Genomic DNA, 135143 nt, shown 5'->3' with positions numbered 1-135143 from the left:
GGCTGGAAATTACATCTCCAACTCAAGGGTAGGCATATCCTCATTCCCTGTGGTGAGAGGGCCTCCAACATGATTTTGCTGTTCACACAAGCCCCAGGAGAGAGCAACCCCTAATGGCAGCTGGGAGGGAAAGATGGTTAAACCACCAACAAAATACACCTGGTTCAGTTCTCAAGGATTCAGCAGTTCTTAACATTATTTGCATATGTTCAGAGACTATTTCATCTTGCAACATGTGGAGGAGCCTGTGCCAAACCTGCTCACAGCTTCAAATATAAGGAGATCTTATGAGTTAAGCGTTTGCATAACCTCAGAAAGTCTATGTTCAGTTCTGCCACAGAATTCTTGTATGACCATGGGAAAGACATTGAACCTCTTATTTTTATCCTACCATATATATATACACTGCAATGCAGAGCCTACTAGATCAAAGCTACCTCAGGTATGTCTACATGTGCTGCAATCACACCTCCCAGTTGCTGTGTAGACATAAAGCTGTGGGGATAAATTCATGAATGCCATTGATGCTCAGATCAAACATTAGTGGTAGGGAAATGATTTTACCTCGGTGTATGGCATTAGTGAGACCAGTACTAGAATACTGCACACAGTTCATGGGTCCACATTTGAAAAATCAGAGAAGATGCAAAAAGATACATAAAAATAATTTGAGGGCTAGAGAAAATGCTATATAGAGACTTAAAGACCACAAACTGTTTAGCTTACAAAAATAAATAAAAAAAAAGTCAGAGAGGACTTGATTACAGATTTTAAATATCTTTACTGGGAGAAAATTCCAGGTACAAAAGGGCTCTTAATCTAGCTCAGAAGGGGATACCAAGAACAAAAGGCTGGAAGCTGAAGCCAGACAAACTCAATTTAGAAATAAGACACAATTTTTTAATAGTGAGGTTGATTAACATTGAAGAAAACTAAGAAAAAAAAGTGCTGAATTCTACATCTTTCAACGTCTTCAAATCAAGACTGGATGGCTTTCTAGAATGTATGCTTTAATAAAACACAATTTACTGGTCTTACTGGGGTAACTGGATGAACTTAAAAGGCCTGTGATATACAAGGAAATCAGACTAGATGAACTATCCCTTCTGGCCATACTATCTATTAACTTTTGTATGCCAGTTTCTATTTGTTTTCCTGGAAAAGGTAATTTCTGCTTTTCTCCTTCTTTAGCTGAAGTCCAAGATATATTTTGACTGCAAAACAGAGCAGTATGTGGTAGGATGCATGGGCCAGTAGTATCTTCGAAGAAAAAAAAAAGTGCAAAAAATATTCTTCTATGCAAACTGTATTTCTTGAGTGGAGATCCTTTCCAAGGTGTTGTGTAAGTATGAAGGTAATTTGTTTTACTCTATAAAGATGAGATCTCTGGAAGGAAGTTTGTGGAGTTATGACAAGGTAGGGTGGAATCGGCTCAAGTGACCAAAGGGCTCCCTTAGCATATAAATAATAGCTGGATTGGTGTTTGCATCCTCTAAGATGGAGATTGTTTTTTTCCTCTCTCTTTTTTTAATTCCACCTTCTATCTCTTTGGTTCCTGGTTTGACTGCAGCTTGAAGGAAATTTTTGCCTTCGCTGCACACTCTTCTTTCAAGCTTATTTTATAGCCAGAGTTCCTTTTTCTTTGCCTTCCTGCACCCACAGTGCAAGCAGTATGGATATTAAGGCTTAGATGTTCCATTCATTGTCACCCTCATCTTAGGACACCCTTGAGACAAAATAGACTGGCCATACTAATTACTGTAGGAGACTTCATGGAGTCTCTGGCTTCTCTCCATTGTTGGCTTAGATAAAAGCTGTTTGTTGTTGTTTTTCTCCCACTTGTTTTTGTTTGGTTTTTTTTTTTCCCCCTGAGATGCAGGGGAGTTAGATTTTACTGTTTGGGAAGAAGCAGAATGTGGGGTGAGGAAAAAAGCCTGCTGCTGTGTGCTATTATCATAAAAATTGTAGCAATGTATGTGGTTTTGAGTGTGTTTCAAACATTAGATTCCATTTCGTCTACCTTTCATCGGTGAGCTCTATTAATCAAGGACTGGCAGGAAGCAATTCCATTTCCCTGAGTCTTGGGTTTTTGTCCATCACGTTGGTAGAATACGTATTTATTTTTACCACTGTCATTGCTCAATATACATAAAATCTTTCTGATTGAGAATTGTTACAAGCCCCAGCTCAAGGATTTTCTTGTAATGAGTTACTGGGCTATCCCATAGATAATTTGAAGAGTTGCCGTCCTTGCCCTATGCAATAAAGACACAGGAAGACAGGCAGCTTGTCCAATTTACTTTGGAATTTTTTCTCTTCTTCTCATTTAACTGAGGCACTAGGTATAGTTAAGGCTAAGACCAGTTTTCTGTTTAAAGTGCAACTCTGCTAAGTGCTCTAAAATTGACATGCTTACTTGGCTTTCCTTGACATTGGCGTGTCTCAGGGGGTGCCATGCTCTGTTAATGATCCAAATTTGGTGCCCTTTGACTAAAGAGTTCTTGATATACAGTCCCTCATCCCCAAAAAAGCTTTTCTGAAAGTTGAAAGATTCTGGCTGTCACAAACAGGACAAGGACAATCAGTACTAATGGCTGGAACAGAAGTTAGACCTACTAGTTGGAACAGGAATCTCGCTTAATGCTTAGAGCAGAAGATGGGACAGTGAGCCAGAGCTGAAGTCAGGAACCAGAAGCATGCATGGCAGAAACAAAGTTAGGAAGGAGGCAAGTCAAGATATAATTGTAGCTATAAACAACAACATACACATTGGGCAACTAGTTACTTCCTGCAGCTGCTGAGCTTAAAAGCAGGCCTGCTGTCTCCCTTCAGCCAATCAGGCAGGCTGATTAATCAGGTGGTCCTACTGCAACCCAGCTGAGCTAATTGATCCACCTGGAAAGGTTGACCTGGCTAGTTTTAAGGCTCAGTGAAAGGAACTTGTTCCTCTGGTGATCTTGGCAAGACAATCTTATTTTGCTCAAAAAGAAAAGGAGTACTTGTGGCACCTTAAAGACTAACAAATTTATTAGAGCATAAGCTTTCGTGAGCTACAGCTAACTTCATCGGATGCATTTGGTGGAAAAAACAGAGGAGAGATTTATATACACACACAGAGAACATGAAACAATGGGTTTATCATACACACTGTAAGGAGACTGATCACTTAAAATAAGCCATCACCAGCAGCAGGGGGGGGAAGGAGGAAAACCTTTCATGGTGACAAGCAAGGTAGGCTAATTCCAGCAGTTAACAAGAATATCAGAGGAACAGTGGGGGATGGGGTGGGGGGGAGAAATACCATGGGGAAATAGTTTTACTTTGTGTAATGACTCATCCATTCCCAGTCTCTATTCAAGCCTAAATTAATTGTATCCAGTTTGCAAATTAATTCCAATTCAGCAGTCTCTCGTTGGAGTCTGTTTTTGAAGCTTTTTTGTTGAAGGATAGCCACTCTTAGGTCTGTAATCGAGTGACCAGAGAGATTGAAGTGTTCTCCAACTGGTTTTTAATGTTATAATTCTTGACGTCTGATTTGTGTCCATTCATTCTTTTACGTAGAGACGGTCCAGTTTGGCCAATGTACATGGCAGAGGGGCACTGCTGGCACATGATGGCATATATCACATTGGTAGATGCGCAGGTGAAGGAGCCTCTGATAGTGTGGCTGATGTGATTAGGCCCTATGATGGTATCCCCTGAATAGATATGTGGACAGAGTTGGCAACGGGCTTTGTTGCAAGGATAGGTTCCTGGGTTAGTGGTTCTGTTGTGTGGTGTGTGGTTGCTGGTGAGTATTTGCTTCAGATTGGGGGGCTGTCTGTAAGCAAGGACTGGCCTGTCTCCCAAGATCTGTGAGAGTGATGGGTCGTCCTTCAGGATAGGTTGTAGATCCTTGATGATGCGTTGGAGAGGTTCTAGTTGGGGGCTGAAGGTGATGGCTAGTGGCGTTCTGTTATTTTCTTTGTTGGGCCTGTCCTGTAGTAGGTGACTTCTGAGTACTCTTTCGGCTCTGTCAATCTGTTTCTTCACTTCAGCAGGACCAGTCCACACAAGAGATCCACTTCCTAGACACTACGGTGCTAATAAGCGATGGTCACATAAACACCACCCTATATCGGAAACCTACTGACCGCTATTCCTACCTACATGCCTCTAGCTTTCATCCAGATCATACCACTCGATCCATTGTCTACAGCCAAGCTCTACGATATAACCGCATTTGCTCCAACCCCTCAGACAGAGACAAACACCTACAAGATCTCTATCATGCATTCCTACAACTACAATACCCACCTGCTGAAGTGAAGAAACAGATTGACAGATCAGACAGCTGCAGCGGCACAGGAGCTAGCAAACAGAGCTCTAAACAGGGGAGTTTGAGTGGGAGTTTGCAAGGGGAGTTTGGCTTGTGGTGCTTGTTTGGGGTTTGCTTTTGCTGGGGGGGTGGTCTTTTTGGTGTGGCTTGTGTTTCCCAGATTAACAGGATTTAGGTGGGAAGGAGATGACAGATACAGAGGAAGCTGTGGGAGTGACTCCTGCAGTGAAAGACACATTGAGGATGACTGGATGTGGAAGCTGTGGTATGTACATGATCCTGGAGGGGGGAACCGGTAAGAGTTTTGTCTGCATGAAATGTCGTCCGATAGAGCTGATGGAGGAAAAGATCCGAGGTTTGGAGATGCAGGTGGAAAGTCTGGTTGAGTTTAGGAAGGGGTTTGAGCAGATGATGGAGCAAAGATATGAGGTATCTGAAGGGAAAAGCTCAGACTCACGGATGGAAGCAGGGCTGGGGAATTTTGAGGAGAGACTGGATGAGGAAAGTGGTCAGTGGAAACATGTGACTCAAAGAACCAGGCAGAGAAAAAGACGGGCTAGTGAAGGAGAAATAGAGCTTAGGAACAGGTTTGCAGAGTTGGAAAATGAAGAAGGGGCTCAGCAGGTAGTCGCTGAAGGTGGAAGGGTAAGGAAGAAGAGAAGAGAGGCTAGCCCTATAGAAAAAGGGGAAGAGTCAAGGGAGACTACACCAAATATGAGCCCCAGGAGGATACAGGATGGGTTGAAGAGAATTGTAAGGGAAAATAGGAATGGAAAGAACTTGCAGCCAGAGGGAACAGGGGAGAGACTGGAGAATAGCACTGTCACCAGGAAAAGGCAGGTCTCTGTGATCGGGGACTCTTTATTGAGAAGAATAGACAGGCCTGTAACTAGAGCTGATCCTGAGAATAGAAGGGTGTGCTGTCTTCCGGGTGCTAAGATACGGGATGTAGACCTGAGGTTGAAAAGGATCCTCAAGGGAGCGGGAAAGAATCCCCTAATTATCCTTCATGTGGGAACAAATGATACAGCCAGATTCTCGCTGGAAAGTATCAAGGGAGACTATGCTAGGCTGGGGAAGACGCTTAAGGAAATTGAGGCTCAGGTGATCTTTAGCGGGATCCTTCCTGTTCCTAGAGAAGGGCAACAAAGGTGTGACAAGATTATGACTGTCAACAGATGGCTTAGGCAGTGGTGCTATAAGGAGGGCTTTGGGATGTATGGCCACTGGGAGGCATTCACGGACAGAGGTCAGTTCTCTCGGGATGGACTTCATCTGAGTAGGGAAGGAAATAGACTTCTAGGATCGAGGCTGGCACAACTGATAAAGAGAGCTTTAAACTAGGAATTGGGGGGAGATGGATGGGAGATGTCCAGAAAATCTCCACGCCAGATTTTAGCATTGAGAGGGAAGAAGATGAAGTAACAAAGGATACAGCCATGGGTAGGAGAATGTATATAAGGAGCGAGGGCGGTGTGGATACTAGTCTAATAGGTTATACTGGCTGTAGAATGACTGTGCCTAATAGGGTACAAAATGTGAGCGAGGCCAAACAGCAAAAATTAAGATGTTTATACACCAATGCGAGGAGTCTAGGTAACAAAATGGAGGAACTAGAGCTACTGGTGCAGGAAGTGAAACCAGATATTATAGGGATAACAGAAACATGGTGGAATAGTAGTCATGACTGGACTACAGGTATTGAAGGGTATGTGCTGTTTAGGAAAGACAGAAACAAAGGTAAAGGGGGTGGAGTAGCATTGTATATCAACGATGAGTTAGAATGTAAAGAAATAAGAAGCGATGCAATGGATAAGACAGAGTCTGTCTGGGCAAAAATTACATTGGGGAAGAAAACTAGTAAAGCCTCTCCTGCGATAGTGCTTGGGGTGTGCTATAGACCTCCGGGATCTAATTTGGTTATGGATAGAGCCCTTTTTAATGTCTTTAATAAAGTAAATACTAATGGAAACTGCGTGATCATGGGAGACTTTAACTTCCCAGATATAGACTGGAGGACCAGTGCTAGTAATAATAAATAGGGCTCAGATTTTCCTAGATGCGATAGCTGATGGATTCCTTCATCAAGTAGTTGCTGAACCGACTAGAGGGGATGCCATTTTAGATTTAATTTTGGTGAGTAGCGAGGACCTCATAGAAGAAATGGTTGTAGGGGACAATCTTGGCTCAAGTGATCATGAGCTAATTCAGTTCAAACTAAATGGAAGGATTAACAAAAATAAATCTGCAACTAGGGTTTTTGATTTCAAAAGGGCTGACTTTCAAAAATTAAGGCAATTAGTTAGGGAAGTGGATTGGACTGAAGAACTTATGGATCTAAAGGCAGTTGAGGCCTGGGATTACTTTAAATCAAAACTGCAGAAGCTATCGGAAGCCTGTATCCCAAGAAAGGGGAAAAAATTCATAGGAAGGAGTTGTAGACCAAGCTGGATGAGCAAGCATCTTAGAGAGGTGATTATGAAGAAGCAGAAAGCATACAGGGAGTGGAAGATGGGAGGGATCAGCAAGGAAAGCTACCTAATTGAGGTCAGAAGATGTAGGGATAAAGTCAGAGAGGCTAAAAGTCGAGTAGAGTTGGACCTTGCAAAGGGAATTAAAACCAATAGTAAAAGGTTCTATAGCCATATAAATAAGAAGAAAACTAAGAAGGAAGAAGTGGGGCCGCTTAACACTGAGGATGGAGCGGAGGTTAAAGATAATCTAGGCATGGCCCAATATCTAAACAAATACTTTGCCTCAGTCTTTAATAAGGCTAAAGAGGATCTTGGGGATAATGGTAGCATGACAAATGGGAAGGAGGATATAGAGGTAGATATTACCATATCAGAGGTAGAAGCGAAACTGAAACAGCTTAATGGGACTAAATCGGGGGGGCCCAGATAATCTTCATCCAAGAATATTAAAGGAATTGGCACCTGAAATTGCAAGCCCATTAGCAAGAATTTTTAATGAATCTGTAAACTCAGGAATAGTACCGAATGATTGGAGAATTGCTAATATAGTTCCTATTTTTAAGAAAGGAAAAAAAAGTGATCCAGGTAACTACAGGCCAGTTAGTTTGACATCTGTAGTATGCAAGGTCCTGGAAAAAATTTTGAAGGAGAAATTAGTTAAGGACATTGAAGTCAATGGTAAATGGGACAAAATACAACATGGTTTTACAAAAGGTAGATCGTGCCAAACCAACCTAATCTCCTTTTTTGAAAAAGTAACAGATTTTTTAGATAAAGGAAATGCAATGGATCAAATTTACCTAGATTTCAGTAAGGCATTTGATACCGTGCCACATGGGGAATTATTAGTTAAATTGGAGAAGATGGGGATCAATATGAACATCAGAAGGTGGATAAGGAATTGGTTAAAGGGGAGACTGCAACGGGTCCTACTGAAAGGCGAACTGTCAGGTTGGAGGGAGGTTACCAGTGGAGTTCCTCAGGGATCGGTTTGGGGACCAATCTTATTTAATCTTTTTGTTACTGACCTTGGCACAAAAAGTGGGAGTGTGCTAATAAAGTTTGCAGATGATACAAAGCTGGGAGGTATTGCCAATTCGGAGAAGGATCGGGATATTATACAGGAGGATCTGGATGACCTTGTAAACTGGAGTAATAGTAATAGGATGAAATTTAATAGTGAGAAGTGTAAGGTTATGCATTTAGGGATTAATAACAAGAATTTTAGTTATAAGCTGGGGACGCATCAATTAGAAGTAACGGAAGAGGAGAAGGACCTTGGAGTATTGGTTGATCATAGGATGACTATGAGCTGCCAATGTGATATGGCTGTGAAAAAAGCTAATGCGGTTTTGGGATGCATCAGGAGAGGAATTTCCAGTAGGGATAAGGAGGTTTTAGTACCGTTATACAAGGCACTGGTGAGACCTCACCTAGAATACTGTGTGCAGTTCTGGTCTCCCATGTTTAAAAAGGATGAATTCAAACTGGAGCAGGTACAGAGAAGGGCTACTAGGATGATCCGAGGAATGGAAAACTTGTCTTATGAAAAAAGACTTAAGGAGCTTGGCTTGTTTAGCCTAACTAAAAGAAGGTTGAGGGGAGATATGATTGCTCTCTATAAATATATCAGAGGGATAAATATAGGAGAGGGAGAGGAATTATTTAAGCTCAGCACCAATGTGGACACAAGAACAAATGGGTATAAACTGGCCACCAGGAAGTTTAGACTTGAAATCAGACGAAGGTTTCTAACCATCAGAGGAGTGAAGTTTTGGAATAACCTTCCAAGGGAAGCAGTGGGGGCAAAAGATCTATCTGGTTTTAAGATTCTACTCGATAAGTTTATGGAGGAGATGGTATGATGGAATAATGGGATTTTGGTAAGTAATTGATCTTTAAATATTCAGGGTAAATAGGCCAAATCCCCTGAGATGGGATATTAGATGGATGGGATCTGATTTACTATAGAAAATTCTTTCCTGGGTATCTGGCTGGTGAATCTTGCCCATGTGCTCGGGGTTTGGCTGATTGCCATGTTTGGGGTCGGGAGGGAGTTTTCCTCCAGGGCAGATTGGAGAGGCCCTGGAGGTTTTTTTGCCTTCCTCTGTAGCATGGGGCATGGTTGACTGGAGGGAGGCTTCTCTGCTCCTTGAAGTTTTGAACCATGATTTGAGGACTTCAATAGCTCAGACATGGGTGAGGTTTTTCATAGGAGTGGTGGGTGACATTCTGTGGCCTGCGCTGTGCAGGAGGTCGGACTAGATGATCAGAGTGGTCCCTTCTGACCTTAGTATCTATGGATCTATGAATGGACACAAATCAGACGTCAAGAATTATAACATTCAAAAACCAGTTGGAGAACACTTCAATCTCTCTGGTCACTCGATTACAGACCTAAGAGTGGCTATCCTTCAACAAAAAAGCTTCAAAAACAGACTCCAACGAGAGACTGCTGAATTGGAATTAATTTGCAAACTGGATACAATTAACTTAGGCTTGAATAGAGACTGGGAATGGATGAGTCATTACACAAAGTAAAACTATATCCCCATGGTATTTCTCCACTCGACCCCACCCCCCCACTGTTCCTCTGATATTCTTGTTAACTGCTGGAATTAGCCTACCTTGCTTGTCACCATGAAAGGTTTTCCTCCTTTCCCCCCCCCCCCCCCCCGCTGCTGGTGATGGCTTATCTTAAGTGATCACTCTCCTTACAGTGTGTATGATAAACCCATTGTTTCATGTTCTCTGTGTGTGTATATCTATCTCCCCTCTGTTTTTTCCACCGAATGCATCCGATGAAGTGAGCTGTACTCACGAAAGCTTATGCTCTAATAAATTTGTTAGTCTCTAAGGTGCCACAAGTACTCCTTTTCTTTTTGCGAATACAGACTAACACGGCTGCTACTCTGAAACCTGTTATTTTGCTCAGGCAGGTAGAGCTTAAACCAGGATTCAGACCACACCAGTCTTCAGTGCTCAGGGGTTACCCCAGTGATGGCACCTACTAGTCCATGAGGGAAGATCAATTAAAATATAATTTTAAAATGATGTACCTTCTCCAGTTAGGTTTGTTATGAACCTCACATGCTTATTCACATGCCTAATAGATCACTACTGATCATGTATAGAGAGAGAAGCTAACTATCTGGAAAACTATTTCTTCATCACTGGACCTGGTTCCAATGATGGTCAACCTAGGACTGAAATCTGAAGTGAAAAAGGAGGGCTATTACTCTAATCTGCCTATATCAAAGGTGTATTTTTATTTTGGGGAAATGTAATTTGAGTACTGCAGAATACTCAGAAGGAACTGAAACTTGTTTTTGACAAGAAAATAAATGATATTAGCAGATGCTCACAAGGAAGGGAGAATGGTTGGGGTGGAAAAGTAGACAGCAACAGGGGGACCAAGTGATGGAGATTAGGACTAGGGGAGTAGAAGGGAAGGGAGATATGAAAATGAGTGAGAGAAGGACTGCAGAAGAATAGCAGCAGGGATGCATGTCATCCCAACATTCTCCTCCTGTTTGTGTCCAGCATCTTGGGATCTGAAGCCCATCTTCAGGGGAGTAATTTCCTGATCCCCTCATGGGAGCCAGGTTTGGATAGGGCTTGCTTCTCTGGGGGGGAGGGTCTGAGCTGCTCTCCTTACCCCCTATGTGAGCTGACATCAGAGGTCCCTGGTATTTGGAGGTGTCTGAGCCCCACGCCCTGCACCCTATGTATGTCCCAGGTAATAGTGTTCAGAGTAGCAGCTGTGTTAGTCTGTATTCGCAAAAAGAAAAGGAGTACTTGTGGCACCTTAGAGACTAACAAATTTATTTAAGCTTTTGTGAGCTACAGTTCACTTCATCGGATGCATTCAGTGGAAAATACAGTGAGGAGATTTATATACACACACAGAGAACATGAAACAATGGGTTTTATCATACACACTGTAAGGAGAGTGATCACTTAAGATGAGCTATTACCAGCAGGAAGGGGGGGTGGAGGGGGAAAACCTTTTGTGGTGATAATCAAGATGGGCCATTTCCAGCAGTTAACAAGAGCGTCTGAGGAACAGTGGGGGGTGGGGTGGGGTCGGAGGAGAAATAACATGGGGAAATAATTTTACTTTGTGTAATGACCCATCCACTCCCAGTCTCTGTTCAAGCCTAAGTTAATTGTATCCAGTTTGCAAATTAATTCCAATTCAGCAGTCTCTCGTTGGAGTCTGTTTTTGAAGCTTTTTTGTTGAAGGATAGCCACTCTCAGGTCTGTAATCGAGTGACCGGAGAGATTGAAGTGTTCTCCGACTGGTTTTTGAATGTTATGATTCTTGACATCTGATTTGTATCCATTTATTCTTTTACATAGAGACTGTCCAGTTTGACCAATGTACATGGCAGAGGGGCATTGCTGGCATATGATGGCATATATCACATTGGTAAATGCACAGGTGAACAAGCATCTGATAGTGTGGCTGATGTGATTAGGTCCTATGAAGGTGTCCCCGAATAGATATGTGGACAGAGTTGGCAACGGGCTTTGTTGCAAGGATAGGTTCCTGGGTTAGTGGTTCTGTTGTGTGGTGTGTGGTTGCTGGTGAGTATTTGCTTCAGATTGGGGGGCTGTCTGTAAGCAAGGACTGGCCTGTCTCCCAAGATCTGTGAGAGTGATAGGTCATCCTTCAGGATAGGTTGTAGATCCTTGATGATGCGTTGGAGAGGCATTGGCACCCTGACAGCAGGATTGTCTGGCTATGTAGACTCCTTCCTCAGGCCCTAAGCTACCAGCACTCCCAGCTATCTTCAAGACACCACTGAGTTCCTGAGGAAACTACAATCCATCGGTGATCTTCCTAAAAACACCATCCTAGCCACTATGGATGTAGAAGCCCTCTACACCAACATTCCACACAGAGATTGACTACAAGCCGTCAGGAACAGTATCCCTGATAATGTCACGGCTAACCTGGTGGCTGAACTTTGTGACTTTGTCCTCACCCATAACTATTTCACATTTGGTGACAATGTATACCTTCAAATCAGCGGCACTGCGATGGGTACCCGCATGGCCCCACAGTATGCCAATATTTTTATGGCTGACTTAGAACAACGCTTCCTCAGCTCTCTTTCCCTAATGCCCCTACTCTACTTGCGCTACATTGATGACATCTTCATCATCTGGACCCATGGAAAAGAAGCCCTTGAGGAATTCCACCATGATTTCAACAATTTCCATCCCACCATCAACCTCAGCCTGGACCAGTCCACACAAGAGATCCACTTCGTGGACACTACAGTGCTAATAAGCACCGTTTATGGTCACATAAACACCATCCTATTCGGAAACCTATTGACTGCTATTCTACCTACATGCCTCTAGCTTTCATCCAGATCACACCACACGATCCATTGTCTACAGCCAAGCTCTACGATATAACCGCATTTGCTCCAACCCCTCAGACAGAGACAATCACCTACAAGATCTCTATCATGCATTCTTACAACTACAGTACCCATCTGCTGAAGTGAAGAAACAGATTGACAGAGCCAGAAGAGTACTCAGAAGTCACCTACTACAGGACAGGCCCAACAAAGAAAATAACAGAACGCCACTAGCCATCACCTTCAGCCCCCAACTAGAACCTCTCCAACGCATCATCAAGGATCTACAACCTATCCTGAAGGACGACCCATCACTCTCACAGATCTTGGGAGACAGGCCAGTCCTTGCTTACAGACAGCCCCCAACCTGAAGCAAATACTCACCAGCAACCACACACCACACAACAGAACCACTAACTCAGGAACCTATCCTTGCAACAAAGCCCGTTGCCAACTCTGTCCACATATCTATTCAGGGGACACCATCATAGGACCTAATCACATCAGCCACACTATCAGAGGCTCGTTCACCTGCATATCTACTAATGTGATATATGCCATCATGTGCCAGCAATGCCCCTCTGCCATGTACATTGGTCAAACTGGACAGTCTCTACGTAAAAGAATAAATGGACACAAATCAGATGTCAAGAATTATAACATTCAAAAACCAGTCGGAGAACACTTCAATCTCTCTGATTACAGACCTGAGAGTGGCTATCCTTCAACAAAAAAACTTCAAAAACAGACTCCAATGAGAGACTGCTGAATTGGAATTAATTTGCAAACTGGATACAATTAACTTAGGTTTGAATAGAGACTGGGAATGGATGGATCATTACACAAAGTAAAACTATTTCCCCATGTTATTTCTCCCCTCCACCTCACCCCCCCCCCACTGTTCCTCAGACGTTCTTGTTAACTGCTGGAAATGGCCCACTTTGATTATCACCACAAAAGGTTTTCCTCCTTTCTCCCCTTCCCCCTTCCTGCTGGTAATAGCTCATCTTAAGTGATCACTCTCCTTACAGTGTGTATGATAAAACCCATTGTTTCATGTTCTCTGTGTGTGTATATAAATCTCCTCACTGTATTTTCCACTGAATGTATCCAATGAAGTGAGCTGTAGCTTACAAAAGCTTATGCTCAAATAAATTTGTTAGTCTCTAAGGTGCCACAAGTACTCCTTTTCTTTTTAGGTAATAGGGTGCCGATGTCCATATAAAGCAGTCTGAGCCCTCCCACATATTAGCCAGGTTCTGGGAGGACATGCCTTTCTGGGCAGTATCTGAGCCCCACTTCTTAACCAATACAAGTGATCAGGACTCACTGTACCTCTGGGTATGGTGAAGCCCTGCTCACTGGACCGCTGTGTGTTCGAGGAACTGGGACTGTTCCCCAACTATGGGGGTCAGACCGTGCCACATCCAAGAGAATTTCAAAATTATTTATAGGTGTATTTCCCTCTTCTTTCAAACCCCATATGAAACAGGATCTGGGGAAAAGCACTGTTCCACTCAGTAGAGAGGTTAAACAGGAATGCCCAGAAAAAGAAAAGAGAAAAGCCATGGCGAATTGGCTCAAATGGTAGAGCACTCGCTTAGCATGTAAGAGGTAGAAGGGTCAATGTCTGCATTCTCCAAGCCCCTCCTCTTTGCTCCCATCCCATCTTTTTTCATTTTCTTTCCCACCCCAACCCGCTTGCCCCCACATACACCATTTATGTCTGTGCGGAAAGGAGCGTTCCGGTCTGCTCTTGGCTTTGCAGTAAGCCTTTTGTCCTCAGGGAGCAAAGGGGGTAGCTTCTCTTTCAGGAGAGTGTGTGTCTGAGTTCTTTTCTTTTGTGAGCCTCTTTGTATTTGTTTTTCTGAGGTAGGCATGGGAAGCAGAGTCAGGTGTGAAAGGGTACGAGAGGGAATTGGTCAATCATTGAGGAAGGGGAAGGGAAATGATCTGAGAAAATGTGGTGGTTTAAAAGGCCCCTTTCGAGCCAGGCAGGAGGCTTCAGCCTCAGACCCTTTTTTCATTGCACCACCGTTCCTATTCCGGGTGGGAATCAGGGCTGGGATGCCAGCGGAGTGCTGCGCGTGCTTGAGACAATCCCGGATCCCTTGTGGCTCAGCAGGAGGACGCGGCGTCCCAGCTAGCAGGCAGGGCTAGTGTTGCGCCCCCTGGCGTTCCGTTCTTCCCTCACGGCGTTGCCTTCCTGCTGTGCCTGTTAGGGTGCCTTTGAGCGGTATATGTGTGTGGACTTCCTGTTGGGTGAATTGAGGGTGGATGAGGCAGCTACCCAGCACCCGGGGCAGGCGTGAGGATGAAGGGATAGGTGTGTGTTGCTTATTCCTTTCAAGGGTTGGGCACGGGCAAGCAGTTAGTGCCCAGTGGCACTTCTGCTTGACCCCTTGAGTCACTCGGGGCCATTTGTGCCTCACTTCCTTTGCTAGCTCAGTTGGTAGAGTGAAGGACTGTAGGCTTAATTCTTCGGAGAACCCTTAGGTTGCTGGTTCAATTCCGGCTCAAAGGAGTTGGTCTTCGTTGCCCGCATTTCTGTAGAGCTTCCCATTTCCATGTTCTTCTCCATTTGTGCGAGACTGGCCGCTGGAAATCTGCTGCATTTAAAGCACCACTTGCCATTACTTTCATCTACCACACCTGCTTCCAAGTACCTAGGCCACAGTTTAGGCCTTTGTAGGCAGAGTTCCTTTTTCTTTGCCCTCCCGCACTCACAGCTTAGACATCTAGCTATTGATCTCAGACTTCAGAAGGGGCATTTGTCCCCCTGGTAGCGGAGCGCCTTTATCATAAAAGAGGCTGGCCGTAGCTATGTCCCCAAGCTGTCGTCAGTGTTTCTTGCCTGGGGCAAAGGTGCCGGAGGGGACCTAGTTTCTGGTGGCAGGGAGGAGAGGAATGTAGGGGGAAAAGAAGATTCCCCTGTCCTTCAGGCTCAACCTTTTGTGTGCGCTGTTGACGGTGGGCTGTTTTACTCAAGGTTGTAGCAATGTATGCCTTTCAGTGGTTTGCTCTCTCTTTGTCCATCTTTCCTCAGCATCATAGAGCTCAATTGATGGAGAAGTGCGAGGGAGCGTTTCTATTTCTTTCCGTTTTGGGCTTTTGTCATCACATTTGAAGAGCTGGGATTTCTTTCGGCAACCGAGATTGCACATCGTGTGTAAAAGGCTTGTAGCAGAGAACTGCTACAATTCCGATCTCATAGGAATTTCTGGCAAAGAGCTGCCGGGCTATGCTTAGAGAATCTGAAGTTTTGCTGTCCTCGACCTGTGCACTGACTAGGCGGGCAGGGAACCAACTCGTCTTCTTTTCTTTGCAGTTTTTGCTCCTCTTGTTGTCATGAACGGAGACATTAGGTATGGGCAGGTGTGAAGGCCGGGGCATATGCGAGTTTCTCTGATGGTCTCTGGAAAGGCGTATTTTGTTGAAAGGCAAGAAAGGGGAGCAGCATAGTTTGCTCTGTCCCGTGTCCTTGTTGAGTGGATTTCCTTTCTTATTCTTTATTCCGTTGGTTTGGGGGTTTTGTCATCCTCCTGCTATGTATTCTGAGCTTCAATTTCTGCTTAGAGTAGTCCATTTTTGTATCTCATCTTCCGGGTGAGGAGAGCATAAGAACAACAAGAGTCTTGTCCTGTTGTTGACAGGCTCTCTATCAAAATATATTACATTTCCAGTTGTAGGAGGGAAACTGAGTCCAGACGGAATTGATGGGTCTCCTCCTGGGATGGGTGTAACAATTTCTGTACAAAAGCATCTCTTCACACTAATTAATGTTCCGCTCCTGTATGGTTATTCATACAGTGACAGAGGCTCACAATACAACCACTCAAACATCACATTGTAATTTGAACACAGATATTAGAAGTAAGATTAATGCATGGAGTAAATCACAAGCATTCAGTAGAGTGTAAACTCTGTACACTTGCTCGTAATTCTTATATCTTTTTCATCAATATTAAGTTACAATTGAGACACACAGCTTCCAGCTATGTATCATTGTGTGTTCAGTGTAGACTTTCTGACCTTGGTTTGAGCTGGCACCTGACCTCCCAGTTTTACAAAAGCTAGCATCAGCGTCAATTACATGGTGATTAAGAATGATCACAAGAACACTGCATTGTGATGTTAATCTGAATTCCATTTTGTTGAGTGGTCAAGGAGCCATATCTAGAGATATTTTCTGTGGACTGGATCATTCCCTCTGTATCTGTGAGTGGAGGAGACTAAGGCCATGTCTGTATGCACAGTGCTGCAGTGGTAGAGCTGTGTTGGTACAGTTTGGGTATGTCTACACTGTCAGAGTTACAGCGCTGCTCAGAGAAGGCTGAAGGGAAATCACTTGTGTGTGCACACTGTCAGCTGCCTGTGCAATAGCACGTTCACACTTGTGACACTTGCAGTAGTATTCAGAGTGGTGCACTCTGGGCAGCTTCCCACAGAGCATCTCTTCCTCTTCTGCCACTAAGAGTTCTGGGAAGTCAGAGGGGGTCATAGGGCATCCTGGGTCCTGTCCCAATGCCTCATGATGCATTACTTCACATCCCAGCAATCCCTGTGCTTTCGTCCGCATTTGGAGCCATCTTTCAATGGTTTGTGTACTGCAGGCTCTGCCTCTTCGGTCTGCAGGACTGGATCCCACACTGTTGACCAGTATGCTGCTTGCTCTGACTAACACATCACAAGTGGCAGTGGAGTTACTCCTTAAACTACAAAGGCAAGAGGAGTGTGACATTAATCTCGCCATGCATAGTAGCTATGACACGAGATTGCTTGTGGCATTCATGGAGGTGCTGACCACAGTGGAATGCTGCTTTTAGGCTGGGGAAACAAGCACTGAATGGTGGGATCACCTCGTCATGCACGTCTGGGATGATGAGCAGTGGCTGCAGAACTTTCAGATGAGGAAAGCCACATTCATGGGACTATGTGATGAGCTTGCCCCAGCCCTGCGACACAAGGACATGAGAATGAGAGCTGCCCTGCTGTTGGAGAAGCACTTGGCGATTGCACTGTGGAAGCCGGCTACTCCAGACTGCTACCGATCAGTCACTAACCAGTTTGGAGTGGGAAAGTCGACCGTTGGACTTGTGTTGATGGAAGTGTGCAGGGCCATTAATCTCATCCTGCTCCGAAAGACCGTAACTCTGGGCAACATGCGTGACATTTTGGATGGCTTTGCACAAATGGGCTTCTCTAACTGTGGAGGGGCAATACATGGCACACATATTCCAATTTTGGCACCAATCCACCTAGCCACTGAGTACATTATTCAGAAGGGGTATTCTATATGGTTCTCCAATTAATGGAATAAAGATTGCTTTCAAACCAACACAATTCTTTTATTAAAAAACAACCGGTGGAGAGAGACAGACAAAAAAACACATCAGCACTGACAGGGATGGGGGAAGGGAGGATCCCAGGAGGAGGTGGGGTCCCGGGACAGTTAAAGATTTGTGTATGTCCCAGGTATCATATTCAACCTTGTCCTTTGGAGTACAGTGCAGCAGGTACTGTACTTCAGCAGGGCTAAACTGCAGAGGGACGGGTGTCGACTGCAGTGGGTACTGGGAGTCTGCAGTGCTGGACTGTGACGGGGGAGGAGTGGAATGCCATGGGTACAGACTGGAGCCAGGAGGTTGATAAGAGTGTGTCGGTGGTGTGTGGGGGGTACATGGGAAAGAGTTTTGCAACAGCGGCTGCAGAGGAGGGCGGGTGCAGAGCTCCTCAGTTTGCAGTGCTAGTAGCTCCTGGAGTGTGTCCGCTTGGCGCTCCATAACATTTCAGAGCCGCTCCATGGCTTCGTTCTGGCGTGCCGCATTCTCCTTTTTTGGTTCCCCTTCTTGCTGTTCTGCCACTCCTTCAATTCTTGTTTTTTGCCGCGGAGTGCCTCATGACCTTACACAGAAAGTTCTCCTTCGTTTTTCATGGCCGCTTTCTAATTCTGCACAGCCATTCAGCCAGCAATAACAAAGAGGGAGGCTGGGCTTCCAAAGTCATATCTGTGAAGCCAAAATGCAACATTTTATAGAAGCTATATTGTTGGCAACACAGAGACCACTGATTCAGTGATTTAAAACACAGTCACTATTCACATACTTATCACTAACTGGTTGACCCCAGGCAAGCACACATGAGCCACAAGACCCCTAAAATGGGGAGTAGCTGCAGGGGCAGGGGAAATCAGTGATCCAGGACCATACTGTACACTGGGCACGTGGCTCTTGGGGAGAGCCAGCACTGTACGGGGGAGGGCATAATCATTCCTGTCCCCTCATTTTCCACAGGCTGTGTTCATTATGGAAAATATCTTGCTGCAGAGGGTGAGCAGGGAATCAAGGGAGGGTTTTCTCAAAGACTGCAGCTTCTGCCAGGCCCTTATGCAGCTCACTTGTGTGCAGCAATGGACTCCCTCCCCCCCAGTGATAGCAGAGTGACGCGGGAAAGTTACCCTTAATGGGGCAAGAAACAAAGCAGCTCTGCCAAAGAACCTGTGGCAGCGGATTGCCCAGTATCTCCATGAGAGTTTCTTGGAGAGCTCTGAGGCAGATTCCCATGAAGTGAGGGAGTTAATCAACACCCTGTTCTGCTCAGTCCACTCAGACTAGGTATGTGGTGGTAGGCGCATCATGCAGACACAAGCCTGCTTTCTGCAACCCTCCTGCCCCCAACAGCTCGCTTCAGCGATTCCCAAAATCAAAGCCACTTATCAGGGGCCTCCTCTCCTGTTTGCGCTTCGCTAAGTTCTGACTGCTGTGACTGGCTAGCCCCCTCTGGGGTAGAGAAGAGTTCCTGGCTGCATGCATCTCTGACCTCCGAGTTGTACCTCTCCCCCTCCACATCCTCGTCCAAGATTTCCTCCTCCTGGCTCGGTCCACTCTTGACTGGCACGCAAGCTACCGCAGTATCCACAGTGAATTTTGCAGTGGAGTTGGGGTCACCACCGAGTATCGCAACCAGCTTTTTGTAGAACTGGCAACTTGTGGGCACAGCACCGAAGCATCGGTTTGTCTCCTGCACCTTGTGGTAGGTATTCCACAGCTCCTTCACTTTGACCCTGCACTGCAGTGTGTCCCAGTCATTGCCCTTTCCTGGCATGCATCGTGAAATCTGTCCATAGGTATCATAATTCCTACGGCTGGAGCAGAGCTGGGACTGGTCAACCTCCTCTCCCCAAGTGCTGATGATGTCCAGCAGCTCGGCATTGCTCCAAGTGGGAGATCACCTGGTGTGTGGAGCAGATGTGGCCACCTGGAAAGATGCCCGGAGATCACTACATGTATCACAGAGCAAACAGGAAGGGGACTTTCAAAATTCCCAAGGAATTTATGGGGTTGGAATGACGGTTGGTCACCTGAGGACAGGGCAGTAAAGTTCAAACCGATGACCAGAGAGGTAAGAACAGGCATTGTGGGACACCTCCTGAAGGCCAATCGCAGGGCTGTAATTAAGCAGGGTGTCTACACTGGCACCACAGCGCTGTAGCCCCAGTGCAGAAAGCTGGATGCCTCTCGTCGGGGTGTTCTTTTTACAGCGCTGCAACTGCGCATTTTCTGTGCACTACATGGCTTGGCAGTGTGTAAACCTCAGGAGTTATAACGCAGAAAGCTGCTTCACTGCACAGAAACTTGCCAGTGTAGATAAGGCCTTAGTGAAGACACTCCATGCCAACAGGAGAGAGCTCGCCTGTCAGAATAAAAAACCCTCTTCGGTGAGTGGCAGAAGCTATGTTGGTGAGAGAAACTCTCCTGCCAACACAGCTCTGTGCACACATTATGTCAATGTAACTTATGTTTCTCAGGGGGTGGAATATTCACACCCCTGAGCGACATAAGTTTTGCAATATAGGCTGTCGTGTAGACATAGTCTTAGATCCAGTTGATCCCCTGTTCATGGGCATAGGTGTGGTGGAGTATCACTTCCATGGCACCGTCTCTATTTGCTGGGCCCCTGAGGGCTTCTCTGCGGGACATTGGCACTGCATTTATTCAGAGCAGTTGAGAATGTTGCTCCTAGCTAAGGAGTAAAAGAATGTAAACAAGATATTTAATGGTGAATAAATGATGGGGACATTGTATAAAGAAAGACTTAGGCTTTGTCTTCACCGACTCAGAACTGTTTCTTTTTTTATATAGAGAGACTAATGTGTGGTAGTTATCTCGCTGTAAAATCCTAAGTGGAGACATGGCATTTATCATGTTTACTGTGAGGTAGTACATGAGATCAGTGCTATACCCCCTACCTGGGGTTGGCCTGGCTCATTTATCTCATGGACTGCCTTCTTTACACTATGTTTGTTTTTGCAGCAGGATAGCTAATGGATGTTAATTATCCTGTGCTAAAAACACACTTTATTTTTGTCAGTGAAGATGGAACCTTAGAGGCAGCTGCTTCTGCCATGGATAGTAATAAGGCAGAATTTACAGAGGTAACATTGAGGAATGTTGTGTAGTGTAAGTTCAAGATAAGAAACTATAAAATAAGAGATTTCTCTGAACTTGAAACCCATGATACCATAATAGCATTGAAACCCGAACTTACATACCACACAACCTCACCCTACTCCATCAAATCCCTCTAAGCTCATTGCATTCTGTTAATCTTCCATGGGTGACTTCCTCCCCAGCTTTCACTCCACAGGCCTCAAATTTTAACATATTACAAATATAGAGGCTCTTACAGCTATTTCAGTCATATCAAGCATATCTTATTCTACTGCAACAAGGCGCTTCTTCGATAGTTTCTGCTTGGGTTTAACAACACACATAACATTCCTTGGGTAAAATACTCTCCTCTAAAAAAAAAATCTATTTATTTAGTGCTTTAGCGTGCAAGCCCCCAGTTGGGATCGAGGTTTGGTAAAGCTAGGCTCTGCACAAACACACGGAAAGACATGGTCCATTGCTTGAAGACAAGGTAGGACAAGGATAACAATATTAAGATCATGTGATTACACTGGCTAGTTATATGCACAACTAGATAGCTCTGAATTATATGATTCTCTTTCCTTAATAAACTAACTTAAATCAGCCCTCCAAGATGGCTGCTCAGCGTAGCCATCACGGCTAGACCAATTTCTTGTAGGTGTCACAGCAGAAATGGGTCTTGAGGAGGATTTGGAGGGGCAGAGGGACTGGTTTTCTGGATTAAATTGGGGTGAATAGTATATACACAACAGGTGGTATGGAATGAAGCCTGGAGATGTTTAAAAAACACAAATTGGTGGGCCGAGATAGGGGATGGGGAGTAGATCCTTTGTGGTGGTGGGCTGGGTAGTTAGAGGAATGGGTCTTCTTTGGTTTTTGAGGAGGGCAGTTTTATCCTGACTGCTGGTGGTCTTCCCTAGCTGGTGTTAGGGACTGGGGTTCCGGTGGGAGTCAGGGAGAAGTAGTGAGGCTCCAGGCTCCCTCTCAGTAGAGGTTCTTCAGAATCTAGGCTGGAACTGGTTCCGTTGGCACTGAGAGGGAGAGGGTGGGTTGCCAGACTGTCACTTGGTGCAGCAGCAGGTTGGCCCCTGTCTGTACTCTGCCTAGTCTGCTGCTGCAGCAGCTAACAGGGATGGGTTGGTTGTGGGGATGAGGTGGTACATCTTTCATGTGCTTCTTAAAGGGAAGATTCCCTTGCAACATCTGCTTCAATCACTGCAATAGCAGGCATACATGCAATGTGAAGGCTGCAAGTGTGTAGTCCCAGACTTAGAAGGCAGAACATTTTAACAAGCAGAGCCTGCCTTAGTATATATGGGTGGGCTTGTGAAACAGTTTTTTGCCATCCCCTCTCTGCTGCAATGTAACTGACTCTTGCCCACCATTATCAGACCATTGCACACAGGGCCAGCCTGCAGATTTAAAGGAGGGTTAGCTAGATGGTTCTTTTGGGCTACATTTCAAATGTAACTGATTTATTTAACCTAAAAATGTGTTTAGGGTGGCATCTGTAGGTTCCCTTGGACTCCTACTGCAGAAGTAGAGCTCTTACTTCTTGCCACCATAGCTGAGATTCTCCTTACCATCAAAGGCCTATTAACAAGAGGCTCCTGTGAGCCACTTCTGCCTCATCAGTGAGTTTCTACTAAAATAATTCCACCCCCACTCTCTTCTGCAGCTTTTTGGCAGCATAAATGTTTCTACAGAGAACACCTTTTCTTCCATCTCAGTCTTGGCTGCTCAGAGATTATACCCATCTATACTGACATTCCACCAAATTTCAGTTATGCCCACTGCATCATAGTCTCCATCATTTAGTAGCCCTTCCAGTTTGGTTTGCTTGTTTCTGTGCAGTTGTGTATAAACATTTTAGTACATAGATACTTATATTATTTAGCTTTTGTCTCAGAAGATCATCATCTTCTGCTTTACTTCATAGGCTAGAAGTACATGTCTAGTCATTTGAGTAAAGCAAAAGCTCCTTTTCTCCCCTTTCCCTACCAAGTTTAAAGATTGCCTAGAGTGGAAGGGAGGGTTGCAGAAGGGACAAGCTAGTTGAGGGCTGGGGGAGAGAGAATGAGGAGTTCAAACTTCCATAGATACTAACAGTCATCTCTGACTCTGCCCACAGAGGGGAGGGAAAGAGATGCATCTCTTCTCTATGCCAGAAACTTCCCTCTCCAACATCCTCTGTCTGGTGCCAAAACTCCCAGCTGTCCCCAAGCTGCCAAAACAACTTCCCCCTGACAACTTTTAAGGTCTTGTCTGCACAAGAAAGTTGCACTAGTTTCATTAAAGGTGTGATCTGAAACTGATTTCGTCAAACTGGTGCAACTTTCTTGTGTAGAAAAGGTCTCTGATTTATTTATACATTTTGGGTAAAATCCTGGCCCCATTGACTTTACCTTGAAAATCAACAGCAGACTAAAATAAATTTAATTTAACGTGATTCTCTTACTTTGTATACAAAGTGTATTACTCATTTTCATATGTATGTCAGCAAAAACCTCCATTTTTTTTAATTCACCAGAATATGCTGCAGAGTTTCCAGACTGCTGTATTGGTATTGCATGAAAACTAGATGCCTTGCTTTTGAATTTAGGTCCATCTTCTCCCAGAGTACACTGGGTTTGTTAATAGCACTTAGCACTCATATAGTACTTTTCCTATTCAAAACACTTCATGAACATTAACTATTGTAAACAACAAAGCCTTCTATAAGGTACTTTACTGATCAATTATTCTGTATTGCACTAATTATTCTTATATTCAAATAACACTGAAGATAATATGTTAATTGCATGTACAGTATGTAAGCAGACATTGCAATTCCTTACAGTATGTGTGGGGAGTGGGCTTCAATTTGTAGATGGAATATGTATTGTTTGTACAGTTGTGTGATAAATTATTGGCAAATATGAACAGATGGCTTTGCCCTAAGATCAGGCATCACATGCCAGAAATTATCTGGGAAACTGTCATTTTAAAAATAACTCTAGAACAAGTGCCAAGTTCTGAAGGATCCATGTGTCTAATAAACAGATATAAATACAGCAGTGTCCAAAGCTTAAATATATTTGGATTATACTATGGATAAGGAAAACATGCACAATTATCACCTATCCTCTGCTAGTAAAAATGAAATCTCTTCATATATCTTTTGTGCTTTTAATCAGAAACTGGAATTCATTGATTGCTATGGAATGAATGGACCCAATAGTCACTCTAAATTAAGTTCCAGTTACCTAAGGAAGTTCAAGCAATTATAAAGTCAGGAGAATTTTTGTGCTAGTTTTTTAAAGTTATTACACTTTTAGGGCCTAATTATTTAGGAACTGATCCACAGCTCTTATTTCTATTACTTCTATTAGCTTTGTGAGTACTCAGCGCTACTGAAATTCAGGTGCTGAGTTTATTAATACTTCTAAGTCAAATTATTGCAAATATCATTGCAGTTTATATAAGTTGTTGTAACTTTTCAGTTTATTAAAACTGTTATTTATTACAGACTGTAATTAAACAGTACATTACGATGCCTGATAATAGTCTTTTGCTTCACCAGAAAGTGACATCAGGTTATTCAGGGCCCTATAATTTTCACTGTGGTGCAAAGATAAGAATGAACTCGATTGCATTCACTGTGCTGTTAACACTTGTGCTACTCCAAGGGGGTGAGTGCTGCCATGTGTCAATGACAACTGTCAACTCCTCTCCCCTTCCTCCGCCTCCTCCTTGCTCTGAGACAGGAATGTTGATCTCTCATCTCTGTAATCCATCACCTGTCTGAATCTGTCCTTGTGTCACTTGCATATATGGACAAGTTAGAATGGCAACTTGTGACGTTGTGCTGCTAAAAACGGCTCCAGCTCCCTTCAGCTCTTTGTTTTAACAATGTCCTCCAGTGAAAGAAATTCAAAGGACATTTGATCACACAAGCCATGGAATTATTTCAAGGAAACTAATTCGGAAACTGATCGACAGTACTCTTTTATTCTGGACATATGCACCTTGGAACAGCTAGGAGATGAGCACTTCTCTGAATTACAAGTCCTTTTCCAAAGAGCAGCAAACCATGGATAACCTGGAGAAACAACTTATTTGCCCCATCTGTTTAGAGATGTTTACTAAACCTGTGGTCATCCTCCCCTGTCAGCATAACCTGTGTAGAAAATGTGCCAGCGATATTTTCCAGGTAGGTTTATTTCAGTATGAAGATTTGCAGGTATAAATATCATTTTCCCAAGGCAAAAGGGAGGGGAGAATTTACACCATCAGTTTATTTGCTCTTAAGGATTTGCAAGTTTTTTTAAAAGGCATAAATAGAAGCTATTTAGACAGAAAACATCTCTGTTTGGCTCTCTCTGCCTGGAGATCTGTGGGGGAAGATCCTCTGCTGCTGTGAGTTGTCATATGGCGTTTACATGTACGGTATCCATATATAGAGACGACTTATACCAGCAGAGGATCTGCCCCCTTGTCTTGTCTTTTATATTTTGACCCATTTTTTGCATTTATTTTTATTCAGACTGATTTTTTTTATTTCAAGTATTTAGAGCCAGCAAGATCTATCAGAGACAGAGCCACCTGGGGTTGGGGGCTGGTAAACAGGACAGTTTGCCTCTGGCCCCTGAAATGATGGAGAGGTGGCCAGACCAAATCTGAGTGAGAACATTGTGACCTGGTATCCTGGATGGCAGTGCCACTCTGGTTTGGTGCCTGCCATTGATAGTGCGGGGAGCCACTTGCCCAGCCTGGCCAGGTCCAGATGCCACCACTACCACTGGGCTCATTGCACTGGGGCCAAGGGAATCCACTAGGCCTGGAGCCCAAAGTAGGAACAAGATCAGGGATACTGCTCCAGAGCTCAGGGAGAGGTGGGATTCGAAGCAGCCCCCTGGCTGCGTGCAGGGCAGATCCTACACAAGCCTGGGCCTTCTATGGTCCCATCTCACCCCACCTCCTTAAGCTCTTTCGTCTCCATAATAATTTTTTTGGAAGGGTGGGGGAGGGACTTCACTTTTAGATTTTGCCAGGGCCCCCCAAAATCTCTGTGCAGTCCTGAAAAATGTTTAAAAATATTTAATTTCAAATTTGTTTGTTCTAGCACTGTAGAATGGTATGTCTATCTCTAGCACAGGTTGTTGCAATATTATTAGCTGGCAGATGCTAAGTGAAGTGATGTTGGGCCATAACTTTCATCTGGGGATTGTTAGGTCAATGGAGGGTCCTGCTTTAAGGGCCTGATCCAAAGATCATTGGAGTCCTGAGGGTGTTTTCACTGACTTCCGTGGGCTGTGGGTTAGATCTGAAATAGTTGGCCTGATATGTGTCTTGTGTTGTGAAAATTAAGGTCATTATTAGAATAACCACAGTGTTAAAAAAAAAAGCTATACATGGCCTTATTCACCTGTAATTTTACTGCTTGGCAAGAACAGGCCTCTAACCCGTATCTGCCAACCAGAGGAGGCACCACTATGGCATCCGGTGGTCGATTTCGCTGTCCCTCTTGCAGACATGAAGTGGTTCTGGACAGACATGGTGTGTATGGGCTTCAAAGGAACCTATTAGTGGAAAATATCATTGACATATACAAGCAGGAGTCCACCAGGTAACATACTAATTTGTATCCTTAAAAGAATATTTACAATACAAGATGATGCAGCTTAGGACATTTTTTTTTCTTTCCTTTGCTTTGTGAGTTGTTAGTTCTGTTTATTTTATTTTATGTTTTGGAGCTGGTGTAGGTGTACTTGGAGACTGGAATGATATAATACGTGCCTCTGTCTTTATTGTGGAATGAAATCAGCCCTCACTTATTATTGTATATCACTTGACAGAATGCAATGTTAAAATAGGTGCTGATTTTTTGCTTCCCACACATGGAGTCCGATTCTGCAGTCCTTATTCACATGTGTGATCCTTAGTCATGCAAGCAGAGTTCTTGAAGTCAATTGGGTTAGTCACATGACTAAGGAAAGAAGGGTCTCGCCCATTTACTCAGTCTTACAAATTTTTCAAAACTTTCATGTTCCACAGTTTGTTTTCAGTCCATGTATCCTGTCTTTAAAAGGTGCCAGCACTTGTTAGGAAGCCTTGAGGGACAAATAGAGTGAGAAAAAATATATCTGAATTATACTCAGAAGCCATCCTGCATCAGAATACTGAACCATCAATATTTTTAAAAAGCACTCCTGTAAGCTTGGGATGTGAACTCATGAAATCAAGTCTTATTTAGGTCTCACTTTCTGTACAGAAAAGAATGAAAATGCTAAAAATAACAGTTCATGACAACACAGTGTAGCTGTGCATAGGAAAACCAAAATCCTGGAGGGGAAGCATGAGTTAACCCTAAAAAGTAAGACTAACAACTACTGGATACAGAACTGAGCCAGCAATAGAACATTACCATTTTCTTTCTTACCAAGTGATAAGCAGGAAAGGTGCTCAGACATCACTGATTATACTTCCATTTACATCACAGAGAAGAAAAACTAAATAGCAAATCCAGTTCTACAGTCTTGCTCAAGTCAGTAATCCTTATTGACTCAAGCAGACTTCAGTGTAAGTGAGGGGTTGCTTGCAGCATTGGTTTCATGCTGAATGCTGTCTTTTAGAGGCAGGATGGTTGGTTATTGATTTCCCTCATTAATTGCCGTCTTACAAACCTTTTTGTCAATGAGACCATGTAGGACAGTTTCAGTAGAAAATCACAAATCGACCACAAAGAATGCCAACAAAGCAGAGCACATATCCACTGAGTTAAGGGAAACTTTGTCACAAATTTACTTTATGTATCAAACTGTTCCCAGCCTTTGTGGTGGTATACAAGGGGACGAAGGGTAAGGAGACCCACAGCTGAAGTTGTATTCCCTTCTGCACAAAAACTGCTCCTGGCTAGAAAATCTAGCTACTCAAAATGAGACAGGAAGGCAGAGGAGGAAGCAAGGTCATGGTCTTGTATCCTCTTCTCCCAACACAGACTGTTAATTCTGAACGTAGGCTGCACTGTCAAAGAGTGACACGGGTTGTACTGCCTGCCAGAGGCACAATGTCTCCCAGTGCTGCCAGTGCAGCCTTATGGTGCCTCCATGCCTCCCCAGGTACAAGGCTATGGCTATAAGGCATAATGGAACCCTGCATGCCCAATTCACTGCCCAACTCCATCCCTTTTGCACTACTCTGGTGTAGCAAAGGGGCCATAAACTGGCTAGATCTGGCACCTAGAAAATACCCCTGATGTAAAAGTGTTCTTCAATTGGTGCAAGCTCCTCTACGCTCTCCTTCATCGTAACCCCATGCTGAAGCATGGGTGGAGGGAGCACTGGCTGGAGCACTGGCTATCCTTGGCTGTAGGATGGCCCCATGGAATTGCCCTAAACTAAGCTGGGGGCCAAACCAAGAAGCTGGGGAGCACGAAGTTGACTGAGAGCTGTCTTATCCCTTCCCCCTAGAGTGGTACACTGAGCAGAGCTCAGGTACTCCCATGACTCTCTGTCCCCGACCTGGGGTATTCTATCTGCTACCCAAGATCCATAAACCTGGAAATCCTGGACGCCCCATCATCTCAGGCATTGGCACCCTGACAGCAGGATTGTCTGGCTATGTAGACTCCCTCCTCAGGCCCTTCGTTACCAGCACTCCCAGCTATCTTCGAGACACCACCGATTTCCTGAGGAAACTACAGTCCATTGGTGATCTTCCTAAAAACACCATCCTAGCCACTATGGATGTAGAAGCCCTCTACACCAACATTCCACACAAAGATGGACTACAAGCCGTCAGGAACAGTATCCCCGATACGGTCACGGCTAACCTGGTGGCTGAACTTTCTGACTTTGTCCTGACCCATAACTATTTCACATTTGGTGACAATGTATACCTTCAAATCAGCGGCACCACGATGGGTACCCGCATGGCCCCACAGTATGCCAACATTTTTATGGCTGACTTAGAACAACGCTTCCTCAGCTCTCATCCCCTAATGCCCCTACTCTACTTGCGCTACATTGATGACATCTTCATCATCTGGACCCATGGAAAAGAAGCTCTTGAGGAATTCCACCATGATTTCAACAATTTCCATCCCACCATCAACCTCAGCCTGGACCAGTCCACACAAGAGAATCATAGAATCATAGAATCATAGAATATCAGGGTTGGAAGGGACCCCAGAAGGTCATCTAGTCCAAACCCCCTGCTCAAAGCAGGACCAAGTCCCAGTTAAATCATCCTAGCCAGGGCTTTGTCAAGCCTGACCTTAAAAACCTCTAAGGAAGGAGATTCTACCACCTCCCTAGGTAACGCATTCCAGTGTTTCACCACCCTCTTAGTGAAAAAGTTTTTCCTAATATCCAATCTAAACCTCCCCCATTGCAACTTGAGACCATTACTCCTCGTTCTGTCATCTGCTACCATTGAGAACAGTCTAGAGCCATCCTCTTTGAAACCCCCTTTCAGGTAGTTGAAAGCAGCTATCAAATCCCCCCTCATTCTTCTCTTCTGCAGACTAAACAATCCCAGCTCCCTCAGCCTCTCCTCATAAGTCATGTGCTCTAGACCCCTAATCATTTTTGTTGCCCTTCGCTGTACTCTTTCCAATTTATCCACATCCTTCTTGTAGTGTGGGGCCCAAAACTGGACACAGTACTCCAGATGAGGCCTCACCAGTGTCGAATAGAGGGGAACGATCACGTCCCTCGATCTGCTCGCTATGCCCCTACTTATACATCCCAAAATGCCATTGGCCTTCTTGGCAACAAGGGCACACTGCTGACTCATATCCAGCTTCTCGTCCACTGTCACCCCTAGGTCCTTTTCCGCAGAACTGCTGCCGAGCCATTCGGTCCCTAGTCTGTAGCGGTGCATTGGATTCTTCCATCCTAAGTGCAGGACCCTGCACTTATCCTTATTGAACCTCATTAGATTTCTTTTGGCCCAATCTTCCAATTTGTCTAGGTCCTTCTGTATCCTATCCCTCCCCTCCAGCGTATCTACCACTCCTCCCAGTTTAGTATCATCCGCAAATTTGCTGAGAGTGCAATCCACACCATCCTCCAGATCATTTATGAAGATATTGAACAAAACGGGCCCCAGGACCGACCCCTGGGGCACTCCACTTGACACCGGCTGCCAACTAGACATGGAGCCATTGATCACTACCCGTTGAGCCCGACAATCTAGCCAGCTTTCTACCCACCTTATAGTGCATTCATCCAGCCCATACTTCCTTAACTTGCTGACAAGAATGCTGTGGGAGACCGTGTCAAAAGCTTTGCTAAAGTCAAGAAACAATACATCCACTGCTTTCCCTTCATCCACAGAACCAGTAATCTCATCATAAAAGGCGATTAGATTAGTCAGGCATGACCTTCCCTTGGTGAATCCATGCTGACTGTTCCTGATCACTTTCCTCTCCTCTAAGTGCTTCAGGATTGATTCTTTGAGGACCTGCTCCATGATTTTTCCAGGGACTGAGGTGAGGCTGACCGGCCTGTAGTTCCCAGGATCCTCCTCCTTCCCTTTTTAAAGATGGGCACTACATTAGCCTTTTTCCAGTCATCCGGGACTTCCCCCGTTCGCCACGAGTTTTCAAAGATAATGGCCAAGGGCTCTGCAATCACAGCCGCCAATTCCCTCAGCACTCTCGGATGCAATTCGTCCGGCCCCATGGACTTGTGCACGTCCAGCTTTTCTAAATAGTCCCTAACCACCTCTATCTCTACAGAGGGCTGGCCATCTCTTCCCCATTTTGTGATGCCCAGCACAGCAGTCTGGGAGCTGACCTTGTTAGTGAAAACAGAGGCAAAAAAAGCATTGAGTACATTAGCTTTTTCCACATCCTCTGTCACTAGCTTGCCTCCCTCATTCAGTAAGGGGCCCACACTTTCCTTGGCTTTCTTCTTGTTGCCAACATACCTGAAGAAACCCTTCTTGTTACTCTTGACATCTCTTGCTAGCTGCAGCTCCAGGTGCGATTTGGCCCTCCTGATATCTTTCCTACATGCCCGAGCAATATTTTTATACTCTTCCCTGGTCATATGTCCAACCTTCCACTTCTTGTAAGCTTCTTTTTTATGTTTAAGATCCGCTAGGATTTCACCATTAAGCCAAGCTGGTCGCCTGCCATATTTACTATTCTTTCGAAGAGATCCACTTCCTGGACACTACGGTGCTAATAAGCGATGGTCACATAAACACCACCCTATATCGGAAACCTACTGACCGCTATTCCTACCTACATGCCTCTAGCTTTCATCCAGATCATACCACTCGATCCATTGTCTACAGCCAAGCGCTACGATATAACCGCATTTGCTCCAACCCCTCAGACAGAGACAAACACCTACAAGATCTCTATCATGCATTCCTACAACTACAATACCCACCTGCTGAAGTGAAGAAACAGATTGACAGAGCCAGAAGAGTACCCAGAAGTCACCTACTACAGGACAGGCCCAACAAAGAAAACAACAGAACGCCACTAGCCATCACCTTCAGCCCCCAACTAAAACCTCTCCAACGCATCATCAAGGATCTACAACCTATCCTGAAGGACGAGCCATCGCTCTCTCAGATCTTGGGAGACAGACCAGTCCTTGCTTACAGACAGCCCCCCAATCTGAAGCTAATACTCACCAGCAACCACACACCACACAACAGAACCACTAACCCAGGAACCTATCCTTGCAACAAAGCCCGTTGCCAACTCTGTCCACATATCTATTCAGGGGATACCATCATAGGGCCTAATCACATCAGCCACACTATCAGAGGCTCGTTCACCTGCGCATCTACCAATGTGATATATGCCATCATGTGCCAGCAATGCCCCTCTGCCATGTACATTGGCCAAACTGGACAGTCTCTACGTAAAAGAATGAATGGACACAAATCAGACGTCAAGAATTATAACATTCAAAAACCAGTTGGAGAACACTTCAATCTCTCTGGTCACTCGATCACAGACCTAAGAGTGGCTATACTTCAACAAAAAAGCTTCACAAACAGACTCCAACGAGAGACTGCTGAATTGGAATTAATTTGCAAACTGGATACAATTAATTTAGGCTTGAATAGAGACTGGGAATGGATGAGTCATTACACAAAGTAAAACTATTTCCCCATGGTATTTCTCCCTCCCACCCCACCCCCCACTGTTCCTCTGATATTCTTGTTAACTGCTGGAATTAGCCTACCTGCTTGTCACCATGAAAGGTTTTCCTCCTTTCCCCCCCTGCTGTTGGTGATGGCTTATCTTAAGTGATCACTCTCCTTACAGTGTGTATGATAAACCCATTGTTTCATGTTCTCTGTGTGTGTGTATATAAATCTCTCCTCTGTTTTTTCCACCAAATGCATCCGATCAAGTGAGCTGTAGCTCACGAAAGCTTATGCTCTAATAAATTTTAGTCTCTAAGGTGCCACAAGTACTCCTTTTCTTTTTGCGAATACAGACTAACACGGCTGCTACTCTGAAACCTGTCCCCGAATGTGTCAGTGATATACAAATACCCTGTAGTTAGCAGGGAAAATCAGAGGATATGAATCAGCAAAGCTACTTCACTGGCTGTAGCAGGCAACAGAACAAGCTGATCATATGTGGGTCTTTAACTTCTTTTTGCATTTTTCTATACTGTTTGAGGTTAACTTTAATACTATGGATGTTACTCTTTTTTCCCATGAGTCCATGGTTTTATTCTGCAGCCATTGCAGCAAGAGTAGGTAAAAGTTCATAGGAGATTTGGTGGTTCTTATTTTTTTTTAACCTCAAAAATATAAAATGCAATAAACTGAACTAAAGAAGAGAACAAAAATATGCATATAAATGTACGTTGTCTCTGTTATTTCTCTGCAAGGATTATTTTTAATATATGAAGGTATTTTTAACCTTCACTTATGTCCTTAGAGTTACACTAATTATCAGGGCTATCCTGGCAACAGTAATGCATCACAGCATTATCTAAGCTATTTGACACATTGTATGCCTCAGCTGCTTATCTTCCTCACCCTAACTTTTCTAAAACCATCATGAGTATGTTGCCAGGAGTCAATTGCCTTATTCTATGCTGGTGTAGACCCATTGAAATCAGGGGCATTACCTTCCCAAAAAACTGGGGCAAGTTAGGCCTGTTACCTTTCTTGTATATCTTCCACTTTATTGAATGATCTATAGTAACTACTCCACTTTCTTTATAACGCTCTGGAATATAACACCTTCTTTGTCTCATTACTTCCCAAATTAAAGGCTAGCTTTTGCCAGGCCTTGCACAGGAGGAGAATGCCAAGAGCCTTCCTCATATCCTTTCCCAGTGCCCCTCTTCACCATTGCAATCCCTGAGCTTTCTCGACCATGGGAACCTCCCACCTAGCATCCTTTGGGGGACATGACCCCAAAGGTGGATGCAAGGAGAGGGGTCCATGGCTCCCAGCTGCACTCCACACTAGCCAGTGGGGCTGGGTGCACAGAGAGCATCCTAAGGGAGGAGAGCATTCTGTGTTCGTGGCACGCTCATCCAGTGCTCCCTGGAATGCTTGCCGGGGTGTAATGGCGCTGCAAAGCCCCCAACATGGGCCTCTGCCTTGCAGGCACAGTCTGGCCTTTATGGAGGCTAATGTTAATTTTTCAGTATTAAATGAAAGGACTGGCATTGTTACCAAGTAAACCGCTGCATAGTGTGGGAGTCTGAATTTCAACTGAAGCTTTTTGGCATTGTATAAATCCCAAGACAGTCGCTCATGACTAAACAGTTCCTCCTCTATTTTGGTAATGTAGTACCCATTCTTGTAAACCTTTATTCAAGTGAGTAGATTTAGATTTGCACTGGTGTAATGGAGAGCAGAATCTGGCCCAGAAAGCTTACACATACTATAAGGCGACATTTATTAGAACAACCATTCTTTATCAGGCTCAATCAATTTTTCCTTTGAATGACAGTGACATGAAAATATAAAATGAGTACACAATGGTCCATATCCTCAGCTCATGTAAATCAACATATGTCTACTTCTGGCCCTAATTATACTAACTGCATATTTGCTAATTTATTATTGCACTTAGTTACACAAAGCATCTTCTCATGCATTAGCTTTGTTTTTAGTTTTTGTTTTGCTTTTTTGTTCCATAAACCCAACACATCAATGATGCAAAGCGCTCTCTGCTTTAAGGATCAAATCTTATCCATGTGCAAAGCAACAGTAAGGAGGCTCTATTCAGGGGATCCAGGAGAGTGGGAGCCAAGATGCATCCCAAGTCAGATCAGGAGCTTCAATACTACTTGTGACAGGTTTCAGAGTAGCAGCCGTGTTAGTCTGTATTCGCAAAAAGAAAAGGAGTACTTGTGGCACCTTAGAGACTAACAAATTTATTTGAGCATAAGCTTTTGTGAGCTACAGCTCACTTCATCGGATACAGTGAGCTGTAGCTCACAAAAGCTTATGCTCAAATAAATTTGTTAGTCTCTAAGGTTCCACAAGTACTCCTTTTCTTTTTGCGAATACTACTTGTGGAATCTCTCTGAGTTGCAATTTTAGGGTCTGATCCTACAAGCCATCTGCCCAGGCATTCTCATAGAAGTCATTGGAGTATATAAGTGTGTGTCTCTCATAACACTAGATGCTAGATCAGTTCAGCTACCAACAGCTTCTTCAATAGGTTTATGATTAATATTTTACTACTAAAACTGTGCTAACATTTTCCTACAGACCAGTTTTTAAATTTTCATTTCAGGAGAATCTGACTTCTGTTACAACAATGTAAATCCAGATGATCTACTTTGAAGTCAGTGGAGTGATTTTGGATTTATGCTGGTATAAAAGAGATCAGAATGTGGCCCAAAGGGCTCTGGTAAAAGTTTCTCTTCTTTTTCAGGGAAGAGGCTTGTAAATTAACAGCATATCAGTTTGTTTTCTAGTTTTCTATGCTAGTTTGAGAGCTTCATTGGTCCAGAGATTTCTGCCTTGGTTTGGTTTCTTTGAACTCCTTATGATACTTTTGAATATTGGCTACTTCTGACAAAGGGTCCCTCAGGTCATCACTGGGTCTACTTGATATCTTTACCTTTTTGACCCTCCTTGTCTGTCTGACATGTTATTGGTCATGATTTCAGTGACAGATAACTGATGATTTCTAGTCTTGCAAATATTTTCAGAAAGTGCAGGCATTTCGGTCGTCTTGCCGTTTCGAGGTTTGCTCTCCATCCACCCGTGTGTGCAGAAACTCCTGCTGCTTCCCCACGGTATGCATAGGGAGTTGGGTGTTTTGAAATCATCTGCACACAATTTAAAGCATCCTTTACAATGTACACATTATGCAACTGCCTGGTAGAAAATTGATCCTAATAATATAGAATATTTCTAGAAATCTTGTGACTTCATCTCATTATTACTGTGTATCCTGTTATATTGCAGAGCATAGATTTTGCTTACTATACGAACAGACTCCTATAACTTTTGTTTCAAAACCTCATAAAATTAAAAAATGGAAGCATAAAATATTTTATTTTCAACTTTTTAATTTCATTTGTCTTGATTTCCCTTTCAGGTAGCGCAAAAGAGAAAACATGCCAGCTATCCATGAAAAGGAGTAGTTATCCCCACTGTACTAACCTGTATGGAAGAGTCTTATATCATTTAATAGAAATGATAATCTTTTTATTAGTTTTTAAAGCATCTAATAGAATGTTATGGATAGTTGTTTCCCCACCACAGAATTCTGTACAATGGTTTAAAAGAATTAAAATTAACTCATTCTTTATTCAGTTCTATAGGTTTTTATAAACTATTAAATATAGGAACTAGTAGTTTCTATAAACTATTACATTTCTGTGGAACAATTGTCTTCACTTCTGTTAAATTCTATAGGACTTTTCTATAAGTGGAAGCTTTGGGAATATGGAATATGTTTGTAGCGCCCCCTCTCCACCCGGTTACCTTCTTTAATGCCAATCTGCTTAGAGGTTTTGATGGACAGGTCTGAGTTCTTCTGGATCCTGCCACTCACTCAGCAGGGTGTATCTTCTTTATTTTTCCCTATGAATTTATTTGGCGATGCCTCCACCCTTCTCGCTCCTTCCTGGCAGGGTCATCAGGCAGTTTGGAAGGAAAATTCTAACCACACGGTAAACCCCACTTACTTGCCAGATAGTTGGAGACTCCCAAGAAATAACACAAACACATACAATATATTCAACACAGTAATTATATTAAACAGGAGACAAATTATATAACATAATAGGGTAAAATACTATTCTTAGGGTCACTGGTGCCCACGCTGATAAATACCCGTGACTTTCCCCAGTCACATGACTTGATGTAGCAAATGTAAGATCAGTGTCCCGTTGGTACACGTACTTTGTTGGGGCTTTTGATGACCTATCACCACGATATTGTCTCTGCAGTGGTTTAGCAGTGTGGTTGACTGGGTTCAGTACAACCCAAACGACTCACAAGTAGAAGGAGGTGGTAAGTCCCTCCACGGGTTTAATACGCAGCAAGTTATAAAATCCCCAAACTCTTACTCCCTGGCTTGAGGACACAGTTCAGGGAGTACGGGGTCCCCAAAACAATTTCCGTGACTGACTAACTAAAAGATGGTGCACTCACAAATTCCATGAATGATCTTCAGGTTCAGCGATTCTGGACTCCTCAGTCACTGCAGAGGGGCTGATCTCTGCTGGCAGGGATCCTCTTCAGGCAGGAATCAGGCTGCTTCGGTCCCAGGATTTCCCCCACCACAAACGGGTGCAGGGCTCAAGGTGTAGATTACACAACTATACTAAAATCCAAACTGTAGTCTCCTACCCCAGCGTCCAGACACACACACAGCAGGCAGCAGCCCCGAACTAGCAGACAGAGCAGAGCTGACCATGTGGTGACTGGTCTCACCTAGGGAGCTGGAGGGCTAACTCAGCCTGGCTGGGGAAGTTTCCCAGCAAAACTCTACAAACTGGGAGTCATCAGTGGAGAGGGAAAAGCCCAGCTGAGGGATCTTGCTTTCAGATCCCTAGAGGCCAGTTCTCATGGGGAGCCCTGCATGCAAGCCTGGGATTCACCAGCTCCCCACACAGCCCTTGCACTTGCCCTGGCTGGCTCCAGACTGACTCAAAAATGGCTTCTCCCCTTTCCTGAGCTCCCTGGGAAGGGCATTTTATTCCCTATTGGTTGCCGGGCAGACTCTGAGTGTGCCTTGGCTCCCCCTCCCTACCAGGGACAGTGTGCCTCTCCCTGAGCTGCCAGCAGACAGAGCCCCAGGAATCTAGGTAATCTCCTTGGGGATTACATGTTAAACAGAGACGCCATTTACATTTGATCAGGACTCAAATTAAAGAAATAGTTTAAATACGGTTCCAAGTAAACGGATTCCTAATGCAGACAGATTGGCTAGTGTGGATGAGAGAAGCCATGCTAAAATTATGTTAAAAATTTTGTTGTAGCCTATGTAGCCCTCTTGGGCATTTTTTATGTAAACAACATTAAAAAAAACGAGCATTTTTTATGTAACCTCTGTCCTCAATGGCAAATATAGTGGTGTTAACTACTCTACAAAGTCCATGTTAGAAACTTGTTCAGCTAAGATAATTTTAAATGCAGTTCCAAACATGATTCTTTAATTTGGTTCCCAGCTTAGTATGGATGGGGATCAAGGTCTCAATCCTGCATGGTGCCAAGCATGGTGTCTTTAAATTCTTTTATTTTATTTGTAACAGGGACTTAATTTGAAGTTTATGAAGTTCCTTTGACACCTATGGGACTACTCAAGTAAAATTAAGACCCTGCTTAAGTGTTTTACCAGATCAAGGCCAGCTTGCTCAACTTTTTGTATGACAGAGCCCTGAAGACCTCAAGCATGTAGGTGCTGATTCAGAAAGATGTTAAACAACATGCCTAACTTAAGTACATGAGTAGTCTCACTGACTTCAATGGGTTTACATACACAGGCAGCTTCCTGAATAAGGGCCATACGATGAAGTCATGCTTCCCAGCTTGTCATATTGTGTCAGGAAAAATTACAAGTACTTGCACTTGTTTATTCACCACTGGTTAGCAGGTTTAAACTATTTTGTGGTTATGGACTGAAACTTCAGGTACTGTTTTTATCCCTTTGTTTTGTGTTGAAGGACACAGGTGTTATCAAGATCAGTAAAGCAAGTAAACAAGTGACTATTTTAATGTATTTAATGATAACTTTCACAGACCTGAAAGAAAATCTGAGCAGCCAATGTGTGAAGAGCATGAGGATGAGAAAATTAATATCTATTGTTTAAACTGTGAAATACCCACATGTTCAATGTGCAAAGTTTTTGGTGCCCATAAAGACTGCCAGGTTGCTCCTCTCAAAAACGTTTACCAGCGACAAAAGGTAAATATTTTTTGCTTCTACTCATAATGACCCACTCAATTTAAAGGGACACCATCAACATGAAGTCTAGTCAGTTAAAAAAAAGAAAGTTCAAAGTGCAAAATCTTCCCCTCAGCTGCCCTGCCAATTTTGTGGGTTTACAATCCATATTTCTGTGGTGTTGGTTTTTGGTTGTTGGGGTTTTTTTAAGTTGTTTTCTCCCCTCTTGCCACGTGAAAGACCCACACAAATCTCCAGAGAAACCGACTCTACAGAGTAAAATTTTTACAAGAAGTTGAGAAAAAATATATTTTTTTCTGTCTGATTGTGTTCAGTTATAATTAATTACATATTAGCTGTAATAATAGTAAGGAAATGCTTTCAGACAGATGTGTGATTTTTAAGTTGATCTCCCTTTACATTTCTCAGACTCTTGTTTTCAGTCCGTTTAGACCAGGAGCATAGCCAGGATTGCCAGCAGAAGTGAGGGAGAGAGCAACCCCACTCAAGTCTAATAGTTTTATATTGGATGCTTCTCTTGCTTCTGTTTAAATAGGGATCTTAATCTTTAGAGGGAAAATCCTCCTGTGCTAGGGATGTTAAATAGCTGGCAGCTCATTGTGTGCCCAGTATCCTCTGCCATTACTGTCACTAGTAAAAGACTTGATTATTTATTTTTTATACAGTATTCATTTAAAGACTAAAAAGAAAAGGAGTACTTGTAGCACCTTAGAGACTAACAAATTAAAGACTGACTCACTGGGATATCTTCATGAGATAAGCAACTCATTTTCTGGGGAGGCCCAGTGAATTAAGCAACCAGAGAAGGCCAAATTTACAGCACCAACCTCCAGGGTTTTTTTGTTTTTGTTTTTTGTTTTTATTTTTTTTTTTACACAGATGCATGTGTGTGTAAACTAGAACTGAGGAAATACTTTGGAAAAGTATTTGCAAACATTCTCTTGATAAGAAAAGTGCAATCCTTTTGGCATCCATACCCGCTTTTAACCCCCTTCTGACAGCTTTCTTGCAAGAATGTTTGTGGAAAGAGTCTCCTGAATGTTCATGTGACTATGTTTGCACAAGTAATTATGACAGAAGTTTCTGGTAGCTGTCTTGAGAGCTCCTTGTTAATTTGGAAGATATCTAGTCAGGGGACAGAAATAATGCCATGTGAGTTAGAGTGACAGAGCAATAAGCAGCAGCCACAACAAATAGCTTGTGAGCAATCCATAGGATGAAATATGTTTGCATAAAATAGCTGTCAAATAATGTACATGTGTCATTACACTTGTAACTAGACTGTAGGGCGAGCTTATTGCACATTCCAGGGGCTCCTTGTGTCCGGCTGTCCTCCACACCCTCACAAGCTCCCTGTGTTCTACCCTCCCATCCTCTTCTGGTTCAGGGATTCCATGCCCCACACCATTTTCCCCCTTATGTCAGGAGCTCTGTGTGCCCTCACATTCCTGGGTCCCCCATTCACCCCATGCCAGCAGTTCTGTATGCTCTCCCATTTCCGCCCTGTTAGGGTTCTCCATTCTCCCGCATGCCAGGGGCTCTATGTGTGTGCTCCCTTTCTCCCATCTCCTCATACCAGGGTCCTCCATCCTCCCCCCCTCCACATACACACCCCAGGGGTTCTTTCTGCCCCCTCATTTCTTGTCCGTCTGTCCCCCCGCATTCCAGGGGCTATGTGTGGGACACCATTCCTCCTTCTTTCATGCCTCTCCATTCTTCCCTTGCCTTACACCATTCTTCTTTCTTCTTTTTTCTCATTCAGTGTGTAAACCTTTTAAAACTTTGTTGGGAGGATGGGCAGAGCTAAGATGAGGGGTGTTATGTTAGGAGGGGTGAATGGCTGCCATCAACCAACAATTACAGAGGTTGTTGAACCTGATAGCTCTGCCATCTGGATGCCAGGGGCTCCATCTATCCCCCATTTCCCTCTTGTTTGTTTTTGTTTTTTCTGGTTTTCACTGTAATCAATGGGGTTCCTGCTCACTGATTCCTCAGATATTCCCAGACATTTGGAATTGATTGGATGTGGCATTCAGAAGTTACCATGTTACAGCCAAATGCTAGCAAATTGAGTGTAAGGCCGTGCAAGCTTGGCCAGTTAACAAATTCATACAAATTGTAATTTATTCACAGATAACTCAGGAACAGAAAAAGTAGCTAAATTAATGAAGTTTATTCACTGTGAATAGCTTGCCTGACTCTGCTGCAAAACCAAATTTTTGTACCTAATTACCCACGTTGCCTGCTCAAAAGGTGCTTTTTGCACGTGCAAATAGATATACCTGAACATTTTTTCCTGTGCATTTTTAGAGGCTTTCAAGGTGTCTCACAATTTTTCAGAAATTTTCATTCCAGGAAAAGTTTCAAATTTTCATTCTAGTTCAGGATGGAAACAAAATGTCAAAATACCAGAATTTCCCACAGGATGGAAATTCAATTTTTTCAATCAGCTCTAGTTCTGAGCAATTATATACCCTTGTGTAGCCCACTCATCCACTGTTTTTGCATCTCAGGTTATATGTGCTATTTTGTGAAAAGCGCATGAGAAGAAAGCATATAAAGTAAAACTGGCAACAGTGCATCATATTAACTCTGCATATGCTCATTCTCCTACTCCTGTTTAGTCTGTACTCAGTGATGGCATTGCAGTGCTCGTGGGCAGTAATGACAGAGTGCAAGGAATAGTAGGTCAACTGGAGGAGACCTGCAGGACAGTAGAGGTAAGTAAGGCAGCTTGAGTTATGTGTTGAACGTGATGTCCAAGAACATATCTGGTCGTTAATGATAATTTTCTTGCATTTATATAATTGGCTTCTTCCAACAGGTTTCCAAATTATTTTGCCAAATGACTGCATATATTACACCAGAGCTGCCAACTCTGATGATATTGTATTGAGTTTCACACTTGCAGAAATTTTTTTAAGCTTCTCATGGTTTCCTCATATCCTGTGTAATCTCACAAACTATTCCCCTGATTTGCGGCTGTCTTCCATTACTCTCAATGGAATTGGTACTAGTATGCCTCATTTCCGTAAACTTTTTGTAGGTGGAAGTGAGGCTGGTTTTTCTAGTAAAGATGTCCTCTGTCTCCCATGCTTTCAATGGGGTAGAAGTCAAGCTATCCTCAGTAAAGATAGCTAGTCCTCTTCTACATGTGTGATCTGGAAAGGAGACATTGAGGGGACAGGAGGACAGAATAGGTAGGTGTGTGTATGTGAGGAGGGGATGGTTGGATGATGAAGGGAGTGGAGGAGAAGTACTCAGCATGGAGGGGTAGGTAGGAAGGGGGGCAGTGTCTGATGAGTTGGGGATTGGGATGAAGGGGACTGAGGAGGCTTGAGAAGATTCTGACCCAGGAACGGGATGAGATGAGATTGGCTGGCAGGGCTGAGCACAAGGGCAACAGAAGGGGAGTGAAATTCTTTTTTTCTTCCCACTTCATCACTAAGATCCATAGCACGCCCCTTTATGCCCCCGCTCCCAACCAAAACTCTTCCTTGTGGCACAGTGACTCAGTTTTTCACTTTACAAATTTGAGAAGGGATCATATGCTACTTGCAACCTCACTACTTATTATAAGCACCTGCTGCCACTGCTCTGGTGTAAATCTGGAGTAACTCCACTGTGTTGTCATGAAATGGGCCAGATTCTGTTCTTATTTACACTAGTGAAAAGCTAAAAAAATGCTGTCTTTGGAAACCTTCGTAGTGGACCACAGATTCTTTGACCTCTGGGATATAGCTTCTACCTGAAACTTAAGATGGGAAGGAAATCAAGGAGATGCTGAGATTTCTGAATTGCATCTGCAATTTTGGTTATGTAAATGGTCTGCTGTGGCAGGACCAAATAAACCTAGACCATCCCTGACTGGCGTTTGTCCAATCTGCTCTTAAAAATCTCCAATGATGGGGATTCCACAGCCTCCCATGAAAGACTATTCTGGAGCCTAACTATACTTACAGTTGGAAAAATTTTCCTACTATCTAACTGAAATCTCCTTTTGCTGAAGATTAAATTCATTACCTGTTATCCTGCCTGTGATGGGCTGTACTCCTCTGGTGCAGTCTGGGAGCCATTGGAACTGCTGTGCCCCCTAACAATTCAGCTGGGTTGGCCTTTGTCATGCTGCTCTGCTGGTAATACACAGCCAGCCTCTCCAGGCCCTGTTATCACCCAACACAACAGAAGGTAGCGCCACACACCCAGCTGAATTACCTGAGTGCTTTACCTAAGCCACTAATGGACAAAGAGGGGCCCCCAGCCAACTTCCCAGTTCCCTAGGCTTGCACTCCTAGTGGAGTATAAACCCAGAATTATACCTTCTTACACTGCTCAGAGATCTATATGATGCAAGCTCATTAATTAATTTGCTCCCCCCTCGATGTGGGGAAGATGTGCAACAGCCTTTGAGATTTCTCCATAAACTTCACTCAAAATGCTCTGGTTAACATAAAACAAGTTTATTAACTACAGAAAGATAGATTATAAGTGACAGCAAACAGATCAAAGCATACTACCTAGCAAATAAACAAAAATTCAAGCTAAGCATAATATACTAGATAGATGGGGTTTGAATTAGCAATTTCTAACCCTGATTGATAATACAAGCAGGCTTGCAGATTCTTAAGACAAAAGCTGCATCTGCTTTGCACCTTGGATTCCCCTCCTCCGTTCCAAGTCCTTTGTGTTCCAGAGCTTCTTTCAGGTGCTGAGTTGTGGGGGAGTGAAGGCCAGTCCTGATGTCATTCCCCACTTTATATAGTCTCTCCATATGGCAGAAACCCTTTATTTTAAGATAAGTTCCCAGCCCAGTTTGTGGAAAAATACAGGTACCAAAAGGGAGTTCAGTATCACGTGGTCTGGTCATCAGCACTGTCTAGATTCTTCATTGTTGTACCTGAAATGCTAGCTGTGGGTGTTTTCAACTTCACATCATCTTTCAGTAACACATACATAGCAAAACTTTATAACTTGATAGCACATACATTCCAAGAGATATTAATGTTTGGCAGATTAAGACTTTTAGAATGATACCTAACAAGGCATACTTTTACAAGATGCTACATAATTATATCATAATCATACCATGATCATATTACTGTGGTGAATGTGGGATGCACGGGTAAATGTAGGTGCACTACTTTCATTGGACATGGAGAACAGTTGATCACAGTCCTCTTTAACAGCTCTTTACATATTTAAAGACTGTTATCAGGTCCTCTCTCCATCTTCTTTTCTCAAGACTAACGTGCCCAGTTTTTTAACCTTTCCTCATAGGTCAGGTTTTCTAAACCTTTTATCATTTTTGTTGCTCTCCTCCAGACTCTCTTCAATTTGTCCACATCTTTCCTAAAGTGTGGTGCCCAGAACTGGACGCAGTAATCCAGCTGAGGCCTCACCAGTGCCAAGTGGAGCCGGACAATTACTTCCCGTGTCTTACATATGACAGTCCTGTTAATATACCCCAGAATTATATTAGGCTTTTTTTGCAGCTGCATCATTGTTGACTCCTATTCAATCTGTCATTCACTGTAACCCTTGGATCCTTTTAAGCAGTACTAGCACCTAGCCAGTTATTCCCAATTTTCTAGTTGTACATTTGTTTTTTTACTTCCTAAGTGTAGTACTTTGCACTTCTCTTTATTGAATTTTATCTTGTGGATTTCAGGCCAATACTTCAATTTTGCTACGGTCATTTTAAATTCTAATTTTGTCTTTCAAAATGCTTGCAGCCCCTCCCAGCTTGGTGTCATCTGCAAAAGTTATAAGCATACCATCCTCCATTATCCAAGTCATCAGTGAAAATACTGAGTAGTACCAGACCCAGGACTGATCCCTGTGGGATCCACTAGATACACCCTCAGTTTTGACAGTGAACCATTAATAACTGGTCTCTTTGAGTACCATCTTTCAACTCATGGAGAGCTGCCTTCTTCTGTTGTGTGAGCCAAAGGGTAGGCAGAGGTCAAGCACATATAGATAGGAAAGAGCACACATTTGATCACAAAACAATGGTTAGATACACTGTTAGGGTACTGGGAAAAGGATAGTCTTAGCAAAAGCCCATTTACTCTGGCAGACTAGAGAGCTCAATATGGTTGATATGAAAGGGAGAAGAAACTCATGCATGGTAACTTTTAATTACATTTGTGTATTATATTAAATAGAAGGGTGTCTTTGTAGACTGAAATAGTGACATTGTTGCTTTTATTTAGTAGCATAGGAACATGACTGAGACGTTAGGGTCCCATCCTGGAAAGTGTGGTGTGCCATCATCTCTCAGTGAAATCAGCATGTAGGATCAGGAAAACAGCATCTCCCAGGATGGGGGGGTGTAAGAGATTGATATTCATCTGCAGACTCATCCTCATGCATTGAAGCCAATAGGAGAACAGAGCCCTACTTTCACCAGTATGTGAAAATGTGTAGTGTGTGTATTTATTTATTTACCTTGCCTTAAGTATACTGAAAATAAACTACTTGTTCATGAGTTATACTGTAAGGAGACCACTTTTTTTTGGTAAGGTTTTTGCTCCGAGAGAGCTGGGATGGATTTCATTCTTTTGCTAGCACAAGTGTCTTTCATGCAGTTCTTCCAAGATGTTTGTATCAATAGAGCAAATAAAGATAACTATTCTGGTCAGTTTGGGAGCAGCACAGTTTGACGGGCTGTGGAAGGAGCCTATATGGAGTCACTTTAAGGTCAGACCCTGATGAAACACCTAGTGAACAATCACACACCAAAAGAAGGAAAAAAATTAAAAAACTTCCTGATCCTTCAAAGTAGGAGCAATAAATAGCAAGTGCAGTAAGTAACATTTAAAGACAATATTTATAGGTTCTAACTGGCAAGAAAAATTAATTCCACAGTGTAATGCACAAGTGCCAGGGGGTCACCTATTTCCCTGTGCAACCAGAGTAAGGAAGAACAGATAATGTCCAGAATTTGGTTCAAAGAATATAAAACTGTTAACCCACGGAAATGAGAGAGTATGTAAGCGGCAAAGTCAAAACTTCGTAGTCAAGAAGGCTTTGTATCGCAAGGATGAAATTGGCTGCTATCGGGAGTTTGCAGACAGAAATGAGCCTTTCAAGTAAGTTAAGTGTAGAAATTAAAATAGTACAAAAGCTTAGGTTTCTTTCCCTTCAGATTTGACTAGTTAATCCAAAACCAAGACTTCAAACATCTAAACTGAAGTTTACAGAGAACACTCCATTAAAAAAATACAGCTATATCTGAAATTAGCTTTCTCAGAGTCTTTCACTCATATGTAGTACCCACCTTTTGAACTACAAATCAGAAATTGAGATTGATAGAATAAGAAGTGCAGAGCCTGTCTACCTTCACACACCTTAACAGGCTTTATATCCGTAAAATCAGAGATTACAGAAAACAGAGATTGCAACATTACATAGTGCTTCCACTTCACATTGCAGACAAATCATACTTTTTCCCATCACATGCCCTTTATTTGAATTTGACATCAGTTTGACCTTGAAGACTCAGATGAACAGTTGGAACCAAGATACCCCAGAATCAGGCTTGCTGGTTTTTCCTATCCTCTACTTAAATTGACACATTGCAATATTTACACTACTTTAGAGTGAGCAATACCGAAAGTACGTGGTCAGGTTGCTTTTAGCTCTTGTAAACAGTAAGCCCACAGTTCTAAATTTAACTACAGTTTCTAGCAAAGTTTTAAAAAACAGGCCAATATATATTCAAATTACAACAAACTAACCAAAAAGCAACACAAATTCACATATTCTACTGAGAGCAGCAATGAAGTATAAAAATCTATATAATTGTAAACCATAATGAAAAAGAAACTAATATTTAGGACTATAAAATGTGAGAGTCAAATAATAAATAAAGTAGGAATTTCCATAATCCTGTCTATATATGTATAGTCATGATACTTACCTTAGTATACAATTTTCAAATGCTCAGAATTTTAGTAAATCAAGCCAATATTTTTCAAAGCAAGCAATAGCACTAGTACTCAATGATGAGTGTGCCAAGTCTCATCTTGTATCTCTTCTTGCTGTAGCTCTGTTTTTAAAAAAGTGTGGTGAGAATTTTTACAATTAGAGAGTGTATTTTTTTTTGTACTTCCTCATAACTCAAAAACTAATGAGGTGGTTTGGTCAGACTTAAAATAAACCAAAACAAAAACCATTCACACAGATTAAATATGAAAAATTTAAACACAAAATATGAATATTTTGGAAAACAGGGCATAGTAGAGACTGTTTTGCAACCTTGACATACAGAGTTTACTACCAATGACCTCTATAATAGATGCTGATTGCAAATTTTAATATAATAAAATTCCAGATTGTATATATAGAGAGAAGAACCTCTTTGGTCATCCAGTCCCCCAAACCATAGTAATGTGAAGGATGTGTAACACACCACTGTCTTGGAATGATGTTTGATGCCATGTCCACTAGCAAGTGACCTGCTTTAAGGGTCAGGGAACGTAGCTGTAGACAGACTGAAATGGAGGACAAGGATGGAACAAGAGGAAGGAGAGATACGCTAGGTAGGAAACAGAATGGGGGGAAAACTGTAAAGGAAGTGTCATATATATATAAAGGGAAGGGTAACCACCTTTCTGTATACAGCACTATGAAATCCCTCCTGGCCAGAGGCAAAACCCTTTCATCTGTAAAGGATTAAGAAGCTAAGGTAACCTCGCTGGCACCTGATCCAAAATGACCAATGAGAGGACAAGATACTTTCAAATCTGGAGGGGGGGGAAACAAAGGGTTAGTCTGCCTGTGTGGTGCTTTTACCGGGAACAGATCAGGAATGCAGACTTACAAATCCTGTTAAGTTAGTAAGTAATCTAGCTAGAAATGCGTTAGATTTCCTTTTGTTTAATGGCTGGTCAAACAAGCTGTGCTGGATGGAATGTATATTCCTGTTTTTGTGTCTTTTTGTAACTTAAAGTTTTGCCTAGAGGGATTCTCTGTGTTTTGAATCTGATTACCCTGATTGAGTCTATTTACCATCCTGATTTTACAGAGGTGATTCTTTTACCTTTTCTTTAATTAAAATTCTTCTTTTAAGAACCTGATTGATTGTTCATTGTTCTTAAGATCCAAGGGTTTGGGTCTGTGTTCACCTGTACTAATTAGTGAGGATTCTTATCAAGCCCTCCCCAGGAAAGAGGGTGTAGAGCTTGGGGAGATATTTTGGGGGAAAAGTCTCCAAGTGGGCTCTTTCCCTGTTCTTTGTTTAAAATGCTTGGTGGTGGCAGCATACTGTTCAAGAATGAGGCAAAGTTTGTACCTTGGGGAAGTTTTTAACCTAAACTGGTAAGAATAAGCTTAGGGGGTCTTTCATGCAGGTCCCTAAATCTGTACCCTAGAGTTCAGAGTGGGGAAGGAACCTTGACATGGTGGCAGAGCGGTGGGATCATTTTGAGATCATTTTGAACCAGAAGCACAGCAGGATTTTAAAAGGTGATTGCAGCTGGTAGATTCTGTGTCTCTGCCTGGGGGACAGAGCAGCAGGCATAACAAAAGGATTTTTCTGTAAGCTGAGAACAGCTATCAAGAAAAAAAAAGGTACCAGGTTACAGCACAGCAAAATTTTACAAGCCAGTTTTTTATTTTTCTTTCTAACTCTTGGGTGTAAAGTTAGTTAAAAACAGAGAGGTTAGGGTGACAGACTGCACTGTTCAACAGAAGTTGGAATTAGTCAGATTTGAGGCTGAGGAAAAACAAAAGGAACATGAAAGACGGGTAGAACTCAGAAAGATGGAAATGGAGGTAAAAGAAAAAACAAATGGAGGCTGCCCACAGGAGAGAAATGGAGGCAAAGGTAAAAGAAAAGGAGGAGAAGGAAAAAGAGAGGAAGCATGCACTGGAGCTGGAGAAGGCAAAAGCTCAGCAGAATATACCAAATAACCCTAACAATCCTTCCCCAACAATCCACAAATGGGAGCGACTATGTCCACAGTATGATGAATCCAGTGATATTGCTGAATATTTTCTCACCTTTGAGAGACCGTGCACATTCCATCAAATTCCTGAAGCTCACAAGCTGACCACATTGGTCACAAAATTGACTGGAAGAGCTCTGGACATATTCAATAAAATGCCTATTGAGGAGGCTTCTGACTATAATAAATTCAAGGATTTGGTTTTAAAGCAATTTCAAGTTACAGCTGAAACTTACAGGGTAAAATTTAGAGCCCTTAAGAGAGGACCTGGACTAAGTAATGTGGCTTATATAAACCAGATGAAGGATCTGTTAGATAAATGGGTCAAAGGAAGGGGTGTAACTAGCTTTGAAGGAATGTGTGATTTGATGACCCAGGAACAATTCCTGAATATGTCCAAGGAGGATATAAAACAGTGTTTATGGGATAAGAAAATGGACTATGCTGATCAATGCGAGCAGTCCCAGACTGCTAGAGAGGCAGGGCAAGCCAGAACAAAACAGGTGGAGGGAGGAGAGAGAAACAACCCTGGTTGCAGTTGGAGCGGATACCAGAAGGGACACCCTCAGACCACACACCCTACTACTGGGGGCAGCCCAACGCCCCAGCTACATACCCAGGAACACTCCAGACACCTTATCATCCCGCCACACCGTTCTCCAACAACCCACCTCGCCCCAGTGACCCATCAGCTGGACGATGTTGTAAATGTAACGAACCGGGGCATGTAAAGGCCAACTGCCCCAAGAACCCCAACAGATTACAGTTCATTGCACCAGAGGTCCTCAGGCCCAGATACCTCCCAGATTCCCTCCTCTCTGAGGGTAACTGTGAGTGTGGGCGGGAAGAAGGTCACAGCATGGAGGGACACCGGAGCACAAGTGTTCGTATCCATGCTTCCTTAGTGGACCCCAATTTAATCGACCCAGAGGTCCAAGTGATGATTCAACCCTTCAAGTCAAACTCTTTTGACTTGCCTACAGCCAAGTTGCCTGTCCAGCACAAGAGCTGGTCAGGAATGTGGACTCTTGCAGTCTATGATGATTATCCCATCCCCATGCTGTTGCGAGAAGACTTGGCCAATCATGTGAAGCTAGCCAAGAGGGTGTGAATGGTCACCCGCAGCCAGGCTAAGCAAGCTGTCACACCTAGCTCTGTTCCGGAAACTTCTACCAGGACCCGGTCAGAGGTGATGGAACTGAACGCCATGCCAACGTCTGCAACAGCAGTAGTGGATCCAGTCACAGAGACCCAGACAGAGCCAGTCTCAGAACCGGAACCGGCGGAACAACCAGCACCAGAATCATTTCCAGCACTGAATCCAGTACTTGCAATCCCAGAGGGCCCCACTGAACGTGCACCGGCAGCAGCAGATAACCCTATACAAGAGACTCAGCCAGAGCCTGAACCCCAACATAGTGCATCAGCGGAGAGCGGTTCACAATCAACGGAAACAAACCCATCACCTGCATCGCTTCCAGAGGGACCAAGCCCAGGTCCACAATCCAGTGAGGAACTGATGTCTCCAGCATCAAGGGAACAGTTCCAGACCAAACAGGAAGCAGACGAAAGCCTCCAGAGAGCTTGGATGGTGTCACGGAGCAACCCACCATCTCTCAGCTCTTCTAATTGATCCAGGTTTGTTGTAGAAAGAGGTCTTTTATACAAGGAAACTTTTTCTGGTGGACACCAGGAAGACTGGCATCCTCAGACACAGGTAGTTCCAACTAAGTACCGAGTAAAGCTATTAAGCTTAGCCCATGATCATCGTAGTGGCCATGCTGGGGTGAACAGAACCAAAGACCATTTGGGAAAGTCATTCCACTGGGAGGGAATGGGCAAGGATGTTTCTACCTATGTCCGGTCTTGTGAGGTGTGCCAAAGAGTGGGAAAACCCCAAGACCAGGTCAATGCCCCTCTCCAACCACCCCCCATCATTGAGGTTCCATTTCAGCGAGTAGCTGTGGATATTCTGGGTCCTTTTCTGAAAAAAGACACCCAGAGGAAAGCAGTACATACTGACTTTCATGGATTTTGCCACCCGACGGCCAGAAGCAGTAGCTCTAAGCAACACTAGGGCTAAAAGTGTGTGTCCGACACTAACGGACATTTTTGCCAGGGTAGGTTGGCCCTCCGACAACCTTACAGATGCAGGAACTAATTTCCTGGCAGGAGCCATGGAAAGCCTTTGGGAAGCTCATGGGGTGAATCACTTGATTGCCACCCCTTACCATCATCAAACAAATGGCCTGGTGGAGAAATTTAATGGAACTTCGGGGGCCATGATACGTAAATTCGTAAATGAGCACTCCAATGATTGGGACCTAGTGTTGCAGCAGTTGCTCTTTGCCTACAGAGCTGTACCCCATCCCAGTTTAGGGTTTTCACCATTTGAACTTGTATATGGCCGCGAGGTTAAGGGGCCATTACAGTCGGTGAAGCTGCAATGGGAGGGGTTTACACCTTCTCCAGGAACTATCATTCTGGACTTTGTAACCAACCTACAAAACACCCTCCGAACCTCTTTAGCCCTTGCTAAATAAAACCTAAAGAATGCTCAAAAAGAGAAAAAAGCCTGGTATGATAAATATGCCAGAGAGCTTTCCTTCAAAGTAGGGGACCAGGTCATGGTCTTAAAGGCGCTCCAGGCCTATCAATTGGAAGCATTGTGGGAAGGGCCATTCATGGTCCAAGAACACCTGGAAGCTGTTAATTATCTCATAGCATTCCCCACCTTAACCAAAATCCTAAGGTGTACCATATTAATTCTCTAAAGCCCTTTTATTCCAGAGAATTAAAGGTTTGTCAGTTTATAGCCCAGGGAGGAGATTACGCTGAGTGGCCTGAAGGTGGCTACTACGAAGGGTAAAGTGATGGTGGCGTGGAAGAGGTGAACCTCTCCATGACTCTTGGGCATATGCAGCGACAACAGATCAAGGAGCTGTGCACTAGCTACGCACCGATGTTCTCAGCCACCCCAGGACTGACTGAAAGGGCATACCACTCCATTGACACAAGCGATGCTCACCCAGTTAGAGCCCAATCTTACTGGGTGTCTCCTCAAGCTAAAACTGCTGTAGAACGGGAGATCCAGGAAATGCTACACATGGGTGTAATCTGCCCCTCTGGCAGTGCCTGGGCATCTCCAGTGGTTCTAGTTCTCAAACCAGATGGGGAGACATGTTTTTGCATGGACTACCATAAGCTAAATGCTGTAACTCGCCCAGACAACTATCCAATGCCATGCACAGATGAACTATTGGAGAAACTGGGACAGGCCCAGTTCATCTCTACCTTGGACTTAACCAAGTGGTATTGGCAGATGATACCACTAGAAGAATCCTCCAAGGAAAGGTCAGCCTTCATCACACATGTCGGGCTGTATGAATTTAATGTGCTCCCTTTCAGGCTGTAGAATGCACCTGCCACCTTCCAAAACCTTGTAGATGGTCTCCTAGCGGGATTGGGAGAATATGCAGTTGCCTACCTTGACGATGTGGCCATATTTTCAGATTCCTGGGCAGAACACCTGGAACATCTACAAAAAGTCTTCGAGCGCATAAGGGAGGCAGGACTAACTGTTAAGGCTAAGAAGTGTCAAATAGGCCTAAACAGAGTGACTTACCTTGGACACCAGGTGGGCCAAGGAACTATCAACCCCCTACAGGCCAAAGCGGATGCTATCCAAAAGTGGCCTGTCCCAAAGTCAAAGAAACAGGTCCAATCCTTCTTAGACTTGGCCGGTTATTACAGGCAATTTGTACTGCAATACCGCCAAATCGCCGCCCCACTGACAGACCTAACCACAAAGAAACAGCCAAATGCAGTTCAGTGGACTGAAGAGTGTCAGAAGGCCTTTAACCAGCTTAAAGCGACACTCATGTCTGACCCTATGCTAAGGGTCCCAGACTTTGACAAACCATTCCTAGTAACCACAGATGCGTCCGAGCATAGTATGGGAGGAGTATTAATGCAGGAAGGACCAAATCAAGAGTTCCATCCTGTCATGTTTCTCAGCAAGGAGCTGTCTGAGAGGGAAAGTCACTGGTCAATCAGTGAAAAGGAATGTTACACCATTGTCTACACTCTGGAAAAGCTACGCCTATACGTTTGGAGATGGCGTTTACACCTGCAAACTGACCATGCTGCGCTACAGTGGCTTCATATCGCCAAGGGAAATAACAAAAAACTTATTCGGTGGAGTTTAGCTCTCCAAGATTTTGATTTTGACATACAACAGATCTCAGGAACTTCTAACAAAGTATCTGATGCACTCTCCCGTGACAGTTTCCCAGAATCAACTGGTCCAAATTGTCCTTAAGATGTGGAAAATATTGTTAGTCTTTATACAGTTAGTAGTATATTTAGAGGTGCATGTGTCTTATTAACTCTGTTTTCTCCTAGAGCTCCAGGAAGAAATCCCAGCCAGCGTTTCACCCTATCTGTGATTTGGGGTGTGTGTCATAAATATAAAGGGAAGGGTAACCATTTTTAAATCTCTCCTGGCCAGAGGCGAAACCCTTTCATCCGTAAAGGGTTAAGAAGCTAAGGTAACCTCGCTGGCACCTGACCCAAAATGACCAATGAGAGGACAAGACACTTTCAAATCTGGAGGGGGGGGAAACAAAGAGTTAGTCTGCCTGTGTGATGGTTTTGCCAGGAACAGATCAGGAATGCAGACTTACAACTCCTGTTAAGTTAGTAAGTAATCTAGCTAGAAATGCGTTAGATTTCCTTTTGTTTAATGGCTGGTCAAACAAGTTATGCTGGATGGAATGTATATTCCTGTTTTTGTGTCTTTTTGTAACTTAAAGTTTTGCCTAGAGGGATTCTCTGTGTTTTGAATCTGATTACCCTGATTGAGTCTATTTACCATCCTGATTTTACAGAGGTGATTCTTTTACCTTTTCTTTAATTAAAATTCTTCTTTTAAGAACCTGATTGATTGTTCATTGTTCTTAAGATCCAAGGGTTTGGGTCTGTGTTTATCTGTACCAATTAGTGAGGATTCTTATCAAGCCCTCCCCAGGAAAGGGGGTGTAGGGCTTGGGGAGATATTTTGGGGGAAAAGTCTCCAAGTGGGCTCTTTCCCTGTTCTTTGTTTAAAATGCTTGGTGGTGGCAGCATACTGTTCAAGGATGAGGCAAAGTTTGTACCTTGGGGAAGTTTTTAACCTAAACTGGTAAGAATAAGCTTAGGGGGTCTTTCATGCAGGTCCCCACATCTGTACCCTAGAGTTCAGAGTGGGGAAGGAACTTTGACAGGAAGTAAAAGGGGAAGGGGAAATAGACTGAAAAGGAGGAAGGGAAAACAGAATGGCACTCAGCAACTGTTTATTTGATTTTGGCACATCTGTCATAAACCCCTAAGCAAAAAGTCATGTGGGATCTTAACTATCACAAGGGATCAGGAGCTAAGTTTTATGTCTCATTTGAAAGATGGCAGCAATATCATGACCCCAAATGCCTTCATGGGGAGTTGGTTCAGTCCCTACTCCCAGGGAAGAGCACCACATATAGATTCAGCAACACCACTTCCCACAGCATGCTATGTTCAATCCAAACATTCATCAACCCCAATCTGTTTTTAGCTTGTGAGTTCTGCTAAAATGACAACATGAACAACCATAGATGCAGCACAAGCATATTTATTACAGTAAAAATAACTATACTAAATACATATTATTTAGGTTGCAAAGTCAACTGTTTGAAAGTTAGGAAAAGCCAGTATTTAGATTGGAACCTTAATTTGCTCGTATTTTGTGCATTATTATGATACAGTCTTTAATTACATGACCACATGCTATTTTTGGCACAGGACCCCTGCCTCATTCAGTGCGCAGTAAAAGTAGTATAATTGACACCCACTTTAAGCCTCTTCATGCTACCTGAGTGATGTAAAGGGGCCTTAAGTTTAAAGGCCCTAACAGGCTCAGTAGCATTTCCGGAGCTCTGGTGGTGATGGAATTTTCTCTAGAACTCATTTGAGCTGATCTGTCCTGTTCTGCTCATTTGGCTGCTAATATGGCAATTATCTTCCTGATTTTCCTATGAACTCTTAAGTATACAAACATAACACAAATGTCTTTCACCTTTCTTAGCATGCTGGAAATGAAATAGTCTATTTGTTTTTAAAAATATTCACAAGTATTCACAAAACTTTTTGTTCAAACAGATTTAACTTAGAATATTACAAAAGTCTCTGGGGTCTTTAAAAAAACCTTGTATTTTTCAGAAAAGGATGTCTTTGATGAAAACAATTCCAAGTAATTGTAAAAATAGAAACACGTTTAAGCAACATAACACTTCTAACATAGACCAAATGATTCACAGGAATGCTGCAGAAGACAGAAAGAGCAACTGTGTGAAAAATTTGATTATCTGTATGCAATCCTGGAAGAAAGGAAAAATGAGATGACACAAATAATCACTAGAAACCAAGAGGAGAAACTGGAACATGTCCGCTCCCTGATGAAAAAGTATGCAGATCACTTGGAGACAGTGTCTAAGCTAGTTGAATCAGGAATCCAGTTCATGGAAGAGCCAGAAATGGCAGTGTTTTTGCAGGTATATTTCAGAGGATTCTAAACAGAGCTAGGAAAAGAGTGGGGGAAATTAATCACAAACAAATTATGACTCACTTTTCAATTCAAGTACAATCCCTATCTGTTCACTTCCCAGTGAACATCCACACAAAGGAGTTTTCATTCACAACAATGTGCAGAAATGATTTTTCTTCATTTGAAAAACATGGAAACAAAGGGGTAAGCGTAAGAATATGAGTATTTTCTATTCACACCAAAAATGCTGTCCTGTTTATAAGCTTTCAGTCATCTAACCGGGAAGCAGAAACAATATTTTCATACATATTTACATGATCCCCAGCATGGCAATATTTGAGCACCCTGCCCCCTCAATTCTGTGTATGTATTTAGCCGTTTCACCTCTGTGAGGTAGTGGAGAATTATTATCCCTATTTTGCCTATGGGCAGTTAAGGTCACACAGGCTATGGCAGAGCCAAGAAGTTCTAGGTCACATTCCAAACCTGAACTATAAGACTATTCTTCCTTCTCACTATGGGTTTGGATCTGCTACCACTGAAATCCATGGCAAGTTTCCCATTGATTTCAGTCAAGTAGGATTCGGTCTCATGTGACTTTCCATCCTGGAATCTTAAAATCCCATCTGTCCCCCAGCAGGGAGGATCTTTTTTACAGGAACAATGTGCAGGAACAGGAATTTGTCCTGAAGGGCAGAAAAGCCTCTGTAGAATATGTGGAACTGTAAGGCGTCAGAACTAGAGGTGACCAATTACCCACAGTGAATCATCAGACATAGTCCTAGAATGAAATGTGCTAGAGTGAAATGTTCAAGGAACAGTTATGAATAATGATAAATTTGTAAAACTTCAAAAGTCTATTCTCAGTTAATTTATATAAAGCAAAAGGGCACAATGCATTGGATAAATTAGTCTGTGGGAAAAGTTTGCCCAGTCCAATTTCTAGGAAACAGAAGTCACTGTCAAGGACAGTAGGAGTATCTGGGTCATGTCTGGGAGGGAATATTGGTTGGGCCGGTCAGCTTCAGTTTTGGCCCTGTATGTGCACTGCATATGAGCCTATGTATCTATCTCAATAAAAGCAGATATTAAGGGCCTGATTCTCATTTATACTAAGGTCCCTTTACACTTCCAGAGCAGTATAAAGGGGACTTAATGTAAATGAGAATTAGGGCTTAAAACATACTGTTGTTCACATGTAAACTAGTTCCAATCTTAGTCTAATCTTATTCATAGGTCTCATAGCTCTCATTTATAATGAGAGCTCAAGCTACCATATTTAGAAACTGCACATGTAAGAATCAGGTATCAAAGTATAAAACCTGTTTAATAAAATGAACCTTTTAAGCATTCAGTCATTTCACTTTTTGTTTTCACAGAATGTCAAAGCATTGCTACAAAAGTAAGTACTTCCCATGAGAGGAAGTGTATGTTTTTGATACTTATCATAAATTATCCATTTTGTAAACATTTATTTGCCAACCCAAATGCAAATAACAAAATATCTTTATTTTAGAATTACTGAAGCATCTAACGCATTTCAGATGGAAAAAATAGAGCCTGGCTATGAAAATATGAGCCATTTCACAGTCAACCTCAATAGAGAAGAAAAAATAATAAGAGAAATTGACTTTTACAGAGGTATGTTATTGATGTGACCAAAACTGCTTGCTTTCTTTTTAGTTGTGTGGAATTTACATGAAGATACCGTGTAAGGAAAATTCAAATCAGATACTCTCCTCCATCCACAAATGTACCTAGATCATTTAACATAAATTATAATCAAAAGTAAAACTCACCATGGTTTAGAATCATGTAACATGTTGATTCTTATTTTCCTTTAATATAGACTTAGTTCTTTCCTAAGGACCTGATCTTTCAGCTCTTACTCATTGATTACTCATTTAAAAGAGTTGTAGGATTAGGCCTGTATATGTACTAGTATGTCATTAAAATTAGAAATAGCAGTTTTATGGACTGTCTGATATAGGAAATTATTAAAGAAATAGAATAATGCAAACTAATTAAAGTAAGTATGAATAATATATTTTTCTTTTTAATTATATCAGAGAAATTTCATTGAAAATGTAAATGGAATTCAATATCATACATTTATGGAGACAAATAAGTATACCATTATTTCTTACACATTTAGGGATCTCCACTGGTGTCATTTATATGCCTGATATTCCAGAATAGATGAAATAGTATACAGTTACTATTCTATGCTTAAAAAAGTAACATGCAAACTGGGCACCGTTATGTTTCAGCTTACAAAACGATTGGAAATCAGAGGGTATGAATAGTTGAAATAAACAGATTTCTCTCTTAAAATCTTGAACATCTTAAAATATAGACAGGTTTCAGAGTAGCAGCCGTGTTAGTCTGTATTCGCAAAAAGAAAAGGAGTACTTGTGGCACCTTAGAGACTAACAAATTTATTAGAGCATAAGCTTTCGTGAGCTATGCATCCGATGAAGTGAGCTGTAGCTCACGAAAGCTTATGCTCTAATAAATTTGTTAGTCTCTAAGGTGCCACAAGTACTCCTTTTTTTAAAATATAGAGAATCATAAGGCTGGTCCTCTATACTTTACCTACTAACCTTGGGCTTTACTGTTACATTTATATTTCGTATGATGGTAACACCATTACTAGAATGTATGTTAATATATAGTGTCAACATAAGGAGGTAAATCCTGATCTCCTAGTAAATCTAACACTCCCACTGAAGTCAATGGGGCCTCTGTTTTCAGAGGGCTTTCAAGATCAGGCTCAAGATGACTTCTTGCATCAGTATATAAGACCATTCCTTACGGTGATAGTTTTATCTAGTTTGCAATTCGTTCTTGGTATCTTCTATACTCATACAAAACATGTAAGCCAATTAAAAGGTTTCGTAAAATCTTCCTGAGTGAAAGATAAGACTCTTCCTACCTTTACAAAATATACAATCAGTTTCAAACTACAGTTAATATATCATAGGATCATAGAAATGTAGGGCAGGAAAGGGACCTCAAGGTCATCTAAACCAACCTCCCATGCTAAGGAGGGATTAAGTATACCTAGACCATCCCTGACAGATCTGTCTAATCTGTTCTTAACATCCGTCCATGATTATTTCTCTGAAGTACTGTGATAGCTCTGAACAATGTTTGATGGTAGTAAGGATGAATAATATGATTATGCAAAACAAAATGTATAGTTTTTGTTACCAACTTGTAAATAGGTGATTTAATTAAATTCAGTAATGAGTTAAGGCTGGTCCATTGAAGTAGCAGCAGCAAGCAAGCAATCATTCCTTAAAAGCTCTGATTTGGGAACAGTATCCTGAGAGTATTTTCATTTGACCTTCTTGGAACAAATACTGCTTTGATTTATACCCTTTGGAATGGTTTTATGTAGATGTAAATGAATTTAAAATTAGAGCTTTATCTGACTCTCTTAATCTTTCCTCAAAAGTCCATCCTGCCAATCCCTGATAATTTTTATTGCTTTTCTCTGACTTCCTTCCAGTTTGTCAATATCTTTCTTGCAATGGATCGTCGAGAACTAAACAAAATGAGTCAGTTTCTGATCTTACCATTATAAATCTACAAAAACTTGAATTCAGTGGAGATACTCCAAGTTTACAACAATGTAAATGAGATCAGAAAACTTTTCTAATTTGCTGTCTGCTATCGCCTCCAAGTCTCTTTTTGGCATTAGTGCTTACCAGGTTTCATCTTCCTGTTGAATAGTTGTGCTTTGTATTATTTTTTCCTAAATGTATTACCTTGTGTTTTTCCTAGTTGAATATCATGTTGACATTTAATTCCCATGTTGTTGATTACTCTAGGTTCTTTACATTAATTCTGTATACTCGCTGGTATTTAAAGCTCCTCTCAATTTAGTATAATCTATGCAGATTTTATTAACTTGCTGAATATTCCTTCTTCTACAAAGATGTTACTTGAGATCAGGACTAAAACAAATGTCTGAGCTTGCCCACTAGACACATCCCTTCAAGTTAATAGTCTGTCATCTATCATAAGACTTTCTTTACAGTCCTTCAATCCATGCTGACAGTGTTCATATCCAAGATGATTTGAATTGATTTTGAGAGGAAGATTTAATGGAACACTGTGTCAAATGCTTTAATAAATCCAAATATAGTACATCTACTAATTTCCCTTCAGCCGCTAATTTTGTATTCCTGACCAGGCCATTAAAAGTCCAATTGGCTCCAGCAGTGGGGCGGGCAGGTAGGCTCCCTACCCAACTCCTTGAGTTCCCAGAAGCGGCTGGCATATCCCTCTAGCTCCTAGGCGCAGGGGCGGCCATGGGAACTTCATGCACTGCCACCACCCCAAACGCCAGCTCTAGGGGAATTAGGTGGGGCAAGGGTGTTTGATTTTCTGCAGATAGAAAGTTGGCAACCCTATGCCCTAGGGGAGCTTCTGGAGGCTATTTACTAAGGCTGTCAAGCAATTAAAAAAATTAATTGTGATTAATCACGTGATTAAAAAAATTAATCAAAATTAATTACTCAGTTAATCACACAATTAATCGCACTGTTAAACAATAATAGAATACTATTTATTTAAATATTTTTGGATGTTTTCTACATTTTCAAATATATTGATTTGAATTATAACACTGAATACAAAGTGTACAGTGTTCACTTTATATTTATTTTTATTACAAATATTTGCACTGTAAAGAACAAAAGAAATAGCATTTTTCAATTCACCTAATGCAAGTACTGTAGTGCAATCTCTTTATCATGAAAGTTGATCTTACAAATGTAGAATTATGCACAAAAAATAACTGCATTCAAAATAAAACAATGTAAAACTTCAAAGCCTACAAGTCCACTCAGTCCTCTTTCTTGTTCAGCCAAATGGTTCAAACACGTTTGTTTACATTTGCAGGAGATAATGCTGCCTGCTTCTTGTTCACAATGTCACCTGAAAGTGAGAACAGGTATTCTCATGGCATTGTTGTAGCCAGCTTTGCAAGATATTTATGTGCCAGATGCACTAGAGATTCATATGTCCCTTCATGCTTCAACCACCATTCCAGAGGACGTGCTTCCATGGTGATGATGGGTTCTGCTTGATAACAATCCAAAGTAGTGCAGATCAATGCGTGTTCATTTTCATCATCTGAGTCAGATGCCACCAGTAGAAAGTTGATTTTCTGTTTTGGTAATTCGGGGTCTGTAGTTTCTGCATAGGACAGTTGCTCTTTTAAGGCTTCTGAAAGCATGCTCCACACCTCATCCCTCAGATTTTGGAAGGCACTTCAGATTCTTAAACTTTGGGTCGAGTGCTGTAGCTAACTTTAGAGATCTCACAATCTTCTTTGTGTTTTGTCAGATCTGCTGTGAAAGTATTCTTAAAATAAACATGTGCTGGGTCATCATCCAAAACTGCTATAACATGAAATATATGGCAAAATGCAGGTAAAACAGAGCAGGACACATACAATTCTCCCCCAAGGAGTTCAGTCACAAATTTAGTTAATGTATTATTTTTTAACGAGCATCATACACATGGAAGCATGTCCTCTGGAATGGTGGCTGAAGCATGAAGGGGCATACGAATGATTAGCATATCTGGCACATAAATACCTTGCAATGCTGACTACAAATGTTCCATGTGAACACCTGTTCTCTCTTTCTGGTGACATTGTAAATAAGAAGTGGGCAGCATTATCTCCTGTAAATGTAAACAAACTTGTTTGTCTTAGCAATTGGCTGAACAAGAAGTAGGACTGAGTGAACTTGTAGGCTCTGAAGTTTTACATTGTTTTGTTTGAGTGCAGTTATGTAACAAAAAAAATCTACATTTGTAAGTTGCACTTTCACAACAAAGAGATTGCACTATGGTACTTGTATGAGGTGAACTGAAAAATACTATTTCTTTTGTTTATCATTTTACAGTGCAAATATTTGTAATCAATAATATAAGCACTGTATATAAGTGAGCACTATACACTTTGTATTCTCTGTTGTAATTGAAATCAATGTATTTGAAAATGTAGAAAAACATCCAAAAATATTTAATACATTTCAATTGGTACTCTGTTGTTTAACAATGTGATTAAAACTGTGATTAATCGCAATTAATTTTTTTTGAGTTAATCACGTGAGTTAACTGCGATTAATCGACAGCTCTACTTTTTTACCTCAGGCAGGGGGAATGCAACTGCTGCAACACCCTGTGGCAGAATACAGTCTGTGTGCCTGTCTCCAGCACCTGTGGGGAGCCTACACTGTTGGTGGCTCTGGCTGGCTTGCCCAGTCCTTGTGCTCAAGGCCTGTGCACAGAGATGTAATGTGTGGGGAGACGGCTCCTCCGTGGTCTCTGTCTCTCTCTTGCATCATCTTCCTTCCTTTTGCATGCATCCAGGGCAGATTCCAGTCTTGCCCTTATGAGCATCAGCTGGAATTGAAGCACAAGTTGTACTGTCCCTTGAAAAAAATGTCACTTTGGGTCCCTTTCGCTATCAGTAGACCTACTATATAGTTACCGTAGTAACTTCATATTTCTAAATCTCTGTGTTGTATAAAGAGCATACCCCATGTATTGTTGTGTTAACCTAGTGCTGTGCTTATGTGAATGTTTATTAGAGGAGGAGGGTGATGAGGAAGATGAGGATGTGATGGAAGGTGAAGAGTTTGATGAAGTCCGCACAGAGTCATCTGGTGAGGAGGAAGAGGTAGCTGAGAAAGTATCCCAGCAATTTCAGCTAGACTCAGAACCCAATAGTACAACAGGAGATCCTCAGACTGAACCAGCCCCATCATTATCACCAGCTGCCTCAGTTAGTCAGGTAATTGCACTCAACCATTCTCCGTCCTATCAGCTATGCTGAATGTTTCCTCCATTCTAGAGCACTATGAATGATCTAATCTGACCCGATAGATGCTGAAACATATGTCAGAAACATGTCAAAAATATAGCCCATTCAAGGAAGAAAGCAAAGATTTTACTGCCATTGCTTAAATTCAAGCTGTGTATGTGTGTGAGTTCATTGATTTAAAAAAACAACAGTGTTCTTTTATGTAAATCAAGGAACATTTGGTTATTAAGGTTTAAAGCCCTTAAGAACTGACAACTCGATGCTCAGTTTTGTTGTTTGTTCTTTTGCTTAGTAGAAACTGACAGTTATAATAACTGAGGTGAGAAGTAAAAACATGTATACCAAGAGAACTTCACGTTTAGCATGCCTTCTGAAGAGTTCATTAGCCATATTACCTGACCTCACTAATCTTTTGTTCCTATGAATGACATTTACCTTCCCTTGGTGGTCTTGTCATTGGGGTTGGGGATATCATTTAGAAGTTCATGTCTTAGTGTTAGATACAGAGAAGTAAGGCTGCTTGTTATGAAATGGCAGCCCAAACATGTTCTGGATTTGAAATATCTTTATATTTGAAGCCATGTATTTAGGAAATCTTTTATATCTTTGTACTTTCTCTCCTGGAATACAATTAAAATAAAACACCAATGACTGACACTTTGTGAGATCTGCACCAAAACAATACTTGCTAATCTCCTTCAGCTATCAATATCAGCAATTAACTTACCAAGCAGGACAAATTCATCTCTTCTGCAGCTTCAGTTAAGTCCTTACTCCAGCACATTGACAGTAGTGCACAAACAAGGAAGCAAATAAAGAGTCCATGTTTATGGCAAAGTTCTGATTTAACAGTAGCAGAAGGGAGAGGGGGGAAATAAATGATCTAGATTGATTCCTTCTTTGATCTATTTGAGGGCTTACACAGGTTTGGGCCTATTCTCTGTGGATATTCTTAAATCAGTGTAGAAATGGCATATATCTAGTTAACTTGATTCTTTACCAACTTAATCTAAATCTAAATAAGCAAATTTAAACTGATTTCAGAGTGTTCAGATGCAGAGTTGCACTAATTAAACTAAACCAGTTTAACTAAATTAGTGCAACTTCATATGTAGACCAGGCCTAATTATAAACTGAACTGCCTCATAATTTTGTGAAGTCCAACACCTCTGAGCTAAAAAGAATATAGAGACATGCTGGTCTAGCCCATTAATAATTTTAAAAAGCCATTATGAGTTGATCAGACTGGCATGTGGGGGATGCAATGTGCAGGATGCTTGCAGTTTAGCTTTTTCCTGTTGGTCTAGGGGAAAGCAAAGTAAAAATGTTGTAATATCTAGTCATCTGTACTAATGGTACCATGCTGTCAAAACCTGCAGTTGACTAGTCTGGAAAGATGTTGATAGAGACGGTGCAATTCTGTCAGCTGTTCCAGTCATTGATAAAGTATAATTACAGTAATCTATTATATATAAACAATCGTGTGGTAGGCAAGCATTTATCTCTATTGTCATTATAGTCTGTTTATTCTACCTGCTCACGTCAACAGAATCAATGTTAAATGATACAATTCTGAGTATTTATTTTAAAAAATAAATTATTGTCCCAATCCCAAACCCAAGAAAGTGATTTAAAAGACTCCAATTGACTTCAGTGGGCAGTGGGTCAGACCCCACATATGTCATCTTCAATGTGTGAGGCCAGTACTAGAAGTTCTTATGCATTGTGTAGTATAGTTTAGCTCAGTGATTAAACAGAGATGGAAGTTCACCTGAGTATGAACTCAGTTAACACTGAGTAAGAACCTCTAGATTGGCACTTAGACATTTCTGTACACTGAATAGTTTTTAGGTAATATCTCAAAAATAAAGGACCTCATTCTCCTCTCAGACCATTTTTTACTATACTGTGACTTCATTGACTTTGGTGGAATTATTCCTAATTTATACTTGAGAAGAGAATCAGGCACAAAGTGTGTAATGAAATGAATAAAAGGAACATCTCCTTCAGTCTTTTCTCAACCAAGATTCCCTTTGAAACTAATGGGAAGTTTTGCTGAATGGGGCTGCAGGATTTGCCCCAATGTTTGTATTTTCCATACATATACTATCCAAATGCTAGACACTTTTGCTCTGTATTTCAGTTATCATTCTTTTGGACCTCAAACAAGAAATTCTTTGCAGTGAGATAAAAACAAACCTGGCATGCAGAGAAATATGGGCTAGGTAACATAGTACACTCTGCTTGTGTGTTTTTTTTGTTTTTACTTTATCTATCCTGATGAAGGGTGAGGTTGTGCCACGTGGTGGTCGACAGACTGCAGAGTCTGAAACACAAATGCCATCAACAGCAGAAACCATCGATCCCTTGTTTTACCCTAGTTGGTATAAGGCCAAATCTCGGCAAGCAAGCAGCCCAAGTTTGACCCAGCTGAGTGATGGGTTGGGCCAAGTAGGGCCATGTGTTTCTCTGGAAATGAATGTAAAGAAGGCAGAAACTACAGAAGCCGCAACAAGCAATGAGCATGTACCTGGGAGTGGTAAGGAAACTAGCACAACTGCAGCTACTTCCCAGGTTAGTGTTAATGATCTTTCAAAGTGTATTTGCATGCAGCCGGGGTCCAACTGGAATATAATATTGACGGAAAATTTGTTTTTAAAAAAATGCAGAGGCAAACCATTATCTCAGAAATATGGAAATACAACTCAGTATGATTTCAATAAAGTCTGTAAATTAATACATTTGATTAAAAATGTATTGTGGGCCAGACTCTCAAACTTAGGAATCCACAGTGGTATGCATATATTTGCTTGTGCCTAACTTATGTGCCAGTGCACCCAATATGTGGAAGCAAATGCCTGAGGCGCTCATGCATGCAGTCAGTTAGATGTCAGACACATGTCTAATTGGCCATGTCTGCACACGTCAGGTATTTACACATTAGTGGCAAACAAATCCATACAGTTACCTTCATGTAATGTTGACAATTTGAGTCTATATGTCACATACAATTTTACAACAATTGCATAGGCAGCTGTTGCTTCAGACTTATCTACTGTGGTTTTACTGCTGTATCTGTCACACATCTGGAATGTACAGTTGCTCTTGGTTAGCCTTTTCTCTGTGCACAGTGGGCTATGCAAGTATCAGGGTTCTTTTGTTTGTTTGACAGCAATTCTAAAAGCATGGTGTGATTTAAATTAATTTTGCATTGTAAATAACTTCCAAAATTTTTTTCAAGAGTGTTTACAATATGATCAAAGATCAGTATGAACATCAGAAATGCTAGCCCTGTATTAGCATATCACTATTATGACATCAGTATTGATGGAATAATGGGATGTCATGTGTTTTTTATATTTCTTCTTAAAAGGACACTCTCAGAGTTGGCAGACCCCAAATTTGACTTTTTCTTCTCTGTTTGTTTGTAAAGTCCATGTAATTCTTAATGGACCAAAGATTCATGGAATGGAGCTGAGGGACGTGAAAAATTTGCACAACTCACATGCGCCTGCATTTGTATGTGTAAATTGGTTAAGGCCTAAATTTAAAAAGTATCCATTAATTTGGAATGTTTCCATTTCTGGGTGCCAAACTCAAGAGATGTAGGTTTTTGAAGATGTAGACCTCCTGTTTTTGAAGATTACTTGTGTGCATGCTTGGTGTGTGCTGTGTATGTGTGTGCCTGTGCATGTATTTCGCAAATACTTCAATGCTATGTTTTTTCTTAAAATTAAAAAAAAATTAAAAAAATCAATGTCAGCAGTTTGGCACTCATGAGCAACCCTACAACAATAAACCAATGTGTGGCGGGGGGAAAAAAGATAAAGAAACAAGAGTAAATTCAGATATGGCATACCGGGACAAAGCTCTAATGACTGCGGGCCCAATCCAATAACCATTGAATTCAGTGGAAAGATTTTCATTGATGTCAGTCATAATGAAGTCTAAATTTGGCCTACAGTTTTCAGTGTTAATCCTTCCAGGCCAGGATTTTATTTGTAAACAAGAGTAAAATAAAAATATTTTTAAAATTATGAAACCTGCCATGACAATGTTGTCTTAAGTGTGTTCCACACAAGATGGCAAAAGCAGGCAATATTCAAAGTGGAACTTCTTGTTGCTGTTGTTTCAACAGAACTGTTACAAAGAATTAGGGCCTCATCCTGCACTCCACACTCAGGTACAATAGCCATTTACTTACCTTAGTGGTTGATTTGCCTGTGTAAGGACTGTAGTTTCGGGCCTTTATTTATCAGGAGCAGTAAAATAGCAGAAATAAATGTTTGATGTGACTTTTACTTTTTGGAAAACCTACTGCAGTGGCTTTCAAGCAAACCAATGAAGCAAACTGAAGCAATTAAGGAAAGTAGAATTATAAGAGTGAACAAGGTGGAAAGAATATTTTTTTAGATTTGTGACAATTCCTGATGGTTGCGAATCGTTGTGTACTGGTTACCATGCTTCAATATTTGTTGGAAATAAGTATGATGCGAATGTACATTGCTGGAGGGATAGCAGGTGAGCAAATAATGGGGGTGTGGTTCTGGGGCTGGGAAGAATTATGGGTGAGATCCACAAAGGAAAGTGGGTAGTCATAGTATTGTAGGTCAGAAGGGTTGGTGGGAATATGTTTTTAGTGGAAGAGTGGTGAAGCAGTGCTGGAACTAAGAGAAGTGGCAAGGTCATATGTAAAATGGCCTCTGCCATGTGGCAGTGATCATGTTAAATAGGCAAACTTTAGTTTGTTTTCTGCCTGTGATTTTAACAAAGACCAATCTGGCATAGTTTCTGGAGTCATTGATAAACCAAATAGAGACTGGGTATTTTCATCATGTCCTTGTTTTCACCAAGCTCATAAGTTAAATAATGACATGTAAAAGAATAACTGAAAAAAGTGTTCTGAAAACTGAATCTCTTCATCAAACTCAAGTTGACCAGCCCAGTTTACTATGACAACATTAGTGAAGCATTCTTCTTATTTCCTCACAGGAGTTAGCATTCTGCATATCAGTTTTGGCTTTTCTTATCATACTGCATCATCTCTGGAGTCAGATTCAATACATGATTTTTACTTTAATGGGTAGGAAATGTTTTGTTTTACCATTAACTAACAGCACAAGTAGTTTCCCTGGTGATGTTTCTAGGTGATTTATAAAGGATTTTTTCCCTTTCTGCCATCTAAAAAGAACCATGCTAGCTTATAATACCTGCTGCCTAAAGCTTTTTCTCCTCACCCTCCCAAAATGCCATCCTAGAGTTTAATCCCGCATGGTTACAAATTAAATATCCTTCATTAAAAAATGAGGGAAACCCTGCATCGAATTCATGGGCTCATATTTCAGTTGTTGTTAGGCATATCAGTAGCTATTTGAAACTATAAATCAATAATAACAACAAACTACCACTGTGTTTGTGATCTTTGTATAACCTAGTCATGCAAACTTACCCAATGAGTAGTGAGCTTTGTTACAATTTTAAAAGCATCACTTTGTATGAGAAAGGGGTTTCTTTAGCAGCTACAATGCAGATGAAAGACTCTACATATAGATTTAAAATTCTGCTCCTTACCTGCTCATGACAGCAAACCATTTATTATGTGAAAGAAACAACTGTAATTCATAAGGACAGAGACCATTTTGTCATAGATCTTTCTCACTATGTCCTAGAGGTTTTGGGGGTTATTTTGGTTTCGGTTTAGATTTTGAGGTCCCTGAGGCTGAGTACTTTTGGGTCAGTTTCCCCGCTCTGTGCATGCATGTAACTCCTGTTGTCACTAATGATAAGAACACTACTGGTGAGAACAGATCCATAATAAAATATCAAGTCGTACATTTTACAGCACTGGGCACTGGCTTGTTCTGGAAAAGGTACTAAGTCTTTGGACTGAATAGTTTGTTTGACTAGTGTTATTTCTTACAGTACTTAAGGAAGGAAAATTATCTTCCTTTAGAATAACATGTGAGCCAGATTCAACCCTGCCAACACAGTAGGTATAATGTATACCCTCTGTTGTGGACTGAGCCATTATTCCCCTGGGGGATTCCACCCCAGTATCTCTCTGGGTTTTCAGTGTGGGAGGGCAACAGGAATTCATTGAAACTGCTCATTCCCTTGCTACTCTGGCTATGTTCCTTCCCCTGCCAACACTGCCTGTTTCTTGGGTGTTCTGCCTGCCTGCGGGTCCACTTAGACCTTCAGCAGACGGGAGGTTGCAGCTACTTTTCTCTTTTGTTACCTCCCTCCCAGTCCACATTTTGCTTCTATTGTTCTGTGCCTGAGTTTGTGCCAGGAGAAGCTGAGTATACCTGGGAATTCATCTGGTCCTGAAAATAACATGGAGCAAAATAATTCCTACCTGAGGCTGAAATATTTCTATCCTGTTTGGATGAGGGACTTATTTTGATGGGATTGTTTATAGAACCTGAAAATTTCCAGAGAGCTCTAGTGAACTACTGGTTTGCTGACAGACCACAGTATCAAAGGCCAGGTGGGATTTTGCAGTACATGCTGTTTACAACCACCAATGCAGTAACCCCAAATGCCTTCTTGCCTGGCTTTCACTCTGGGGCACAATGACTTTACACATAATTTGCAACAAATAAAGCAAGATAGAAGGCGACCAGAACATTGGTGGTGGAAGTCTTGGCAGAGCTTGAGCAACTGAAATTTTTGAAGCCTTATCCTCTTATCTGCTGCTAAAGGCACAGAAAGTGTTCTGTGCCTCCATCAAAGGCTCTGTGAAACTTGAACAGCAGACCTTCTGTGGCTTGCCTCTGTCCAGCAATCTGGGCTGAGCAATCAGCTATTGAGATTTCAGAGCAATACACTCAGGGGTCAAATGCAGCATCTTCTAGTTTTGAGTTTCAGCCAGTATATCTTGATGCAGTGCTGAATTGTGTTGGGCCACATCACGTATCTGGATCATGTCTGTTTTGTCTGGTTCAGAACAGTGAGGAAACATTGGGCCCTCTGTGAGAGTAAGTTGCCAGGTGTGCTCAACAGGGCACTGATTAAATCCTGTTCAATAAACTGTCATTCAACACTGATAATCTTGCGAGCTACTGACAGAGATTTAATCTCCCATATTTAGGAGTGATCACTGAGAAGATTACAGCAAAGCAACTCTGATAATATCTAGAGGGCTCATATCTCCTTGACTCTGGTTAGCCTAATTTCAGATATGGATATGGAAAACAAACAGATTTAGTAGCACTGTTGATGATCTCTTCCTAAAACTGAATAAACCATGTGGCGCAGGTCATATTAAATCTAGCAGCCACCTTTGATACCATTTAGCCATAAGGTATTGTTGATACAAATTCTACATCAGGCTGGAATGGATGGATTATAGCCCTTGAGTTGCTAATCCTTTACTCCTTTATGAATAAATGATCACAGTGGGTGATGGTGGGTAGTTTTTCTTCTACTCCACATGCCCTTTTATACAGAGTGCTGGAAGGGTCTATCTCATCCCTGCCACTATGTCCTCTTCTAATTATTGATAAATATATTGTATAATTCCAATGGAGTTAATGTAACTCATTGACTTTGTCCAGAATCTCATCAACTTAATCTATCCTTTCTGGTTTCTATCCATTGGGTTTTTGCTGTATTCCATTGATATTTAATCATTTCACAATGCCTCTTTACAAGCCAAGCTACCTTTATTTCTAATAACTGAATCCCCTACAGCCCTCCCTAACTCTCATTGCTATTTACTACAACCCTTCCAGCATCTGGAAGAATTTTCTCGATGCATAAGTAATGGCCATCCTCCTGTGCATCTGCTGGAAGAAAGGGATCCCCTCCAAGACCAGTAACATTTTTTACTAATTCCTAAGGAGAGTTTGCCACAATCCTGACTACTGCACTTGAGAAAGGGAAATGCATCTCTGAATAGACATATCCTATTAAAATAGACTGAAAGTAGTAAATTACATAACTTCCTGTAGGCCACAAGTTATATCTGGATTTATTTATTTTTATTATAATTAGTTTAGAATAATTTCTGTATTTCACTTGCAATGGTCACCAACATAGTGTGGTCCAAAGAGCAGCAACCCCCGATCTCCCAAAAGAAAAATAAAGAATAGATGCATAAATAACCAAGTAATTACATATGGATGATAAAATAGTTTTTATGCAAATGACCATAGAGACTAAAATGTCCCTATTCTTTACCCACTTCTTACGGCATGATTAAATAAATAGTCAAGGAGCCACGAGAGACCATATGCCCTGAGACCCCAAATACTGGAAATGCTGATAGCTTTCTGCATTTAATTATTTATAATTTCAAAAGGTATTTTGAAAAAAATAAACCATAAGAAAAAGAGCATAATGTTATTCTCATACTTAATTTCCAATGAGCACAAATATGCTCTATGTATTCTTGTAATAGTATATTTAAATTTCCAAAACAAACAGAAATAAATGAAAATTAAATTATGTTCTGTACATTTAATTGAGAGACTCATAATGTCAGATTCTATTCAAATTACTACCACACCAGTGCATCTTTTAGCATAAATTATACAGATAAAGTACAAATGACAGCCTGTTTTGTATATTAATATCTGCACTTCTCTCACAGTGCTGGAATTTCAGTATGTAAAAACCAAGTGATAATTCACCATTGCTCATTTTTGTCATACATGCACAATATAACATTTTACAGTGCTTATTAATGCAGTAAAGATCATGCATTCTTTAAACAGTTTAAAAGCTGGCATCTTTGTATTTTTAAATGATTCACCAAAGTAGATTTTTCTATTTTGTCAGTAGATCATACAGGCAAAGATGGGTATTGCTGTGTTGTGTTTATGGTCTTGGGTCCTTAATAAATAAGGTTTACTAGTCAGATCATAAAATGCAGGTCTTCATATATTAGCCGTCCCATTCTTGAGTTTGAGTAAAAATTTAAGGCTTGTCTACATAGAGAAGTAAGATAAGGTGTAAATTTAAAGTGCTATAGCTTTTCCGGAATAACTCCCTATATAGACACTCTTATACTGGAAGAGTCCACACACACAGTTTTTCCACAATAACTATTCCAATCAATTTCCTTGTGTAGACAAGCTCTTAGTCCCTGGTCCAGTGAAACACTTAAACAGTTCCATTAATGACGGTGCCTAAAGTGGGAGTACTCATGTGCCCAAAGTTAAGCATAACCCAAAGTACTTAATTAAATGCTTTGCTGGATGAGGCCCTAAGTAAGATCCTCAGGACTTGGCCCTGGAGATGGGCAGAAAGAAAAAACCTGTATACACACACCTCTGAAATTGGGAGTACTGTATTCAAAAGTCTGCACTTGGATCCAGATTTTGTGAACGGGTCCTATATATCTCATATGCCAAACCAAAAACTTGATCCAAATACCAGGGGAACAGGCTTACCATGTTATTCAGACAAAACTACACAGGATCATTTCAGGGGACAAGACAAGATGTCACATTTATTATAACACATTTGATTTATGACCAATAACTAATATCTAATACCTATGTATACACACACACTCACCCCCCTCACTCCCCAAATGTTCTGCAGCTGCTAGATAGTTACCAGTCCTGAATGTAGCTTGAGTTCGTGGCTTGGGTTTGTAGCTTGTGATGGCTAACTGGCCAGGAAAGCCAGGCACAAGGAAGAGCTGGGTCTCTGCTGGGCATGCACCGATGCCCTTCCATGTTGGCAGCAGAATGTTACCCTCCAAAGTCTTCCATCTCATCCATCCTTTTTGTAGGCTTTAGTTTGAATCCAGAGTCTATTGGACTTGCTGTGTCATGCTGCCTCTGGGTTCAGTGTAATTGATCACCCATCAATTGCAGACATGACTTTCAGCCTGGGACCTAGCTTTGATGTTTCTTCAATTTTACTTTTGTTCTTTACTTTTTAGGGTGGACTCTTCTTGCTTTGTCAGGGCTGTTGTCTGCATCTTCAGAATATCAGAACTTGAGCTTTGCCCTGTGGATCTGAATATTCTTGTAGCTCTATAATAAGACTGATGGATGGATGGATGGATAGATATATAATATATGTCAAATGTCTGAGCTGAATGACCAGAGGGATCAGTTCACTGTAAGTGATATTCCCTCCTATGCAATAGGCATGTGCACTGCTTAAGTGCTAATTAAACCCTGTTTTGAGGCTCCTCTCTACAGGGCTGAATTTCAGTAGTGCATTTCAGTTGTACAGCAAAAACAGGAAATATCAGGTGCGGAAGACTTGTAGGCGAAAAACACTCCAAAAAGTATGATTCTGCTTCTCTCTAACTTTATTACAGAGATGGGTCTTAGTTTTAAAGTTCAGGTCAGTGGCATTTGATTTTGAGATTTAGTTTAGGATGGTTTCTTCTAGATTTCCATTTTGCACTTTGCTTTTATGCTTACTGCTAGATTTTGTTTAACACATTCAAATAATGCAGGAAAATACTGACTGATCTTCTTTTAGCATCTCTGTTTCCCCTTGCTCCTAAGAGTTGTGTGATTCAGTAGTGCTGGTGACGAGTCATGGTGACAATATATTGAGAGCAACTCTCAGACAACTGTGTTCTTGTTATAATTTGAGTAGCAAATAACACATCTGAGGTTTTGCATTTTAATAGTCGGGTCTGTGAATTGTCTGATTAGTCATGAGTATCTCCTTGTTTGTGGGTATTTCAATTTTGGTCCATTTCAAGTAATAATAGATCATAAGAATCACAGTGTGGACAAAATGATTTCTTCTGTTCAGATTGTTGTAATTACCTAATTTAAAAGCTGAACAGAGTTGAATTCTGATCTCCATTAAACTGCCTTTTCAGGGCATTTCACATTTTGTTGTTTAATAAAAAAAATTCTGAAAGGAAAATTATCACCTTCAAAAAAAGTATTTTCTTCTGTGTCACAGCTGAATTGCTGCTGTTTTACATCATACCACAACAGATTCACTTCACAATAGTAGATGTAGATCTCATCCTTGTGAAATATTTCATCTTTTCTGTTTAACAGTAAATGATTCCATGCTAAGTAGTACTTGGTGATTTGTACCCATTACAGGTGGGTGAGCATTGAAATATTAGCCTACCTGGCTGCAAATGTGTACCACTGAAATTCCCTTTGACAGTAGGATAATTATGACTGTGAACTTGTGTTTACACACTGCTTCATCCTGCTGCTTAGCCTCCCTGGCTTATGAAAAAGCAGATATTGAAATGTAAAAGAATTAACAGCGTACTGGATATTTCAGTGCCTGCCTACCTACTCACAAGGATAACCCAAGGCATTAGAATGGAGGGATAGGGTGAATGTGCACATGCAATTTCACAAACCAACACAAAATTAGGAATGATTTTTAAGCACAGAGTGTCCATTAAAATACTGGTGGTGCAGTAACTATGTACACAAAGGGAGTAGCTATTATTCAATATTCAAGAGTTCACACCCAACTGTACATATTACAGAATGGTTTTATTGATGGATGTTGCTGTTTATCATTCTGATGGTATTTGTGACCTGGACACCCCCTGCTGGAAGGCTGGCAGTCCTGCCACACCCTGTCCCCAATAAAGCAATAGAAGAGAAGCTTAGAGCGGCTGCATGGGATGCAGCTAATCAGAAAGAGGCTGCAGGGAAGCAGCCAATCAGGGCCCAGCATGCTCATATAAAAGGAGCTGCAGGAACAGTGTGAATTCAGTCTGCTGGCAGGGATTGAGGGAGCAAGGAAGGTGCTCCTGGCTGGGTGATGGGACTCCAAGAAGATACAGGCCATGGGGAGGTGGTTCCAGGAAACACAGTAAGAGGGACATGGCATGTGGCTGCTACTTAGAAGGTCCCTGGGTTGGGGCCTGGAGTATTGGGTAGGCTTGGGTCCCCCACAACAGCCATTGGGGAAGTGGCTGCACCCTGAGAGAAGGAAGTTTAGACCGGCCTAGGGAAGAGACTGTACGTGGAACTGTTACCCTCCAGAAGGGGCTGAAGTGAGACTGACCCAGCTAGAGAGCTGGGGTCAGAGGACTATAGGACATGCAAAGAGTCTCCAGGGAGGAAGCTCTGTGGCCATAGGCACCAACTGTATGCCTGGGGTGCTCTGGGGCTGGAGCGCTCATGGGAAAAAAAATAGTGGGTGCTTAGCACCCACCAGCAGCCCTGCCAATCAGCTCCTCTCCATCCCCACCCAGCACCTCCCGGTGGCCCACCAATCAGTTCCTCCCCCTTCCTCCCAGTGCCTACCACCCACTACGATCAGCTGTTCAGCGGTGCGCTGGAGAGGAGGAGGTGGAGCGAGGGTGAGGTGCACTCGGGGGAAGGAGCAGAATGGGGGGGAAGGAGCAGAATGGGGTGGGAAGAGGTGGGGCAGAGTGGAGGCAGGAAGAGGCAGGGCGGGGGGGAGTGTTGGGGGAAGTGATGGAGTGGAGGCGGGGCCTGAGGGAAAGCCGCGGTCGAACACCCCCAAGGAAATGAGGAAGCCAGTACCTATGCCTGGCGTGCTGCTCCATCCCAGATCAGGAACCTTCACGTGTAAGCTGGACAACTAGGGCAGTGATTCTCAGCCAGGGGTACATGTACCCAAGGTGGTCTGCAGAGATCTTCCAGGGGGTCCATAAAGTCATTAGATATTTGGCTAGTTTTACAACAAGCTACATAAAAAACACTAGTGCTGTCAATACAAGCTAAAATTTCATACGACTTGTTTATATTGCTCTATATACTATACACTGACATGTAAGTATTATATTTATATTCCAATTGATTTTTTTATAATTATATTGTAAAAATGAGAAAAGAAGCAATTTTTCAGTAACAGCATGCTGTGACACTTTTGTATTTTTATGTCTAATTTTTGTAAGCAAGTGTTTTTTAAGTGAACTGAAACTTGGGGTTGTGCACGACAAATCAGACTCCTGAAAGGGGTACAGCAGTCTTGAAAGGTAGAGAGCCACTGAACTAGGGTACTGAGATTGGTCCTTAATCTCACCAACAGGGCCTGAGTCTGGGGAGGGCTACAGAGACATTGCCAATGGAGGGGTACCATGATGGGTCCTGTTGTACAGTTGAAGGACTGAGCCCAGGGAGGGCTACAGAGAAGGACACACCCAAAGGAGGGGTACCATGATGGGCCCCTTTGGGCTGTTAAAGACTGAGCCGAGGGAGGGCTGCAGGGACATACCAGCTGAGGGTACTGTGATGGGCCCTATTGGACTGTTAAGGACTGAGCATGGAGAGGGCTGCATGACATTACCGAGGGCCCTGAAATAAGCCCGGTTGGATGGTGTACCCCAGAAGGGGTTTGTTTTGCTGTGCACATGGACTGTATGTGACGCGGACAGAAGGCTGGGTCACCGAAGACCCGCCTCAGGAGTTCAGTAGCCGACCAGAGGCACCATGAGCGGAGAAGTTGAGAAAAATTGCAGGCATGCACACGCTCTCCTGGTGTACACTCACGTGAGGTGAGCCCCACCCCATTACAATAATCTATTTTGTAATAATTGCTAGTCAATGGGAGTTGCACTTGTTTCGCCAAAAGGAGTATTTATCCCAGAATCTTTAACATTCCCCTGGAAAGTCACCTGAGATGGGCAGAAGGGGCCTGGGTTTCCTATCTTATCTAAAGGGTGGCACTTCTCTCAATTCAGCAGAGTACTGCACTGAAATACCACCATTGACCACACCAGACTGCGGATCAGAGAGTGGGACTTGATTCCACAATCATTTGTCTGTCTAAGAAGTGATAGTGTTATCAGTTTAGTTATATTATTGTTCTTAGGGTGAACACCTTTTGGCTATCAGCACTCAATATCACTGTCCTAACAAGGAGAAAACACCTACGCTCACAGATCTAGACCAACAAGCACATAGCTAAGAAGATGTAGAAACATGAGATCAGGGAGAAGAAAAATGTTTAACTGTGCCATGGACTTTCTCTTTCCATTGCACAGTAGCTCCAAGAAATTAGAACTTGCTGCTTCAGCTGACATTTCAGCAAGTTGTTTTCTTCCTGGAGCGCTCTTTTCTGGCCTTCATGGAATGTGCAACATGTCCACAGCTCTTACGTGCCACCCCCAACATATTTACAATAACTCAGCTAAGTCATTCATTCATGACTAAGTTAAAGTAACATTCAAACCTTCAAAGCATGCTATGTCTATAAACCCCATAAATTATGCTGGCTCTGTTATCTGATATAATGAATCAAATTCTTGGGTGAGTCACAATCTGAAATGGTGGTGGGTCTCATTCATCACAGCAGCCATTTAAAAAAAGTCTTTAATTTACAGCACTATGTGTTTCCCAGTGGAGCAGCTAGGCAGTAGCCATACTTGACTGATCCACTATTAGATTTCCTGCCTATCTCTGCAGCGAGGTATGAAAGTTTCTTTTGGCTGGAATTAGATGGGCTATGTCCTGTAAGGTAACACTTGGAGGTTTTGTATATTTTAATTCAGTTGGTTGTTTCTCCCTGCTTGTCTGCTGGGAGAGAAGTGGAGGAAGATAGAAACTTTGGGGGCAGGCAGTAGTGTGACTACTAGTTTTCTCACATTGGCAATCAGTACTCATTCATCACTGGTGGGGAAGTTAGAGGATTTTTTTTTCTTAGACTACTCTCTGGTGCAATTGGAAAAGGATCAGGGATAGTTGATTAACCAGAAAAGCCTCCAGAGATTTACTATGGGAGTATCAAAGAATGATGGATGGGTAAGTCGAGAAAAGACCCTTCAGCTTGAACACCTGTACTTTTGAAACTGCTTCCTTCACTTTCTCCCACGGAGTAGGGCCCTATAACTTATAAGTTGGAGTTGTGACCCACTTTTTCTTGTAATTTTTTCCTTTCTGTTTTCTCTGACAGCAAGACTAGGCTTTGATCCAGACTGAAAGCTAATTGCTCTCAATAGAGTAAACATCTTTGATATACAAAAAGAAGCTGGATGGAAAGTTAAAAAGGTGTGCTTTTGTTAGATTTTGGCCGAGGCATTGAGATCGATTAGGAACGAAGTGAAATGAAGGGTTTTGTTTGTCCCCAAAGACCTTTCAGACAATACCAACACAAGGAAGCTTTTATTTAAGATACTCTTCCCCAGAACTGGTTTCAACATTTGTTCAGACTCCAAGACCTGTGGTTTACTTAATATTCTGCAGGGAACGTATGCAGCCTACGCAAAAAATAAGCAAATCTGAACAGGTTTTGCTCAGAACTGAATTTGGTATTGTTAAGGTCCTGAATAAGTGGCATTGCATTATCTGTTTGCCATGCAGCACTAATTGTAAGTAATGAAAATCCATTCAAGTAAGACATTTAGTCCCAATGGACGTTTAAAGTACACTGCTGGTCACTGTTCAAAGAATGACACAGCTAGTATTATAATTGATGGAGTCTGCCTGTGCATATGCTGTCTGCTACTGTATATAGCTGAACAATTTTTCTCAGATAATATTCTGTTGGTTCACACTGATATATTTTTTTTTAAAGAGACATTTAATAAAATCAATCTCTCATCCTGAAGCAGTATTGTGGTAAGGGTGACAGCTGCCAGGTATTCTGCTGAAGCAGCTATGTTGCATAAACAGACATTCTTTGACTAAAGTTTAAACTATTTAAAAATAACCTCTTGCGTTCCCTTTGTTTTCACTACCTGAATATGGTTACTGTCAGAAGTATAGGACGTGACAGCTGAGGCACCAATCAGAGCCGACAGATTATGGGATGGATGTGTGACCAATTAACGTTTTTAAACATGACCATTTTTGTCACCACTGGGTGCTAGTGGTGTTTAAAAATGTTGTTAAAACTAGTTAATTAACACACCACTCATTTTCCCAGTCTAGGCAAGCCCTTAGAGGATGTGTGTATTGTTACTGCTCATTTTCCTGAGTTCCACTTTTCCCCCAAACATACATCCATGCAATCCCTCCCCCCACCAAAAGAAGCCAGCAGAAGACACCTGCAGTCAGTGGGGTTGCTCAAGTGTAGCTGAGAGCAGAAAGTGGCACACTGACTTAAGAAATAAACATCTTTCTAAGATCAGATTTAGAACTTTTGGCCCAAATTTTTCTCAGCTGCGTCAGTGTAAATCCAGAGTAACCTCCATTGAGTCAATGAAACTGAGAGGAATTTGGCCCAGGATCACCTTAAGAGCGATAGGCTGTATCCACGCTGCAAAGAAAACCGACAGCACTGAGTCTCAGAACCCGCACTGAGCTCAGGCTGCAAGGCTAAAAATAGCAGTGTAGACATTCCCGCGTGGGCTGGAGCAGATGCTCCGAGACTCTCCATCCTTGCCAGATTTCAGAACCCGGGCCCCTGCCTTAGCGGGAATGTCTACACTTCTCCTTTTAGCCCTGACCCCGAACCCTGTGAGCCTGAGTCAATGGATCCGGGCTCCCAGATTCAGCACCACAGGGTTTTCTTTGTAGTCTAGACATACCGTTCAGTTAATGGAGTAACTATGGGAAATGAGCTATTTTGGAGATTTTGTAATAATAGCAGCAGCAATAACAACAAAAAAGGACAAATACTGAGATTTTTTACTTGATCCTTACTCAAGCAAACTCCCTCTGATTGTCTGAGTAAGGGCTAATGTGATTAAAAACTGAAAAAACATGTCATGATCTTAGTAATATTCTAAAATGTCAGTGAACTGTATTTCCTACATTGCCCCAGCCACAATGGATGAAAGGTCTTATGCAGAGGTCTAGCTCAAGGCCAATACACTGCTTAAATCCCTCAAAACAGGGCATAGCTGGGACTATTTTGCGGTCTTAAATGAATGTAAGAGGCACAGAGACCTTGAGCTGCCTCCTGCACAGGAAGAGTTTCACTCAGTGTAAAGAAAACTTACTGATTTCTGCTTTCTTCATGAATAGGCCATTTTTTTGGGGCTTGGGCCATGCATATAGTCTTTGGAGGGACATGAAATTGTCGAGTAGCAGCCTGTGTAGAGCAGCAGGGAGACGGCAGATTACTAAACTGGCTGTCACACAGAAGCCCTGATGTCATAGGTAGCATTCTAAGGAAAGCTTTTTACTGAGTGTCAGATACTATATAAAAGAGCAGAGATGTATAGGTAGGAAATTAGGGTGACCAGATGTCCCGATTTTATAGGGACAGTCCTGATATTTGGGGCTTTGTCTTATATAGGCACCTATTACCCCCGACCACATCCCGATTTTTCACACTTATTATCTAGTCACCCTATAGGAAATGCACAATAACAAATTCTACTCTGTATCCGATGTGTTTCTAGGGCCTTAGGGAGATCAAGCTATTTCACCCCTCACTTTTCATTATGTTACATCATTCTGCAAATAGCCTAATGTAATTTTACACAATCCAGTACCCATGTAACAGTACAGCAAAGATCTATAGAAGCAAATAGGATTTTCCACAATTAGACAACATCAGAAATACACACAGCTACCAAAAAAGATAGTTATTTACTGACTTTGTAAAAATGGTAAGACAAAGTTCTTAATTCCAGTAAAGCTTGTTTATGATATACTGAAGTTTTTGTGCGTGGACGATATGGAGACTCGTGGTGGTTGTAAGCAGAAAGCAGTTCGTAAAACTTTGAAATATTCCAGGTAGCTAATATGCACTAGCGGTCTATCCACTTTCCACTCCGCTCCCCCCAATAAAAATCAAACAACAGCAGGACAAAGACAGGACTAGCAAAGTCAGTTTTCCTGTATTAATGTGAACCTTGTAAAGATGTAACTGGTGCTTGTGTCTAGTGCTTAATGAACCAAGTCCCGAGAGGTGCTGAGTACCTGCAACTCATCAGATTAAATAAACCCTGAGGTCCTTAATTTTACTCAATCCTTACTCAGGCAAACTCTGTGCACCAGAGCTGGAGTGGTGCTGAGCAGCTGTTGAATTCAGCAGGAGTTGCAGATGGTCAACACTTCTCAGGATATGGCCTGTTGACTTCTGCTATAATTTTGCTTGAATAAAACCTGAATAAAGACCAGGCGCTCAGCTCTGATCATGACTTGTCCCAATGGGAATTCCTGGTGTTTACTGAAGGCATGATCCAGTGCTTCCTGAAGTCAGTGAGAAAAGTCTGAATCATACCCCTAGGTGTTCAGCACTTCTCCAGAATTGCCTTAATGCGATTGATATGATCTGAAGTGAATATTTTAGTTATTCATTATTGTTTTTAGTAGAAGCCCCAATCAAGGCATGGGACCCCATTATGCTTTGTACTGTATAAATACACAATCCCTGCCCCCAGAAAGAGCCCTAGTCTAGGAGATAAATTTCAGATAAAAGTTCATTACTTAATCGCAACAGGAAGACATTATGAAGTGTTGAATCGACTTTAGACACCATTTGAAAGGCATATGGTATAGACCGCTACAACTTGGAGAAAGCTGCCCTTTTTCCGGAGTAGCAATACACGCCGTTATGGAGGAGTGTTTCAAAGGCACAAGGGAAAGTTAGTTCCATTGACTTTCAATTGTGTGCCAGACTCCCCTTTCTGCCTGTGAAAGTTTCTCCCTACTCTTCTATTTTTAAAAGCTCTTTTTCAATGAGCACTGGAGCTGAAAAGTTTGTCTTAATGATACAGTATAGTTTTGCAGTGCACAGTCAGGCTGCTATTACAAAGGGAAGTGAGTTGAGTTATACAAGCAACAACTTTCTCTGTGAGTTGAAGTAGAATTTGAGAATTTCCCTTTTTACCAATCTGATAATAGGTCTACATGATTGTATGACTCAGTGAGAGTCAGATCTTAAAACGTTGCAGGTACGAAAACGCAAGTTTACAAGTCCGTGCAGAGCTGCATTCTCAGTATTGCCTCCACTCCACCCTCAGCTAAGTGTGGTGTCGATTAATGACTCTTGAAAAGACCCAGGGCTGGCTCAGCTCAGCTGACTCGGGCTGCGGGGCTGCAGTGCAGATGTTCGCGAAGGGGGAGGGTGCTAGAGCCAGGGCTCCAGCCCAAGCCCAAATGTTTACACTGCACTTGTAAACCCCACAGCCTGAGCCCCACAAGTCCGAGTCAGCTGACCCAGGGCAGCTGCAGCCATGCTGTGGGTCTTTTATCACAGTGTAGATGTTTTCACCAAGCAGCGGGATAGTAGACTGGAGTTCTGTTGAACATGGTGAAATGCATGGAGTAAACACTTAATACATCCAAAACCAAAGGGGGTTGTAGGAGTCTTGAAGTTTGTGCCTAAACTGGGAAATACCATCACGTTATAACACGTATTAGCCTGCCCAAGGTTAGATCTGAGTTAGCACTTGGCGTGGTGTCATAGCGCTGCCCCCTGCCTGGAGTGCCCTCTTGTGGCAGGCTGCAGCATAACAGGCACACCTGCCTCAATGCCCTTCCTTCAGAGTCCCCAAAGTGTTCCAAAGTATAACTATAGCCCTTGAGGGGCTCATTTATTACAGAACCCCATGCACATAAATCATAGCAAAAGTCCCACAAGAATAGTCCAGACTTCCCGCAGCATAATTCAAACACTATAGGTAACATCCAGCCCCGGCATCCCTCTCCAGGTCCTGGCTCCAGTAGTGTGATGGAGGTAAAACGCACTGGACCAGCGTTCCAGCTCGACTACCCCACTCTGCCTCACCCCCTGCAGCCTGGGGACAGGGAGATGCTTCAGTTTAGGACTATACCACTGCCTGGCACTCCATCACAGCTCTGGTGTCCCTCCCATGGCCCTGCTCTTCAGCGCAGCCCTGGAGTCTCTCACCATGCCCTAGCTATCCGGCACAGCCCAGTCCTGTCCTTGTACCAGGACAGCCCTTCCAAATGGAGTGCAACCGTGCTTTTCCAAGTGGGAACCCCCCACAGCCTCTCTGCTGGGAACATCCTTGCCAGTGCATCTTCCTTCATTCTCCCTGGACCTTTCACTCTGGGTGAAGCTCTCTGGCCCTGAGATGTCAATTGGTAAGTTCCTCTGCTGCTCCCTTGCCTTCAACTGTCTCCATTCCTGGTTCTCTGGCTGGGGAACAGCAGCCAGCAAATCACTCTCACTGCTCTTCTGCCTTCAGCCTTTTCCCTGTTCCCAGACATACAGTCTCCTAGTTCATTCCTCCCTCTTCCCAGGAAGGGCCTGCAGAGATCTTTCTGCAACTTTCCGCAGAGACTTCTTCAGTCTCCTGACCAACTCTTACTGGGACTCTCCCTTGGTAGGTCTCTCCCTGACCTTTTATAGCCCCCAGGTGCTGCCTCAGTCTTATAATTGGCTAAATGGGAGAACCAGCTCTGGCACAGAGGAGCTGGACCTACTTCGTTTACTGGGGCCAGCCACCCTGTGACATATAGACAAAAGACTATTGGGTTTAAACTTGTCTCAGCAGACAAGGTCTACCATGTGTTAATGTATATCTCCTAATGCAGAGAAGACCAAGTAATTATTCTTTTATTCTTCCCAATTCTTTTTGGTCCCAGTCCACCAAAGCGCTTACACATGTGCTTAAATTTAAGTTTGTGAGGTGTCCCATTGATTTAAAGTTAAGTATGTGCTTAAGGCCCTGATCCACAAAGTTATTTAGGATCCTAACCTTCATTGTGTCAGTGAAAGATAGGAGCCTATATACCTTTGTAGATTTGGTCCTAAGTGCTTTGCTGGATCAAGCCCATAGTCTGAAAACAAAATGAAATCGTTGTTGGAACATCAAGTGGAAGTGATCCATCTGGCTGATTCTATTATGATAGAATAATAAGGCAGTTTTAGAGAAGAAATCAGAGGTGAGGTGGGTGTTTTTATTAATCATTTAGGACTATGTGCACTAAGGCTGTATGTTAAGTGCCCTACTGGGGACTTGGGTCCACAAAAACGTGTGTGCATAATGATGATTATTTTTAGCTGTTCTAGGCATTTCAGTTGCACATTTGAAAGTAAAAGGCAGACTTTTCAAACATGGATTCCCTAAACTTAGACCTCTCAATCTACATAAACCCAAACAAATGGCTTTATTTTCAGAAGTGCTAAGCACTTACACACCGATTGAAGTCAAGCCAAGGGGAGTGCTGGGTGCTCAACACTTATAAAAAATCAGGCCACTTATTTACTGTTGGCATGTAACTTTAGGAACCCACACTAGAAGTTTTGGCCAAAAGATTTTACACACATTCTGAGGGCCAGAACTTCAGCTGAGGATCTGACTGATGTGTGTGTAATTCCTTAAAATGTGCAAAACTAAGACTAGGTAGGTGAGATAATATATTTTATTGGACCAACTTCTGTTGGTAGAAGGTACAATCTTTCAAGCTTCACAGAGCTCTTCAAGTCTGGGGAAATAACCAGAGTGTCTGAGCTTAAATACAAGTTGGGTTCTTGAATTTGCTCAGGAAGTAATATTTAGTCTGGCTTCCTTCTCCTTCATATTGTGAAGTTTCCAGAAGTTGATCCAATAAAAGATATTACCTCACCTATGTTGTCTGTCTCATATCCTAGGATCAACACAGCTACAACAACATGGCAGACAAACCTGTTTACTAAGTTTTGGAGACAAATTTTCACTCCAACCTTGCTGAAAAGGAACACTGGTGTTTAAATAGGTAATTATTCCTCCAGGTCTTCCAAGTTCCACTAATTTTTGCACTCTCATTCAAGTGCACAATAGATTTACTCACTGGAAAGTGTTATCCATTGAAAATTTAAATGTACATAAAATGACCAAATTTTCACACCACATTTTGAACCTGCAACAAAAAAGCATCATTTTAAAAATCTTGTCCAAATTAAGAGGCTAGATTAATCCGTCTTTCAAGACTTAGGGCCAGATTCTTAGCTGGTGTAAATTGAATTACCTCTATTGAAACCACTGTGGCTATCCAATTTATACTAATTAAGGCTCTGGCCCTTAAAAATAAACTGAAAAATTCAATTAGATTTAGGGAAAAAAACGGGAAACTACTTGTTTTCATGTCCAGAAGACTTTAGGACTTGTCCTATAGTGGTATGACATTGTCCAACTAGACAGTAACTGGAATGAAGCCCATTAGCCAACTTACACATAACAGATCTCATTTCTCACTAATTCCAGTATGGATTTTAACATTACATACTTACAAAAATTGCTTGGAAAATGCCAAATAATCATCCATCCTATGCTGTAGTTCATCATAAGTATCTGTGATATGTTGTCAGTATCTGTACATATGTTTGCACCGTGATTTTGATAACTTTACATTATGCAACTGTTATAAATGGTTGAGACATATTTAGTGTTAAAGGACACAATTCTACCATCCTTATTCATTTTAAATAATACCTTACTTGCAAATAGTCCCATTGAAATCAAGTATATTTCCCACAGTAGGATACAACACAATGTGAGTAAGGGTAACAGAATTGGACCCAAAGCTCTGACAACTAATTTGTTTTTAAGCATCCTAAAAGAGTTAGTATATATTGCCCCCATATGTTGCAAATTTTTAGTCCTGTTTTTTGAAGACGTTAAGTTTTATAGGCATTTGAGAACACATCAAACAAATTATTTATTTTATGGGTTTTTAAACTTGATTACTGATAACATTATCAGTTGTTTACTGATCAGTTGTTTACTGTCTACAGAGTTCAGAGTAGCAGCCGTGTTAGTCTGTATTCGCAAAAAGAAAAGGAGTACTTGTGGCACCTTAGAGACTAACAAATTTATTTGAGCATAAGCTTTCGTGTAGCTCATGAAAGCTTATGCTCAAATAAATTTGTTAGTTTCTAAGGTGCCACAAGTACTCCTTTTTTGTCTACAGAGTGAATGCCAGCATTGTGCAGCTAGTAAAAATTATTCTTGTGTATTCCAGTTACATGTTAAATATGTGGCTAATATAGCAAGTTTTCATTTCTCTTCTTGATTAGAAGTTACAGCACCTACTTCCATCGTGGAGTTAAATCCTGATCACCTTAGTTATGCAAGCTGTCCTATTGAAATCCACTCTTGTAAGAATTGGAGGCCTTTTGAGCTATGCAAACACATGGGGTGAAATCCTGGCCTTATTGAAGTCCATAGCAAAACTCCCTTTGGCTTCAGTAGGCTCCTGCCCCCGAAGACTTTTCATGTTCATGATCTTTCCTCCTTTCTACTTCCCGTCAAACTTTATTGATAGAAAGAAGCCAGTATTATAGAACCATATTGCAAACATAATCCCAGCTTTAAAAGATGAGCTTTCCTTCTTCCCCTTATAAACATTTCCTTCTCCTACAGACTGGATCTGAACCATCCCCTCAAGGACAAGTGGAAGATGTTCCAGTGAGCAGTGAAAGAGCTGATGAGCCAGCTCGTCATGTCTTCTCTTTCTCCTGGTTAAACTCATTGAATGAATGATAACTATCATTCCGGCTGGCTTTGGATGTACTTACCTGAGAGGAGCTATGAGGCAGCAAGTAACCTGGCTGGAACCAACAAGAAATAATCCATATAAGGGACATCTTGATTAGGTTTAATTCCAAGGGCCTTATTTGAATTCCATTATACTGTATCTGATACTTTTAGATTAGAATGATATTTGGAAATAGCTGAATAAAAGGAGTGGGAAAACTGGACTAATAGATGTCTTGATGAAATACTGTACTAAGAGTGACTGTGTGTTCAAGTAAAACCTGTTTCAGAAAGGAGAATGTTGAACAGAAGCTTCATGCTATAATTACAGTTGCAAAATTAGTGAGCATTATGATTGTTTGTAGCCAGCCTGGGTGTCCTGCTATATTTTTGTAAGTGCTTATCCAAAACTGTTAGTTGAAATATGACCCCCTCACTGCTCTTAATTACTCCAGTTGGAGTAACTCCACTTTTCAACTTATTGCTAACTCTTGTGGCAAATCCTTGACAAAATCCATAAAACTCAAAGGTAAGTCTAAAACTCTACTCACCACAACCACTGTGCTGAATTATTCCAGCACAAGTGGTGCTACTTCATGCTTGATGTGCAATAACTGAGCATAAATGAGGATTGCAAGAGGAGCTTTTCACCCTTAGATTTGTATTTTCCAGCTGTGGTTGATAGGTCACAATTAATAACACTTGAACCATTCAGAAATTTTATATTTTATATAGCTGTAGACAATAAAGATATAGCTATAGGAAGCACTGGATTGGAACCCTTCCTGAATTATGTGGGTTACAGATCTGTATGTGTATCTTCATTATCTGTATTTCCCCAAAAGGCATAGAGAGGGTTCTGAATAAGTGTTTCAGCTTGTGCCTCTCTATATCCATATCTGTTATACCTATAGCTTCTCAACTTCCTTTGACACATGAAATCAACACTCACTTTTATCATATTGAGCAATTTGACAGTAAAAGGGCAAGACCTTTGAAACCACAAAAGACCATTCTGAGCTGAACTGTGATGAGTTTATTGCAAGTATCTGTTAAAGAATGTATTTAAAAGATTATAAACCCATGAAAAAGGCTACCACAGTGCAGAGAGAAGTGTATAATGTATACTACAGATATTTAACTAGTGAAATTGATTACATAAACTGACATGCCTTTTATAATGGTGAACAGATTGACATTGCACTTGATTCTGAAGGTGAAATCCTGGGAGTTTTCCCACTGACTTCTGTGGGCATCAGGATTTCACCCTAACACTCTAAGGACAGTTAAAAAATGATTACAGAATTGAATACTGTATGAGTATTTCCTAATGGGTCTTGACTGTCATAATCTCTGAAAGAGTTCAATAGTCTTTGAGAGTGATAAATACTTTACAGGGTCAGGGGTCTAAGAGCCAGATCCAAAGCCCATTGAAATCAAGGGGAATCTTTCCATTGACTTCTGTGGGCTTTGGAGCAGGCCCTGAATACATAGCTCTTCTTATATCACCATGACTGACTGTGAAGACATGCATGTTTTTCATGGTACCATAATCAATAGCATGAAATGGTTGATTAATAAATACCAGAAGGCAGTATAGTCTAATGTGGGAGCCAAGTAATTCTTAAATACAAAGCCCAGTTCTGACAACAGTTTGCAATGTAGCCTTTGGAAAGCCACCTACCATCTATGTTGTTTCTGTTTTTCCTCCTGTAAAATGGGACTATGAAGGATGGGTTTGAGGATCAATTAGTTAATGTTTGTACAGAGCTTTGAAAGAACAAAGTATATATTAAGAGTTAACAGATATCTTCACTGAACAGCAGTAAAATTCATCACCACATCCAGTTGTTTTTTCCACAAGATTTTGTTCTTAATGAATATTTGCAACCAGGACTCAGACTTGTCTTCATTGGTTTCACAAAATCCTTCTTTGAACTCTTTTTTCCTGATGATTCATAAGACAATAGGAGAAAGCTGATTTCATAAATATGACAGATGTATGAATCCAGTAAGGAACTGTCCATTTCACGTACTCAGGCGAATCTGAGAATTTAAATTGTGTTTAACAAAATCAATAGCACTTGAGTGATTTCCTTAAACCAAACATTTTAAAAATCAGTTGCATGGCACCATAAAGTGCACTTATCTGCTAGAAGGCACCTCTGCACACAGATGCATCCCCCCAACTCAACGCTCACTCGTGTTAATTACAGGTCCACCAGATCCTGCCGTCTCTCCAGTCACGAAACTCCAGCTGTATTCAATGGGAAGTTCTTACGCACAAGGATGGCAGTGTAGAGTCCAAGGAGGAGAATTTTCTCCAGAGACTGAGACTTTCTCCAGAGACTTTTAGAGCAATTTAATTCTTTGGGGTTAAATTCACATTCGGCCAGTCACACGCTAGACCCTTCGGGGCATGTTACAGAGTATGAGGTGTAATCCCTAATTAGAGACTTTCATAAAAGTGCGTGCTTCACCCAAGAGATTGGAACATCTGCTTTGAAGTTAACACGATTTAACCCAGTTCTCCGTTCCCCATGCCCCCAAACTCCCACTGGTGTGAGTGAGTTAGCGTGTTAGTGCAGGGTGGGGCGTTGTGTGTGTTTAGACCGTCCAAAAAGGCTTTCAGTCTTCCCTAATGACTCTTTCGGAGCTGTTGTGGCATTATTCCCTGCGCCAGAAGCGTTTAATCATGCACGGGATGGTTGAGTTGCTGGACAACAGCAGCTCGCTCAAATCTGTCATCTCGATAGATTATACAGCGAGTTAGTGTGAAGTTCGCCAACACATTTATGTCTGTTTGAAGGGGTTTGTAGGAATGTTTCTTCTCGTGGACAGAAATAGTTTTTTCAACTTTAATCATTCCACTTTACAAAATAATCACCAATGGCATTGCCAAGCGTGTGGCTTAATCCCCGCACCACTTCGTGTCAGATAGTTCTCAGGTGCAAAAATCTTCCAGCTCCGGTTTTTTGAACAGCATTCCTGTAAACCCAGAACAACCGCACTAGTTTTGTTTAAAGTGGAGACAAGAAAAGCGGGGAGGGGGCTAGACTGGCTTTTTGAAGGCCAGGTTTTAGCTTGGAGTCATTTTATTTTAACAGAGTTGAGTTAAACAATTGAATTTGGGAGCGGATAGTGAAAAGGCGGCTATGTACCATGATGGATGCATTTTCTGTACAGGGAGTCCATGCGGTGTTAAAGAATATAATCGGGAGAAAGCATACATTTCCCAGAACCCCTCGAACTGCAATAAAGTCCTTGTATAGACCCATACCCTTAGCTGTAGCCTCATAATATGCCCGTTGCTGGGTCCTATAATTTACGTACACTCCTTTTACACCTATCACTGCTTGAGCTATCAGCGTGCAGTTGTTGGCCAAGCCTCCCTTTCATTTCAGCGCTGTTATGGGTGGGTGGGTGGGTGTAAAAAAACCCAAAACAAATAGCTCAGGAAAAGCTTTATATATATAGAAAGGAAAGGAAACCCCTGCTGAATCTAGAAGACCCCAAGGCAAGAAAAGTCTATACAACCACAGTTACTTTGCAGCTTTTATTAAAAATATAAATATTAAACATTCTCTTACACACCAAAATTGACCGAGCGCTGAAAAGATGTTTTATTACGGAAAAGGTACAGGAAAAAGTTAGTCGCAGTAGCTTACAGAGATCTCTTCCCCCGCCCCCCCAACACACACCTTTCCCCAAAAGAAAAGTATCTCTCTTGTCCAAAGGCTGCTTTGAACCCTTTCTTCCGCTGTCCCCATCCTAAGTAGCGATGTCACTAGAATAACTTCGAAATGGAAAAATAAAGGGGGGTAAGTCACGAATGACACGTGTCTCGTCACTGCACGGGAATACACTGCTGGGCATGCTAACCAAGGGACGTGGGCTCTGGTCAGCGTACACCCTCTATGTTTAAAGCGATATAAAAATAAAGAGATGACACCAGAGCAGCACTATGGTATATAATACTGTATAACGTTGTGCTAACTGCGGACTCTCTTTGGCAAGGCGCGGCCGCTTCATTTCCCGATGATCTCCATCAGTTTCCTGTTGCTGTGAGCCTGCTGCGCTAACTGTTCGGCTCTGGCCATTTCCAAGACTTCTCGGAGGAGGTGGAAAGTCAGATCCAGGGAGATCGGGGGCTCCTCGGATCGCTTCCCCCTCTCCATCGCCTCCCGGGGCAGGCCCTCGGCTTCCCCCTCCCCGGGGCCCGCCGCAGGCTCGGGCGAGCGCCCGGGGAGCTGCGGCGGCGGTTGCCCGGCGGCTCGGACAAAGCTGGTGGCCGGGGCGCCGGGCGGGAGGCGGCCGGTGCCGCTGGGGGCGAAGAAGGAGGCGGCGGGGCTCCTGTGGAGGTTGCCCAGCCGCAGGAAATACTCTGCTCCCACGCGGAGCAGCACGGGCAGGCTCGGCGGCGGCGGCGGGAGGAAATCCGCGCTGGCGGCGGCGGGGGGGCTCTTGCTGAGGGCTCTGCATTCATGGCAGGGCAGGAGAGCAACCAGCAGGATCCCTGTGGAGACCAACAGCTGGAGCTTCATGATCAACGCCCAGATCTGCAACGGGGACAGAAGCGGGGGGGGGAGGCGCGGGGCGGGGAGAGAAGAGCTGCCGCGTTGGAGTTAGACTGGCCGGACAGGGGAGCGCACAGCCCCGCCGGCCGCCCCCCGGGAGGGAGCCGCTCGGGCCGCTCTCCCTGGTGCTGAAAGGCTCGGCCCCGCCCTGCGCCCCCCTCCCGGGTCTCTGGCCCTGCCCCAGGCGCAGGGGGGAGGTTGCAGCGCGGGCTGAGGCGCGGAAGGGAGGGACGGAGCCCGGACGGGGAGCAGCTCCGGCCGCAAGGGGAAAGCCCCAGCGCTGTACGGGCCACGGCCAGCCACGGCCGGGGCTGGGCGGGGAGCAAGTGTCCCATTTAAAAACGACCAGCGGCTTGGCTGCTGGCGCCGGGGTCGTGGCTCCCTCCCGCAGGCTCCCCAGACGGGCGAGTTTGCCAGGGCTCATTTGAAGGGTCTGAAGCCGGTCGCCCACACTCGCCAGCCACGCGTTTGCCAGAGCCCCGCAGCCGCCCCCGGGGCAGGCAGAAGTTTGCCCCTGTTGCGGCTCACTCCGGCGATCGCTGCCTACCTGGGAGATGCCGCGGCCGGTTCCCAGGGCAGGTGGAGGCGGTCCGGGCTGGGGGCTCGCCGAGGTCCCGCTGTCACTCTGCCCGTGTCGTCTCTTCCCCAACTTGTGATCAGACTTTCTCCTAATCAGAGCCTGGGTGCGTGATTTTTATAGCGTAGACCCTCTTCTGGAATCACGCAGCTCTTGCCTAATAAGCTGACGCTTTCTTGACAGCTCGATTGCGTGCCCCGATCCACTGCTGAATAAATCATGGGGGCCCTTTCGGAGCAGCAATGGGCAGAGTTTTGCTCTCCCAGTCTCACATCCAATGATATCAGCCGGTATTTATCGCCCCGTTGGTGACGTCAGCCGGAGCTGGGTCGGGGGAGCGGAGCAGGGCGCTCTCCCATTGACAAAAATCCTTGAATGAGATTTCCCAACGGGAGCTGAAAGCAACAGCGACCGACTTTTTACTATGAAAGGCCAAGCGGGTAGAAAACTTTCCACTCTAGTCCCGCCTGAGAAGCACCTGCCGTCAGCCCGGATCCAGAGCCGGGCGAGGCTGCTCCTCGGATTCAGAGCTTGCCCCCTGGCCCGGTCAGCCTCCCGGTCCCTTCCCGAGCGAAGTTACAGTCCGAGTGTACTAGAGAGAGAGTTTGTTCTGCTGCCAGCACAACTCATCCCCAGCACCACTTTAGATGCAAGAACACACAAGAACAAAAAGTAAAACACCCCCATAGAAAAGTCCCGATAACGGACCCTGAAGTGATATTTTACCAAGAAGTTTTCCCATCACTGTCTGAAGATGAGAGGTCCGAGATACAAATTTCCAGTTGAATATCTTAACACACTTAGCTCTTCTGAAAATTTAACAATCGGTAACATACACTCCGGTTAAATTTCCAGTAAAGCGGGAGGTAAAATCCAGCCAATGAGACTCACGCACTAAGGAAGGGATGTGTTTTTATGGGAAACCTACTGTCTGAAAACACACAAGCGACATCAAACTGAGAAACACAAGATCTGTTGTTGGGGCGTCAGGTTGGCTGGTGTCTATGTTTGCAAATCGTAGGGCTAACGTTACCTCTTCAGGATGCTTACTGTAAGAGAAATCAACGCCTGCATTTGAAATTAACCTGAGACGATCAGATCGCTGCCAGGTAGGAAGTGCTATAACTAAGTATTTTGAAAGGTTTCAGAGTAGCAGCCGTGTTAGTCTGTATTCGCAAAAAGAAAAGGAGGACTTGTGGCACCTTAGAGACTAACAAATTTATTAGAGCATAAGCTTTCGTGAGCTACAGCTCACTTCACCGGATGCATTTGGTGGAAAAAACAGAGGGGAGTCTATTCAAGCGTCTTATTCAAAAAATCCCTGCAAACGCGACAGTTGCCATTAGGTTATACAGTAACCCCGTGCTCCGAATTTCTGCATTAACAGTGAGTCAATCAACCTACATAGAGCGATGGGCATTTATTGGAAACTTCCACTTTTCTTATCCTTTATTTTCTGCCTCATCGGTGAGAAGTCAGAAGCCTGGCGATCTATCTACAGAGTCTCCTCCTGTGTGTGCCATGCTGACATTATTTTCCAATTGAAAAAACCTTGACAGTTTCACAAGACCCTTGGTTTTGCCGTCTAGAAACTAAACGCACAGGAGTGAATGGCTGTTAAAACGCATTCAGTGGCCTTTGAGGGCAGTTGTCTGGCTGAAAACGATGCTATTGCGCTTGACGAGACCCTCGTTTCTTTGCTGCGCGGTAATCCGAAGAGCTCGGCAGGATTTATGCCGTGGATCAAAACTCAGGCGGGCTCAGAGGAGGGGCTGGGAAGGGGTGCAGTGAGCGATTCACCGTAGGCACAGCCGTGAGCGGGGTGCTGCCGTCGTGCCTCCAGCAAAAACTAGAGACCCATGAATATGTGGTCAGAAAAAGAAGAAGCCTTGATTAACTCGGGCTTAAATGATGCCGTTGATTAACCCTTGCTTAGACAGAAACGGCTTGGTATGTGGAGGCTTTTCACCCTTAGTTCACGACAAAGAACAACGTCGTTTTAATGGATTAAACAATCAGATTATTTAGATGTATAACAAAAAAGGAGGGGGGGTAATTGCTCTAGGCATCATTGTAAAACTGCAGTAACAATGGGAAATGTAACCACACACGCTCCTTCTAGAAGTCAATGTAATGTTATTATTGAAGCACGTCAATACAGGGTAGTGTTCGATCCCAGCCCACTGGGGAAAAGGGATTTCAGTCCTTGAGTCAGTGAGTTCTTTCAATCCCCTGATGTATTATTTTATTTTATTGTTTTATTACTTGTAGCATTTAGGAGCCCTAATCATGAACCGGCACCCCTTTGTGCTAGGCGATGCGCAAAGATTGTAGAAAAGGGAGGCTCGATTCTCTTAGGGCCAAAAGTCTAATCTGAATACATTTTATGCAGGTGAAACTACAACTAATATTAAAGTGCATAACACTATATTAAGAGTATATGAAAGGAGAACTTTCATATTGCAGCAATTTGGGGAAAATACATCACTGACTCCAAAAGATATTGGCAAATATTTTTCTGAGTTCCTGGTGTTGGTTCACCTACTTCCTCACAGATGGAATTCTCTTTTTGAATGATCTTGCAACAACAAAACTTGCTCTTAGGGAAATGTGTGGAATTCATTTGTGATATCATCTTGGGTCAAATTCTGATCTCATTTACAAGAATTCAGTCCCCACTGATAACACACTTTAGCCCTATCGGGATCCCATTGGAGGTGAAGTAAGGCTGCAAGAGACATCAATACAGGGGACCAAATGCTGCCCTCTAAACTGTGTGGAGAACCCCATTGATGTCAATGCATATTTGAGGGAAAAGCTGGCCCCAAATAGCTTTATTGGATTCCAGTGCAGGAAAGCCCTTAAGCAGATGCTTTCCTGAATCAGGGTCTTAATTAGCAATGGTGATGGAAACATTATGAAAAACATCGGAATGGTAAATGGATTTAAGTTTCCAGTTGGATGTATGAAAAAGCCTATCTATGAGGCATAAACGTACCAAAAGAAGGCACGTTTTGATGGTGTAAATTGGCACAGCTCCATTAATGTCAATTGCACTATGCTGATTTTCACCAGCTGATGATCTGGCCTTCTGAGTTTAGAATTTCACTGACTGCATCTTCAAACCCATTACAGTCTAGAGGAACATGCCTGAACTTTGCAGGTGTTTGAAATCCAAACGCAGATCTGAATCCAAATTTCACAAGTGGACCTTACCTTTATAATGGGAAGAATCAAAACCCCCACCCCACATGCAAGACATTTTTGTTGGTTCAAACTGCTGATCAGGTCTTGGGCCCACCCGTAATTATAATTCAGAATTGCAACTTGACCTTGGGTATTGCAGCTTGCCAGCCCTCTGTCTTTGTTTAGCTTGTCTAGATTGTAAGCTCTTTGAGGCAAGGACTGTCTCTGCTTGTATGTTTGGCTGGCATCTAGCACAATCTGCCCCCCAATCTTAGTTGCCCCCCTAAATATTACTATTAATTACTCATATAAACATTTATAAGAGTTTCATAACAATAGGAATATCTTGCCCCAAAAGTAAGTTTGTAAAATATTAAGCAATACACAGGCTTATTATATGAGGTCAGATCCAGCAAGAAGCTGAACATCTTCTGAGAGGCACTACACACCCTTAGCTCCCATTGTGTCTATCCACTAAGCTATTTTTCAAAACATGTATATAATAAACAACTGGAAAAACAGAAATAACAACATAACACAGGCAGTTTTGCATGCCCATTAATGTGTGTTAACTCAGGCAGTCATGAACTGCAACACATATTATGACAAAAACAGAAAGGCACGCATCTTGTAAATAGAAAAGAAGCTATTTGGGTGTTTTTATAGTCTGATAGCACAACTTACACTGATGTTTATAAGTGGTTCACAGAAACAGGAGATAAGTTTGATCAAATGATAGTGGATGTAAGATGCACTCATTAAAATGGGACTCTAGATGCAAGCTGGGGTGTTTGTTGTCATAACATCACCATTTTCAGTCTGTGATATATTTGAAAAGGACATGAAGCCTATTATAGTGTGATCACAGAGCTAAAGAAGACTAAGTGCTGATATGAATGAGGTTCCAAGTACAATGGATGAGCTCCAATGGAATTATGCAAATTGAAACCAGCTCAAGATCTGACCCAATAGATTTTATATTTGATATCTTTTAAGTTAGATATTGCAGCCAATGTTATCCCCCCACCCCTCAAAAGAATGCTAGTGACAGTGAAATTAGCATGTAGATTGGGAAAGGTTGCTCAATATTGGCATAAGCCTGCACCTTGCAAGAGTACTGTACCTTGTCATGCTCTTTAGATCAGTGATTCTCAACTAGGGGTACATATACCCCTGGGGATACACAGAGGTCTTCTAAGGGGTACATCAACTAATCTAGGTATTTTCCTAGTTTTACAACAGTTTTATATAAAAAGCACTAGTGAAGTCAGTACAAACTAAAATTTCATGCAGACAATGACTCGTTTATACTGCTCTATATACTATACACTGAAATGTAAGTACAATATTTATATTCCAATTGATTTATTTTATAATTATATGGTAAAAATGAGAAAGTAAGTAATTTTACAGTAATAAAGTGCTGTGGAACTTTTGTATTTTTGTGTCTGATTTTGTAAGCAAGTACCTTTTAAGTAAGGTGAAATTTGTGGGTACACAAGAAAATCTGACTCCTGAAAGGGGTACAGTAGTCTGGAAAGATTGAGATCCACTGTTTTAGATGATCCTTCCCTTTGAGTAAGGTCTGTATTTTCACACATACTTGTTACAGAGCAAATATGATCATTTTTAACCCATATTTTCCCCTGAGATGGGTCTTTAATTATGTGTTGTAGGTATTGCAAAAGTTTAAATACATGAAAGATTGTGATGATTATACCGTGATGGAGACCATAAAAGTACCTATGATATCCAGATAGATGACAAACCACCGCCTTCAATCTTTCAAATACAGAATTGGCTTCCTAAGTGCAAATAGCATTATCCAGAAATTAATTAGTTCCGGAGTGAAACACATGGGTCTCCACAGTTAATCCTTAAAAAGATTAGTCCATGAGTCATCCTGGATACTATTTGGAATGTTCAAATATAGGAACAAGGCAAATATCAGTTATATCATATTCATGAGTTTCCTTTTTTTCCCTATGGCTACTATATGGAAAGCTTTAATATTATACTAATTCTTCCCATTATGGGTTCAGACATGCCATTTTCAGAGTTCTGAAACATAAAAGAATAATAATAGCTACAAATAGAAAAGACCTAAGAAGTTACCAAGTCCATCGTCTGGCTAGCTTCAATAAGCATAGACACAGTAAATGGTCTTAAAAAAAACCATGGATCTGAAAATATATGGACCAAATTTAAACCCGGTGTAACTACTGAAGTTAATAGTGTAACACCAGTGATGGATCTGACCCCATATGTTTTGGAAGATGGCAGAATTTAAGTCTATCACAACACGCTAGAAGGCTGATTTGCCTTTCAATTGTTTAGTTTACTACAAAAAAGGAATAAATTCCTTTTCATTACAAAACTAGGGGCAGAATTTAACTGTAAGGCTGATTCCCCAATACCATTAGTCATAGCAAACATCTCCATGTCATCTCATATTACTGTGGCCCATGAGCATGGATTTCATATTCCATAGTTTTGCTAAGTCCATACTGTCAAATATCGAACACACACTACAACACAGCTGAGTGACAAGAAGGCAGTTCTAAAGCATTATATCCAATAAGACATATTACTTTCAGGTGAGTGTGGTATATCTCTTCATGTTTTTGTTGTGGCTGCATTCATTGATGTACAACGATGTATGAGTAAGCTGTGTTTTCTTATGTTTTTTTTAATCCGCTATTGATATTAGTGTTCACAAATCTAAAATGTAGTGGATTTCCACGTGGACTAGGGAAAAAAAGACTAAGGTACAAAATATTTTATTATCGAGGGAGGATGATAAGTCATTTAAAAGGGACGACATCTCCCCATTCTTCACATTTTAGTTTATGGGGAGGAGCTTTCCAAGCTAATCTTAGAGCTATTTGATTAAAGAGACATTGTCAAGGTAAAGCCTGAGTAAAAACTGAGTCAGGACCTCAGGATTTGGCCCCTTGTCTATTCATCTGAGAGCAAGAGGCTTGGGAATGCTCCCCCTCTTATCCAGTTTTAATTCATTTTAAAGCCAATTTAAAATAATGTCATTTTGAAAAGTCTTTATTTTGGGTGTTTCCTGGGATTCTCTATGGTGCACCTCCCCCCAGTATCAGAACTCTGCCTGTGTTTTAAATAACATATCCTCACAACGTCCCTGCCAGGTAGAGAAGTATGATTCCTATTTTTCCAATGGAGAACTGAGGCATAGGAAGATTAAGTGATTTATCCAAGATCACACAGGTGGTCTGTGGCAGAACTCAGATTTCCTGAGCTTATGTCCAGTGTCTCGACCAAAAGATTGTCCTTCCTCACAGGATGATATTTGTTTTGATGGTTTTCTAATGTGCCCACGGAAGGGCAGATCTAGTGGAGGCCCCACTGAAAATCAGACTCAAAACGTTTTTGATCCCATGACAGCTGGAGTAATTGTTGGGTGGGATAAACCCTTGCTCCAGTTCATAGATTTGAAAGCCAGAAAGGACCATTATGATCATCTGGTCTGGCCAGAGAACTTCACCCAGGAATTTCTGAATCAAGCCCACAGTGTTTGAGCTCTAGCATGCCCTGTGCACAGAACCACTGGAGCAGAAGGCTTACCATTTCTTTGTGCAATTCCCTTTAGTGCTCATGGGAGTTATGCTTAGTTCCCTGGTACCATGATAAGAATACAAGGGCCTCACAGTACCCACCTAATTCTGACTGGCAAAAGGAGGATGTAAAATTAGGCAGGAAGAAGACTCAGCCTCTCAGCACTGGAAAGGGATATGTCTCTACCCTCTTGACAGCCCCTATCTAGAGAGGCAGCAGCTGACCTTTATATTTACCTCATAAGGAATTTAATTTGCTATTCTTGCACTCAGATAATGGATGGGGAAGGTGTGGAGGGTACATTTGTGAGCTTTCATGGCCATTACTGATAATTTTGCAGGAACTAATCATTTTACGGTTATTGATAATAGCAAAAGGATCCATCAAGAAAGTATCTTGTAAAAGCATTAGTCATTTGTATTCAGGGCTTGCTTTTGTGTCTGCAGATATTTTACAATAAGGGAAATCTCGCTGCATGTTTGCAACCTCAGGGCCCAAACCATCAGACTTCAGTTGGGCCACACTCCCACAGATGCCAGCGTAAGGACTAAGTGCCAAATTCTAATGTCAGGTACACTGATGTAAATCTGGAACAACACCACTGAAATCCATAGCGTTACTCCAGTTTACAGCGATGTAACTGAGTTCATAATCTGACCCATTGTAAGGACTGCAGGGTGTGAGCTGATGTAGCTAACAAAGGGGAGCTGTTGAAGAAGGAATGTCAGGTGTAGAAGTGATGGAAGCACACTCACTTTTTAACCTGGCAAGACCTGAGCCTCAGCTATGATGGTCTCAATCTGAGGGTGAGATGGGAGGTGCACTTCACTATACTTTCAGCAGCTGCTAGACATTGATTTTGGGTCAATGTTTTAACATTAAAAGGCATCAGGTGCAACAAGTGAAAGCAGCATTTTTTTCTGAGCACGTGCAGCAAATTAACGGGGAGACAGGTGCAATAATACGGGGAACTCTGGGCCAGCAGTGAAGAGCTAGATGAAAATCTGAAATTGTCTCCTCCCAGGCCTATCACAATCTTAAATTTCTGCCACAGGGAGGTAAGGATCCCTTAATAGTTCCCCTCCCCCCCCGCCCCACACACACACACACACCATTGTGGCTGGGGGGACTGAGTAAGAGAAGAGCCCACACTTGGCTCATAGAGTTCCCACACTGCAAAAACAAATCACGCTAATGATTTTCAGCGTCATTGTGCCTGGGTGAGCAAGATAAATGACTGAACACCGTAAAACCACAGAGAAATGATACCTTTTCTATCCCGTTAAAACATCTGGATGAAAAACAGTCATCCCTTAAGGGTCATTGGAGTGGGTTGTTACTTCTGTGACTGCCAATGATTTCAAATGGGGCAGAATCTGGCCCATTATATTTTGGCAACGAGTTAAGTTGTTGGTCCAATTTTCAAAGCTGGGTGACTTAACAGAGCTCTTAAATCTGGGAGTTTGGACAGTTACACACTCTGGCTCCCAGATTTTACAGAGTGTAGGTGCCTGCTTGGGTGCTCACATCCCTGTCTATAAATGAAGCTTCCCATCTGATCCCCAAATATATCTTTAAAATGTACGTCTTTAAGAACCAATGCCCCCATTCCAGCCCTTGCTGCAAATCCCAGTCTGCCTCACTCAAAGCCCTGTTCTCAGCACTGGGATAAATTAAAGACCCTTGCTAATGCATCACACTGGACTTCTTCCACTAGAGACAGGCAAGATTAGCTTGGGCAATCTCCCCCCAACCCCCAAATAGGTAATGAGAAACTGTTCAACAGGAAAACATCGGTGTCTTGGTCAGACTGACACACAGATCTACCTAAAATAGATTTGGAGATCCATAACTTATGTCTCCTTGCACACCCAATTTCCAGAAAATAATTTGCTATCTTCCTATTGGGTCCTTTTCTGGTCTGGGACAGGGACTATATCTTTTTACATATGTGTTCAGGACCATGCATGCTAGTAGTTCTCTGTTAGTTGGTAATAACAGTGGCATTTATTGTATTTATCTGTAAGACCAGTGGTCATATTACAAATGTGGGAATGACTATGCTATTGAGATAATATCATGCCTGTATGGGAGTAACTTTGCTCATACTCATGATAAACTTCTGAGCATGGTGACCTCACGTTTATCAGAAGCTGGGGAGACTCATTCTGAGCTGGCTACTTGAGCTGTGCTTTCTCACCTGCCAACATACCTCCTTAGAGTGCTTACCAAACATTACAGATATCTTGAAAGAAAAATTATAGCAGATCAGATTGGCTTGTGAGGAAATTTCAGATGAGAATTTAAAGCGTTCCAAACTGGGACATTGCCCCCGAGGAGTGAAAGACCGAAAAAGATGCTGGAAACAACGTGAAATAAATGTGACATTTACACAGAGAGAGAGAGAGAGAGAGAGAGAGAGAGAGAGAGAGAGAGCCATGCAAATACAGATAGTACTGGCTGTACTGACTTTGGTGGGGCCAAAATTTCACCCCGGGTGTAATATGTGATAGATAGATATAATATAGAGCACACAGAAAGAGGGAGAGAGGCTGAGAAGTAAAGAAGTGAATATAGGTAAACACACACACAGCACTGGTAATTCTTGTGATTTTTATTGTGAACCTTGGGAAATGTGGTGTTTTCCTTAAAGCCCCAGCCCCTGGAATCTAGTGATTATGTGAGAATCTCAGCTTTCATCTAGAAAAACTGATAACTTTCTAGCCCTCATAATTGTAGAGAAAAGCTTGAAAACGTGACCAGAGTCCACCCTTGAGGCTCAAAAGGAAAATAAAAAAAACCCTAAATTGATTATCATTTTAAAAGCTTGTGATTTTTAAGCCAATCTCATGATTGGGGCGGGGAGAGGCTGAATCATGATTTTTGAACACTTGGGGTTGGCAGTATTGCAACTGTCAGTTCACTTATTTTAAATCAGCAAATATAGGAGGAAATATAAACACACTATCATTTTTGAATGGCTAGGCAGTGAATTATATATAGCATCTCCTCTGTCATACTTAACTTATGACTAATGCTAAACAATTAGAAATTCAGATGCCTGCATATTGAAAGGAGCAAACCCCTCTAATGCACTATTAGTTGTTTATTAAAAAATAGAAGGATCAAAGTTTCTCTGTGCTAAGACTAGTGTGCACTCAGCAACAGGTTCATGTTGCTGAAAGGGGAGTCTCGGGAGACTAATTGCAAAGGACCATGAACAAGGCATTTCTGGAAAAAGATTGTTGTCTTTATGATGCTCCCACTCATGCCACAGATTGTAACTTCTTTAGGAGCTGGACTGGCTTTTTGTTCCATGTTTGTACAATGGAGTCCCAGTTCATGACTGGAGCTACTAGGTGCTACTGCGGTACAAATAAATAAATAATAATTAATAATAAATGTATAAACTGAGGAGCAAGAAGGTAACTGGCGGCTGCTTTACTTTATGGTCTCTGATGTAGAGGATCATCAGACACCTATTTAAACCAGTTGCCTATGTAAAAGTCAATAATTTTTGAAACTGAATTTTTATGAAAAGAAAACAAAACTAGCACAGCTTGAAGCTCCCAGCTGCAGGATTTTTTTAATGAGAGCTTTTGACATCTGAAGTATTGGTGTAGGTTATAATATGGAGAAAATGAGTGAAAGGATACCAGTGACATAGTACAATATAGAAAAACAAAAGAACAGCAGCTAAATGGAAAGAAATGATCTATATCCATTACTGAATCCCCCACAAAGATCTCAAAGTGTTTCCATTTTCACTGAGCTTATTGTGGGGCTTTACTGTGTGCCTAAGCTATTTTATTTAGCCATCAATATGGTGCTGCTGTCAAAGCATTTAAAACTCAATAACAAATAATTTGTGGGCCCAATCCTGAAACTCCAGAGTATGTGAAGTGCTGCACTAAGGAACATATCAGAAAACAGTATTTTTGCCATTAATTTCCCTAATATAAAACAGAATGTGAGTAAGTGTATTCACCAGCTATAATGATTGTGCTCTGATGTTACATAGTTCGACATGACATTTCTCCTCCCTGACATATCCTGTCTCTTGCATCAGTGATGACAGTCATTGGGCCCTTCTGGCTTCTCCTCTGGTATTTTCAGTAGATTTAGTATCTTTACAAACTTTCTTCCTGTTCCAGTGTGCCCCTCCAACCCCGGACACACACACACATACACATTTAATATTTCTGCTGTGCTTTCAAACCTGTCTAGACTTATGGTATTAGAAAACTTAATAAGTTTAGCAATCTTGTGTTTAATGAGTTTAATGGCTTTCCTAAATTTCCCTAATGTGCCAAAGTAATAATAGTCAATCATAACTTTAGGGTCAGGGTAATCAGATAGCGCTGTTACGCATAGCCTTACAAGGTCTTTTTCTTAGTATGTGATCAAGTTTTTAGCACTGCAAGAAATTCTGAATTGTTGCTGGTTTGCTGATGCTGTTCTTTTTTTGGTGGAGCTCTGCAACAAGGGAGCTTTCTCTCTGCCTTAATCTCGCTAACAAGAGGTAATTCTTGAGGTAGAGTTTTTCCCTGGGAGATAGGCATTGGTGAGATTATTGAGCTGAGACCCTGGAAGGATATTTGCATGATGTTTGTGACCACCTTTGTTGCAGAACTGGTACATTATGTGTAAATATACCCAGATTCTGTATCACATATTTCTCCTCCAGCAGGAAGTTGCGCTGCAAGGACACAACATTTTCAGTTGATCAGCAGAGGGGCAACAATAATAAGAAGAAAAGTTTGAATGTCTGTAGCAACCTTCCCTCCGAGGACTTCAGATTGTTTTGCAAATATTGATCAATTATGCCTTCAAAGTAGGGAAGAGACATAGAAGGATAACTTTAGCCACCCATGAAATGTACCCACAGCAGATGCTGAAGGGCCCAATCCTGCAAAGTGCTGAACATCCCAAGAAAGGTGCTGACTATCCCCAGAAAGGTGCTGCTGATTGCCCTCAATTTCCACAGAGGTCAAAGAGAATCCGCATGTCCTGCATCCCCCAGCATCAAGCCCTGTACAATGGGTAAAGTCTAGATGGGAAAATGAAGATGAATACTGTATCCAATTGAAACTGCAGGGGGATTGAGATGGCAACTGGGCTGGAATTTGGCCAGAACCCCAGGGTTAATGTCAAGAGCACAGAGGTGTCCCAGACACTGAGGTATCTGAATCAGTCTGCCTCCTCTGGATGAGGGTTTTGCTGAGATAGGGTGGCGCTTTGGACTGAACTTGTGAGGTGATGTGTACATCTTCGAAAGTGCTGAGCACCTTCAGCTTCCATCACGGGGAGGTGAGAAGGCTCAGCTCCTGATTGGCTGTGCTCAGCACCTCCCAGAATCAGGTCTTTGTCCCTAGACGGAAGGGTTTGAAAGCTGAGAAAGTGGCCAAGGTTTTTTCCTTTCAAAAGGTACATTGAAAGTATCATTGATTTCCCACCTATTAAAAGAGACTAATTTGGATTCTTACTTCAGCTGACAGTGTCTCTTTAAGGTAGGTGCATTTTGGGGCTGACAAAGGTTGGCAGTGTCCATTTAAGACTTTTGTAGCTCTGGTTAGCAAAGGATGATTTTTTTTCAACATATTCCTGTGTGGAAAAAGAATCCCTACAGTATAGGGAAAGGTTAGATTTTAGAGCTGCCAGATTTAAAGTATTTACTGCAAGCAGCAATAACCATTGGGTTTTACAATAAAAAACCAAAGTGAAATGCTAGCAATTAGACTCCCTGAGGTTGTCCCTTCTTACTGGTTCTCATAAAGTGTCATGTGATCAGGGCAAATGTAAAGAGCTATTAGCTCAGCTGGATAGCTCATACTATCCATCCACCAGTTGCTGTCTTCAGGAAATCTGCTTAGCAAGTCCGGCATAGTGTGTGAATCGTTTCTGGGAACCTGGAAAGTTGTGTTCACTGAAAACCTATCTGGCTACACGAAAGCACTGGGTGAGAAATGCTCTTGTGTTTACTACTAGAAAGGTCTCTCCCTCTTTAGAGAGAAGATGAGTATGTTCTTTTGTTCCTGGGGTTTATTCAATGAGCTCATCCTGCTCCCTAGCCATTCTTCTCTGTAGCAATGCTCTCTGGGAAGGAAGAGGTGAAATTTTATTCTATTTTTAAATGGAGTGGGAATACTTGTCCTAGCATGTAGGGCTTGTCCTGGAGCCCTACTACTTAACTCTGCTAACTAAACTTGGCCTGGACATAATCTAAAAAGCAGGCTTTGAACATCCCAACATTTTAGGGGCATCTAACGTCCAAACTGTCTGACTGGGGGCACGTGTTCCATTCAACTAGAGCCTTCAAAGGTGCAAAGGACTTGATAAACACCATTCTGATTATCAAGGAGGAGGAATCTGTTTGAATTGGGAAGAGAATTATAGAGTCAGAAGGGACTGCAAGGGTCATCTAGGCTAACCTCCTCAAGAGTTGAAGTCGGATGACAGGGCTGACTGTTACACTATTGGAACAGCTGCTGCCCAGCAGGGGTTTCCTAGCTTGTAGCTCTAGTGACAGTTAAAGTCGATCACTTGTAAAGTACCAGGCCAAGAAGTTAATACCAGTGGGCAAACCAACATCTATAATGCTTCTTGGCTTACTTTGGTGTATATGTGTGGAAGAGCAGCCAAAGAGCTGTGAGATGCAGCTGTGGGGCAGGCCTGCACTTCCTCTGAGAAGCTGTGACCCCAGGTCCTGAAAGCCAAAGGTGCTGTTTGCAACCAAGCAGGACCACCTGCCTGTATTCAGACTTCTCGCTACAAGTCTTAGAAGAAGCTGACTTACAGGTTGTTCATTTCTTCTTTGGCGTTGCATGGAACTTGCCAAAATGGCATTCAGCCCATTCTGTACTCAGCCCGGCAATTTGCTCAGTGTATACAGTGCAGAGTGTCAGGACCCTGATTTCTGCCAGCAAACATAACATTTGAGTGCCTTGTCTTTGATCTGCAGGAGGGGATTTAGTCACTAGGGCATGTGTACACTGCAGTTAGACACCCACGGCTGGCCCATGCCGGCTGACTCAGGCTGGGGCTGCAGGGCTGTTTAAATACATTGTAGCCTTCCAGGCTTGGGCTGGAGTCCAGGCTCTAAGACTAAGTCCAGGCCCTGCAAGGTGGGGAAGTCTGCAATTAAACAACCCCAAAGCCTGAGTCCCATGAGCCCAAGTCAGCTGGCATGCCAGCCACAGATTTTTGATTGCAGCGTAGACATCCCCTTCATGACCTAGCCAAATCCAGCCTGATTATTGGCACTATGAAAACAGAGAGCAGCTTCAAAAGTACCAAAATATCATTTAAACTTGGTGAGATGCTTGAGGAAACCTAAGCAGAGGACAGGAAAACTGAAGTGAGGCCTAATGCTTTCCTGCAAAGCCTGTCACCTGGCATGCAGGGTGGGGGAAGTTATTTTCCTACTCCATCCACCATCCCCTTCCGTGCCATATGGATTTAACCAGGAAATAGGTATCTGCTGACACTTACGACACTTGGATATGTATAGCTAGTTACACTGAACTTGGCGGCTTTTGTACATGGTAAGGCTACTTGTGTGTAGACATTTTCAGGATCAGGCCCTATAGTGAGGCAGAGTGGTCTCCTTCTGAGCCTGACAGTGAAGGAGCACTACATTCCCTCTGGTGTGTGGAGCCAAACAACTCCACCCTGCAAGAAGTGCAGGGTGGGACAGGAAGTATAAAGAGATGGCCCCACAACTCTGTTGGGAATGAGTCAGGGAAGAAGGTAGACATCTCAAGCCCTCTGAACCAGGCCCCACTACTGGAAGGGACCCAGACAGAGAGTCATTACTAGCACTACCATTGGCTGTCTACCCAACAGCCACTGATGACATGTGGCCAATGGAGCTGTGCCATTGGACTGTGGTAGGAAGTAGACCTGGGAAACCAGACATTAGTCCAGTTGTGATGCCAGAAAGCAAGTCAGCAAGTTTAGGTGACTTCCCCACTGACCCAGTGGTGGGACCACTTGTTACTGTTAGGGCCCTGGGCTGGGACCCGGTGGAGTAGGTTTGGCCCATATCCCCCAATCCCCTGCCACCAACCCCACCCCTGGGGTGGCAGCCTGCTCACCCTAAGCTGGAAGGCCTGTGCCTAGCTTGTGGCCTATCACAGCCAGGAGGCTGTGGGCCCCTAAAATGTGTTTGCTGTCTGCTCCCACCTGAAGGCAGAAGCTAAAGACTGCTACTGCCCCGCCCAGAGGGCTAGAGCTATAGACCGTGAATTGCTGTCTGACCCTGCCAAGAGGTTTGGACTATGCTTTGCTTGACCCAGCCAAGAGGTCCAGAGCCTCTAGCCTGTTCATTGGCTAAAATACATGGAGTCATCTTTCCAAGAAGTAGTGTAATGTGACTGTGGTTATTAAACTCTTCCACCTATGCAATATAGCTGGTGTGGTTACATTGGATCAGATATGTCTCCTTCCCCCATGCACACGTGCACATGAATCTTCCTGGGTTTTGCCAAAGAAATCTCTAATGCTCCTCCTGTACCCTTGAGGAGACTGAATTGAGGTGTTCTGTATTCACAATATGGTACCACTAATGCCATTTTGGCAGAAAGTGTCTAGAAGCTGTCACTCAGCAGGAATTTAGTAAGACAACTGGACAGATTTTATACACCCTAAAAGAGATGATGCCTCTCAGGTTCTCAGGGCACAAACTGATATATCATCATCTAAAACACTGGGCTCTTTTTCTGAGTCCTTTGGACAACTACATTGATTTTCTTTGTTGCGGCTTCTATGCCGATTAGATGCTTCGCTTACTATCTGTAAGAATAGCTGCTGCTTTATCGGTACCTTCCAGTCAAGAATCTAAAAACTGTTAGCAAATGAACTAACACTACTGTGCAAAAACCACAACCGTCAGTGAGTATTCACTCCTATTTGGTTCAGCTGTGCTCAGGCTCACGTTTAATATGCTAATGCTTGAGCAAGAGGCTCTAATTGGATATGCTTTCATGGAAAACAAATCGTAAGCTTGCATGATTGACTACTTGAAGATTCCAATCTACTTAAACCCACTGCATTGTGTTGTCTTTCATGAGACAGAGCAGTAAGAGATAACCAGAAGGCCACTTCTCCCAAAACTCTCTGGAACCATGCCACACCAAAAGTTAAACGAGGCAGCTGGGCTCTGCCTGTGCATGCCCTTTCCAATAAACACTCTCACCCTGGGTTATGTGAGATGATGAGAAAATTGGACTTAGATTGAAGGGCAAGTTGTAGAATTTATAAGGAACCTGGTTCTTCTAGGTTTCAGACTAGCAGCCGTGTTAGTCTGTATTCACAAAAAGAAAAGGAGGACTTGTGGCACCTTAGAGACTAACAAATTTATTTGAGCATAAGTTTTTGTGACTTACAGTTCACTTCATCAGATAAAGTGAGCATCCAATGAAGTGAGCTGTAGCTCACGAAAGCTTATGCTCAAATAAATTTGTTAGTCTCTAAGATGCCACAAGTCCTCCTTTTCTTTTTGGTTCTTCTAGGAAAATGTCTTTGTGGCTGTTGGCTTTTTTGGGAAGACTTAATTCTCTCAGCCATCATAGAAAGTGACCCCCTGCTTATCTAATCCCAACAGAGGCATAAGACCAATCAAAGCTACCCCATCAAGCTCAGACTTCAAGTTCAAATACTTGCAGTGCCAGTTTTAAGTGTGAGAGTGTTAAAAAACCCTTCATAACTCTTGCTGAGGAAACCCTTACCTCTTCATGAACAGGGGCTAGCTGTGCATGATTTGTCTAGCTTGAATCATCCTAAATCTGCAAATGGGACAAGGGAGCACAGAGCTAGTGTAAGAACTCTGAGGTTCTGTACCTTGACCATATTTTCTCCATTTGTTTTCAGCTGGGGGAAGATGATGCAAAACAGGGCTGTGCTAATTATACAAGGACTGTTTTTTAACTATTATAGGTTGGGACACTTCTTTCTGTCTTTAAACAAAGTAATACGGCTATTTTACCTAAAGCCCATGTTGTAGGGAAGAGTGTAATCTGTATTGTGTTCTGAAAAGTAACAATCAAATGTTTTATTTCAGTAGTAACATATTCTTCTTGCTAGAGTGCACCTTCAAGCATTTTTGAAACACTTTACTCAGCCGCAGGCAGAACCACTTGCCTCTCCTAACTATATAATCAAAATATCTACATAATACACAAATATTCATGAGTTAATCTTGCTGCATTGTTCCTAAATTGAACACTAAAGCAACACACTCCAAAAAATGCCTGAATCATATCATGCTTAGAACCAGACCTCCATCGCTACCAGACTTTTGGCTACGGGGCTATTTTTATTAGCTGCTGTGCCAGCTACTTTTCTAAATGTACTAGATGCTGAATGCCAGTTGTAGGCCAAAATATAAGTAAAGGAATTGCTTTGCTCACTCCTTGTTTCTGATTGGCTAAAGTCTTTGGGAAGAAGGTGGAAATAGCACTACAGCTAAATAATAGTAGGGTTATTGTCAGAGAAAGCTGATATAATACCCTGAATCTGATTTAGCCCTGCTCCTGTGGAGTCCATTTGAAATGGGCAGTCTAGCTACTTAGATCTGCTTCCAGTCCTGTAGCTGCCACACAGTTGACAGTTCCACTTCCAATGGAAGGGTAAGGGAACTCTAGCAACATTGAGCAGGGAAGCTATTTCTCTGCTGAGAGCAAACAAGGTGAGCATTAGCAGTGGCCTTGTGACATGGATTTGTCCAAAGCAAACTGGGCAGAGACCACACCCTCTGCTTACAGCGGAAGATGAACAACCATCAGCTGAGAACTTTAAGTTACTAGTTACCTGTACCAGCTATCCGCTCATAGTTTTAAAGAGGAACCTGGAAGGAAAGATCGCCTTTGTGTGTGAAGTCTCCATCACCAGCTTCATTTATTCTATAAAAAGAGCCCTCTGAAGACTTTTACTCAAGAACTGAGAGCAAGCTAATAGGGCATAACATCATGATTAATGGTCAGGGAATTGTCAGAAGAATTCTTGAACAATCAGGTAATAATGCACTCCAAATGAAATTTTCATAAGCAGCTGATGAATGAGCCTGTTTTTACTTTCCCATATACAATAGCGGGTTTTATTGTAATAAGCAGACAAAATGCTAGAGTATTACCAAGTTTAAACTAAGAAATACGCTGTATTGTGTCATATTTTATGTGTGTGACATAGTCAGGCTGGACGGCTGCAAGAGAGTGGTCCCATTGGGTTCCAGAAAGTAGATGGGCACATTAGGTCTAGAATGATAAAGGCCCTTTCTCCTATAAGCTGAGGGGTTACCTCAGGTCAATTAGGAACACCGGAGTCCCATTAAGGGCTACCTGAGACCTTTAAAAGCCCATCCTGTGGTGAGAGAGGGAGAGGAGATACAAGCTGCTGTAGGGCTAGTAGCAGTAGAGAGACAGGTTTCTCCAGGGTCAGAGGCAGCTCTTCTCCCTACAGGAGGAAGCAACCAAAGCTGAGTGCCCACTTTGGGGTAGGACTGACATCATGAGGCCAACACCACTCCAGCAAGGGGGGCAGGGAAAGGTATCCTCCTTTTTTTGTGTTTGTAAATTGGTTTCTTTTTGTTTGTTGAAAGAGTACACCTTGGGCCTGCCCAGAGGCCTGCCTTGAAAATACTGATCAGAGAATACAGAGGGGGGAAGACAAATGCTCTTCAGAGTGGGGCTGATTTACCCCAGACCCTGCCACCACCACAGGGGAAAGCGCAAAGTGCGATGAGACAGAGGAGGTTCCTTGCCAGAGCAGTAAAACATTTTGCTTGCAATCATTCATCTGGCAACATATATGGGAGTCTTATAACGGCAAGATTCTTTAGCACAGTTCATCATGTCCAGTAAATACTGAAATGAAGCCACCAACACATTTCATATCAGCACTGAACAATCATGGTGCAACAGAGCCTTTTGATTACTTATGGCCCATCCCTCTGCCACAAAACATACAAGGAAAATCAAATCACACATTTAAAAGTAATCTTTTTCTTAAAATCATGTATTTCAGTGGTCTGAGGCCTAATTTCTAAATCTGCTCTGATACTGGACCAGATTCTGAGAGCCTGGCCCAGTTTTAGCTTACTCAGGTGAAATTTCATTGGCTTCAATGGAGCTTTGCCTCTGTAAAAACTGAGGAACTGGGGCTTGTCTAAATGAACACTTAATTCATGACAAGCCTGGCTGTAAATCTATAGCACACTAGCCTGCTGTGCACTAAGTTTCTGTGTGGACCCTTCTGCCTCACATTAAAAGTCCCCTAATGTGCTTCAATAATTTGGACTAGATTAAAGTGCACTAAGGAACTTTTAGTGTATGGAAGCAGCATCCACAAGGATACTTAGTGCACGGCACACTAGTGCGGGGTAGATTTACTGCCATGCCAGTGTTCAATTAGACAATTCTTCACCTGCAGCCATTTAGGGTTTGTCCAAGGCTCAGCCTAGGGCAAACTACAAAAGTTTGCGTCATGGATGAAATATTTGTGGAGTGTTTTGGACTAACACTTACAATCAAAAAGAAAAGGAGTACTTGTGGCACCTTAGAAACTAACAAATTTATTAGAGCATAAGCTTTCGTGAGCTACAGAGCTGTAGCTCACGAAAGCTTATGCTCTAATAAATTTGTTAGTCTCTAAGGTGCCACAAGTACTCCTTTTCTTTTTGCGAATACAGACTAACACGGCTGCTACTCTGAAACTTACAATCAATTAATTGGAGTTAAAAGAGCACCATACAATCTAGTCTATTATAGCCCAGAGCCACCCGAGGGGGCAGCCAGGAGTGATCCTTTAGTTCCTGAACTTGCAGAGGTGGTATGGCCACTCCTAAGTCCTTCTATGGGTTGCAGTTTATTCTCCACCCCAGTGTAACCCACTGGCCAGTATATAGGGAGGATGTAAATGTGGTACCATATAAGTCTTCCTGCATTATGATCTCTGCTTTCTTTGTACCATATTTGCTTGGTATCTCTTGGAGCTCACAGATGGATATCACCAGAGAATGCTTCTAATCAGCCATCTTTTTTTTTTTTGGCATGTATTTAATCATTCTCAGGGGACTCTACATCTCTAATGGTTCAGATTCTTCTAATTAATGTTTTCAGCATGACTGTATTTACAGTAATTGGGACTGATTTGAAGTACAGTAAAAGCTGTCATCTCATTCCTGACTAAAGAACCCAATTACCTTGATTTGTTAGCAAATTCATGCAAACACTTGGCTTTATTACACTTGAAAACATGAGGCCAGTTTCTCAGCTGACGTAAATAAGCATAGCTTCATTGGATTCAATGGAACTGCCTAATGCAATGAACGCTGCTTGATAATCTGGCTCAGATATCCCAATTCTAATCTTAGAGGCAGAGGTACTGATTCTTCCCTGATTGATACCCATATAATCTCAATGAAGTCAAGGAAAAATCTGACCCAAGGACAAGGATTTCCCTTGTGTATTTGTGTGTTGAGCAAGAAGGTACCTTTTATACCAGTCACTTCTCAGAGCATTCACGCATATTAAAGACTTACTTTGTCTTTTCAGGCCTTATTCTGCCTTCACTTACACCAGTGTAAATCTACTGATTTCAGTGGAGTTACTCTTTAGTTATTGAAGCCTCATCGACACTGAAAAATTAGATGAACCTAGCCACATTGCTCAGGGCTGTGAAAAACTTTGTGCCCTGAGTGCCATAGTTAGATCGACTTAACCCCCAGTATAGACATGGCTAGGTTGCTAGGAGAATTCTTCCATTGACTTAGCTACTGCTTCTTGGAGAAATGAATTAACTACCTTCTACACATGGATGGAAAAACCCCTTATGTTTATATAAGAGGTGTCTACACGACAGCATTACAGCAGCACAGCTGTGTCACTGTGTGTAGACATACCTTCAGTGTAAATCAGATCAGAAACAGGTCCTCAGTATTTACTTAAGATAAATAATTCTCCTTACATCCAAAATTTAACTTTATTACCTTATGTTATAATTGAGAGGTACTTAGTTTGTGTAATGCTTTGAAAAGGTTCTGATTAGCTTGCTGATTCATTCATAAAACCCCTGGGAGGTAAACAAGCAAGTTTATTTTATAGATTGGAAAATGGAGCTATAGAAGTGAAGTGACTTGCCCAAGTCCACTTTTTATTCTTAGCATATGCACAACATGACTCACGTGGCACGTGACCAGAATTCATCACCAAATTTGGTCCATTGGTTAGATCATTAGGTTCCCTGACCTGGGCCAGATACTGACTGGGAGCACAACATGAACGCTGATCCGTGCCCTTCACCCAAGTCCACTTATAGGCCTTGTCTCCATTAGGGAGAAAGGTAGGTGTTTAACATGTGTGAAAATCCTAGGGTGGCCAAGGTAAATTGTAGTTTTAAAACATGTTAACTCTTCAAGGTGAACCCTAGTGGGAGCCTAATATTGTCCATGACCAACTAATGTGTGTTTAGACGCAACTAACATAGTTAATTACAATTTGTCCTGTCTAGAGTAGAGATTTAAAATAAGTTAATTAAAATGTGTTAGTTAACATATTTTACAAATACACCTCTTTACTTGAGCTAGACAAAGCCTTCAATCAGTGACAGAACTCAGGAGTTCCTGGCTCCCAACCCCAGATTCAGAACATGAACTTCTTCAGTGTAAGTTTTCGGTATCAAGTTTTCCAGTTGAAAAGGGTTAACATGCTGTTCATAAGCAAACAACCCTCGCTCTTCTTGTTAATTTCCCAAGAGTTTCTTACGACTATTTTAGTTAATTTATTTTTTGTTAAAAGCATCTTCTTCCCAAAGCACCTACTTACAATTGAATCCTACTCTAAATTCATGTCAAGATCAGTTTATGTATTCACTGTTGAATGAATTTAAAAAATGTGCTCCCTGGGTTCTTTTCCCAAAGGGATAGAAAGGCCTCTTGAGGCTGCTTTAAATGTCTCATTACAAATACTTCATTAAAACTACGTCACAGATTGTGTCAATCTGGTCCACACTTTCATGCCAAAAAGTAAAGACTTTCAAGCTGTGCATTTCTTACTATTAAGTTTCCAATCTGTTTTTAGAATCTCAATCAGTTCTTAAGGATGCTAATGTTAATTCTCCACTTTAGTCCTTAAACTAGCCACTGGGAAATGCACATGCATAATGCTTCCTGTTCATGCATGTATTGTAATAATAATCAATGCTGGAAGGGCAGAGTACTGTGTACATATATATCTTTTCTGAAGGAGGCAAAGACCTTCTAAACTCTTAGGGCCAGACTCTGCTTTCTTTACATTGGTGTAAATCAGAGTAACTCAGTAGAAATCAATAATAAGCATAAGTGACAGGACTGTAGTCCAAAGCTAGTGTAAGGGCTTGTCTACATTACAGATGCTACAGGGTCACAGCTATGGCTCGATAGCTGTGCTGCTATAGCGCCATAGCGTAGACACTTCCTACAGTGACATAACTGTAGTTTTTCATTGCTTTGTAGTTAATCCCCCTTTCCAAGAAGCGATATCTAGGTCGATGCTAGCATCTTCCATCTATTCTGGGGGTTAGGTTGACCTAACTACATGCCTCAGGACTGTACATTTTTCACTGAGCAACGTAGCCAGGTTGCTTTAATTTTTCTGTGTAGACCAGGCCAGAGTGAGAGGAGAATTAGGTCCATTGGGCCTGAATCTGATCTCATACCAATTTTACACAAGTGTGATTTCTTAGGCCTCATTCTCCTTTCAACCACACTTGTTTTACCAAAGGTGACTCACTGACTTCTTCAGGGGATTACTCTAATTGACATTAGCATGGGGGGGGAGGGGGTGCTACGACGACAGGAGGACCAGGACCAGGTCTTGGGATAACGTTCTGATTAGTATAATCTCTACCCATAATAGTTCCTTGTCTAATCAGAAATCCTACATGTCTTACTAAGCATATATTTTGATAATTCTTACAATCATAGGAAACTGTTTCTGTCAGAAATTAGGCTACGTGGGCCCTATGCTTCTGTGGTTTATTAAGCAGTATAGTTTAATGGTGTGATGCTAATCCAATCCATTCTCAAAAGCCTAAGCATTCATTAAAACTCCCTACTTTGGTATGATGCCATAATGAATCAGAACAGGAAAATGTTACCATGCTGACAATCAGCAGAACAAGTGAGGTATAGACCATTAAAATGTTAGATGGGTCAAGGAAAAGCCAAAGAATTAGTATAATGCGCTAGAAACACAAACCAAGCTGCAATGGGAAAATACATACAGAAAATACATTACAAGTTATTGTTGACCTAGATCATAAAGACTTCAGTGGTACCAATATAAATATGTCAATGGCTATCCAAATCCATGTGACCATTAGACAACAATGTATATGTATAATCTTTATTGCAGACACTCAGGGCCTCAAGAAAGTTTTTAGCATACTGTAATGATCAGTGTAGATGGTGTCCATAGTTCAGGGAACTGCCCTGTATTGTTTCCCCTCGTGTTCAGCAAGGACACCCACTTCTAGGCTTCCAGCTCCCCAGCTGTGTGTGTGGAGACCTGTGTCTCACTCCCTTCTGACCAGGGTATGTCCATACTGGAAAGTTCCCTGCCTTCACTGTTATTTCCAGCAATTCTGCTTAAATAGACCTGCTTGCTTTCACTTCGGATAACAATGTAATGGTACAGAGATAAGTTACCAGGCAGTTCTTTCCAAGCCAGCCTACTGTATTCTTAAGGTAAAAGCATTACAGAGAAAATATATTAATGTAATATTAAAAATAATAAAAGAACCTTCACACATGCTAATAAGCTCATCAGATATCCCAACTCTAACAGAGGCTCTAGCAAGAGCAGTTTTTCAACACCCTACCCCACCCCTTACCAAGGTTTCTTTGGGTTACAAGTTCCTCACAGCTTCAGCTCAGAACAGTCACATTCATGACAAGTTTAGTCCACCCTTTTATACAGATCAGGCATCTTTGATCTGGAGTTTTCAGAAGCAAGTAATTAGTATACAGTGGCAAAAAGAAAAGGAGTACTTGTGGCACCTTAGAGACTAACAAATTTATTAGAGCATAAGCTTTCATGAGCTACAGCTAGTGAGTCTCTAAGGTGCCACAGTACTCCTTTTCTTTTTGCGAATACAGATAACACGGCTGCTACTCTGAAACCTAGTATACAGTGGGACTCCTCTCCCCATGACATATCTTGGCTTTGGAGAGGGAATTTACATTCCCTCACCTTCCTAGAAATCTGCTTCACATATATTGTTCCAAAAAGACCTTTGAACATCCCCATTCCTTCTAAAGTTCCTGCTAAAGAAGTTCCATACAATCTCATAATAGTAAGTAAATATTTGCATTTCTAATACAATATATCCCAAAGGTATTAGCCCTGATTCAATAAGGTGTAACTTAATTCAATAAAGTTCATTCAGGATATTGCAGGATATCGTCAGTCTGTCACAGACATCACCTCCAACAATAGATGGTGCTGTAACTTAGAGTAACATTTGTTAATCCAAGCATGTTATTAAGTGTTGTATCTGATAGAGGGGCGCGAGGGGGGTCCTTGCCTGTGGTGCTGGAGTTGTAACTTGCAGTGTCTCAATAAGTCCTGTGATTTCTATAAGCAAGTATTACATTTCCCCAACCCCCTTAGTGCAGCACAGCCTACTATGGTTTGCCCATAGATTGCATAATATGCTATGCAGCAATTTTCTATGCCTCTGTTTCACAGACCTTTGCACATATTTCTAGCCCTTGCATGAATGTGGAACGTAATGTCCTATGGCTTTTGGCTCAAGGAAGCCCACAGCCACAGACAGACACTACCTTTGATCATGGAGAATTGTTCCCTTTCCAAAGATATGGAATGTCTAACTAGACTTTCCTCCTTTCTCTCCTTGCTTTGACACTTGGGATCAGAAAGTTTCTTGGTATCTTAACCAATTTTATATTCTTTCCCTAGCTGACTAAATGTAAATCAGTGGATGGAAGAAATGTAATTGATGTTGTGGTCTTGAGGTGCTTGAGTTCTGTGGCTGACAAGTTTTCTTCCTGAGCCCAGTCTGGAAGAACACTATACCAGTTGTTGATGTTTACCACCCCAACGGAGTAACCTGTTGGATCATTACAGCAACATGAGCTCATTTGTGTCCTTACCATTGCAGCATACCTCCCAAAGCTGGATTTGTTGTTTTGTTTTTGTTTCTGCTAGATCGGCCAGAGAGGTATATTTCAATAGTGATGTTTATTATTTAGTTATAGTATTCCAAAGTGAACTAGGGTGACTAAAGCCCTTCAAATTTGTGTCCCCAAGTTTTCAGCACAGAAAATACGGGGTACTCAAAATTCTGTATCCCAAAGCTTGGACATAAAGTTTTTTGACATACTGATTTAGATGCTGGGTTGAGGGCACTTGGACACTTTGGACCTGGTTCTCATTTATCTTAGAGTCTCTATTCTGCTATTCTGGCAGTGTAAAGGTGCCTTAAAGTGGGTTCAAAAGTAATTCATATAATGTAAATGACTCTCACTTAATGTTTCTTTACACTGTTAGAGCAGCACAAAGGGGACAGTGTAAATGAGAATTGGGATCTTTGACTCTGCGGTCAGATATAGTTATATTTCACCGACTCCGGGCTGGAGCACCCATGGAAAAAAATAGTGGGTGCTCAGCACCCACCAAGAGCCACCCAATCAGCTCCCCTCCCCCCCCGTGTCTCCTGCCTGCGCAATCAGCTTTCAGGGGCGTGCAGGAGGTGCTGAGGGGAGGAGTGAGGGCAGAAGAGGCAGGGGGGAGGGTGGGAAGAGGCTGGTGGGAGTAGGGGGGAAGGGGTGGAGTAGAGGCAGGGCCTGGGCGAGCACCCACTATATGGGTCGAGCACCACTCGGGAACTCGGTGCCCTGTTATATTTTAAATCTTTTGCAGGTTTTGTGGTCAGATCCTGTTCTAGATTACACTAGTACAAATCTGGAGAAATAACTTTTAAGTCAATAGAGTTTCTTCAGATTTACACGGATCTGATAGAGAGCAGAAATTTGGCCTGAACATTAAAGTCTGATTCACCACTGCATTTTTTTCAGTTTTACATCTGTGTATCTCCATATAAGTCCGTGGAGGTTAAACCTGAAGTAATGGCCCTAAATTTTCTCATAACGGTCTTGTATGATGGTAAGTGGCAATGGGCAGTCTTTTCCTAAAGTGCAATTATTTAAGTGTAAAATTTTAAACAATCATTCATTTTCATATTTATGGCAGGTCTAACTCACAGGGGTGGCTCGGATAGTGTCAAGGTAGACAGCCCTTAGGAATTAGGGCTAAATTCTGTCCAGCAATACAGTCTTTTCTCTATGCTCTGGCTGGACAAAGGGATGTAAAGCTGCTTTAATGAATAGCTGACATAGTGATCATTTTAGGTTAGTAAATCAAGCAGCTATGACTGAATAACCGAGGATACCCGATCCTCTCATCTATTGGGCTCTTCTGTGTAGTGGAGGAAGGCATAACAAAACCAAAACCCTTTATGCCTTATTTCTTAATAGTGAGAGTGATTACCATTAGAACAAACTACCAAGGGAAGTAGTGGATTTTCCATCTCTTGAAATCTTTGAATCAAGACTGGAAGATATGCTGTAGCCAAACACAAGTTATTGTGCTCAATACAGAGGTAAATGGGTAAAACTGAATGGCCTGTGATATACAGGAGTTTAGGCTAAATGATCTAATGATCCCGTCCTGCCCTTAAACTCTATGAAAGTTACATCATTTTATGCGAGTGACCTCAACAGCAGAGAACCATGGCAGGTAGTAGGTCCAATGGGTAAGGTGATACTATTTTTACAGTGTCTTTTCTGATAACCACACTGGAAGCTGTATGTTTCATTAAATCAGTTTGTTGGCCTTCAGTTCCGCCCCTCCTAATTCATGTTTTATAACAGAGGGATAAAGAAATCATATGCTCATTCATAACTTTTCAGACTCAAATGCAGTAGTTAATTCAGATTTTGTTTGTGTTTAAAATAATGTATTGAAGGTACTAAATTTTTGGATGACTCATCTAATTCTTGAGTAGGTGTATTGTATGCCTTCAAGATATCATGTAGTATAAATATACATTTATCTCGCCATCTAATTCTTTTAATCTTCAAAGATATAACAACTCAAACAATCAGTGCAGCTGACTGCTGATGTAAGTTCACTGTTCTGGACCTGCGTTAAGAAACAGGCTGGCTCCAGGCACCAGTTTTCCAAGCAGGGCTTGGGGTGGCATTTAGAATGGGGCGGCAGTCCGTGTCCCGTGGCAGCAATTCAGCGGTAGCTCCACTGCTCTTTCCCGTTTGTGGCGGCTTTCGGTGGCAGCTCCACTGCTGTTGCAGCGGCGGCAATTCAGCGGCTATTGTTTGGGGCGGCAAAATTGGTAGAGCCGCCCCTGTTAAGAAAGACACTCACATGCACCAGACACTCTGTTCCATATGGCTTAACACCACTTCTGCTCTCCCTGTAGCTGCTGGGAGCCAATGTGACCTGTGGAATAACTTAGAGCAGTCTCAGTGCTGCTCTAAGTTCTTCTAGGTTCTAGTTACCTCTAAGGGCTGTTATCCCAGCAGAGATCCATTAGAGAGAGCACACTCCCTCCGTGCTCTCTTCCATGCCTGGATATCTCCTATGCTTCCCTGCACCAACTTGGGGTGACTTAGTCCTGTATATTTAATTATACCAACTCACTATCTTATAACAAGGCCTTGGATGCAGGGACCATCCCAGTGCAACCTGTTTCAGCCTTTGGGCCTATTTAAGCTGGGAGCTGAAGTCACAGGAAAATGACTAAGGGTAACCATGTGACCTACAGGAAGCAAAATGTAGGGCTTCCTGATTTTTAGGGAGGAGCAGCAGACAGGAGAGACCCAAGGACTTGGAAAGGGGTTGTTCATGGTAGCTCGGAATGGCCTAAGTGTGGGAATGAGGATGGATGTGTCCTCCCACTTTCAGCTTGTGGACAGTGGAAAGTCTCTGTTGCTAAGCGTTTGGATTATTTTGAGCCTAGTGTACCATTTGCTTCTTAATAAACAGGAAAGGGGTGTGGAACTTGACTCAAAGCATTTGGGCTTTAACTTGAGCTGCTCTGGCAAACAGGTATATACCCGCCTATATACCTGAACAATATTATATATATATATTTTTATATATATATATATATATTTTTATATATATATATATTTATATATATATATATATACCAATATTTATATAATATATACCTGAACAATAATACCTATATCCCAGAACAGGCTCTGTAGAAGGATAGCTTCCCCCTCCCAGTTTCATATCTATTAACATAACTTCTGAGTACCTTCTTCTGGCTTGTAGTGTGCAAAGTCCTTCTAGGCATAGCTCTCACTGAGAGTCAATGGAGGTTTTGCCCGCATCAGATTTGCAGGATGGGGCCCTTTATAACCACATGGGATAGATTTGATATAAACATCAACTACCCCAGTTTCAGAAAATAAATCGAGGTGAGTGCGTGATAGAGCTAAATCATTTGTGCACAGATAAATGTATCAAGTCCAACGTGTAGTGGTTAGCCCATTTACACTTGCTTAATTCATGAAATTAAAAAAAAAATTAACTGTTTGATTGGCCTTGTAATCTAGGGACCACAGACTGCCCTTGTTAATAGGACACCTGCTGGTTGGATAATAGAGTGAATTGCTAATTTACTTGTAATTCACTATGCATTAATTTTTCATCTGAACTCTAAAAATAATTTGTTTTCCTTCCCAAAAGTGGGAAACAAAAGAAAGTATGTCTAATAAGAATGTTTTATGACTTTGGGTGGAAAGGGGCAAGCTAAGTTTAGAATTTTATACTATTGAACAAGATGCATTATGAATAGTTTAAGAAGATTGCTTCTATTATTTTCTGTATATAAATACGTTCAGGGAAATAACTCAACCAGTTTAGTTTTTTATGAGAATGGATTGATGTACATATTGACTGATTGTGGAGTTTCTATTTGTTAGTTTCTTTCCTTGATTCTGGGTTTGGTTACAATATATATTTTAAAAAGCACAAACAGTGGTGGCTGGATTGGTTGCATAGGGAGTTTGAAGCCTGTAAAATAGATGGAGAACTCACTGCTTCATGCACAGATGTGCCTGCCCCTCCACTCTCCGATTTACATATTGGGGCTACTTATCCCGCACCCTCCAGGGCTAGTTTCTGTCATAGGGGTGGGGTCTTCTCCCTACAGATGAAGCTGGGTGGGCAGTGCTGCCTTTGCTGCATTTTCTGAACCCTGGGGGTGCCCAGCTGTCTTAGTGCTGAGCCTACTTTATAAGCTCCCTGCCTGCTCTCTGTATTCCTCCTAAGTTTGAATTTAGCACACTGTGCATGATCTGAGCTGTTGCTTAGTGCATAATGAAGAGCAGTCAGGTCAAACAGCAGAAAGGGCAGGAGACCAATCCTCACTCTCAGCCTTCTTCAGGGATTGGGTACTGGCAGATCCAAGCACTGTAGGGTCCCTTGGCCCTCTACCAGCCCTGGTCCTGGATCTGTTCTATGCCTAATCTCTCATTAAAGACATGCAACTCTCAGACATCAGCTCTGACATCTTTAACTTTCATATAATAATACTAGTAGCTGAAAGCCATGCTATGGTACGGGTGTGGGCAAATGGTCCATGTAATCCACCATCTGTGCAGTCTCCCTCATACAACCAATGAAATTTGTTGCACACAAATTAGCTGTAGAGTAAGGGTGGTGGGTTGGTTGATTACTTTGGATATCACAATGGTCTAGGACTCTTGACATGGCATAGATACATCCTTACTGTTGCATTGGGTGTAATTCATAAAGTCAAAATGGCTGAGAACTTAAAAAATAGATTGTAATGGTGGTGATTCAACCTGGTGATTATTCTAACCAAAAAGAGCTCGGAACCATGCTTGTAGCTGTTTCCATCACCTCACATTTACTCAGCTCACATTCTAAGCATCAAAGTGACACAGAATCATATGATACAGATGGATGGAATCTTGGCTATGTTCCCTGGGAATCAGGTAAACTAGTGGCATCCTTGGAAGTTTACCCTCGTGGGGGTGAGATTATCTCCCAAATGGAGTTAATATCAATTAGAGGAATAGTCTTGTGTCTCAACACTGCTCTGGTTGGGATTGGGGGAATATCCTAACTTCTTTCAGATTAGACATCAGCCCACCATTTTGTGCTGACCAGCATTAGCCCTTTGTGAGATTTGTGGATTTCCTTGCTCAGTAGTTTACATGTGACCTGTTTAAATCTGAAGTTAAATGAATCCACTTAGGCCTGTATAAAGTGTAAATCTATAGGTGTTTGTGTATATAAGAACAGCCATATTGGATCAGACCAAAGGTTCATCTAGCCCAATATCCTGTCTTCCAACAGTGGCCAATGCCAAGTGCCCCAGAGGGAATGAACAGAACAGGTAATCATCAAGTGATCCATCCCCTGCCTATTCACAGCTTCTGGCAAACAGGCTAGGACACCATTTCTGCCCATCCTGGCTAAGAGCCATTGATGGACCTATTCTCCATGAACTTATCTAGTTCTTTTTTGAACCCTGTTATTGTCTTGACCTTTACAACTTCCTCTGGCAAAATGTTCTACAGGTTGACTGTGAGTTGTATGAAGACATACTTCCTTTTGTTTGTTTTAAACCTGCTGTCTATTAATTTCATTGGGTAACCACTGGTTCTTATGTTATGTGAAGAAGTAAATAACACTTCCTTATTCACCTTCTCCACACCACTCATGAGTCATAGAGCTCTATCATATCCTGCCTTAGTCATCTCTTTTCTAAAATGAAAAGTCCCAGTGTTTTAAATTTCTCCTCATATGGAAGCTATTCCATACTCTTAACCATTTTTGTTGCCCTTTTCTGTACCTTTTCCATTTCCAATCTATCTTTTTTGAGATGGGGTGGCCAGATCTGCATGCAGTATTCAAGATGTGGGCATGCCATGGATTTATAGAGAGGCAATATGATATTTTCTGTCTTCTTATCTATTCCTTTCCTAATGATTCCCAACATTCTATTAGCCTTTTTGACTGCCACTGCACACTGAGTGGATGTTTTCAGAGAACTATCCACCATTATTCCAAGATCTCTTTTTTGAGTGGTAACAGCTAATTTAAACCCCATCATTTTGTCTGTATAGTTGGGATTTTCTTTTTTCCAATGTGCATTACTTTGCACCTGTCAACACTGAATTTCATCTGTCATTTTGTTGCCCAGTCACCCAGTTTTGTGAGGTCCCTTGGTAACTCTTTGCAGTCTGCTTTGGACTTAACTATCTTGAGTAATTTTGTATTATCTGCAAACTTTGCCATCTCACTATTTACCATTTTTTCCAGATCATTTATGAATATGTTGAACAGTACTGGTCCCAGAACAGACCCCTGGGGGACACCGCTATTTACCTCTTTCCATTCTGAAAACTGACCTTTTATTCCTTTGTTTCCTATCTTTTAACCAGTTACTGATCCATGAGAATACCTTCCCTCTTATCCCAGGACAGCCTACTTTGCTTAAGAGCCTTTGAGAGACCTTGTGAAAAGCTTTCTGAAAGTCCAAGTACACTATATTGACCAAATCACCTTTGTCCACATGCTTGTTGCCACCCTCTAAGAATTCTAGTAGATTGGTGAGGCATGATTTCCCTTTACAAAAGCCAAGTTGACTCGTCCTCAACATATTGTGTTCATCTACGTGTCTGTTACGTCTGTTCTTTGCTATAGTTTCAACCAGTTTGCCTGGTACTGAAGTCAGGTTTACCGGCCTGTAATTGCTGGGATCTTCTCTCTGGAGCCTTTTTTAAAATTTGACATCACATTACCTATCCTCCAGTCACCTGGTATTGAAGCTGATTTAAATTATAGGTTTCATACCACAGTTAATAGTTCTGAAATTTCACATCTGAGTTCCTTCAGAACTCTTGTGTGAATACCATCTGGTCCTGTTGACTTATTATGGTTTAATTTATCAGTTTGTTCCAAATCCTCCTCTAATGACACCTCAATCTGGGACAGTTCCTCAGATTTGTCACCTAAAAAGAATGGCTTAGGTTGAGGAATCTCCCTCACATCCTCAGCCATGAAGACTGATGCAAAGAATTCATTTAGTTTCTCCGCAATGACCTTATCCCCCTTGAGTGCTCCTTGAGCATCTCAATCATCCCATGTGGCCCTCTGGTTGTTTAGCAGGCTTCCTGCATCTGACATAATTAAAAAAAAATTGCTGTTACTTTTTGAGTCTTTGGCTAGCTGTTCTTCAAATTCTTTTCTGGCCTTCCTAATTATATTTTTACATTTCATTTGCCAGAGTTTATGCTCCTTTCTATTTTCCTCAAACTCCTTTTTGTTTTTCCAGTGTAGCCTACTAGTCAGTGTATGTTACATATGCTCTTCAGTGTCTGATCCACAGAGCGTATTGGTCTGTTACAGCTCTCAGCTAGAGTGCTTATTTCTTTAATTCAAGTTGTAGATCCTCATGTACTCAGCTCTGGAGGTCCCTAGTTTAATTCCTGATATTGGCCAAAGTCACAGCTCTGGCATTTGAACATCAATATTATTAGTCTAATGAAATTCAGTTATGCCTTCATGTATAGGGAGGGACTCTGTATTCAGCTATCGGATAGTCACAGAATTTTGCCATAAAATTGTGCTCCAGAATCTAAGATTTCATTTTTGACATACATTTTTTCAATAGTGCTGCGCCAATTAACATCAACTAAGAATATGGCCCAATATTTCTCACCCTCATGATGGTGAAGGCACCCTCAAAAAAAGATGAACTGAATGTATTTGATGCAGTGATATCTTCCTGAGTTTGCAGAGGACCTGAAACAATAATTCAGATGTGTAAATTGCCCCACTCAACTAATGGGGTGTTAACTTTGAAACCTAAAGATGACAATCTGTGACACATTATATGAACCTAAGCTTGTTCACTTTTACTGATACTGTGGAGTGATGCGGGGCGAGGGGGGAGGGGTTGTTTTTGTGGATATAATACTTTTCATATTTCTGCTCTGTTCCCTGCACTTGTGAAATATTTTTGATTTGCTACAGGATATTCATGAAGAACTCTATTCAGCAAAGGACTTTTGTTCTCTTCCTGCAGTACGTATGGAAAAATCAATAAATATTTTCCATTGGGGAAACAAAGAATAAAATGCCTTTGTATTATGGTTTGAGTAATAGAGAATGCAGACTCCCTTCAATGAAACTATATTTAAGGTGTCCTCCTTCCCAACTGAAGTTCTACCATAAATATTTTTGCCATTGGTAAGAACTCAGCAAGTCTTCCAGTGTTCATTGGGAGCCACCTCTTCCCACCAAACCCAATTGGCTGGACTTGCCAATGAGACAGGGGTTCTACAGGATTGAGAGGGAAGGAGTCCTCTCCCGTCAGGGCTTCTGCTGTGCCTCTACGTCACAGATGACAATGGCCAGTGGCTCTACATCAGGCCCACACCTGCTCCTCCCCTGGCCTACCTCTGCCCTGTGTGTCCCAAACTCCACTTCACAAGGTTATACAGAGAGCCCTAGACATGCTTCCCCTGCCCTCCCCATTCACTGAAACTTCACCAGTTCCACTGCAGGCAGGGCACTCCTTGGCAGCTGAAGAAGGATCAGGATTTGCCCCTTCAGTCTGTCTATACACAGATTTTGTACTTGTATAACTATTTTGGTTTGGGGTGTGATTTTTTTTTAACCAAAAGAGGTATACCAGTATAACCCCTTAGTGTGGATGCAGTCATATCAGTATAAAGGTGCTCATTGTATACTGTGATATCTGCATGCACACTATGGGGAGTTATAACACTTTAGCTACCTTGTATATAGCCAGTATAGTTAAAGCAGTACTTTTGTGCATAGCCAGCGCTTAGAATGCACTTGCAGAACAACTATAGCTAACCAAAAAGCCAACCCTACTGAGGATGGGGAGCAAAACGACACTTTGAAGAACTATTTTTTCTAAATGCTGCAGCTTCTATATTTACAGATGTTCACACCGAGAGTAATGTTTGATGTCAGTTCAGGAAGAGAAGAAACAATGTCTTCAGGATTCTTTGGAACAAAGTCCAATGACTGCGCTAGAGGAGCAATTAGTCCTAATTAACTACACTTGTTCTCACAGAAGAGTCATGAAATTAAAGATTTTATTTGCACAAAGAAATCAAAGGAATTTTGGTCTGGCTTTGACACTCTAAAAACCTGGCATTCTGCAGAACAATGAAGACTTTCAATATCAAAGGACTATTAATTGCCCAAAAGAAGTTTCTAGGTGCTAATAATTTTTGCATTGAATTTTGAGGTAATCTCTTTGATCTTTCTCAACTCTTTTATGTATAGTGTAAACAAGATTATTAACCACGTCACTTGACATCTACTACCTCTAAACAATTTTATGTTAATGAATATTTGGAAATCCTGAGTGAAGTTTTGAATGTAAATGAATCTGTTCAAGTTCAGTGCTTTGGATAAGGAACATAATTCTCCTTTCACTTTACAGTAGTTTAAAGAGTAACTGCATTTAAAGTCACCAGTTACACCAATGTAACATGGGTGTAAGTGAGAGGAGACGGAGGGGCAAATGTTAATTATCATACACAGTCTAAGTTGTAGTGACCCTGGCTAGGTAGGCCTGGGATCAACTAAAAGGCAACATTTCTTGTCACTTCTGAATGGAGCCGGTCGACTCCATTTTCATTGGTCAAATGAAACTTATTGTTGTTGGAAAATGGCCTCTTGGGGAAGAAAAAAAACTTTAAAACCTTTTAGAAAAATCCACCTTTTTTTTTAAATGTTCTGCTTTTAGAAAATTTTGATGAAAACATGAACATTTTTTATTAATATATTTTGCTTGTTGGTTTCTCTGAGCAGTAATTTTTGTCTCTTCTTCTTGGATTTCCTGTTTTGATTGGTAAACTCAGTCTCATGGTTGGTTTTGTTTTTGTTGGTTTTTTAAACAGAAGGGTAATTTTAAAAAATGAAGTCTATTTTAAAAATGGGGGGGAAATAGTCCATTAAAAGAATCCCACATAAAATTTGGAAAATGAAAATCAAAGTGTTATGAAAACAATGAGCCTAAAGAATGGCCATTCTGAGTCAGTCCAGTGATCCTGCTAGCCCAGTATCCTGTCTCTGACAGTAGCCAATGCCAGGTGCTTCCTCCAGGCATGAACAGAACAGGGCAATTTTGAGTGATCCATCTCCTGTTATCCACCCCCAGCTTTTGGCAGTAGGAGATATAGGGATATAGGATATAGAGGATGGGGTTTGCATCCCTGACTATCTTGGCTAATAGCCATTGATGGACCTATCCTCCATGAACTTATCTAATTGTTCTTTGAACCCCCTTGTACATTCTTTGAACCCCCATAACATCATATGGCAATGAGTTCCACAGGTTGCCTGTGCATTGTGTGAAGAAGTATTTCCTTATGTTTGTTTTTAAACCTGCTGCTTATTAATTTCATTAGGTGAACCCTAGTTCCTGTGTTATGTTAAAGGGTAAATAACACTTTCCTATTCACTTTCTCCATGCAATTCATGATTTTATAAACATCATATGTCCCCTTAGTTGTCTCTTTTCTAAGATGAACAGTCCCAGTCTTTTTAATCTCTCTTCATATGGAAACTGTTCCATACCCCTCATCATATTTGTTGCCCTTCTCTTCTAATTCCAATATATCTCTTTTGAGATGGGGCAACCAGAACTGCATGCAATATTCAAGGTGTAGGCATACCTGGGGTTGATACAGTGGCATTATGATATTTTCTGTGTTATTATCTATCCTTTTCCTAATGGTTCCTAACATTCTGTTTGCTTTTTTGACAGCTGCTGCACAGTGAGCAGATGTTTTCAGAGAATTATCCACGATGACTCCAAGATCTCTTTCTTGAGTGGTAACAGCTAATTTAGACCCCATCATTTTGTCAGTATAGTTGGGATTTGTGTTTTCCAATGTGCATTACTTTGCACCTATCAACATTGATTTCATCTGCTATTTTGTTCAGGGATAGCCTTAAGGGTGGGCTACCTGGAGACCACCCAAGGTGCTATGATCAGTGGGGAGCCATGTGGCAGTGCAGAGGTGTATGCTGTTGGCCAGCCGGGGAGCACTGCAAATTCGCAGAGGAGATGTGGGGGGAGTGGGTAGAGACACCCAGATTTCTCCCTGCTTCCTCCCAGTGGCGGAACATGGTGGGGGAGAGCAAGCAGTGAAGCACAGATACTGCTTGCCCCCCACAACATTCCCCCGGCCTCCCCAGGAGGAGGGAACAAAGAGCACTACCAGGATTCCCTGCATCCAGGTCACTTTCCCACCTGGGCTGTGCTGTGAGATGAACATCAGGAGCTGCTGATCTCCTGCCGTCCCCTTAAGCAGTCCAAGTGGGGAAAGTGAACTGGATGCAGGGAGCCCTGATGTTGCTTCTCCCACCCACACCCTCACAGCCCCCTAGGGGTGCATGGAGGAGCAGCGTTTGAAGGGAGCAGCAAACAGCAATGCCAGCCGCTCCATACATCCAGGTCAGTTTCCCCACATGGGTGCAGGAGGGGAGTGCAGGGGTTAGAAGCGCAGGACGGGGTAGCAGGGGTGAAGGGCACAGGATGCGGGCAGGGATTAGTGGTGTAGGGGGCACTGTAGGGCTGTGCAGGGGTTACAGGAGAAGGGGGTTGGGCAAAGGTAGCAAAGTGCAGGGGTTAGGGAAGAAGGGGGCTCAGGACAGATTGGGGAAAAGGGGGATCAGGAGGGTTGGGGAGAAGGGGTTAATCATTATTATTGTTACTGTGTATTTTACAATAATTTCAGACATACATCTCAGATTAGATGCCTGAAATCATGCTCAGTTTTATCAGTGACACCATCTCTCAGCTTCTTTGCACAAGCACAAGATGGGTCCATCTCCCTCTCTGTCTACCTGGGTTCTCGCCATCTGTTCTGGGCCACGGTGCTCGAAGCACCACAGGCCTGGCAGGAGTACTCTGAGAAAAACGAGACTTACACACAGCTGTGAGTTATTGGCTTTACTGAAGGTTAGTGACCCACTCACAACGGGGACTCTAAGTGTTGCAGTCACAGAGGCAGGGAACCCAGCATACCGGAGCTCTGCCTGGGACAGAGTCTAATGGAGGGACAGACAGTCAGCATTAATAAGCATTACACAAAAACAGCTCATGAATATAAAGTTAGGTGCTTCTTAAAGGAGGACCATGCAAAGCAGCTATGTCCTTCAAGAACTATCTATATCCTGCAATAACACAGCAGCTGTGTCCTTCAAGAACTATCTCCTACAATAACAGCTATCTATGTCCCACAGTAGCCTCTCGGCTTGAGAAAGCGAAAGTTCCCTAGCTAGGCCGTAACAAAGTCTTCCGCAGTCCTTTACACCGTCTCTTACTCTATTCTTGGGAGCATGCAATGCTCCAAAGTAAGGGTGGCAATACACTAGATACCATGGCACCCTTATTACTTTGTTGCTGCTGGTGCCAGCGCTGCCTTCTGAGCTGGGCGCCCAGCCAGCAGCTGCTGCTCTCCAGCCACCCACCTAGTGCTTAATTTGTGCCTGGGCTTGCTGGGGCTGAGGCAACCCCGCTTTTTACCTCTCTCCATTGTGAAAACTGACTATTTATTCCTACCCTTTGTTTCCTATCTTTCAACCAATTACTGATCCATGGGATGACCTTTCCTCTTATCCCAGGACAGCTTACTTTGCTTAAAAGCCTTTGGTGAGAGACCTTGTCAAAGGATTTCTGAAAGACCAAGTACATTACATTGACTGGATTACCCTTATCCACATTTTTGTTGACACCCTCTAAGCATTCTAGTAGATTGGTGAGGCATGATTTCCCTTTACAAAAGCCGAGTTGACTCGTCCTCAACATATTGTGTTCATCTACGTGTCTGTTAAGTCTGTTCTTTACTATAGTTTCAACCAATTTGCCTGGTACTGAAGCTAGGTTTACTGGCCTGTAATTGCCAGGCATGAACATATTTTTAACATTTTTTTTTTCTTTTGAGTCTGTAGGAAGAGCTCAGTTAATGCTGGAAAAAAACTTACCTGAACTTGAACCTGAATTCACACTGGATACACTCATGCCCTTTTTATGTTCACTCTCTGTACACATTGTGAAAAATGAATTTTAAGCCTCGGTGCTTGAGGACACACAGAAAGCAGATTTTAAACCTTCACACAGGACTATTTGTCCTATGATAGATTTGTATATTTCCTTAGTGATGTCACACTGCAGGACACAGTAGGGGAAGCAGGTGTGACTATGTTGAGTGCATTTGGATGAGACCCCATGGAGTGTCTACACAAACAGTCTGGCTCAATTTTATAGACCAGATTTCCTAGCAGAGATGGGAAAACCCGTGCAAGCCAATATTTTTCTTCCTGTGCAGTGGAAATGTTTGTCCAGCTGATATTGCCAGATGAGAACATGCTCTATCCCTCCATTAGAGGAGATATACCAAGTTGACACATGAACTGACAATAGGAGGCAGTACCAAATTGCCCATTTTCCAAGGGATGATTTAACATAAAGTTGCAGAATCTAAGCAGCAAGGTACCTGAGAGAGTCCTGCATGATTAGGGAACTCCAGGGTGCTTGGAGTGAGACAGGGTGAAACTGGGAATTAAAGAAGATGAGCTGAAGTGTTAGTATGTTGTAATGCACTACAGAAGCGACTGCTTTAAAGTGCTACTGTTGGTAATGATGCCCTGTTTAGATTTAAGATCGAGCACTGACTCTTGCTGACATGTCTGCTGTGAGTGGTTAATCAGTGGTTGTAATCTTTAAATAAGGAAAAACCAGAGGGGATCTGAAAGAAGGCAAGCTTGCCAATGGAAGCACCAGGGAAGCCTGAGCAATGGTCATTGGACCTGCCATAGCACTACATAGGGCCAAGAACCACTACAGAGAATCCACTCTGATTTTCAGTTCCACTCTTATAACACATTTAAGGTCTGTGTTTCTGTGCATTGTTGGTGATCTGGTAGGTGATGCCTCTCCCTTTAAGTCAGTACTGAACCAATGAGCCAAGTGCTGGAAGTGGCACTGTTCTACTGGAAATCCTTTAGTGACACATGCCATGAAACCAAGACCTTGAGAACTCATAATAATTACAGTATCGCAAAGGACTTCTCAGAAGACTTTTGGTCCTGATCAAATTCTGCTTTAGGTAATCAAAACCGAGACATCCTCCTACAGTTTCAGTTAGAGTAATTATTTTTTCATTAGCTTTCCTTTTAAAATAGAAAGAAAAATATACACCCTGTTGTGCACTATTACTGACACAGAATGGTTTCTGTGTTCCACTGTACCAAGGATGGTTGTATTTCAGTGCTGGTGAGTATTTATATGTAGAACCCCTTGATGAGATCCTCCAAGACGAAAAACCATATAAATGAAAAATAGATATTGTGATAATATGTAGCAGTAACACCATGAGATAGTTATCTCGCACTTTGTTGTATCTTACATTTTAAACCAATCTGAGAATCATTCTGTCACCTCTTATGGGCAACATCCTACATGCTGTGGCACATCACATTGGGCTGCATTAATGACATCATGTTGTCTTATACAAAACAGCCTGATGTGACCTACGCAACTTAGTTCCATGAGTCACACTATAATGTATTGAGCAGGAAATTTAAGAAGACATTTTACAAAACCTCTGATTAAAGAAATGTGGTTTTCAGTCTCGGAATGTGAAAAAATTAATTTTCCAAAAGGCCAGCTACTCTTCCTATTTTTTTCTCTCTTCATTCTGTGTTCCTGCACATGATTTGTAATAATATAATGCAGTCCCTTCAAGACTTAAATGAATGGATGTGTGTTGGCAGAATGTACCTTTTCAAGTTGCTTTTGTTCTTGCTAGGAGACCTCACTTTCAATACATTTTTATCCTCTTGGTTAGATTGAAGGTAAAATAAGCAAATTATATATAAAATGAATTGAGATGATGAATGCATGTCTCTGTCTCTACAGCCAAGGTAGGGCTTGAAATTATAAGGGAAATAGTTTTGTGCTGATTCTAACATGCTCTATTTTTTCTCCTTCCTGAAAACACCTGGTAAAATTTCAAAATCATATCAATTATGATACGATTCCCCCCTGCCCACCGCCATACCAGGATTTTGATTTCTGTCTCTGAATTTTGTTGTGTCCCAGGAATAATGATCTCAAAACTGAGTAAGAAAATTGCGGCATACATAGCAGTGTAATTCATCATTCAGTGTCCTTTACAGTGGACCTTTACAGTTCTAGGAGCTGCTATCTAGTAGAGACAGCTGCCATTACTGAGTCCAGTCTAATGTCCATTGAAGTCAATGGGGGTCATTCCATTAACTTCAGTGGGCTCTGGATGAGACATTTACAGGGTAAAAACACACTGTGTTCTTTCTCGTGGAGATGTTTTACTCTTTTTCTGTTGTTTATCTTAACCTAAAATAAGTCTTTCTGTCTAGAAATCTCTGGTTGCTCTAAATGATGTTTGGAAAACATAACAAGTAAATCAATGCTCTTTTGGATTATTTCTCAGGGCAGGGTGTGTGTGCAACCTATATCAATGGGCATCGCAAGTTCTTAGAGGTAAGATCCTCCACCTCTTCTACCTGATCATAAACTACGTTTAGTGGATTACATTAAGAATACATTAGTATGGAATGCTGGACAGAGCGTGAGTATCAATATTCCTACTAAAAAGAAAAGGAGTACTTGTGGCACCTTAGAGACTAACAAATTTATTTGAGCATAAGCTTTCGTGAGCTACAGCTCACTTCATCCTACTGGTTTCAGAGTAGCAACCATGTTAGTCTGTATCCGCAAAAAGAACAAGAATACTTGTGGCACCTTAGAGACTAACAAATTCATTAGAAAAAAGAAAAGGAGGACTTGTGGCACCTTAGAGACTAACAAATTTATTTGAGCATAAGCTTTCGTGAGCTACAGCTCACTTCATCGTATGTAGCTCACAAAAGCTTATGCTCAAATAAATTTGTTCTTCTCTAAGGTGCCACAAGTCCTCCTTTTCTTTTTGCGGATACAGACTAACATGGCTGCTACTCTGAAATTTATTAGAGCATAAGCTTTCGTGAGCTACAGCTCACTTCATCGGATGCATAGAATGGAACATATAGTAAGATATATATATATATATATATATATAGATATATATAGATATACATATATAAACATACAGATAAGTTGGAAGTTACCATACAAACTGTGAGAGGCTAATTAGTTAAGATGAGCTATTATCAGCAGGAGAAAAAAACTTTTGTAGTGATAATCAAGATGGCCCATTTAGACAGTTGACAAGAAGGTGTGAGGATACTTAACTTAAGGAAATAGATTCAATATGTGTAATGACCCAGCCACTCCCAGCCTCTATTCAAACCCAAGTTAATGGTATCTACTTTGCATATTAATTCAAGCTCAGCAGTTTCTCATTGGAGTCTGTTTTTGAAGCTTTTCTGTTGCAAAATTGCTACCCTTAGATCTTTTACTGAGTGGCCAGAGAGGTTGAAGTGTTCTCCTACTGGCTTTTGAATGTTATGATTCCTGATGTCAGATTTGTGTCCTTTATTCTTTTGCGTAAAGACTGTCTGGTTTGGCCAATGTACATGGCAGAGGTGCATTGCTGGCACATGATGGCATATATCACATTGGTAGATGTGCAGGTGAACAAGCCCCTGATGGCATAGCTGATGTGATTAGGTCCTATTACGGTGTCACTTGAATAAATATGTGGACAGAGTTGGCATCAGGCTTTGTTGCAAGGATAAGTTCCTGGGTTAGTGTTTTTGCTGTGTGGGATGGAGCATGGTTTGGCCAATGGAGCCAAGTGGCTGCGGATACAGCTGTGTTCATGCTTCTGTCTTCTCAAACTCTCCTAAAATCCTTTTAGCCTTAGCACAGATGTTGCATTCTGTGGTGCACAAGGCTTGCAAATCTCCCGAGGTGGGATGTCCATCATCTACTCTTTTCTGTGCTAGGTTGCTGCTTCTGGGCCCTTTGTGCTCACAGAGGGGCAAGGCAGGAGTGGAGGTTAAACCCACTAAAGAGGAAGGATCTAATAAATTCAACCTGTTTCTCCAGAGAAGCCAATCCTGTAAAGGTCTATGCATGGGTTACTCAGGACTGAACTACACCTAAAAAGTTTTCCTGGCATAACTCTATCAGTCAGGAAGATTTTTTTTTAGTTGACGTAGTTATGCTGGTAAAAGCCCAAATGTAGATACAGTTATATCTTATTTTGCTTTGCTGAACCAGAATAATCTATACACAGATTAGCCAGAATAGTTAAAGCAGCAAAACTTTTCAGCGTAGACAAGACCTCAAAGAGGTCTAGAGGATTTGTACTCCCATAGGGTGTGTATACAGGTAACTAGGTGTGGAACATAGGTACTGAATTCAGCATTTGGTCTTGCATAGTACTTGTATGTTTTGCCCTCCTTCTAGGTCCTCACTTGCAGGGTGTTCAACTCAGATGTGTGCCTGACATGGGATAAGAAAATGGCTTATCATGGCTGTACAGAGATAAATGAGGAGGGTGGGGGAGGGAGAACAGATGAGATCTATATACCTGGAAAGTGGCTGGGTGGGTGCAAAAGAAGTACGACCTACTGGGAAAAAAACTTCACACACATCAGTGGAAAATATCCTTACTCTACCTCCATGGGAGGATAAATTCTGCTGAAAAATTCTAAGGCTCTACTAGTACAGCATGACACTCGGTATCTGATTCTCTAGGCCCCCATTTTAAGTCCTTTCAGGAAGGATGGAACATTTGTCTTGCAAACCAATCTCTCTAGAACACTTGCTCCTAGGCCAGGTGTAGACAGTGATAAATCAGAGAACGCTCTCTCTGTCAGGGATGACCAAAGCTGATGACCACACCCCTTCCCTGCTAGTTCTGTAGCCTATAAAGCTTGCACTGCAGTTCCGGAGACCTCATCTGTCTCACTCTCTCTCATTTATCTCTCTACAGCCATGATAAATTGTTAGCCCTATGGATCAGCATACTAGACCCCTCTTTCCTAACTGCTGCATGTGAAAGTCCTGTCTCAGGGTAGCCTGTGCCCCAGGTAGCTCCCAACAGCCATTTGAGAATGAACTGCACACCAGGGGTGTTGGACTGAGATTCACTTACTCAGCAGATGGGTCTAATAACTCTATATTAAGGCAAAACACTCAGCAAGTAGTGATCTGTTAATCACAAGTGGGAAGCTCATCAGGATGATTTCCTCACAGTCACCTCCAGCACCGGACAATACAGCTCCATTTGTTACATACACTTATTTATAACTTTTTATTATTTTTCCTAATCATATGTATTAGTCTGTCATTTCCATGTTAACTCTCCTTCTGTCAGTACAGGTAAAGTTCAAACCAGTCTTTCCTAACTTCTAGTTACTTTATCTTTTCTTGTTCTCACAAACACGATTAGTCTGCAATTTCTTACACATACGCACTTCTACTTATGCTTACGCTGTTAAACATTATCAGAACAAACTCTTAAAATCCACAGCAGACCTCTGTCAGATATAAATATGTCTTCGCACCCAACAAATGGCAGCTCTCCATGGGCGAATGCACTATGAGTGTTTGCCTAGCTCAGTTACTGCCTACAAACAGGCTGCTTTGAAAGTAAGGCAGGCTTTATCTTCTTAACCGCACTCCAGAGCACCCATGCTGAGGCATAAACAAAAACTCATTTACTTAGGCACATCAAATGAAAATGTTGCAGATTCAGCCTGCAGATGCACTGCTGCTTTTTAATATACACATCCATTTGAACAGAAGCACCTCAGTGTCAGTCCGCAATGCTGATCATGTCAGCTCTGCAAAATGGATAGCAGCAGACACACACCACTAATAGTTCTCGGCAAAAGAGTACAATAAATCTGTCCAACAGTTATACTTCAAAGGAAGTGAATTTTTACATATGCTATAAAAACTTAGCATACCACACCGTGGGAATCCCGAATCCAAGTCCAGTACAATATACAAAATTAACTTTTATTGTCTATTATACACCTGTATGTATCAAAATATGCCCCCATTCAACCACCTACTTATTTAATGTAAGTCAAACCTTGTCATAAAAATGCACCACTCCATAAGAGAAAGCACTAGTAGAAAGATATTTCTATTGATTCTCTGTAGGTTTACCTACTGTATGTCAGATGGCCTCTAAGAACAGTAGTTTGCCATTATGACCCAAGCATTTCTTTGAAGGGCAATTTAAAAATAAAGTGGAAGCTATGTTTGGAAATTTGATAGCATGATATGGCCCACTGGGATTATTAGTATAATTGTTGAATATAATTAATATAATTATTGAATATAATAACATTTTAGAATTTCATTCAGATTTTTATGCTAAGAGGAAAAATTAAGAGAATTATAGCTTCTATTCAGCAACAAAGGTATAGGGATGCTATTAAGATGTCCAATAAGTGGCATGTAATCTAATTAAGGGAGGTGAGTTTGGTTTGTTCAGAAATAAATGACATTGGAAAAGAGAAAATTCAATCAAAAGCTCTTTCTCTGATCCAGCTAAAAAGGGATCACTAATAAGGAGAACCTGCATTCTGTGTTCTTGGTTACGGGGCTGCAGAGCATATGCATGGCCTCCATAAGTATAAAAGGGAAATGAAAATTAATGTAGAAGTTCAGTGATTATACCTGATTATTACTGGAGATACTGAGCCAAATTCTGGAGACAAGTGGAGTAACTCCCAGATTTACATCAGTGTAACTGAGAGCAGAATTTGGCTCGCTATGGCAGGAAGAGGAGCTGTAACTGTTATAAAACTCCTTTATTTATGAAGCACTCTAGATGTGATCTTCCCAAAGGTATAAATGTAAATACTTATTGGAGCATCTTATTCTGGCCCCTTGACATTTAAACAAGAATCTATTAGTCAACATATGTCATTAACTAAAGCACATTCTCTTAAAGGATGACACTGATGAGCTAATCGATCAGCATTATTAAGCTATCATCAATCAACTCAGGGTAGACTAAAGCAGCATTCTGATACAGAAAGCTCCTCTATTAGAGTCGGAAACAATCTGCTTATTTTCAGTCCATAGGTAAGTTTTAAAAACACTTCCAAAAATTGATGGGTCAGATTCTTTTTATTTACAACACAGACTCTAGTGGAATTACTCTGGATTTACACCAATGTAAATTAGTGAAAAATCTGTCCCTATGTGTTTTAGTTGTGAAAAGATTGAAGTAAAGGCTGCATGGGCAGAGTGTAAGAATCAAGAGGGATAGATGGATGGACGCATGCAATGACAGGTGAGACCTTACAGCCAGTTCACATCAACAAGTCTGTATCTTGTCCAGCATCAGTTTGTACACTGAAAAAAATATCTTTTAAAAATTCCTAGTCCCCTCCTCAAAGAAGTTTTAACAAAAAAGACAAGTAAGAGTGGGTTTAAAAAACTCTAAAGGAATATCCTGGAATTAACCAGATGCATGCTAACTCCAGCATCCATCAAAGGGCTGCTGTTGAATTTCAAAATCCTTCCTCCTTTATTTGTTTCCTCTTTGGGGCCAGATCATAACTCTGGTGTTATCTTGTGCACT

At 42.0% G+C, this 135143-nt stretch overlaps 2 protein-coding genes across 4 annotated transcripts; one reads left to right on the top strand and one right to left on the bottom strand.

The window, feature by feature from the left end:
* The first annotated feature begins 24161 nt into the window (after nucleotides 1-24161).
* Nucleotides 24162-86333, top strand: TRIM55 (tripartite motif containing 55). 3 transcript variants are annotated; one of them, XM_043507785.1, is made up of 11 exons: nucleotides 24162-24791; nucleotides 26035-26207; nucleotides 37790-37955; nucleotides 40580-40675; nucleotides 54241-54474; nucleotides 55847-55869; nucleotides 55984-56108; nucleotides 61082-61284; nucleotides 63601-63888; nucleotides 65453-65497; nucleotides 84455-86333. In XM_043507785.1, the coding sequence occupies exons 1-11, from the start codon at nucleotides 24624-24626 to the stop codon at nucleotides 84572-84574; spliced, it is 1641 nt and encodes a 546-aa protein (XP_043363720.1). In that variant the 5' UTR covers nucleotides 24162-24623; the 3' UTR covers nucleotides 84575-86333. The 3 variants fall into 3 exon arrangements, with proteins under 3 accessions (XP_043363720.1, XP_043363721.1, XP_038246444.1); XM_038390516.2 differs by lacking the exon at nucleotides 65453-65497 and having other exon boundaries at nucleotides 24225-24791; nucleotides 84455-86332; XM_043507786.1 differs by lacking the exons at nucleotides 63601-63888; nucleotides 65453-65497.
* A 1787-nt stretch (nucleotides 86334-88120) lies between these two features.
* Nucleotides 88121-90289, bottom strand: CRH (corticotropin releasing hormone). Its single transcript, XM_038392215.2, has 2 exons — nucleotides 89693-90289; nucleotides 88121-89127 (listed from the first exon to the last, which is right to left on the bottom strand). Exon 2 carries the CDS (start codon nucleotides 89110-89112, stop codon nucleotides 88597-88599), a length of 516 nt encoding a protein of 171 aa, XP_038248143.1. The 5' UTR covers nucleotides 89113-89127; nucleotides 89693-90289; the 3' UTR covers nucleotides 88121-88596.
* Between the last annotated feature and the right edge of the window lie 44854 nt (nucleotides 90290-135143).

The sequence above is a fragment of the Dermochelys coriacea genome, chromosome 2 (assembly GCF_009764565.3).
Source record: "Dermochelys coriacea isolate rDerCor1 chromosome 2, rDerCor1.pri.v4, whole genome shotgun sequence".
NCBI classification, from domain to species: Eukaryota; Metazoa; Chordata; order Testudines; family Dermochelyidae; genus Dermochelys; species Dermochelys coriacea.
The sequence above is the reverse complement of the archived record's forward strand: the minus strand, read 5'-3'. Positions and strand labels throughout refer to the sequence as shown.

Coding starts and splice junctions, on each gene's coding strand:
- TRIM55 (XM_043507785.1), top strand. CDS start 24,624: ATGAGCACTTCTCTGAATTACAAGTCCTTTTCCAAAGAGCAGCAAACC. Junction 54,475..55,846: donor AAATGGCAGTGTTTTTGCAG/GTATATTTCAGA, acceptor TTGTTTTCACAG/AATGTCAAAGCATTGCTACA. Junction 56,109..61,081: donor AGAAATTGACTTTTACAGAG/GTATGTTATTGA, acceptor AATGTTTATTAG/AGGAGGAGGGTGATGAGGAA.
- CRH (XM_038392215.2), bottom strand. CDS start 89,112: ATGAAGCTCCAGCTGTTGGTCTCCACAGGGATCCTGCTGGTTGCTCTC.